We start from the raw sequence: 110627 nt of genomic DNA on the forward strand, positions 1-110627 counted from the left end.
TCATTATACAGCACTTTATCTGCATTGCTGCAATATGAAGACGGCCATTAAAACAATTTACAAGCAGATCCGTGCAGCAGGTGACAGTCACACCCGGAGTGACGTGTGCCACAACAAGACGTAGCTCCGTAAGAGGCAGAAAATGCCCGGTATTCATTAGGACGCATGGCTGGGAGATGAATCCATTGAAATACCAGCACCACAAGGCATATCATATGCATGAGTTGAGCAAAGCACCTACTAGCTAGGCCTGGAAGCAGCCGGTAGCTGAATTCAATTGAACAAAGCCGAAAACATCCATACAAAAAAAAAAAATAAAAAAAAATAACAAATCTGAACTCTTGAAATGCTTCAAATTTTTAACATTATCCTATTACCGGTATTATTCACTTGCATCAAGAGAAAGGGATTCAGCCTACATACACCCACATTCATTCACTACACAATTTAATGTCCCCATGTAACTAAGTCAAACAGTGTATATTTAAATAAATATTTTTAAATATAAAAATTGACATATATATATATATATATATATATATATATATATAATTCATTCAAGTGAATAGCGTTACTTCTGTCTAGACCAGGGGTGGGCAATTAATTTTCCCATGGGGCCACATGAGAAATTGGAATGGTTTTAGAGGGCCAGACCTCTACAAACTACAAACTCCGAAGCCTTGTCCATTTTGTTAACTTATGTGCTGTTTAATAAAGTTATTCAAGCCTACGTCATTGGTAGAGGTGCTTGAATAAGTAAGGCCTGAATAACTATTAGCACAGCACAGAAGTGAACAAAATGAACAAGGCTTCGGAGTGCATACCGTATTTTTCGCTCTATAAGACGCACCTGCTGATAAGACGCACCTAGATTTTAGAGGAGAAAAAAAAGGAAAAAATATTTTGAGCTAAAAAATGGGCTAAAATATTTATTACAATAACTGAATAAGCTATGAACACAGTAAGACACACGCAGTAAGACACACACAGACACAGTAAGACACACACAGACACAGTGAGACACACACAGACACAGTGAGACACACACAGACACAGTGAGACACACACAGACACAGTGAGACACACACAGACACAGTGAGACACACACAGACACAGTGAGACACACACAGACACAGTGAGACACACACAGACACAGTGAGACACACACAGACACAGTGAGACACACACAGACACAGTAAGATACACACAGACACAGTGAGACACACACAGACACAGTAAGACACACACAGACACAGTGAGACACACACAGACACAGTAAGACACACACACAGTAAGACACACACAGACACAGTAAGACACACACAGACACAGTGAGACACACACAGACACAGTGAGACACACACAGACACAGTGAGACACACACAGACACAGTAAGACACACACAGACACAGTGAGACACACACAGACACAGTAAGACACACACAGACACAGTAAGACACACACAGACACAGTAAGACACACACACAGTAAGATACACACACACACAGTAAGACACACACACACAAACACAGTAAGACACACACACACAAACACAGTAAGACACACACACACAGTAAGACCTCCCTCCCTAACCCCCCTTCTCAGTATCTCCCCTCTAACTCCCTAACCCCCCCTTCTCAGGATCTCCCCCCCCGCCCCGGTCACTTACCTTAAACTCCTGTGTTGGAAGCGTGAGGCGTTTGTCTCGGGTGCCGGCGCTTCACTGCTGATCGCCGGCGTCTGACGTCATATGCCGGCGCCCAGCGTAAAGCGCCGGCACCCGAGACAAACGCTTCCAACACAGGAGTTTAAGGTAAGTGACCGGGGCGGGGGGGGGACACCGGACTCATTGGTGAGTCACCAGGACACTCTTTGCGGGCCGGTCCGAGCTATTCAGCGGGCCGGATGTGGCCCGCGGGCCATGCTTTGCCCAGGTCTGCTCTAGACAAACAGCACCTATAAACAACTTGCCTCATGTCTGTCTGCTGCTCAGAGATAAGCCGCTGTCCCTTTAAAGTTGTCCTATCTTAGCACACAGGCTATATAACTAGTGCCAAGTACAAGCCCCGTATGATAAGCTAAAAGCCAAATACCATTTGTATATCTCTCCCAAACTCTTACAAGGGATTACGTCATTTTAAAGACTGTATAGCTGGGGTTGGGCTCTCCAGAGACTTTCATCTCGCAAACTTCCTGAAACTTAATCGTCCCTCAAACATTTGTGTCGATGACTACACTACTACTATGCGTTATGGAGGGCTCGTCTTGCCTTCAGTCTCCCAGCGGTCAGTCAGATGGCTACAGAAAATGATACGCCTCAGTAAAACAAAAATCTGTAAAGATATATTATTTATTGTTTTATATAGCGCCATCATATTCTGCAGCACTATACAATATATTTTTTTTTTTAAATGCTGGCTCTATTTTTACATACATAGTGTACATGTATATTATTTGACAGGCCAAAACTGCTAAGGACCTTAGTTCGTTTATAGACCATAAGCTATGTCTGGCTGCCCCTAAAGTATATTTTACCCCAGGACAGCTCTTTAATGCGGCATCCTAATGACATGTGTGCCACCGATGGCTAGTTATTTTTATGCTCACATAGCATGTAGCCGGTCATATCCAGCCGGTGGGCACATCTGGTGAGTGTGGAGTGTTGTAGGCCAGTATCCTTCCAGGCGTTAGTCCAGCGTGCCAGATGGCTAGTCCGAGCCGGGTTTTCAGGCACCCTCCTCTGATGCCTCCTGAATGGCCTAGGAAGCTGTAGAATCCATGTGGATCTGTGCTGACGCAGTACAGGCCTCCAGAACAGCTCACCTGCAGAGAATGGCAAGGTGCCTCTTCTTGTAAGGAGGGACGGCAGCACCCCAACCTACACACACAGGCTTAAGTGTGGACACCTGAAGTGTCGGGGTATATATTTTACATCCACACCAATTACATAGTGAAAATCTACACAACAACCTTCTTTAATTATGTCATTATGCACACATACCGTATTTGCTCGATTATAAGACGACCCTGATTATAAGACGACCCCCCAAATCTTAATATTAATTTAGGAAAAAAAGAAAAAGCCTGAATATAAGACGACCCTATAGGAAAAAAGTTTTACCAGTAAATGTTAATTCATTTAAACACTTTTTTTAATAAAAGCTATGCTTGAGAAAAATATTTTGGTTTTATTTCCTTCTATTTTCCAACCTGTCCCCCAGTTATTCACATCTGCCCCAGAAGTGCCTTATACCCCCTATATGCCACTGTGCCCCATGATATGCCTTTTAACCCTCTAAATGCCACAGTGCCCCATAATATGCCTTTTAACCCTATATGCCACTGTGCCCCATGATATGCCTTTTAACCCTATATGCCACTCTGGCACTTAGAGGGTTAAAAGGCATATTATGGGGAAGAGTGGCATATAGGGAGGTTTAAGGCATTTCAGGAGGCAGAGTGGCATTAAAGGGGTTAAAAGGCATTTCACAGAGCACTCTGCCTCCAGAAATGCCTCAAACCCACATTTAACACTCCCCCTCCCTCCTCCAAACTTACCGGTGCTTCTGAGTTGGGGGGGCGCATAACACAGGAGGGTCCAGGTCCCCTGCATCTGAGCCCCAGGTGCTTAGTCCGGGCAGCATGTAGAGCTCCACGCGAATCGCGTAGAGCTCTAAGCACCGGGGACTCAGAAGCACCGGTACGTTGGAGGGGGCATAACACAGGAGGATGCAGGTCCCCTGCATCCTCCTGTGTTATGCCCCCCCCCTCCAACTTACCGGTGCTTCTGAGTCCCCGGTGCTTAGTCCGGGCAGCGTTTAGAGCTCTACGCGATTGTATCGTGTAGAGCGTAGAGCTCTACACGATACAATCGCGTAGAGCTCTACACGCAGCCCGGACTAAGCACCGGGGACTCAGAAGCACCGGTAAATTGGGGGGGGGGGGGGGGGATTAACACAGGAGGATCCAGGTCCTCTGCATCGCTGCGGGGGATCTGGATCTTTTCATTTGAGGTCTGATTATAAGACGACCCTGATTATAAGACGAGGGGTATTTTTCAGAGCATTTGCTCTGGAAAAAACCTCGTCTTATAATCGAGCAAATACGGTATATCAGAATATTATGAGGTACTCACAGTAAACTTGTGTCCAGGGTGATTTGTGGCAAAACATGTATATTTCTACTAGATAAGGCTACCAAGCAAAAAGAAATTTCCCAAGAGCAAAAAATAGCCCATGAGACACTTTCATCAATAATAACGGAAATGCGAAAAGATCCAAAAAGGTGGATCAGGTTAACCAACAACAAAAAAAATGAATACAACTAATAATGCAGTCACCCAACAACCTACACAGCTGTATCAAAACGTAATGTCACAAATGGGCCGCAGCCGTAAAAGAGAAGAATAACACCCCAACAGTCTGTAGGTCAATACAGGTGGACAGGACATTCCCCGCAGTTGTTTTTACATACAGCTAGTGAATTTATATTTTTGATCATATATATATGAACTGTTTGGTAGATGGATTTTTCTTTTCATTTTCCAGGTCAAGCTTCTGGAATTCTATCTTCTGTCATGTTTCCAGAAACCTGATATGGAGGACATTTATACCGGATGGCTCAAGATGATGTCACAAGATTTTAAAAGTTGAATGCACTTTAATGACAGGTGACTGGCAGGCCCATAAAACAGTAATGCAATGTTACCGGTGCACATCGATGATAAATGTTCATTTAAAACTTAAAACCCAGCTCAGGTGATGAACTCTGTCGCCGTCTTGGAAAGCAACCGACAGGAATAGCCGTGCCTGGGAGACACAAATGACTAAAGCAAAAATATCCGATTGGTCAATATTTGAACAATACAAATATATAACAGACCCCCAACAAGAACAAACAGGCCTTCTACGTAAAGCGTTCCTGCAATTTTAGACCTAAATTAAGAGTGCGCATTACCAGTATATCTGTGATTTAGCTGTAATCGCGTTTATCACAAGGGGACTGTGAGTCTATCACACAAAAAAACTAAAACATATACACGTTTCCTTTAACTGGAGGGTGATTTAAATAAAAATAAAATTCCCTGGAGTGTAAAAAAAAAAAAAAAAAGCATAAAAAAAAAATAAAAGCATCAATTGCAATTTTCTGTCCTGGGGAAAAACCACAAAAATCATGACAGACGCGGTAAATAACACGGGAGTAAACATGTGGTAAGTCAGTGAGTGGAGATCTGATGTTTGCTCTTCCATTGGCTTCAATAATCCTGCTCAGGGTATTGCCAAAAGCAGAAATGCTACAAACTACTCGTAACCTTCTTTCTTTCCTTCAAGGCACTTGAACTCTAATCCCCATGTTAGATTTCATCCCCAACATCCCGCCATATATCTGCACTCTCTCTGCAGGGGTGGACCAAGGCCAGGTGGGGCAACAATGTAACAAAGGGCCTCCTCCAGAATAAATGATAACCCACAATGTGCGTTGGCAGGCTATTGGCTGATCAATAGGATTACTACATTTCCTTTCTACAAATGTGCAACTTTTTATTCCCCCCCGTAGACAGCTCACCATTGGGTTGAAATGCTCCAGACAGCAGCGTAAAGCAGGTTTTGTTCCCACAAGACTTCATGAAAGTTACTCAGCTTACAGATCCGGCCCACATGTAACCAAGTACTCATCATATGAGACGGTATAAAAATAAATCTTTACAAACGTCTTTGTTTGTGCTGCTACACTGACACTAAGTCATAATGCACACACATAAGCGTAATACACACACACACACACACACACACACACACACCTCGGACCTTGCTAAATGAGCCAATCCTGAGACTCTTGAAATATGAATCACTTCATGGCCCATGGTGAAGACTCTACGCAGTAACCCAAATGTGTTACCCAAATGGCTCCAATACTGCTCTTCATGGAAACCTTGACTTGTCATTAATGATACACTTCACTTGAGTAACCTGTGTTTAAGCAGGGATATCAACCATAACATACTGGAAGCAAAAGCACCAATTGGTAGCGTTACCTGAGAAACTGCCCCTTCACCATGAGATTATGGCAAAGACCCTAAGAATTCCCAGGTATGTAAGTATACGCACACCCGCATACCCACCGACTATCTCACAGCCAAACGCCTGCCTGCCTTCCCGTAGCTGTAGCTCCCTAGCTGGGGGATCCTCACACAGTAAATCTGTTACAGTGAATAAGCAGAAGCTGCATAGATGGCCGCTTGGGAGGAAAAAAGTAACACGCAACCACAAAAAAGAGCTTATTAGCTGGTCCTACTTCATGACCCGCCATCACTGGTGCCCATAATGGGGTGTGACTGTGTCTCTGCAAATACACCTGCTACAGGAGTATCTGGGGACCCACATCATCCAAGCACGGCAAGTACTGTATATATGTTGTGCAGTGCAGACACGTACCTGAATTACACTACAGCAATTGGCCCATTGTTAGTCTGCCAGTCACTTTGCACCCCATTCATAGCAAGCACTTCTTGGCTCCACCTCTATTAAAGCCTTCAGCCCTGCTACTCTCTCTGGAACAATCGCCAAGGCCGAACTCACCACAACTTCAGAAGTTAACCATAGGGATAGCGTTTAATTGTAGCGACACTGTAACTACACACCTTGATTTAATATGCACAGGACTCTTCAGATTGTATTTGTAGGTTTGGTCACTACTTGGACAGCGTAAACTGCACCGCGCAGGGACCTCCTTTCCTGATGCTTTCATACCTTTTGTATCCGATCACAACGTCAACGTTAAAGTGAATAATAAAGTACATAGGTAAAAGTTTACCATTGTAATTGTATGGCATTTACAATCAAATTAGTATTGTATACTATGTTATTTACCAGTAGCTCCTACCATGCTACGGTGACATAACATCTTACAGCCAGGGCAAGAGTCAGTTACACAAAAATCAACAGACTGCGACAATTCATATGGGAAGCTACAAAAAAAGCAGGCATGTTATCTGTTCATGGCGAAGAGGAACACTGGACGCTTCTTCTGAAGTGCTGATGTGCAGGATTCACACAGACACTGTGTACAAACTAGATACGATGGACATGAGCGAGAACAATTTGCAGATTAATCCCACCAACAAACACGATGGCTGATATCAGCAAAACAGGCTGGAGAGTGCCCCAGACCTGGAATGAAGACACAAACACACACACACACACACATATATATATATATACCGTATTTGCTCGATTATAAGACTAGGTTTTTTTCAGAGCAAATGCTCTGAAAAATACCCCTCGTCTTATAATCGGGGTCGTCTTATAATCAGACCTCAAATAGATCTGACTATGAGACTAAGATCCAGATGCCCCGCAGCGATGCAGGGGACCTGGATCCTCCTGTGTATGCCCCCCCCCCCAACTTACCGGTGCGTCTGAGTCCCCGGTGCTTAGTCCGGGCAGCGTGTAGAGCGGAAGTTGTCTAGGCGAATCGCGTAGAGCTCTACACACTGCCCGGACTAAGCACCGGGGACTCAGAAGCACCGGTAAGTTGGGGGGGGGCATAAGGCATTTCTGGAGGCAGAATGCTCTGTGAAATGCCTTTTAACCCCCTTAATGCCACTCTGCCGCCAGAAATGCCTTTTAACCCTCTATACGCCACTCTGCCTCCTGAAATGCCCTATACCTCCCTATATGCCACTCTGCCCCATAATATGCCTTTTAACCCCCTAAATGCCAGAGTGGCATTTCTGGAGGCAGAATGGCACATAGGGGGTCAAAAGGCATATCATGGGGCACAGTGGCATTTAGAGGGTTAAAAGGCATATCATGGGGCATAAGGCATTTCTGGGGCAGAGTGGCAAGCCTGGGGGCAGATGTGCATAACTGGGGGGCAGGCAGGTTGAAAAAAAAAAAAATCAATCGTAGCTTTTATTAACAAACAATAGTTTACATGAATTAACATTTACTGGTAAAACTTTTTTCCTATATTCAGGCTTTTTTTCATATATTATTATTCAGATTTTGGGGGGTTGTCTTATAATCAGGGTCATCTTATAATCGAGCAAATACGGTATATATATATAGATCTCATTATCTTATTTCACGTCTATTATATGTACTAATTAGGAACTTTCACAGAGTAGGTATTTTGCTTTTTGGAAACTACTTCTAAATGGGGTATACGCTTCTAGTTAGTGAACGCTATGCATCAATAAGTATGGCTTGTTGAAATAAGCCACACTGCATCTTTACTTAACAGGGTCATTATTTAGTTATTGCAATAACAAAAAAAAACACAAAAAAACCCCCCAATGTGACAAAGCTTTTAGTTTGGTCTTAAACGAGCCATGGGGGTCCAAGAATGGAACATGGAATGCGAAGCTTGCTTGTGTTACAAATAAACCGTGTATTATAGCTCCCTTCTCGGCACGTCAGGAAACTAGTGGTTAAACGAGAAGATCTGGAGATGTTCTACCTGCTGACACACTAGTCACAAAAGGTTAAGCTGCTTGTGTACAAAAAAAGGCATGTCTTCTTCAATAAATATGTACATTTAGCCCATACAGTAAGCTTCTGTTAAATATTTTCTAGACTCTTTAAAAAGTTGACCTGTTGCCCCGTGTGCATGACAGGGTTCACCCGAGGTGAATCATGAGCAGATGCATAAATAAAACAAATGTAAACGTGAAAAGCCTGGAGCAAATCCAGTCTCTCGCTCCACCAGAGTGTTGCCTTTACAGCAGGAGTTTCAGTCTTCATTGGGTGGTGCGATCCTGCGCCAACATCACACATGTCTCCCTCTCAAGCCACATGGTGGGGCATCGGACACGGTTAGCAGCATCCAAATTCACACAATTATGTTGCGTGCGATGTTAGGTGCAGTATTCTGATCTCCAGAAGACCTCAGGGGTGCATGGGGACCATCACAATTACCCAAGTATCTAAGTGATAAGAGTTAGCCATCCTTGCCAACCCGAGTGCTTTTTCATAAACCACTGTATAGGCGGCATAGACTAGTAGAAAGTAAAAAATTGACACGGCAATTAAAGGATCCATAATTATCACAGCATATCCAATGGCCCCTTTTGGACTGCCAAATGATTTTCTGCATAGCTGGTCCCAAGTTATGCTAACTTTGGACATACCCATGTGTGCGATAATCACACAGGGGACGGGAAACATTAATAACTGCGTCGCTGTGAACACTGAACATGTATTATTTGTAGTGGTCCCTTCAGTATACCACTTCTTGCTATTCCATGAGTAAGAGAATCAGTGCCCTCAGACATTAAATAACTAAAAATGGGTCAAAAGAAGAACCAGGATACAAACCCTAGTCCTCAAGAATTCTACATCAACAGCCAATCAGTACCTGCTTTGTGGTCATATGACATTTAAACACTTCCAGCAAAATTTACGAGTAGGGCAAAATTTGACATGGAGTGGTTATTAATGCTCCGTTTAGCTAGAACCGTGTTAGACATAGTACACGGGATAGCACCTTTAAAGCACTAGAGAAAAATCGGATTTTTATTTTAGCAGGATTTTCCTATATAAACATTGCTCAGCAGAGACATACCGCAGCCTTCATGTGATTACAGCTATTACACTGTGTGTGCAATGAGCAGCAAACACGCGATCCCTTAGTAAATACACTGGGTTATCCAAGCACATTTCCAAACAAACTAAGATAAAAAGAAACTCATTGACAACCATCGCATGCACTTTAAGGCATGATAGCGGAGTGCCGCTTTTAAAATAACACCTTTTTGCACGTAAATGTATAGAGGGATTGATCAGAATCCACCCTATGCATCTGCTCTCCTTCACAGCCCCCAACTAACCTGCATTGCAGGAGATGTACATGTACTGCTGCGTGAGAAGAAAACCCACCGCCGGTCAGCTCTATAGCCGGCTCGGCGAACATTGTGGGCGTCTCATGAGAACGTGTGGAACGCACTTTATTGCAGCTTCTATCTAAGGTAGGTCTTCGTTTTTTACCTTTTTAAAGAACGGGCATTATAAGGACTCAAAGTACTTTAACTTGCACCCTTCTTTAATGTGGCCGTCAGGAACAGCAGACTGTCCTTTGAATTAAACCTTAGTTCTGAACTTACCGTACCCCTAATAGGCAAAACATCTCCCATTATCCGTCCATAAAGAAAGCCGCCGGCTGGGACACTGTAAATATTGATCACAACATCACCGGCCAGCTCTGGATTGGCACATAAACCAGACAGGCTCAAGGACAGGAGCGTGAGTAACGAAGCGCAGAATTCCCCCCAGTGTGGGATGGCTCACCACACGCTCAGGAGGTCAAGCAAAGACCTTAATAATAAATATTGGGCAAAGTCCCAATCATGGTGCCGTTTGATGGCTATTCATGCTAAGCCCCGGCCAGTATGACACAATGCGACAATACGTTTTCTATGACTTGACTATGTGCTACAATGCATTGGAGGAGTTGTATGATATAGGATCTGGAAAAGCTGCTGGGGGGGGTGCCACCTATGCATGTAACAAAGTCAGATTGTCATGCATAAGACTGGAGGGGACAAGATGTTAGTGGGGGGGATAGGTCCGGTTTGGTAGAATGTGGAGGGCTGGCCCAGAAAGAAAGAGAGGGACTGTCATTTTTTATGATTCCACACTAATATAAATATATATATATATATATATATATATAATATATATATATATATGCGTTTATATTTACTTAGCGTGATACAACTGTATATTTGTAGAACTGGATACATCCATGCACTGCATAGCATGATGAGACATAGAACACAAATCCAGAAGAGTCTTCTGAGGTCCTGAAAGATTACGTAATTTTACATATTTTTCTATGTTAGCCTAAGAAAAGGTACCAACTTCATCTTTTATCACACAGGTATAGGATTATTAGTTTATCTTATTAAAATGGGAATAAGCCAATCATTTCCATTCATGACGTGACCACAATAAGACCTAGTCGAGGAAGCCAGTTCTGTTACCTGCTTTAGAATTGTAAAGTCAAAAACTAAACAAGTTCATAATGTACGAGGTCACCAAAGTGGCAATAAAGAGCAAGGCAAACAAAAAGCCAGATTAAAGATACCACCCGTTCACACTCAATGAACGGCAAACAATTATCGTCTGAATCAACATCAGCGTTTCATTTTATCACCAAAAATACATCCGCTGCATCTGCCCCAGCGAATTAATCAGTCTTAGCGGCCAAAAGTAAACACTAAGCACATAAAAATAGTTAATTTGAAACTTTAATATCGGAGATCGAAATTCGTTCTAGTAAAAGTGTTTGGTCAATACTTTTTTTTTTTGTCTCTTAATCACCAGGAGGGGACATACCCATACAGCGTAAGTATAGTGTTAGTATGTGTATATCACCAAGAGCGTGTTAGTTTGTGTGTGTGTGAGGGTGTGTGTGTGAGGGTGTGTGTGTGTGAGGGTGTGTGTGTGTGTGAGGGTGTGTGTGTGTGTGTGGGTGTGTGTGTGTGTGTGGGTGTGTGTGTGTGAGGGTGTGAGGGTCAGTCCATATGTTAGTTACCTGAGAGAGACTGATGGGGCCACATGGCTTTACGTGCCACCTGGGCTAAAAGGTGCCAGCACTTCCTTGCATGTATATAAATAGGAAAGGTCGCAAGATTTTAAATAAAATCATAAAACAAAAAAAAATTATAAAAAATACGAACTATACATTTTGAAATAGATTCCATATTGCAATTTAAAGGATTGCGTAAGAATGGCATTTGCTGAACGTTCTACTTTATAATGAATACATAGCAGTAAGATATTTACAGCCTTTTTTTAACAAAACAAAATTAACAACCTTTAAAACATCTTAAAAATTCAAGTGAGCAAATACTTTTTCATGAGCAACGTCTCACTGTGTTATGCAATATATAGAGGCATCCGATTCCAGAAATGCATGTGTCACAATAACCATAGAATAGACCAAAGCAGGGAACAGAAACGTGCGCCGGTTATATACTTAATCTGCCTTTACTATACAAAGGTTTACGGAAGGCTGTGCAGATGCAGAGATAATACTTTCAGCACACGCTAGCCTTACGATCCAAGTCAAAGGGTCCTCAGCAAGCGAGCGTCGCAGGTCTGATAAAAACGAGCTTAGCATGTATATAATAACACAAACATTGCAGAGATCCATAATCCACTCTTGTTCTGCTCACAACAGAAACACGACAAAGGAAGAAAAGAACTGGTAGGTTAAAGAGAATAATAAAAGTAAATGACAAGCCCTTAAATAAAAACAATGTGCTGAGCATCTACCAAACACCCTTGTGGTTCCTCCACACAAGATTTAAACAGTAATAGGGAAAAAGAATGGTGAGAGCGCTCTACATCGGAACTTACGGTTCTGGTGTATTAAAGACATTTCCCCAGGACAGTCCTTAATAGGTTCTAAATACCGGCAGAAAGATCAATACAATTTCAATTCAAAATCCAATATAGAGTTTCATTAACAAACATGTTTTTATACTTTATATTGGTCTATTTCGTGATCGAGGGAATAACGGTATGAGTGACAAATTATAAACTATTACAACCAAAGACATGACATGTTAACAAAGAGAGGAAATATTAAACCTCTACATTAAGCCTTCTCGCTGGGCAGACTTCTCAAGCACATCTATCGGTCTCTTACTCGTATTCACATACAAGGGAGATGACAGGAGAGTTGTGTTTCAGCTCTTTGACTTCACTATATACTGTGAAGGTTAAACCCTAGCGAGCTACGGCTGCAGAAAAAGCTTTGCTGGCTCTGTATACTGTATAGCTAAAAGATTTTCTGGTGCCCTAGGAAGCCTCCTAAACAAGCATATAGGAAAAGAAAAAAAAAAAGATAACAGGAACTTATTATAGGCTGAAGCTGCAGCTTCCCGCCGCCACTATGTCTCAACATTTTGCTTCGCTGATTATATCCATAAGCAGGTTGGAACATCTCGTTAAACCCCTAGATAGATAAATCACTCCAAAATTATTGCATACCCCTACAGGCACTTAACTAATATATATTATGTCGTGCAGGTTCTAAAACTTAGATGTCAAAAATTACTTTTTTGCCACCCACCAAATGGAATAGCTACACAGATTCCTGTTTGGCGTCCGCAATGCACAGAAACAAACGTAAATCTCAGAGACAGACAAAAATCTCTGAAACAGACCAAAAAATAAATAAATACTGGATTCTTAAAGACTGGAGCGGAAGCAGCATTTCACAGCAACGCGAACCATTCACTGAACGGACAAAGTTACAGCGCAGTCAGCCTGATCTCCGCATCTTCCGTATACATGTAATGCTACGATAGCACATCGAAAAGTTTATTTTATCCCCCCCCCACCTGCAGTATTAGGAATATTGCTTAAATGAATTAGTAAAGCCCGGCAATGAGTTTCTTGGTTTTTAGTACTGATCTTTAAAATAACAGAGCTAAAGTTAGAAATGGCAATCCGCCGTCTGAATAACACACTCTGATATAAAAAAACAAAATGTGTTCATTCAAACTCGAAGGGCGGCTGCTCACATCAAGCGCGCGTCCCAACGGGCAATGTGTGCCAAGCGTATCCGCTGACGGAGTAAGAACTACACACGAAGAAGGTATCTGCTACTTCGCTCCTCTCTATTTGATTTGGAACGGTACGGAGATGTGCCAAAGGGTATACGGCTCACGCGCTTGGAATTCGGATTTTGCATCTCACCTCCGTCACATGGCTGCCTGAGGAATGACTGCATTAACATAGCTGGGAATTAAAGGGATCTACGTATTTATGAACAAGTACGCAAATGTAATGTCGGAAGCTTACTACAGCGTGATCAGGGCACAAGAAATTCACGGGATCACCATATAACACTTGCTTTCCAATCTGAAAAGGAAAAAAAACTTATGGCCATAACAATATCACCCATTGGAGAATAGATTTGGTTACAACATTCCATGTAAAGAAATGCTGATTTTTAATACCTGCTATAACCTGCGTTAATTACAAGGTTTATATTCAGAACTATAACTCCTTTCATGCGACAGAAACAAACTGTAAAGATTGTGACTTTTTAGTGATCCAAAATATCACCTTGTCCAACTATCTCCACGAGGAACTTACGATCAATTCTTCTAGTTCTGAACTACACCTTTCATGGAAAGGCTTGCCAAACATATTAGATCACATAAACAGAGAGAGAGAGAGAATGAATGACTATTGTTCATCGCCAACATTGATTACCCCTTTTCTACTACTATATGGCATGCGGTATCAGCTTTACGAACCAGAAAAGCCACTACACGCTTATTAACACACGCGCATCTTGTGGTGGTCCTTGCACATTTTGTTGAATATTGACATTTTATCCAAATAAAGCACAATTCAAAAAAAAGCTGCATATCTATTTCTGACTGGAAAGCGGTATGACGGTAAATAAGGAATATCTGAATAAATGACACTTTAATCCAGCTCTAGATGTACACATACTAAATGCATGTAACACGTCAGCCACAGTACAGTGCCTCACAGGCCCAAACAGATGTGTATATGCCCTGCTGGAAGCACCGGAGGCGTGTATTCATGTTAAATACGTATATTGCAACAATGTCGACATTCCATGTATAGCGTTGGTTCTATAAATTACCTTTACTTCATTGAACTATATAAGAGAATGTGTCTATGTGTCAGTTTACTCACACCATAGAGAAATAGCGCCTGCGTAAACGCTTTGTGTAGATATACCGTAACCGCTTTGTGGGTAGCTGTGTTTATATACGCGCGTACGAGATTTTGTGTAACATATTCTTTGTCCGACAGAAGAAACTGGCAAAAACGCTATAGGAATATTAGTTCGGTTACCTTTTTCGGCCCTAAGGGATAGGGTCCCCGGTACCGGTGGTCTCTCCACCTCCTCCCCGTTGTCGGTTGCTGTCAAAACGAGATTCTGAGTCCTTCCTTCTTTTTCACAACCAAAACAACATGGCGGAGGCGCGGGCACGGTGAAAGGCCAAGAGGGGAAACGTCATCCACGCGCACCACAATAATGTGGAAGGAACAAGCAACACCACGCCCCCTAAGTGTGATACGGGAACGCGCTGACACACCCCCTATGCTGAACACTGTGGGGCGTGTTCTCGCTGCCTTACAAAAAGAATAGTTGGAGATGAAATGAGGTGTGCTGCTAGTGGGTGGGGCTACACCATGTTATGTATTTTTTTTAACAGCTGATAGAAGGCGCGCGTTGTAGGTGGAGCGTATCCCAATTATAGGCGTGGTCTATCGACACCCAAACAAACCACTTAAAGGGGTAAATACCCTAATTTAAAAAAATGAATTGTTTTCTGTGTCATCAGAGGGACGATGATACATGGTGACTGAAGCAGAAATGTGTTTTGTATCCTCACAGACACAATGATGCCCGCTGAGTGTGCCATTACACACAGCTCGTGCACTCATTGACAGTATGAAACCTTGCATTTGTCCTTTCACACACTTGCTCACTAAATAGACCAATTAATAATCTCAAATTATTTTGTGCCGTTTGCCAATGCCCATATGGCCATTAACCAGGCAGTAATCGGTGTGCGAGTTGCACAGCAGGGCGATGACCGTGCTGTTACGGGCTGTGTGGAAAGAGGCACCATGTTTCTCCGGTTGGGGGCACGGCGACGACTTGAAAACAGTGGAGATTGGTTAGAAATTCCTAGCCCACACATCACGCCAATCCGCGCATTCCATAGCTACCTTTAATTCTACGGCAGTTGCTCATAGGCTAGGAAGAAAAACAGCAGTGAAAAGGTTAATTCACGCAGCCGTTGTCATGTGAGCGGAAGTTGTCGCTTCCCTTCTTACCTAGGCGGATGTGACGTGTTAGCCTAGGTCGGTCACTGACAGCGCACGCACAGAAATGGCGTTGGGAAGCTCACTGTATCGGGCGCTTTTCCGCCGGACTTCTACCTTTACGCTCGCCGTTGTGGTCGGGGCTGTGCTGTTTGAGAGGGCGTTTGACCAAGGGGCCGACGCGTTATATGAGCATTTGAACCAAGGGGTAAGCGAACATTTTGGGGTTGGAGAGAGGGCCAAGGACACGAAAGGGTCAGCGCGGACATTGTAGGACGGGCTGGAATCCCTGTTGGAAGCGGCAGGGGAATTAATATATGTGCTGCTACGATATGTAAGGGCATTAATTACTTAACTCCCTTGACTGCAGCGTGACGGGGGAGGCTTGGAGCCGGGCCAAGGGTAACCGCGCTTTGCCACAATGAGGACTATTCATGTGCTGTTGATATTATACACACGTATTCTTTATTGGTGTTCTGTGCCGCTGATATCTGTGCGAACCGTGGTTTGAAATTCGTCGTTCATGCGTGTGGAGGCTGCATGATAAGCGACGGCTCTGGGAAAAGTATACAATCTCTCATTCCTATCATAAAACCGCTCTTCATTTGGCTGTCATCGCGTTTGGAAATGAATGTGTTCGTAATAATTCGTTTCGCTTTCTGTCTCATGCAGAAACTGTGGAAACACATCAAGCATAGGTACGAAGACGAACAGTAACAGCTTCCAGGCGCATTTCTTCCCGCAGTCGTGTTTCACCAGACAGTGCCCAATACTTGGTTCAAGATGGCCGAAGTGGCGGAAAACCTCGCAGATCAATGTGGAAATCTGGGGGCTGCCCTGTCATATGTATTTATCATGCTCTAAAGAATACTTATGTTTAAATAAAATTGGTAAAATGCCGTTTTATGGAAAGTTTTTCTTTACAGTTTGGTAAAGAAACAGTAGAAATTGCATCACAGTATAAAGTATTGTGTATTCTTAAATGTATAGATATCCGTGAAAAGCTGCAGCACCCATTGAAATCCATGTGCAGTGGAGCTGTCAGGAAGTACATCACATGGCAGGAGATATGTTCAAATAGCAGGGGGTTGGGGAAAAGGTCAATTAGGTATGAGGTCATCCTGCGTGGGAATTAAAGGGGCTGCAGCTGTTATATGGATTCAAGTGCATGGGATGGCTGGAGTGTCCGTTTTAATATATGGGTTTGACTTCTGTTGTATGTATCGTAGAACAGTAACATTTTCTTGTTAGCCTTATTTGCATGTGCCTACCCAGAATCCCTTGTGGCAGCACCATGAGATTTCCGAGGGGAAAAACCAGCCTTCTGGCTTGTCTGTGGTCTGTAGATGAGTGTTTAATAATGCTTCTACCCCTTACATTTAAGTGGAAGGGTTTCCATCACCTTTACCCGCCATAACTTATGTAATGGTAACATTTTGTTGGATTTCTAAACGGCCAGTCTCTTCCTATTAATGTTTTACAATGTGCTGACCTCGGTAAGGGTTAATCCGTGTTTGTCCATAGCCGACTAAGTGTGTCAGGAAATCTTATTAAAGCCTAACTTTTAAAAAGATCATTAAAATATTCAAAAAACCCTCAAAAAAAGTGATCAGTGAAGGGCTGTCTGGTATAAAAGCCTACTCTGCTTTGCCATAATGCAGAAGCATCTAGCAGGATCCCCTTCCTGAATGGTTAGACAGCGATATCTGCTTATGAAGTCCTGGTATAGCAGTGAAAAACACAGCCATCGGTATATGTGCTTACCTGAGCTAGAAGCTGCTGCAGAGATTCTTACACCGATTGGCTGCTTGATGCAATTGGTGATGTGCTAACCTGAAAAAAAAGTGAACACCTGCCCTGGCTCAGGGGGCTCTGACATACCTTGGAGCTCCAAACAACCCAGCATTAAGGCCAGAGGACCAAGCTTGCCCGATTTACCTGGATAGCAACTAGCTCACCCCCATGCATTTCCAAAATAAACATTTAAAGGTGACCATGTAGCTACGCACTGTGCCCACCCTGCAGGGATTTTAACATTAACATTTTAGTACAGTATAGGGCAGTGCTGAAATATTTCTAATGAAATTATAGCTTGGGCATTTATGTAAATATCTAGATCCTGTTTTTTGAGAAGCTCTAAGAAGTTTAAAGATTCAAAACACTATTAAATGAATAGCCGGTTGGGGAAGGGGGGGTCAAATGCATCTTCTCATTCCAAGAGACAAGATGTGCAAATCTCATTGCCTTTTTTAATGAGGATTTCTGGTTTTAACAAAGCTAGCACAGTAAAACCCACAACTAGATTAGTTGATACTGAATTTCTGGCACAATATTGCACTTGGGAATTGGTGGAATTGCCAATCTCAAAATAGCCCTAAAAAGATGGGTGCTAAACACATCATGCTTTATGACAAATCCCAAGACAAAAGCCATACAATGTATCAGAATGAAATGAAGAGTTAACCACATGATCTTGAGCATACCAGTGAGATCTTTTATTTTCCACAATCTTGTCTCGGCCAACAGAAACCGAAAATCTGATTACAGCGTAAATCCATGAGTAAGGCACTATCTATTTAAATGTGCATATTCCGGAATTATTCCAAGCAGACTTTGGAGCTCCGACTCCCAGGCCAAGTGGCCACGATTTATCATCTACTTTTGCATACCACTCCTTGGGCTGGTGTGTGTGTGTGTGTGTACATGTGTACACACACACACTTATGTCTATTTTTGGCTGTTGTAATGTTGTTCTCTTAAATGCTAGCCATGTTACAACCATTGATTGTGCTTTGGAAACCTCAAAGACAATAGTGACCGGAGTTGGGAAGTGAGGAGCAAACCTATTGTGTGCACGCACACAATAAACAATGAATGTCAAGGTAATGCAGCTTAAGAAAAAAAAACAAATAATGCAGTTTATCAAAAGACATTTCACTCCAAGAAAGCTGTATTGAAACAAAATGCAAGATAATTCTTGTGTTCACTTTGAAATTGTGATAGCCTTGGTAAACATGTGGGACCCGGAGACAGAATGGTCCTGGAGGATGGCACAAATAAAGCTTGTATTCAGCCTATTATTGCTCACAAAGCCAAACTCCACTTTTTTCAAGGGCTGAGGATACGATTGTCCCTCAGAGGTGAGCGATGCATTAGGTTTTAGGAAGGTATCATGCCTTTGTTCCGTTTCCTGTCTGCCATGGTCCTGCGATTGTGGTTGGCTCTGACACCCTTGTTGGCTTCTTTCTTCCTTCGTTCCTGCAAAGTGTCTCTACTTTGCCCTTGGCCTCTGTTTGCTCCAAGTAAAGCCGATGAATTGTCGTGTCGAATTCTGTAGGACAGAGTTTAATAAGCAACCACAGATACCAGACTTCATGAATTACGTTAGAAGATCAGTTAGAACATTTTGAGATTGACATTCTATTCATTGGGGAATGGGCTTGGCTAATTTCTTCAAGTTCTTATCACATTTCCGAATACCCCAATGGCACCCTAGTATGGATTTTGTATGTGGCAGAGAAATAAAAAATTGCAAATTTGAAATAATGAAGATTCAACTGTAAACCAACCAACTTAACTGGTACTCTTACTGTGGTAAGTACAGGGCAAAATACAGAATCAAGAAATTGGATAAACCATGGAACCTAGAGACCAAAAATTCTCAATACTGTCCCATTTAGGCTTGGGCAAGCCCATTAAATGGATATAGTGTGTAAACACTTGACATGGAAACCTGGTAACCTATTATTTTGCCCTCAAGTAGAGTAGGGAGTAAAGGTCATTCTCAACGGTTACCCTTTTCTGGCATAGTAACTGGCTCTCCGTGCTTCTGCTCGTTCCCTCAGTACTGCAGGGTCTTGCACAAAGTGATCAGGCTACAAGAAAACAGCGTCCAGTTAAAAAGCATTACATATTGCTGATGTACCAATGAAACCCTGTATACCTCCACACCATGATAAATGACATATATATATATCACTATAATTTCTATATACACATGTTGGGAGCATTGGTGGTCTCTTTGTTGCCAATCTCTATTTGTCCTGTCCGTCTCAAAAAATAACAACCAAGTCGTGGCAGAATAGATAACCAGCCACCAAAACAATACTTGAAACAGATAAAACGTGTGGAACTGAAATCCAATGAGATAACTATCTTTAAATGTATTGGGTCATTCACTGATGTGATATGCCCATGTAACCATATTTTCAGAACATGCCCATTAATTATTGTCTGTTGTGACATCATATGCTGCTTTGAAGTTAAAAATAATAAATAAAATATAATCCTATATAAATACTTAGCATTCCTGCTAGCCATCCAAGGGCTGTTTACATGTGTACGCAACAGGTTTCCATTTAGACATTACCCAAACAAGGTCAGTTTTACTTCCTAAAATGTTTCTTTCCCCTTCATTCAGTAGCTCTGATGGCAAAACATAAATTTTGTACCTTCACAGTTTCTTCTTCTGCTTCCTCTTCTTCATCCTCCTCTACTGCAGCCTCTTCACGCAATCTCAGTACCTGTGGTGTTGTGAAGGGTCTAAGAAATGTAAAAAAACAGAAACGGAAGATAATACAATTAATGCTTAAAATACCATAAGTGAAAATGTACAAATTAAAATTCCTCAAATCCCATATATGCACACACCTACTTAACACTAGAGTAATAAAGCATGAATAAGACAAAACAGAAGGGAGGACATAGTTGGCCAAATAATGTTAACAAGTGGGCATGGGCGTAGGAACAGATCCCCCCCAGTAACTCATGCGGGGGGGACCGATAATGAAGAAATCCTCCCCAGGGACGTAGGAAACCCCCCCCCAATAGAAACGCCGCAAATGCGGCCCGCGAGACCTTGAGGTGCGGCCCGCGTAAGATCAGCAGCCAGGGCAACCGATCTTACACGGTCCGCACCTCGAGCCTTGCTACAACAAGAGCCCTGCTACTTACCTGTGGGAGGGTCTTCTGTACTGCACAGAGGAAGCGGAATCCAGCAGAGTTCACGTGACATCACATCCTGCTTCCTCTGTGCAGTACCAGAGAACGCAGAGGGAGGCCGCGCCCCCTGCTGAAATCTGTGAGCGGCATCGAGGAGCTGCAGTGCAGGTAAGGGGGGTGGGTGTTTGAATGAGTATGCGTGATTGAGGGAATGAATCTGTGAATGAATGAGTGTGTATGTGTGTGATAGCATGGATGTGTAAGTGCTGGAACCTAGGCATGATGGGACTGTGATGGTGGCTGTACCAGCATGTACTGGCTGACTTGGCATGATAGGAGTGTGATTGCTAACAGCAATCACAGTCCCATCATGCCTAGGTTCCAGCATTTACTGGTTGGATGTGTAAGTGCTGGAACCTAGGCATGATGGGACTGTGATTGCTGTTAGCAATCACACTCCTATCATGCCAAGTCAGCCAGTACATGCTGAAACCTAGCTAGCTGCCCCCCTTGTGTATTGATGCTGCCAGCAATATGGGGTCTGCACATCACTTACACCCACCCTGTACCAGCATGTACTGGCTGCCTGGGTATGATAGGAGTGTGATTGCTAGTGATTGATAGTGTGAGAAGGGAGGGTAGGGAGGGGGTAGATTGTAAGAAAGTGTGAGGGGGGGAGAGGGGGTAGATAGTGTGAGAGATGGGGAGAAAACGGGGATCTGATGGGGAAAAATGCTGTCCCCCCCAGATCTTTAGGGGTTCCTACGCCCATGCAAGTGGGCATTAATTTGTTAACTTTAGAATAAATATACAAATCTTATTTGCTGCTCATCTACATGCCAATTCCAACTCAGTTTTTTGTAAAATTATGTTGTTATTGTTTTCTGGAGCAAAACTAAATGTTTTGCATGGAGGGTAAAATAGTGGTATAAGCAGCCATAAATATAATAATTTGGGTTTCACAACAAAAATGCTGAAGATATTTTTCTGAACATCCTGAAGTGTTATTAGTTAAATATTCTCTGCATTATCTTCATTTCAAAGAAAACGAACAGGAGAGAGATCAATTATGGTGAAAGTGGAGAAAGAGCATAAAGGCTGAGAAGAGACTAACAATAGACAACAAAGTATGAAGGATATGAGTGAATACCTGCGGCTGATCAGCTCATCATCAGAGTCTGCATCATTTGCGCCAACCTGGTTCCCATCATAAGTGTCATCATATTCATCATCGTAATCACCATCGACAATGTGCTCTTCAGTGACCATGGCATATCGGGAATACCGCTCTTTCTGTGCGGCGATCACACTCTTATCTGCCAGGAGTTGTGCTGATGTCTCCCGTTTCCTGTGGCACACCATAATTTATGTACCATATTATTATTTATTGTGAAATACAAAAAAGTGGTGGCTAACCAATTGCAGCCTTTATCAAGGCTAATTATTTGTATCTATAGATATATATGTACACACAGGTTTATCAGCTGCTGTACACCATTGCAGTGTGAACACGCACTGAATATGGATTAAAGATGAAGAAAATTTGCTTCATGAACATTTCTCACCTCCTTCCTTTCCAAATCCGTGAAGCGTCCACAACATCTCTGCTGAAAACATCAAATTCATCATCTGCATAAATGTTTGACCTTGAGGAAACAAGCGGGCATGGTTCTGGTTTCTGCTGTCTAAATAAAATGGCATTGCACACAGAGATTAGTTTTCCTAGAACAGTGACACAGAAGGCCATCTTGCACCAGCGAGCGTACAGACCCTGCTTTGCCACCTCCATCGCTACCAGTTTGTGGTGAGCCTCCGTATCTACTCAGTTACCCCAGAGAGAGAGCAAAAACAATAGTAGTGACTTAGCACTACTTATAAAAGAAAGTTTACAAACAGTCTCGGTTTTTAAATATGTTATCCCATGTTAATTTAGGGCCAGTTCTGGGGTATTCAAACCAAATTCGCGGAATGTGATAGTTAGGATAAGAACCATTCAGCCCATCTAGTCTACCCATTTTATTATTTCAGTAAGCATTAGGTACAAATAAGACAGGGCTTGATAATGTCTGAGAGCACATGAGCTTTTCCAGATGTCACTGCACTAGTACCTGGGCATGGTGCGATCCAATTCTTGCAGACGTGGTGTCAAATTCTCCTCTAGCAAATTATTTATGACTTTCTCAGGATCATTTCCATATTCTTCGAGGCAGCTAAGGATGAATCCCTCCCCGAAATCTGGAAGTAAATCCTTCACCTGAGACACCAGTGAATCCAGCTCAACATCAGTGAGATGTGTGTAGGCAGCGGCTCCTTCACACTGTGGGGAGATAGAGCAAAGTTAAACAGAAACCTAAAAAAAATGGGGACAAAGAAAATGCCGCAGGGCAGAGTAAGAAATAGTGCTGAAAAAATGGATAACATTAAACAAAATCAAAGTTACTACAGAAACCTAAGTGGAATAACAGAAAGATATAAAGGAAACAACAGAGGCATAAGAAATGTAATAAAACAAATATTGGCCAAAGTAAATTAACTACAAAGCAAGAGCTGACATCCTCAGACTCTCTTGTTAGTGGTGGACTGTAACCACCATCATGGCTGAGATAGTGGAAACTGTAGGGTTGGTCATCCTCATGCAGTGGACAAGACAGGTTAATAGACAGATTTTAATTTTGTAATGGCTCATTACCTCTGGCTCTTTTATACTTTGAGAATTTTGATGAGCACCAGCGTACGCTCCCTCTGTGACTTTGCCAGTGTGTGGGAGTGCAAGACTGGGCCTGGGTCTTCGGCTATCTGCCCATGACCCCTGTACCCCATGCAAGATGTAAGTAGTGCGAGTCTCATCACTGAGAGAAGGCTAAGGATATAACAGAGCATCACTAACCTCTTACACCCTGTCCACACTTACATCAAGCAATGTAGCTTCATAAAAGGATACAGTGAAGGGGAAACCTGCCGGAGCAAACTCACATCCTCAGCCACAGGAAACAGCTCATCGTAATCGCACAGAAATCTGTGGATCCAGACAGAGTTATTAGGAACACACGATCAGTCAGAACCGGAAAGTATACTGAACAGTGCAGAGACTACCACTTACACAATGCTTAGTCATCCCTAGGAACATTACATTCTTTTTCGAATGCTGGTTGAACCGCATTGGAGTTCCATGTGCTACATATTGCATTGACTAGTAGCCAAGAGCCAAGATACAGACTGTGTGCCACTAGGAGCCAGTTCGCAAAGGCATCACTTAGTAAACCACTGGGCAAAAAATCTATATAATGGTGATTTTGCTAAATTGTTAGGTAAATCTCTGATTTGACTACACATTGTTAGCAGGAGAAGCGAACTCAGGCTGGGTCCTCACAATGCAAAGTAATATCTGGGTGAAATGTCCAAATGTCCTGGAAACTAGGATTCTTGTAATATCAACTAAAAAGAGATATTCCAGCTTCCTGTTATGTTCAAATGCCATAAAATAACACTAGATAACAATGTTTTGACTAGAATTATGGAGAGAAGTGGTCAGTCAGCAAGATAGGAAAAACAAGCCAAACAACAAAATCACAATAAACATCCGGTTAAGGAAAAAATGCAGAAAAGTACTTATTCCATATTGTTACAAAAAAACTGTAATCACATTTTTCCTAGAGAGAAATTAAGAGTATAACACTGTAAAAAAAATAATTCAATTAGTGTAACAAACCAACTAAGATAAGGTGCATTTTGGGAACGCAACTAACGCTCTTATGTTACAGAACTCCGCAGCTGTCTACTTATTGTAAAAAGATTAGCGGCTATTAAAAAGATTAGCTCCCCCACCATTTCTCTCTGTCCGCACACCTGTCTCTCCTTATCCTCTTCCTTCCTTTTTCCCCCATTTCAATTTCCACCATTTTTTTTTTCTATCCCCCGTGGCCCGGTCGGGCGGTGGACTCCGCCTGAGACGATGCGAGTCGGTGGTCTGGACACCGAAAACCCCCCTTGTGTTCCCATAGTGTTGTATTGTCTGTTTAGACATATATATTGCTCTACATAATTGGAAACAATTGCTTTCACCCGTCACCTGCAATTTTATGTTCTGTATCTATACGAATTCCGAACTACATCGCGATTGTCAAACTGCTCGATTTCTTATGTCAGCCTCCAAATGATATCAATGCGATTCTGTTGTACACTGTCCGACTTCTGATGCAATAGATAATTTACAGAAATCACACATTATTGACCATCATTGTATCAATGCTCTTTTTGTCTTACCCTTTGTTGTTGTACTCCTTTTGTGTCAATAAAAACGTTATTCACCTAAAAAGAGTAGCTCAGGACCATCCTGGTCATTTTTTGCTCTCTCACAAATGATGTAAGTTCAGTTTTGATCTTGTTTTCACTTACACTTTTTGCCTGATCTTGATATTGTTTTGGTTCTGTTATAGTCATGTATATTGTTGGTATTTGAACCAGAATTATAAATTGGCATCCATCTGATTTTATTTGACCCTGTGTAGTCTTCTACCCAAAAGCATCATAAAACAATGTGCACCAGATACTAGAAGTTTAACTGAATTTCACACAAAACCTACTAAAAAAAATAAGAAAAATAATTACTTACCTCAGGGAGAGGTGATGACCCTCCATGGTCTGAGGTTTTACACCCAAAAGATAACATACACATGGAATATCTCAGAAACTATCGGAAATAACATCTCACCTTCTCTCTGGAAGCAGAGATGTCAGGATCTCCAAGAACTCCTCCACATACGGCTGTATATTGTCAGCTCTTGAACAAAAGTGGCAAATGTTTAGGGGATTTAATAGGAAAACATCTTTTAAGCCAACTTTTCATTGATTTTCCATGTGCCAACATAGAGAAGAGTCACATGTATACCACCTTTTTGAATATGTAAATCTTAGCGTAAAACCTTTTTTTTTTTTTTTTTAGATTATTACCACGACAGAAACATTAAAGTTGAACTGGAGGTGTTATACGTGTATTCATTTCCCCAACAACTTTTAATTGCTAGGTGATTGATATGTTTTATAGTTGAGGCATTAACTCGGGTTCTGAGTCTCCCTCCCTGAGTGGCATATTGTTGTTTTTTTTAATCTTTGTTACTTAAGGAATTGTAATCTATTTATGACCATCTGTGGAGGTTTGTGGGAATTGTTCTGCAAAAAAAAATACCTGTGTTCAAGGATGGGCTGTAAGCATGAATTGCTCAGGATTGTGTGACATATCTCTAGCATCTTCTTCCTGGAATGAGAAAGCCTGCTCCAGAGACCAGCCTGTAGTCTGGGAAAACAAGAGTATTGTGAAAGATATTTATGTTGACAATGCCCTCATTATTAGAGCAGAAAGATGTTGGATGGAGATCAGGTCCATCAGATTTGCATTCTCCTTAAAGTAGGAATAGGACAGCCCTCCAGCTTTCCAGACATAAGATAAATGTGTTGATGTTCACATCCAGTTTTATCTTTCTAAACTGGGTTTCATCTTAAAGCGCCGTACTAATCCAAGTCACAAGCTGAGCTATCCCATATGTTTTATACATTGACAATTTCATGTCATTTCTGCCCTTTCAAAGTTTTTTCTTTCAAATAAGAACTGTTAATAAAAGCAAGAGGCTCGTTAAAACTTGAGCTGTCCATGGGCTTTTGTTCTGCTTGCTGCAAGAGACCATTAGGTCTACCACTAATTAACCCCCTTTGTGACTATTTACATAATTTAAAAAAAAAAAAAAAGCGGTAAATTGAAGGAAAAAAAAAACACTTAGAAAAGCTAATGAAAAAAAATTGTTAAATGGATTATATTTGTCCCGAATTTAGGAAATACCCAATGTTTTTTGGGGGGGCTTTCTCCCCGCAAGTTATAAGGCAATAAGTAGTGTATTGCTATTTTATAAGGGAGCAAAATGCTACACTATTTTTTTCCTACATTTGTACTTTGGATGCAAGAAAAGTTTTTTTTATGTATATTTCTAGCTGGAGGGGCACCAATTTTTAAATTTTATTGCAACTAGATGGTTCTCCTTATGATGTCCTGGTGACATCACTGGGATCTTTATTATTTTTACATGTTATTATACTTTTATTTATTCTATTTTTACTTTTTTTTTTATTATATTTTAAAATATGTCTGCAGGCACTGCCAAATTTGAAAGGCCTCCTGCCTTTCAATAAAGACAATGTGATTAGTCCTGTCCATATTTCTGTTCCTATTGATGACAAATGCTACAATATTCCCCTTTTCTTTGCACTGGGAATCAAAACTGTTTTGCTAATGTCTTACCCTTTATCTTCAAATTTCCTCTTCGTTATTGCATCTTCTAGCTCCGGACAGCACAGTTCATAAAAACTGCTCAGCCTAAGTGTAACAAAAGATTTGTACTTGGGTGAACATTCACTGTCCAGTAACCCCCTGGCACTACTAGCCTTTAAAGAGTCCCATAGACAAAATATTTATCCCCTTGACCATAAATACAATAATGTAGGTTATTAACAAAAACAACTGGTTTTATCTGTGTTTAACTTGATACTACTAATAAAATATGTATTTTCCTTTATATGCATATGCAGCTAGGGGATTTCAGCAATGAATCATAGAAAAAGGTTTAGTATTGAATCTAGCTTTAACCCTCTATGCCCGGGGCGTCCAACATGCGGCCCGCGGGCCGAATGCCCTGCTACTTGTGGGAGGGTCTTCTGTACTGCATAGAGGAAGCGGAACCTAGCAGAGTTCACGTGGCATCACATGACTCTGCTCCAGTCCTGCTTCCTCTGTGCAGTACCAGAGAACGCAGAGGGAGGCCACGCCCTCTGCTGAAGTCTGTGAGCGGCATCGAGGAGCTGCAGTGCAGGTAAGGGGGTGGGGAGGGTGTTTGAATGAGTATGCGTGATTGAGGGAATCAATCTGTGAATGAATGAGTATATGACTAAATGAGTGTGTGTGTGTGATAGCATGGATGCGTAAGTGCTGGAACCTAGCCATGATGGGACTGTGATTGCTGTTAGCAATCACACTCCTATCATGCCAACTCAGCCAGTACATGCTGAAACCTAGTTAGCTGCCCCCCTTGTGTATTGATGCTGCCAACAGTATGGGGTCTACACATCACTTACAGCCACCCTGTACCAGCATGTACTGGCTGACTTGGCATGATAGGAGTGTGATTGCTAACAGCAAGCACAGTCCCATCATGCCTAGGTACCAGCATTTACTGGTTGCCAAGTCATATTGCTAATTTTTTTGTCCAATTGTGGTGTATTTCCTACTTTTATTAAAAATGTGAGTTTTTATTATTATTTATAAAGGTGGGGGGTCATTTTTGGTTTTGGCTAAGTGAACTGTGAATGTTTTGGTCCAGAATTTTCATTTTGGTGCATCCCTAGTATAAATAGAAGTATTTCATTTTTAATTATCCTGAATTTGTAGTCACAAACCTTTCTAGGCCCAGAAATCAGTGAGAGGAAAAGTAAAGGTTTTGTGTCATTTACTTTATTTTAATCTGCATATTTTATTAAAGGCCATATTTTCTCACAGTGAAAAATGAGTGCGGCCCTCGCACGTATACAATTCTGATGAAGTGGCCCACTGCAGAAAAAACTTGGACACCCCTGCTCTATGCCATCTGTACAATAGCCATGAGATGAACCAGGGTGACTTTATAAGGAAGTGGAGGGATTTAACCACAGCATACCTTTTTCTCATACAATTGAGATACAATTTATCCATCCATTTGTCTTGTTATATACAGACTAGTCTATACAGATCATTTGCCGTTTCAAATACTAAAATATCATTATCCATATCCTTTGGAAGCCTGCTTGCAAGCAAGCTGCTCACCATCTAATGGTGTATCTACTCTGCATCAGTGTCACTGTTTCGCTGGACTATTAAGGAAGGTCGTCCCCGCAGAAGTTCTTCCGCCCAAACTACCGCTACTGAGAGGGGAATTCCCGGCAGCAGCAGTCCAGGACTTAGACGATCCCAACAGTGGACAACCTCCCACCAGCTGGAGATAGATTCCGAGCGGCAGCAGCCGCGGCAAGGCACAGCACGAGACAGGAACACAAAGCAGGATAGTCGGACGAGCCAGGGGTCTGATACACGGAGCGGATAGTCGGACGAGCCAGGGGTCTGATACACGGAGCGGATAGTCGGACGAGCCAGGGGTCTGATACACGGAGCGGATAGTCGGACGAGCCAGGGGTCTGATACACGGAGCGGATAGTCGGACGAGCCAGGGGTCAAAACCAGAGATCTCAAGCAAAGGTACCGAATCGTGGAGCAAGGGAGAGTCAGGCAAGCCGAAGGTCAAAAACAGGAAACAAGATGCACGAGCTAGATACACGAACTGAAGACCACAACAGGGTGCTTGTGAAAGGCACAGCCGGCTTTTAAAACTGGCGCCATTCCCTTTACTCAATAAGGATCACCCTGACCCCCAATTTCCCAGGTGCACTCAGCGGCTCATTCACAGGTTATGCGCGGCTGCGCGACTCTCTATCGCTAAACATTGGAACACATGCATCCCTCCCCGATCACTAATTTTATCTAAAATTTGGCATATTATGCACATGGAAAAACTCACTGCATACATACACAATACTACTGAACGCTTTCTGAAGGTGTGGACCCCCTGGATGTCTTCCGCCTACGCTGACGGCTCCACAGGCCGGATCGCTGCTCTGTGAGGTACCATTCTGGCGCACTGTGTGGTCTCTTTCTTCCCCTTTTTTTTTTTTTGCTCCCTCGCTTTTCCGCCCTGGTTTCCCTCTTCTTCCCTCCCTTTGTGAGTCCCCCTTTTTTTTTCCCCTGGTTCCTGTGCTGGGACCTCTGCCCAACAGGGCTGCTCCGCCTTTCTTTTTTGCTGCCCAGTGGTTTGCGAGGTGTCCGCCTGGGGTTTCTGCCTACGGGTTGGCCCGTTCCTTGTTGAGGTTTCCCTTCCCCTGTTTGTTCACAATACGAGTTATCGTGCTCTTGTTTTCCAGGCATGGTCCTGGGGGTCGCTGTCTATGGGCCTTTTTTCTCCTATTTGTCTCACTACCACCTTATCTTGCTGAGGCCTGTGACTTTCCGCGACATTAGTGATGTCGATATTACTTTTTGTATGCACTGGTTCAATGATACCTATGTTGATGACTGCTGATGTTTCTGCTGCCTGCACATCGTTATCACGCGAACAAAAAAAAAAAAAAAGAAATGTCTAGGCGCCGCTTTACTCTGACCTGTATGATTTTTCTTTTTGCATATTCTGTTGTATGCTGTGCCTGGATGTCAATAAAAAACTTTTCAATCGAAAGGAAAAAAAACACAAAAAAAAAACTGGCGCCATTCCACAAGCCCCTCCCGGACCCGAACCAAAACCACGCCCCCCAGCCGTCCATCAATCCTCCTGCAACGTGCAGCGTGCCCGGGAGGCGGACCGACGACCGGAGGACGGGTAAGTACACTGGCTCCGGGAACTACTGTTCCCGGGGCCGAATCCTCCCCGTGTCCTACTACCTCGGGCGAAGGGTCGTCCGCTGTCCGGGGAGATGTTTTCCCGGGACCCGCGGACAACCCTTCGCCCGCTACCAGTGCCGCGAGCGGAGGACCGCCCGCCGTCCCGAACGGCCGGTGTACGGGAACCGCGGCCAGACCTCCTCCTGGCTGCATCCGGAGCCGGGACGGAGACACTCCCGGCTGCGTCCGGAGCCGGGATAGTGACAATCAGAATGTTTCCCACTGACCCAGAGGATTACTACTGCTTACTCACTCAATATGTTACTACACTTACCTGTTTAGGAAGCCATGTTTCTGTAATGTCTGAGAGGCAGCTGGAAAAATGTCCAGGAAAGCCCACAGGGTGCTGGAAGTATCACAGAGGTAAAGCAACACATCTTGTAGTTCCTTAAGCATAGCACAAAAAAAGATCTTAGAACAAGGAAACAGGAGAAGCGATAATAATTAAAAAAAAAAAAAAAAAAATTGATTTACTGACCTCCTCCGCCATGTCCAGAGGTGTTGTTTTTCTCTGGTCTCCCAGTTTCTGAGGTTCTGCATTGTCACCATCCATTTGCAGCCCACAGATCTCTAGAATGTTGTTAAACACCTAATGAGGCAGAAAAGTGGATTCTAAGTAAAAGTTTTCATATCCCTTTGAGCTCTTTACTTCCTACTAACCTGCAGTAGTGTTGGCACTGAGTTACCAAGGTCCTCATAGTAACTAGGCTGATGCTGGAAGATGTTACCTGCAAGTAAATTACAATCCTATAACAGGCTATTAAAATAGGACAGACAAAGAACAAAGGGGGATAACAAGGGAATATCAAAAACAAGGGAATGTAGGAAAGAAACACATAAGTTGTTTTAAATTACAGAGAGAAGATTTAAATTGATGAATAGAAAACAGGAGTGGTGACAGCAGACTTTGGGTATGTTGCTCACCAATCATTTTCTGAAGCAAAGCAGAATTTCCCTTTCCAAAGAGGACACATATATCCATCAGCTTGGGAATGTCAAACAAATAGTTATTGTACAGGATTTCACCAAACACAGAGGGGGTGATGTGATGTTCCTGTGAATGATAGACGTTTTGACACAGGTTAAGTAACACAACAAATCTGATTTTTATTTCTCCTGAAGCTGCCTTTTCCGTACCTTGGACTCTTTGTGTGTGGACATCCGTAAAAATGTGAGGAAGACACATCGATGAAGTTCATTCTGAACTTGTTGCACAGTTGGTGGGAGCGGGGGATTACTGTCATATTTTCTAGGTGCATTACTCAGGTAAGAATCCAGACATTTCTGTAAAGACTCATCAAATATCACCTGACAAAAGGGAGACACAACATAGTATAGAAAAGGGAAGCTGAAAGACATGGGTCATAGTAATATATAAATTTGATTGTAGTATTTTTTTTGGTATGTGGAGGAAGACATGTTTTGATCATTAAAACTCTATAGTTTTGCACTATTGGTTGGTATAACATACTAACCTGGCACCAAAAGAGATCGTGAGGTAGTGCAAGTAACCCATGCAGGTCCTGTTTAATAAATTCAGCCCTCTCCAAGAACTCTTCCAGTAAACCAGAAGATGATGGAGGAGGTACATATGTTACAAAGTGCCTAGATGATGCTCGTTCAGGGTGCTGAAGATGGTAAAAGAAACAGAATAAAATGCCCATGATCATTATGATAATTTTTTTAAATTAAATAGCATCAACAACTTATGCAATGCTTGTTACAGTACACAAATCCAAAGGGTATGACTAAAGGAAATCTGACATTAAGTAAAGAGGGGTCTGCTTGCAAGCTAACAATCTATTAATTTTCATTTGATAGAATGGCTTTTGTGTCAATAAATACAGTACGGATCTCTTAAAATGACTAGAATGTATCTAAATGTGCTTGTATTACCAAGAATCGGCTAAAAGCATCATAAAGACTGGGGACTTGTCATAAAAGTATTAACGGCTAAAACATTTGTGCCAGACAGTTTGTATTACTCCTAAAAACAAGTAAAGTAAACAATTCAGCAAACAAACGATTGACCTAGGAAGTTAGAATGAATACATTTCTGTCATTTAAAAAACTCATGTTGCAGTAATAAGCCTCACCAGGGCCGGTAGTGTCCGTGACTTTCCCGATACTGGATCTTTCTCGGTGACCTGCAGCTCATCCAGTGGCAGAACTGGCATGCTGAGCACAAAACATACAATAGCATTAACAGAACTGTAATCTACGGGAAAAGGCAGCAGTCGTCATAATAACGCATCTAATGAGCACAAGGTAAGTTTTTGTGGTTGCATTAAAGGTGCTTAAGTAGATCTCTGAGGAAATAATAGGCAATTGCAAAGAACCATCAGTCGGCTCACCTAGTGCCACTTATATGCCATATTTTAATTCTATCCATAAAGTCTATTCTCTTATAAGCATCATAAATGAGTCCCTAGGTTAAACAGTTTACATTTGGTACTCTAGGATTAAATGACAACATTAAACTGAATAAAACTATAATAAAAAGATGAATTTAGCTAGGCAACTGGGTTTGTTTAGAATAGGTAAACACAAATAAGCAAAGCGACGGACGGCAGCAAAATAACTTCTCAATATAAACATATAAGACTGTCTATTAATTGAGTTATATATTGATACATGTATACAAATGAGTGCAATAATTAGTTAAGAAGCTTCAATGGTGTCAGAAGACATTTCCATACTGGAAAGGTGCATATAGCTGTAATAGGGGAGAGATAGGAGAAGGGTGAAGGCCAATCTGACCTGAAAATAAGAAAGTGAGCACTTTTCATCTACTAATAAAATAAAATACGTATAGAGCTCTCCAGCGGAACGCATTGCTGGACACAGAGCGATTGTCATTAATAATACGCAGTTATACAAACTGTAAGCAGATTGCTAGAGGAATAATCAGACAGACCTGTCTCCAGTACCTCAGAGAAACCCTTCCTGATTAAACGCGCCTCCGTCACTAACCGGAAGTGACTCACAGGTTTCGTTCTGCGGTGTTGTACCTTTCCCTGTAATAAGATATGCGGTAAATGTGCTGCTTACCCTCATAACCCAGTTTGACATAGCTTCACCTATTCAAATTACGGTGCCAACTTGAACTGGTTTATATACATATCTACAGTATAGTTTACGGTTTCATACAAACGCCTACAGTTTAATTATTTAGGTGACAACGTATTGCAGCTAGGCGCTGCTGTGCGCATGCGCGGGAACTGCAAGCTGTAACGTAGTGGCTACAGGAAGTAGTGTACTAGAAGTTGGGTTCGTGGGGTCTGTTGTGCTGTAGGCAGCCTTCGTGTTGGTTTCTGTAGCGGCCTGGAAGGTTGTTATAGTCGCTGCCCGGCAGTGAGCATACTGGAGGCCGGGTGCACGGGCGCCTTACACCATGGGCAGGAGGTATTTTTGCGACTACTGTGACCGCTCCTTCCAGGACAACCTGCACAATCGCAAGAAGCATCTAAACGGCGTGCAGCATCAGAGGAGCAAGAAGGCCTGGTATGACTTCTTCAGAGGTGAGCGCTGACAGCAGCAGTGGTGCAGCTGCTTGTGTGTTACTAAAATTGACTTTTGCTTTCGGGTGAATGTATGGCATTTTTTTATGGAGTAAAGCTAGTCCTCATTGCAATTGTCAGGAGAGGGATTTTTGGTATTGATCTTTGATTATATAGCACCCTCACGTTCCACAGCGGTGTACAGTGGCGGTCACATGTTTCATCACAAAACAGTTGGGACTTCAGGTAATGAGGGTAATGAGCTCAATGCTCAAACTGTCTGGCGGAGATGGGTATATTACACAAGAAGTGGAAGTTCAAGCTTGTGTGGTGGACCAACCTCCCACGTTTTTAGTAATAGACGCATAGAATTTGAGGGCAGATCAGAACAATCTGACCTGTATTTAAACTGTTCTTAATCCAAAGATCTAAAGCCTTGTTTGATGCTCGCTCGTGTTTTATTAAGGATATCCATTTGCATACCCCCATTAAATCCCTTCGCTATATCATCCTCTACCTGTGGTCATGTTACATCTAAGACTCTTCATTCTTTAATTATCATGCTGTACCACTGAGCAGTTTTTCTTCTCTCAGATGCATCAGAAGTCCTAGCAGAAGAGCAAACTAAAAAACCATGCAGACGCTATCTTCAGTCTGGTAAGTATAAGACGTCCTGTTTCTACAACACTGACGCTATTGTTATTCAAAGAAAATGCTGCTTACGTTACTGGCTAGACTAACTTGAAACCCCTGTCTTCCAGGTCAGTGTGACTTTGGTCCTGGCTGCCGCTTTTCACATATGACGGTGGAGGACCTTGATGACCTTAAAGCTCAGGTGGAAGGTGAGTAGAAACTCTTAGCCATTTATTGATTTTTCACCATTAATGGGAGGTATATACATTGTGCAGTCTCTTCATCATTGAATGAGGCCTTCATATTACCCATATTAACTGTGCATTATGAAGGCTCAGCCCCAGGAAAATGTTGTTTTTGTGTTTAATAATGTATCTAACCACAACTCACCTACACCTTGGTGTTCAGAGAAAAAACCCCAGCTTTCTAATGTATGCAGCAGAATTGTACAACAAGTTGTCAAATACTAAAGGACTATAATAATTACTCTGGTTGTTTGATTTTTGTTAAAATGGCTCCATCTCCTAAAACTAGGCATTAATCAACATATTTTGATATCTTTTTAACAAGCCATTTCATAGTTTTATTTATATAAATATATGGATCCATAGCTATCTTTTTTGCTGAGATGCTCGTTGGCTGTTAAACACTCTGTAAGGGGGTCAATATGTTGGTGTTTAGATGAGCCCCAAAGAAACACAGAAAGTAGATTCTAGTTGTTTTTATCACAGCTGTTGTAAACACTGTTCTTGTTTTCATTTTTTGTGTTGTTTTTTGCATGAAAGAGCATTTATAACATTTATCATTTAGGTCTGTTTTCTCCCAATAAAAGATTTTGAAATATCTCATGTCCTTCTTTTTTTTATGCAGAAGAAAGGAGACGGAAAGTTGATCGGAACAGTCATGTTCCCCCGTGCAATGTAGGACGCTGGCTTGAAGAATTAGTCAAGAGAAAAGACAGTAGCAATAAGAGGTGAGTCCAGCAGAGGGAGCCTCTGATGCAGAGCAACATAAAATGGAACACTATGTGCATGACCCTTTGATTTTGAGTACCACCTTTATGTTGTGCTAGATAATTTGGCCTTAATTATTTTAGACTTGTTTGGTGCTTTAAATAACAAAGCTCAGTATTGGCTCCCCATGACACAAGGATAGTTTCTCTCTATAGTTAAATATTTTAAATAAAAATGCAAACCTTCTTAAAATACACAGCTGTATTTAATAGAATGGAGGGAAAGTTATCTTTGTATCCATGATCTGCATTGCTTTTAATGATCGGTGTCCCAGATGCTATATTGTCATAAAATGCAGTTATGAAAAACTGTTCTGATGAATTCCAATTTAATGCCAGCCGTCGAATGCACTTTAATAGCTGTGTTGTGCATTTTGCTCGTGATATATTCACCCTCAGTTAGCTCCAGTGCAGGTTTAATGAACTCTGCAGGCGGGTGTCTGTTCAGACCCTATGGCGCATGTGTGGAAAGTGCTGCCATTCGTTTTGGAAGAATGGATATTGCTTACATAGACTTTAATATGGATTCTTTTGAGGGGGTGTCGGGGACACTAGACTGTCCCTTTAAAAATTATTAGAAAAAGGAAGCCATTTGCAATTCTAAATGCTGATTACACGTTACCTTCTTTTGACAGAATTTTTCTTTTTTGTTGCCTAGGGGTCTGTAGCACTTAGGTCAGCCAAATGTAGTGGACGGGGGGAAATGATGGTTCAAAGGTGTAGATATTGCTGCATACAAATTTTTTTTTCCCCATCTGGGCTCTTTCTCTGAATCTCTGCCACCTTTTCTAAAGCAGCAGGCCTGTCCTGCTTCTACGTATGCTATGTCGAGTAAGCAATGCAACCTACAGCTTCCTTGATCACACAAGCAACTTATCTACCAATATATTATTTACCAACCGGATTAAGCCAGATTCTCACAGAAGAGCTCAGTATGGAATCTGTGTAGCAAATCTTGAATTCACTGATATCTTCCCAATTTGTACCAAGTTCTAGCTCTCTGGTGTTGATTATTTTGTTTATTAAATCTTATTTATTGAGCTGCTCAAGATTAAAAACTTTTAGCATACTGTTTTTCACAATGATCTGGGCCCTAGAGGAAAATAAACAATTTACACTTCATTTATTATTTAAGTAGTGTGTCATTAATAGCGCTGTGGATCTTGAACATGTAAGAACACAACCCCACGCTCTTTTGATTAGTGTAGTGAGGCATAAGGGAATTTTATTATGTAAAGTTAAATACGCTTCTATTAAAGTCTAGGTATCATGTGCATTTTTTCCAGACACCCTGTGCACCGCTTTATAGACATCTGTCTACAGCTGTGAAAATAGATATTTAAAATATCCTGTATGGCTCAATACATGGATTTTCTCTTAGTATTGACACTTAACATGTTAAATGTAGCTTCCTGTGGAGAGGGTTTGTTCCAAGACGGCAGTCTGTTTTCTGTGGTTTCTTATTGTTTTAAGTTATATGCGTATAAAGTGTTTTATATAAAAATGTTAGAATTTGATAGCAGATAAGAGCCATTCGATCCGTCTAGTCTGTCGTCTTTTCCTGATTGTAAGGGACTCAACCCCCGGTCAGTCCTTGGTCCAGTCCCGTAGTCAGGATAGCTTTATACCTTGCATCCCATGCATGTTTAAATTCCCTCACTGCGTTAGCCTCTGCCACTTCTGCTGGGAGACTGTTCAATTTATCTACCGCCCGCTCAGTAAAGTAGAACTTCCTTATGCTACATCTAAGCATCTGACCCTCTAATTTCAGACTATGCCCTCTTGTTCTAAAATTTCTCCATTCAAATAAGCAGCCCACACCTGTACTTGGTTCAATGCCTTTAAGTATTTAAATGTTTCTATTTCATCTCCCTTCTTTTCTCCAAGGCAAACATATTAAACAACCTTGGTATTTCCTGCTCATTTGTATCCTGCAAACCATTTACTCTTTTTGTAGCCCTCTTAAACTCTCTCCAATGTGACATGGGGTCTCCAGAACCACCTCCCTCTTCCTACTACTTATGCCTCTTGCTGTCCACCATGGGCACCCTGCTCGGGTTTTTCTGATGCATCATTGTATGCTTATCTTTAGGTCCCTCTCTTCCTTTGTTCTACCTGGAAAGAAACTTATAACAAACTTTTAAAACGGTGTGCTTTGCAATATTAGAGAAAGCAATGTTTTTGATAATGTCTGGCTACAAAAACGTAACCCTGAAGGCCATCGGGTACAGGGAGCTGCTGTGATCATTCAGTGCGCACGGCATGTCTCTTGTTTACCTGAATGCTTTACTAATTTCACGGCTCTCAACGGAGACCTGCTGAGCGATAATAAAACTCTCCTGGTCACGGAGCCGAGCAAGTTGCTGCTTTGCCATATAGCACTCCCAGCTTGAGAGAGAGGATGTGCTTTTAAATGTGAGAAGAGGGTCTCTCATTACTGGTCTTTATCAGCACTTCTTGAATGTCCCGGGAAGGTTCATTGTGCCAGCAGGATTTATAACTGAAACGATGGTCCCAGTGGCGTACAGTTTAAATTAAGCTTTAGGCGACTCATTAAACAAGGAGGGAGCCCAGGAGAACATTGCTGGTGGCTTTGTTATATTAAATTTAATTGGAAGAGAGAGGTTGACTATTGAGATGTGATGGTCAGAAAAGGTTTTATGTGTATTGTCAGATGCATAAAGACAGTGGGGATTCAAACATAAAGCAGAATGTGGTGCAAATGTCCATCGGGACTGTGCCCTCGGATTTAGCAAGACATTTCTTTAGATCAAAGAACGGTTCATACTTTTCCACTTAAACAATACATTAATTGCACTTGGTATTACCATAATAAAATACAACTTCTAAATGTTTAATCAATTAAAAAGAACACAACATTATAAGAAGCCTTTTCAGTTATTATAGCAACAACTCATCAGTGTCTGGTTTTGAGTCAAATGTTCCCTGGAAAATTGCCATCATTAAAGAATTACTTATGTGAAGGTTTTTAGACATTCAGCTGTAAAAATTTGTTTCAAAAGTTGCTGAATTCAACAGTTTCAAATAGATTATGAATCGGTTAGCAACCAAAAAAACACATTAACTAAACGTCCCATATGCACCTGTGAGTGATAAACTCAAGTGCATGGACTGAGTTTACCTGACTGCTTAATTTATTTCTGTCAATCTCATTTGCTGGTATGACTGAGCACTTCCGGTTTCATGTGTTTCCGATACCACTGTTGTAAGTTGTAACATTTTAAAGTTGGCTAACATAGGGAACATAGTTGCATGCATGCATGCATTCATGCGTGTGTGTGTGTATATATATATATATAATTTTATACACACGCATTATTGGGGATCCATGTATTAATCAGAGTAAATGAATCCTGACAAGCTGCTGCTTTTCCACAGCGCGGTTATATCTGAACCCGCCAGCTACAGCCTACCTCCTGGATGGCCTCCACTTTCTGAACTTCCACCATCGCTACATCCACCTTCGGTCTCAAAACCGGACGACTCCACAGACCTAGAATGGGGCTGATATAGGAGGCACACGAGTTACTGATGGCAGAAGAGGAGAAATTGTGCACCGCTTAAACATTTTTTATAATAAAATTTTATTTTTGTATATGTAACCTTTTTGCGAATACTTTTTATTTGTATGGAGTGTGTTTGATTATATCAGGAGGAATGGTGAGGTTCTGATGCTGCAGGTAATTTTGGGGATTTCTGTACCTTAAATGTAAAATGTAGATGTGTTGAGTGCACTGAAGAGAGAGATTAAAATATAATTATTTATTCTGATTTTAAATGCATTACCAAGGTAATGAGAAGGACTTTCTGCAATTCTAAATCTGTCTGTGGCACTTTCATTATTAACACAATGACTCACACGCTGTAAATCTTCCCTTAGATCCGTAAGTGAAGGTGAACTTCAGCTGAAGCGCATCCCAAATGAATAACTGAAACCTTAGTAAACACATATATAATATATTTCCCTTGCTATCCCCAGTAGCACGTAGGGAGATCTAGCTCCTCCTCTTCCTAGGCAGGACAGGAATACTTAAATACTCCACACCTCCCATCACCTTTTCATTGTGGTTTCTTTCTGCCCTTCTTTAGCCAGGAGCGTACCTCGGTTTGACCTAACCCCCGGAGGGGGTTTCACTCATCTTCCAGCTGTTCCATACCCGGTCTGGCAGCTGGGGAGTTACAAGGGAGCCTTCCTTAAGTCCATGGTTGGCTCCGGCTGGCCCCCACTAGGTCCTTGGGTGGGCTCGCTGCACAGGGCGGCCTGTGCTGTATATGCTTGCTGGCATTTCGGTTGACATTCCTTGTTAGAAGCAGGATCCAGAAATTACTTAAGTTCTTCTGTACCCGGTAACATAAGTTTTCTTCATACTGCAGCCTGATTCTTGGAATAGGTGTTCAAATAGAATTGTCTTGTTTTCAGGATTATGCCCTTGATTAAGCAATTGTGACCACCTCTATTAACTGTTAGGGATATTAATGAGACAAAATAGGCAAAACCAATATTTTATCACATACGCAAAATAACGACGCTATCAAATATTGTAGTACCACATCCACAATATGAATTTAAGGAGATACCCTATATTTTATCTCCGATCCTAAATTCTTTCAGATCGCCGAAAATTATAATTCAAATCAGATATATATCACCAAAATAATCATCAAAAAATATTTATTGTAAATACAATTTATAAAATCTATATATGGGTCACACAGTGCATAATATAAAACACAAAGTTCTTAAAACATGTCAAAAATGAATCAATTCAAATACAGTATATTATAATTAATTTCCAGTCCACTCAGCAACCAAAAATTGATAATAATCAGGGCAGTAATAAAGATATCACTATCTCTCTTATATTAGTTTAACTAATATGACAAATTAAAAAGTAATTTAATTGTGTCTAAGAGTATATGAAATGCCTAATAGATGCAAATAATGTCAAACTTCATCTACAGGTAAAAATACCTTTTCATTATTGTTATTATCACGGGTTATAAGCTGCAGTCTCACAAGCCGCCATATACAATAATGCAATATAGTACTTCCCAGAAACAGGGAATTCTATATGAAGAAGACAAAATTCATCTCTATTCAGAATAATAAAACAATTATAATTACCACCACTTGTTGCTGTTGTCCCACCGGTCCTTGTAGAAGTTAATCCAGGTTCATTGGCAAGAAATTAAGTGGAAAACAATATAACTTTCTACCAGTTATATAGGTTAGAACTCAAAGTAACTCCAAGAGTGAAATATGGTGCCAGAATCTTAAGATTCCAATTCTCTGGGGTAAATTTGATGAATAAGTCCGTCCGGGTCTGTCTGTTTCAGGGTGCGATTTTTTTTTTTTTTTTTATCCAAGACATAAGCTTAAAAACAGAGCTTATTATCATAGCCTCCACCTCTTGATTGGAATTCTCCAATCATAACGGTGGGTTTTACCCATTATAATTAGGATTTCTACTCATATTTACACCGTTGTAATTTCTTAATTTACCTGTGAGAGACGCTCTGGTCTAAGAATTAACTTAAAACCATAACATATGTGTTTGGAATTTATCCTTGGTCACCCTAATCGCCAGGTGTTACCTCCTAGATAGTAACTCAGGCCTTGGTAGTCTTCCCATGTATCCCCCATTCCAAGTTACATTTCTAAAGATATGCAGCGTCTACTCCTTAACTTTTCTCACGGAAGATAACATTAATTGTATCATATATACTGAAACATCTATATACATGAATACTCCTTTGTTCTCAATTATAGAGGGAACAAGGACAAAAAGAAATAATCACTACATGATTAAGTAAAATAAAATGGTTCTGACTCCATTTTGTGTTCATGTAAAGTACAGAATATATGGAATACATATTTTCTATCATAAAATATCTGACATAACAGCCAACGTTTTAGCAGCTTGCTGGTCTGGAGCATTCAGGTGTGTGCTAACACAATGCCATTCTACACTGAGAAAGATTATTAAAAGTGGAAAACATTCAAGACAGTTGCCAATCATCCCACGTGTGGGCGTTCCAGCAAATTCACCCCAAGATCAGACGGTACAAAGCTCAGAGACATTGCAAAAAACCCTAGCGTTGCACCTCAGACTTTACAGGCCTCAACATGTTAAAAGTTAAAGTTCATGACACTACAAGTTTGGTTTGTTTGGAAGGGTTGCCAGGCAAATTCCTCTTCTCTCGAGAACATGGCAGCACAGGTTGGGTTAGCAATGTTGCATCTGAGCAAACCCCAAGACTTCTGGAATGATGTCCTTTGGACAGATAAGACCAAAGTCCAGATGTTTGGCCATAATGCACAGCACCACCTTTTGCAAAACCATCGTATCAGTACAAACACCTCATACCACCTCAAGCGCTGTGGTGGAGGGGTGAGGGTTTGGACTAGTTTTGCAGCCACAGGACCTGGGAACCTTACAGTCATTGATTCGACCATGGACTCCTCTGTATACCAAAGTATTCTAGAGTCAAATGTGAGGCCATCTGACAGCTAAAGCCTGGCTGAAATTGTCATGCAGCCAGATGATGATCCCAAGCACACCAGCAAATCTACAACAGAATGGCTAAAAAAAAAAGAAATTAATCAAGGTGTTGTAGAGGCCCAGTCAAAGTCTAGATCTCAACTTGTTTGAAATGCTGGGGCGGGACCTTAAGAGAGCTGTGCCTAAACAAATGCCTGCAAACCTCGAGGAACTGAAGCAAGGTTGTAAAGAAAAGTGGGCTGAAATTCCTCCACAACAATGTGAGGGACTGATAGTCATACAGAAAATGATTACTTCAAGCTATTGAATGATAAGGCATACTTAGTTTTTCACACATGGCTCCACCACTAGCAGAGGGCTAAACATCATCCTGCTTTACAACAGGTAGTTTAATGCAGGGATTAACCCCACGTGAGATCACATTCACATTATTGATATTGAACCTAAGCATTAACCACATCAATTTTCATTGTTCATTGATTTATATACATAAATACAATACATATAATCTAGTCCATCAGATGGACGCACCCCAATAGTATCTAGATCATCACCACAAAGCTATTAGGAGCTTATTAACTAATTCATTTTAATAATAATAAACTCGAGGGGAGGTGGGAAGAAAAAAAACTATAATAGTAATCAAATATGATAAACTGTCATATTATCCTTTTCAATAATTAATTAATGAAGTAAAAGAAAAACCCTCCCTTGGGGGAGAGGGTCGGTAAGTTAAAAATCCAAAAGCAATCTCTCTGTAACTTATAAATCCAAAAGCACTCTCTTCCAATATCTTCGCAGATTTTTACTACTGCTGCTTTTTAAAATTATCGTCTAAACAGCTCCCAGACACCCTTACCAATATTGGTTAACCACACTGAGGATCATGGATATATTCACTTATTAGATGACTTCTGAAGACAGAATAATACACTACCTTGTACTGAATCCCATAGTCTACATTATTTGGGCCAGCAGTGTGCAAAATAATTTCATCTATTTACCTCTGAAAAAGCAACATTTAGTGAAAGGTCTTTACATCTACCATGCTGATATTATAACATTATAAAATGTTAATCTGATGCAAGTTAAACATTATTATATCTGATTGTGTATTGTATATAAAAAAAATATTTGTATATACTGTCCTGTTCGCCACATCAGCGCTCACTCCATGATATACTGTAGATTTTCGTGATCTTAAGGGAAAGGTTCTACTACCAAGAATGCCGGTTCAGGTCTCTTCCTTGAGCTTGTTTAAGTTGCATTGTCTAGCTGGTCATCATTTGGTCCAGCATTTTCTTCAAGTCACTTGCAGTTTGCTGATATTTTCTGCCTGGGATCTGGATTTCATTTTGTCCCAGATGACATTGGCTCAATTTGAACCTTTCCTAGACGTCTCCCTCCATTGCCTCACCTTGAAGGTGATATTCTTGTATCTATGTATACTAGGTACTCTGGCAAATGCAGTTACAACCCTATGTAATAAGGTAGTAGGCATAAGCAAAGTCAAAAAGTGTCATTGCTAAATTCATGCTCATATCGACTTAAATTTGATGTTATTTTTTTCTCAAACATATGATATGCATGGGCATATTTCCATATAGTAACAGTTACTGAAACTAGCTGCAATTTCTTTGTGTGTGTGAAGAAAGCAGTGTTTCTCTTCTCTATCTCTCGAGCAAAGCCTAAACTACTGAAAATGCATCAAGGAAAATTGCTTACTCAATTTGATGTAGCCACATCTCTGCTGGAAGCATCTAGCTGGCTCTCTGGGAGAATTAAATTATTCACTGAAACATATAAAAAATATACCTGCTTCAATTGTCCCCATGGCAACTCAGCACCGTGCAAGAATGTAGACTTGGTAAAAGTACTTGGCTGACAGGTTCACCCAGGAACCTGCCACTAAAGTAGAAGGCATCGGAAAAGTGCCTGTTTGTGCCTATGTAGTGTTGTGCACAAATGGGCAGTACAGCAAACAGTTAAAAAACACTCTTGATGGGCAGAGGGGTCAATTCACAAAAGAGGGAGTTTTCAGCAATTTTGAGCTTACAAACCCCCTGATGGAACTATGTATTAAGAAGGGCATAGCTAAATCAGTGAGGAGAGTTTTAAGAAATATTCCATGGTACCTGTGCATTGTGCAGGGCCAACACTGCACTTCTTGCAGTAAAAGCTAGCTGGAATTTGCCCTTTATAATGTATAGTGATTAACATACCTGGGAACTTCTGGGCTCCGGCTACCCGAAGCCTTTCCTTTGCGGGATGCGGCCAGGGAAGTCGGTGGGAGGCCCCGCCGACGTTAATGGGAGTTCCCGCTGACGGCAGCAGGAAACGCCCCCATTTAAAGGGAAAATGGGCGGGGATCGGGGCGTTCCAGACCCGCTCCCGCGACCCGGAGGATTCGGGTCAAACCCGGAGAGTTCCCAGGTATGGTGATTAAGCTATGCTGACCTGCCATACTTTCCAAAGTTTGGGTGGAAGCTCGCAATATGCATGTTGGGTATGACGGCATGTACAACTTTTTCATATTGAATTACGGTAATATGTAAAGTTACAGATTTTGCACCATGACTAGATGTTAACAGAAGGTGTTTTGTTTATAATTGATGGCAAAAGGAGAAAGAAAAAAAAAAATGGATGGTAATATCATAGAGTAGAAATCTCTTAAAAGAATAGACCACCAGACAAGCCAGAAGGTTTGTTTTGCACATGCAAATAAGGTCAACAATGATCACCTGTTTAAAAATGCTTCTACTACCCCCTTAATTTTAAGTGGAAGGGTTTTCCATCACCTTTACCCACCATAACTTGTGTGATTAGTATTTCAGAATAGACCACAAAGAGAGATTAATGTAGAAAGAAGGGAACAAAACTGCCTGGTTGATCCCTGTAGAGAAACTGCTATTAGCATCAGATGAAGAAAGTTATGAATGAGGTTTGTAGAAATAAACCAGGCACGGAGTAGAGCTGCGAGCCGCCAGATATCAAGATAAAAAAAGGCCATAGCTAAGAAATGTAACATAGTCGTGCACTCTTTGCCTGTCTAATGACCTTGTTTATTTGTACACATGCATCGGGAGTTGTTTGTGTTCAGTGACATGCGACATCCCAGTCATGTAAATGTGTGCAAATGCCTCTGAAAACAAGAAATAACCGCTTATTTAAAAAATAATGCTTAGGGATATTACCTGTAAAACATTGCCCATGAGCCGATAGCGCTTAGGATTTAAAGGGAAAAATATGTTCCTGTCAAGCAAAATATTGTTTTTCTTTCATATCTGCTGGCAGTCAGTTCTGCAGAAAGCGAGGGTTAGTACTCCAAGAAGATTAACTTTGTGACCAAAGGCAGATTCTTCTTGTGATTGAGCATCAATCTTAGATGGCTGGGTTTGAATCCAAGATGTTTTTGGTCAAAGTAATCATCCAGCTTTTTTTTTTGTCTGCTTTGTTTTTTCCCTGATTCTTCTTTTTTTAATTAATTTAGTAGCAATAATGTATGTATTTGTATTTAGAATGTCTCATTGAAACCCAAATGGCATTATTTATAAACAGTAATTCGGATGCAAGGCTTTACAAGTAGAACAAGCAAGGAATTGGTAACCAGCAACATTTCAGTGGTGGTAAGAGCAGCTTATGGTCACTGCTTTTACACTATATGACCAAAAGTATTTGGACACCTGACCATCTCACTTAATATGAGCTCTTTGGACATCCCGCCATTATGGAGTTGCAGCTATAACATCTTCAACTCTTCTGTGAAGGCTCTCCACAATATTTTGGAGTGTGTCTGTGTACGACCCATTCTTCTGTCAATGGATGGCGATGGCTGCCTATGTGGTTCATTTTATACACCTGTGAAAAATGGTTGGGGCTGAGACACCTAAACTCAATGATTGGTGGTGTCCAGGGCTGGCCTTAGGGGTATGCGACCTGTGCGACCGCACAGGGCGCCATGGTAGCAGGGGCGCCTGCCCGGGACTTTCTTACTCTCCGTGACTCCGTCGCGGTGCCGGCATCTCATGTTGAGCGCCGGACTATTCCGGCGCTCAACATGAAATGCCGGCACCGCGGCAGAGCGAGAAGACGGATGCCTCCCGCTCTCACCGCAGGACTCCGGCAACAAGGTAAGTTTGGGGGGGTGTAGTTTGAAGGGGCAGAGGGGGGGTGTAGTTTGAAGGGGCAGGGGGGGGTGTAGTTTGAAGGGGCAGGTGGGGTAGTTTGAAGGGGCGGGGGGGGGTAGTTTGAAGGGGCAGGGGGGGTGTAGTTTGAAGGGGCAGGGGGGGTGTAGTTTGAAGGGGCAGGGGGGGTGTAGTTTGAAGGGGCGGGGGGGTGTAGTTTGAAGGGGCGGGGGGGTGTAGTTTGAAGGGGCAGGGGGATGTAGTTTGAAAGGGCAGAGGGGGGGTGTAGTTTGAAGGGACAGAGGGGGGGTGTAGTTTGAAGGAGCAGAGGGGGGGTGTAGTTTGAAGGGGCAGAGGGGGGTGTAGTTTGAAGGGGCAGAGGGGAGGGGTAGTTTGAGGGGGGGTAGTTTGAAGGGGCAGAGGGGGGGGTAGTGAGGGGGGGCACCAGAGGAGTAGTCTGCACAGGGCGCCACAACGCCTAAGGCCGGCTCTGGTAGTGTCCACATACTTTTGGTCATATAATGTACACAAGCTTAGGCTCCTTACACATGCCCTGTTTCCAGGTCACATAATACCCAGCAGTGAACTAGGCAGTTGCCAGGTGAGCCGTTGCCAAGGAAGCTAAATTCCTATGGGTAGCCCCCTGGCTGAATATCTTATTGCAGAAGACGGTAAGCTGGAAAAAAAGATAAATTCAAAGAGCACAAATTCAGGTGGCTTGGATTGCCATTTTCCAGATTAGCAGTGGATTCTATCAGTTATCCTCATTTTGTTAGTTTATATAGACCTGCAGTGTAAAAAGCATATTTGAGATAAAAACGACATGGCATTTGTTTTGAGTCTACAATATTATCGGTGGCACATAATACATAGAGCAGATGGGAGCTGATACCTAGAGAGTTATGGGTTATACATGCTTGCAGCCCATCCAGCTGTTCATTTAAAAAAAAAAAAAACTGTGCTGAAAATGGCTGAAAAGAACCAGAGAAAAGGAATATTTGCTCCAGATTTCCACTCCTTTTGTTTTTTTCCTAAGAAGTCCCTGATGCTGATATCTCATTTTGTACAGGAGACATCTGTGTGCCAGAGTTGAGTGACAATATAAATACATGTATATTTTATGCACGGTTAACTTTGAACAAGTCAGTGACATTGAAGAGATATAATAAAGATGAATGATGTATCTGATGTAGTAGAAATGGGCTGCATGATGCTCTAGAGACATCAGATGACTACAGTTACATTTTGCATGATAGGATTTTTGTCTTGCTCTGTGTGCGCTAAAATATATTTCTAACATAGAATATAGTGGGTTTTTTTCATTTCTACTTCTTTCCTTATGCACTTTTATCACGTAGGCTTGCCATATTCTCCATGATCTGTATGTTGAGTGACTGGTTCTCTTTTGTGAGTTTATACATATCACCTAACTAGGGTGACCATATCAGCAATGTCTTCCAGGATACATATAATATTTACATATTGCTGACCATAGTATAGACTCATGGAAGGGAACCAATTAGTCAAATATACTAATGGCTTATGGTGGCAACAAACACATCTATCCATTGTGGTAAATGTATGGGGGGGGGGAATGAATTTGTACCTGTAGGATGCTGGAGAACACAGGCCAGGTTGGTTGAGTCAGGAGCAGGAAGACAGAGACACACTACAGATATGTAGATGGAGAGTCTGAAGTGGACTAGCTGATTTCTAGTTATGGAAGTCATAGTGCAATCAAACATAGATGAGTTGAAGTAGGGTGGTGCAAGTACATAATCAAAAAGCCAAGACAAAAAAAATCAGGATACATGGTAAAGTTATCATACAACTCTAAAGGCATCAGCACCCACAAAGTGTATCCAATGGCAAGATCCTTCAAGAGGAATGAAAGAGATCTTAGTAAATGAGAGAACTTAGTATAAACCAATTGCTAATCATGACCTTATCTCTCATCAAGGGGGGCTGTTTAACTGGAAAAGGCTGAAAATGGGACCCGCAGTGAAGAAACACTGGTTTAGAATTCTAGCAATTTTTTATAGTGATTGTTGTACAATTTATGAAATGTTAATATGAACAGTACTAATAAACTTTTCAGATGGGCAGTGTTCTGAATTTTGCATGTATTGTTGGTTCGTGCTTTGCTGGTTATATTAAATCAAGCTCAGTATGGAAGTTCAGGAGAATTATTCAGCTATCTTAGCAATTTTGTTGCTTGGTATCTAACAGCCCGTGTAATGTAAGCAGTACAAATGCAGTGATATATTGCAAACTATTAGTGGTGTGTTCATCTTCCATTTAGTGTAAAATGCTATTCAGAAATCTTATTTAAATGGAAATAAAAACGATGTATCTATTGTTATTAAATTGTATTTTATACATGCTTAGCATGATTTAGATTCCAATCAAACGTCTCAAAAGACATCTGAACAGTCATTCTGAGAAATCACCCCCAGCTTGGAGAGGTGTTTTTGGGGAGAAAGAAGAAATATGCTTAACTGGTCAAAGAATGAGAAATGTTATTGTCGGGGGGAGACAGGACCTTTTTTTTTTTTAACAGGATCTGCTCCTACAGGTGACCAGAATGCCGGAATTAAATATGATTGTTCTATCCCAGGCTGGGGCGCACTGTCACAGGCTGTGGGTGGATGTGTTTGTACCTTGGCAGGCATAATATGTATGCCAAAGGGAAAGTGTGTGTACCTGGCTTGGTCAGAAGACCAGGATTTTGGCCACAAAGGCTTCATAACCAAGCCTCTGAAAAACACTTGGCTAGATCTTACGCACCTTTTAACGGGTAGACAATATGTGCTCCAGGTGTGCCATCAAACTGGCTAGTAGTTGTAATCCTCCATTTATTTTAATACAAATTTTCAGCACCCTTGGTATTTTTGCCCATTTCCTAGACAATTTATAGGTGACCCATAGTCGCTGCTAATGGGGGTTATTCAATTTGCTCCACTCCCATAGTGTTGGAAAAGTACTGCATCAGAGAAAATTTCTGGATGTAGACATTAGAAGAGAAAGACTACATATAGAAAAAAATAGTCCCAAGACGCCATCGGTGTAAAGATAATATGCATTTTAAATCTCTTTGCAGTAACACACAGTGAAACACAACAAAGTACAGACTCTCAATATATTCCAAGCATTTTAAATATCAGGCTAATTATCCTGCTCAAACTTAAAAGAATGATGTGCATAGTCTGGCCAAAGTATAATGAAAGGAATAGTAATGGCAGCCTTCTATTTTCATGTGGCTAAAAAGAAATCCTCAAAATGTACGGGGTTGTTGATTTTCAGGATGCTGAAGAATTCTTGCATAGAATTTGTAGTATAATAATCTTTAAATTGTAAGCGTAACTAGTGAAGTTTCTATAATAATTAGTCTGTGGTAACTACTTAGGACATTGCTTGAAAATAGAGGGCCGACTCTACTATCCATTTGTGTATGCCCACCTGTTTAAGACACCACAATTAAGGCAAGTCCTCCTTTTGCAGTATTTAGTAGATATGGCTTTGTACAGTTTTCTTCACAAATTCTTATATAGTAATACTTTTGATTTGCCGGATCTAAAATTCTCATGACTCACAGAACAATTTTAAAATGCTAATTAACTATGACGGATGGGCAAGAAATGCAGTTAACAGTTATTTAGATAATTACCTAGTGTCTAACAGGAGTGTAACTATGTCAAACCGTTCAATCAGTAAAATTTACTGATCGCCATTCTTGCTGTTTCTGCTTTTCAAATTGCACCTGTCCTTGAAAATGGCAAGGGGGTAAATTTTCATGTATGCATTGTGCTAGCCAATTGGCTAGGAAATATATAGGATAAAAGATATTCATATTCTTAAACACCTGCTTAGCTACCAGGTTGGCTGCATGAATGTGTTAATTCTATAGGATAGCTTTATGCACATTCCAAGCTTACGCAAAGTCCTTTCCTCTGTTTGCCTGTACTGCTCCCACTGGCAGTCTATTCCAGGCATCTACAACCCCCTCTGTAAAGTAGAAGTACTTTCTTCAGAATTGGGTATTTATTGTATGTGTATCAGCACTCATTATTGCCCTTCTCCACTGGATCCCAGTAGTAAACCACCATAGCATCAAAAAAAGGCAAGTGTTCATAATATCATCCATAAAATGTCACGGTAGTAAATTCTAAAGAGAACTTTTCTGTTAAAGGGACGGTTAAAGGTTAATAAGCATGACCATATAACTTTACGTAAGTGTGAGGATTACTTATTTTACATATTAACTGTTTTATACTTCCTTAATTACTTCACTTTTATGATCACGCAAAATCCCCACAAGCCTATAACTTAGAAATTAAATGGGAAAGGTTTAGTATATTTTTTCCCAATGTAAGTACAAATTTATGCAACTAGCGTTTGAAGTGAGCTATGCCACGGTGCACATGCATGCACCAATGCTATCTGTATTACCATTCCATTATGTCTGCAAACTGCACGTGAACGTGCACAAGCAGGGTTAAACAAGTCATTCAAATAGACTGTAGCCTATTGGCTCTTATTTTTTGGTTGGCTTTAAAGACATGCACATTGTTTGAACACATTCTATCACGTACACTCTATTTTGTACATAGAGACAATGAATTCCAATGGTGATCCCACCAACAAAGGAAGGGGATTATTGGTTGCCTGGAAAAACCTATTAAGTTGTTTGGCAAAGCTGGTACTCTCTTCTACCCTCTAACTGCGTTGGCCGAGCAATCATTACCCCAAGGACCTGAAATTCTACCATTTAGAATCTTGGTTACAATCATTTTTAAGCTTTAGTAACTAAAGCGCTGGGACAGAAAATGCTAGCTTCAGTGTTATTTTTGTGGCTGTATTACAACAACAATTATAAGGAAATAAAAATGAGATAATTAAAACAATAAATCATTCAGCTACCAACTCAAAATGTAGTAGAGAAAAATTGATTTGATCCTTTTTGGTATTCAAGACTAAATACGAAGCATTTTACGCATTGTAACACTGGTCTCTAATAATGACTTAACTAATGTTCACACAAATTCACACAATGTGGGAATTCAACACAGTAACATGATGTGTACATATATACAGTATATCTGTTTAATATGCACACTTTATCTCTTTGATCCATCTCTTCAAAACCCCAATTAGATCCTCTGTAACCATGAGACTCAAATGGCAGGAAAAAGATTGATGATATTTGGTATGGATGTAATCAACATTGTTGAGAGACGTGTACTATGGCCCCTGATACGGAGAGGGAAAATACTTCTTATTTTTAGATATATATATACACTCAGAGTTTCTAGTCTTGTTACGGCTTTCGATCGACCCAATGTAAAGCAATAGATAACAGGTGCAGGAAAAATGTTTTGCTGGACCATATGATTTGGAGAAGGGGAGATGATGAAACACATTTCCTTGTTGTAGAGATACAAAATTCTGCATCTGTCAAGGTGGAGAGCAAGGAGGTGCAGATCAAACATGTGGGGAGTATATATGAGATCTGTGGAATGAAAGGCAGGGGTAAGAAGGGGAGTTAAAAAGGAGATGTTTAAATAAGAGAAAAGAAGTGGCGAAGACATTGTGTTGGAATTTAAGTGAGTAAAATCCATAGGGTGGTGACAGACCACAGGGTTTAAGAGACAAGGTGAACTAAACAAACGGGAGAAGTATGACTGTTTATTATCTCCTCTGCTCATAATACTGCGCTGGACAGGCTTGAAAATGAGATTTGCATCAGTCTGCAACAGTGCTATCAAAATATTACAGATGGAAGAGAAGAATGAGGACAAAGTAAGGGGGAGGCAGAGGAGATGACAGTAGGTGTGGGAATGAAGGAGACAGGTGGTGAGAGGAGAGGTGAGGGAAGACTGCAGGGCAAGTGCAACACAAGCTGATTATTGCAGCACGTCACTAGGAGAGCTCATTATCCGGTCTCTCATTGTCATGATAAAATAACTTCCAACAAGAAGACAACAGATTCATCTTTACAGGATAAATCAGAATCTTGAGTTTCTGCAAGAAAAGGGCTATGAAACCCATACAATGTCACTAAAACCCCTATGACTTTACCATCAGCGTCTCATGAAAGACAATGGAATAACACCCTTAAATACCAAATCCCCAAATGCTACCAACAAAAACAATATGTATTGTAATTGTGAGTACTGCAAAATGTGATCTTTATGCCAATTGATTCTGTAAAATATTGTCCTCTGCACCACAGATATTCAATTTGTTGTGGTCTTCCATAGCATTGCTAGGGCTGCCTTTGGAATGAATAATTCATCGTGCATGGTTTAACAGTGTTCCCTACTATCTGCTCTGCAGTCAAGAAAACCACACCTTTGCATGACCTGTGCAATTAAACATGCTGTCAATTTACAAGTTCTGTTCCAAATATTAGAGAAACTTAGACAGGTAGTTTTATTGCAAGAAATAAAAATTAACAACACAAATTGTGTATAAAGAAGAAGGGGAAAACGTAATATGGGAAAAAAAGAAAAATGGCCAAGAAAAACCGTACAGAAAAAGACTAAAGGCCTGGGAGAAGTTTTCGAGTAAAAAAATGTAAAAAAAGAAAAATGTGGTACTCATTCATAAAAGGAAGCAACCATAGGAAGGGATTGAGGGAACAGAATAATGCAATATCCCCCAACCGGGTGTTATGCATAAAAAGATCTTCTGTTGTAAAGAGGACTTTGTTGGTCATCAAAGCAACCAATAGAACAGCCTTGCTGATTGGACCATTAGTTTGGCAGCTAAGATGATAAGACCACTTTCAAACACAAGTATTATTTTACACGTAACCCCTTAAAGAGATGAATGAAAGAAAAAGGGTGGTAAAGGAGACACACAGAATGAAGATGGAGTGATGTTAGAAGGGTGGCAAAAAGCTGTCTGGTGGAGGAAGCAAATACAAGGGAAAAAAAGACCAAGTAAGAAGCAAAGGAGCACTAAGTAGTAAGTTATAAAGTAATAGAATAGAATCAGGGGCGCTTTACCAAATGGGGAACATTGACCTCAGGTCATGCTTTCCCACGTATCCATACCCTCAACTGGGCCTCATCCTAGATGAGATTACCAGGGTGAATAATTTGTTTTTTGTGTTTTTCATTTTTCAATAAAGGACCAATTTTGCTTTTTATAGCTTCTAAATCATGATTGAATTAGAGGCAACAGATGTCCTTCAGAAGTCCTGGGAAGAAATGGGAATCTATAAATGAGAATGTTCTTGGACGGGTAGTATAAAGGTTGACAAGACAGGTGTGGAGTCACGGAGAAAAAAAGATAAAGGAGAAAAGATCAATCAGGCAAAGCGAATATTTGGGGTTAAAATGTGGGCAAAAGAATGAGACTAAGAAAAAGGGGAGGATCTATAGACAAAGAAATGAACATAACTGAGAAAAAGAGGGTGGGAAAGGATCACTGACAGAAAATAGATAGGGAGAAGAGGATGAGATGCGGTAAGGTGACATGGAAAAGACATACAATGTGATTGGAGGCAAAGGAGGGAGGGTGACTATAGCAGGAAGAGCTTTGATGAGGGAAGGCAGGGAATATCGTGAACAATGACAAAGTGTAAAGAATCAATGCCTGGAAACACAGAATAACAATGTCGGGTCAAAAAGGAGCCTTAATGGCTTAAGAGCGGAGGAGCTGTTGGATGAAGAGTGGAGAGGAATGGTGATAGCTAATACACATTTCTGCAGTCTGCATCATAATTTTGTGCAAAATTATTCTAGCCCCCAAAGGGGTATAAGGAATCACTAAAATCCCGGATAACACTGGGGTGGCGGATAACACATTAAATGGAAGGTTCAATATATATTTATATAGACATACGGAAAGAGTAGAGGAAACAAAGCTACATTTAGCATGGACCCCTCCAGCAATTCAGGGGTTAAGGCAGGTAAAACCAGGGAGGGTGTGGGGTGGGGGGACGACCAGGACGATTTAAGCTGCCTTTCATTTGAAAGCATATAAAATCAGGAGTCCGTTATCCATTTTGACCCTGTATCTGGTGGTCAAAGTTTTAACCATTCTTCAACCAAAAATGTTATTGCTCATAAATATAGAGTTATATATCCGTGTACATATATACATCTAATTTATATATATATATATAGCTATAGAGTCCCTCTTGGTATAGGTTATAAAAGCACAGATGGTCACCTGACAATTTAAATGCCCATGCACGTTCCATGCAATTCTTCCCATGCACATTCAGACTGGTGAAGGAGATCCTTAAAGTCTATGGTTTGGGGAGCTGGCCCCCCCTCTGTGTCCCATAGTCCTTTTGTAGGCCAGAAGATAGGGAAGGGGCAGGAGATGCTCTAAAGTCCATGGTTTAGGGATCCTTGTCTTGATCACTTCATGCCACTACGTAGGACCTGATTAGCTGCTATTAGCATCACACTAATAATGAAAGCAATGGCAAAGGCGCATATCAGACTCTTCCGCACACAGGTCTGACGAATTTGTTGATTTGAGGAACCTGAAAAATGAAAATAGTAGAAGAGATGGAATTAGAGGCCGCATCTATATTAAATATTTCCCAGCAAGTATGCTATATAGGACCTTTAAATCAAATGGATCCCCTCATACCTTAGTGCCAGCTGCCAGCGCAAACCCTTTCACAAACGCTTCCTCATTTGCCTCCTGCTGAGAGGTAGCGCCAGCATACCCCGGTGCTCCACACCAGCAGGTAAAGCATGAGATTGTGTCGGCTTTTGTTTTCTATTAGAAAATATACTGTACTAGCAAAAATACATGTCCTTGAATGGTTTATTGGATAGTTACTGTTTTGAAGTTGTCTAGCAGTTCATAACCAATGGAACTGATGATGCACAAACGGCTAACCCGCCGTGCAAATATCACCACGGTAATATAAAAAAAAAAAACTTCAATTTAAAAAAAAAACACTCCTGCAATGGTTAGTAGTAAACTGCAATGGACTCCAGTGCATTTCTCTGCATAGCCACTTTTTGTGCAGAACCATTAAATGTGTCACTTTGTCTAAAAGAATGTGGATAATCTGTAGTGAAACTGCCATATCAAGTATGCAACACTCACTCTCCATATCCACGGGACAATCTCCTTTTGTCCCCAGGTTTCCTGTCTCTTCGGTCAGGATAATGTTTTCAATGTCACGCATGGACAGGTGCTCGCAGAATGTGTCATATAACAACCGTTTTAATTCTTCCACTGACAGCGACTGCATGTCACACTAAAGGGACAGACGAGGAATACGTGGTCATTCCCCAAAGAACAACACAAAGATCAATACCTGACAACAGTAAGTCATAAGCAGGGTGAGAGTTAGAACTTCAGAAGACAGTAGTATTGTTTTTTTGAATGGAGGTCTGCAATCTCTATTTTTCATCAAAATACATAATATATATAAAAGGGAAATATACTGTACTGTGCACAAGTTTTAGGCAGGTGTGAAATTTTTTTATAGAAAGTAGACATGTTAATAGTTTATTTTTATCTTTAAACAAAATTCAAACTGAGTGAACAGAAGAAAAGTATAAATCAAGTCATTATTTGGTGTGACCGTCCTGGACTCTGGAGTCAAATATGTTTTCTGGAGTGACGAATCACGCTGAAGGGAAATCTTAATGCTTCAGCATACCAAGACATTTTGTACAATGCTATGCTTCCAACATGGTTGGATGTGTTTGGTGTAGAAGAAATTGACTGGCCCGCACAGAGCCTTGACCTCAACCTCATCAAACACCTTTGGGATGAACTGGTACAGAGATTACGAGCCAGGCCTTCTCATCCAACATCAGTGCCTGACCTCACAAACGCTCTCTCCTGGATGAATGAGCAAAATATTCCCACAGAAACACTCCAAAATCTTGTGGAAAGCCTTCCCAGAAGAGTGGAACAATATAAAAATTGACCACTGTGTAGAAAATATTCAATTAAGTCCTTAAAGTATAAAACTACAATTTTTATTTTTACTCAATCTTCGTAAAGATCCATAAAGTGTTGCATAAAGACCAAAAATATAGGTAAACGTCTCACACTTTTCCTGATTCTGAATATATATCTGAAATACGTTAAGCAAATGTTTCTCTTAGGAGGTTTGCTCCAGAGATTCAGTTAAATATAACTGTAATTAAAATCAGGGCCGGCCTTAGGGGTGTGCGACCTGGCAACAGGGGCGCTTGCCCGGGACTTACATTAAAACATCGTTTTTTTTTGTTTTGTTTTTTAACTTTATTTAAATCCTCCATGTTAAATAAAGTTTTTTTTAACTTTATTTAACATGGAGGATGTTAAATAAAGTTAAAACAACCAAAAAAACGATGCTTTAATTTAAGTCCCGGGCAGGGGCGCCGAGCGGTTGCTCGTGAAGTTTTCAGCAACCGCACGGCGCCCCTCACTCTCCGTGACTCCGTCTCGGTGCCGGCGCTTCATGCTGAGCACCGAAATATGATGTCATATTCCGGCGCTCAGCTGTAAACGTCGGGGCCGCGACGGAGTCACGGAGAGTGAGGGGCGCAGAGCGGTTGCTGAAAACTTCACGAGCAACTGCTCGGCGCCCCTGCCCGGGACTTAAATTAAACCATCGGGTTTTTTTTGTTTTGTTTTTAACTTTATTTAACATCCAGAGCGTCAGAGCGAGAAGACGGACGCCTCCCGCTCCCACCGCAGGAGTCAACAAGGTAAGTAAGGATAATGAGAAGTAGGGAGAGGGGCTGAGGGGAAGGCAGTGAGAAGTGGCAGAGAAGGGGAAGGCAGTTAGAAGGGGCAGGGGGGAGGAAGTGAGATGGGGCAGAGGGGGGGCAGTGAGAAGGGGCAGAGGTGGTAGATAGTGAGAAAGGGGAGTTTTGTGACAAGATTTATTTCCTTTCCTTTTTTGGGATGGGGGGGCACCACAGGAGTAGTCCGCACAGGGCGCCGGAACACTTAAGGCCGGCTATGAGTAAAATTATGTACTGTATAACATTAAACCTGTGCATTCAGGCCTTTAAGTGTAGTAAGTATATCTAGAAGCACACAAGTTACACAAATGTTGCAATGACATGCAGTGAATCATAATTACAGGTACAGCACAACCTGAGATTTCTGTGGGTATACTATGTCTAGAAGAACATGGACACAAATACCTTCCAAAATACAGTGTCAAAGTCAGCACCACGGAATTTGTCTGGCATCCCAGAAGTTGTGATCTTTGGTCCTAATAACGTCACAAACTCTTCAAAATCGACTTGGCCATCTCCTGCAACGCAGAGAACAGTAAGATGGGGAGAGGAAGAGAAAATGGGAAAAAGATGAACAGGAAAGATTAGAAACAAACACGATAAAATCTGAGTTGGAGAAGTGACAGAGAAATCAAATGACAAAATTGAAAATTATATTACCATAGATAGAAGAGTGATAATAAAATGATGAGCATGGAAGGTGAAAGAGAGAAAGATGTACAAGAAATAGAGAGACTGAATATGAATGACAGAACTACTAGAGCTCTCATGCAGAGAAATAGATATTTTAAAAACCACAATAGATCCAGAACACTGACCGATAGAAAGCTATTTTTCAAAAAAGGGAACTGCACAATAAAAACTATTTTCTCATAGCGTCCATTATATGAATAGATCCTAATTATATAATCCAGAGCATCTGCTAAAACTACACAAAGTTTGGGACACCTGCGGCTGCTACGTGCAGGGTCCAGAGAAGGTACCGAGCCTACATACATGATACATATAAACTCTTGACATATACCTTATTTTTTAACAAGAACGGCCCAGAAAGGTCCCTCTGCTTCTCCTATATTCTTCTTCTTGACATCACACACAGTTCACAGCAATATTATTTCTTCTACATTTTAGCAGGACATATACAAAACATATACTGTAATCCAGGAGTTCATAAACCAATACAGTACACTGTGATAATGATGGAGAATGTAATATGAAACAAGGCAGGAACATACAAGAAGCAGAATGACCTTTCTGGGGCGTTCTTGTTAAAAAATGAGCTATATGTCAAGAGTTTCTGTTTTCTTGAGAAAGCAGAAAGCACAATCAATGGCTTTGTAGGCTGGGGCAGTTGATGAGGAATGAGGGGTGGAATATTTGGCACAGACCGTAGAAGTCATGAACGGACACATATTTTGTGTAAGAGATGTTGCAGATTACAGCAATATTTATTAGTATAAGGTGTCAGGAGATTGTGAGGCATTAAATGTCAGGGAGTAGAGATTATGCCCCTATTGTATTAGATTGTAAGCCTGCAAGCTGTGCCCTCTTTAGCTCTTGTATCTGTTTTTCTTAGTCTGTCAATTCTAGTTTGCTATACCCGGTGTGTGTGCACTAAATAAATACAAGATAATAAAATAATAATATTAAGGATGAGACTCCGGTTGGTCTGATGTCACTGACAATAAGATTTTCTGTCTCCCTCTCTGGTCAAATCCTAGATTCATGTGGTTGCTGGACAGATGGCACATCACCAGCTTTATGCATGGGCATAGGTACAGCGTGTCTGCAAAAGTATATATATATATAGGACTCTTTTTTCGAATAAATGCAATAATAAATAAACAGAATAAATTGTGATTTTTCACTATATGGGTGATACCAGCATCCAAATATGTAATATAAGAAAGAAAGGCAGAACGCCAGAATAGTAAAGGTCAAATAAATTAGTCTTCTGGGACTCCAAACGTGGCAATAATGATAATGGATGATGAGCCTCCTGAGAAAGCTGCAGAGAAGGAATGGATGGTATAAAAGGAGTCATGAAATGTATCAAAAATATTACCAGGATGTTAGCAGAGCCTACTTAACAGCATGGCCTAAATAAATACTGTACAATTCTAACTAGGCACCAGGGAACTGTGTGCAGAACGTTTGTAGTTCCCTGGCCCTCTAAATACACGTTCTGCTACTGCCCTTGGGTGGCGTGTGCTGGTATCATTCCAAAGCACCGGATGTTTACAATATGCAGAATAGGTAATAGTAAAGCTAAGGTCATCCCAGCCACGTAAACAATCTAAGTGTAATGTTCATAGAAAATTTAACAAAGCCTGCATAAATAGTCCAGAAAGTAACAAACAAAGTACATAATGGGGGGCAAACACAGAGAGCTTGAAAACACTATACAGAACATCAGAATATCTGTAGATATTGCACCATAGCAAAACCTATACATTGCGTTACAGAGTATGTTAAAAGTATCCAATATGCTTATAAATGGAGATAGAAGCCACTTATAACAAATACTGGCAGGAAGGACCTAGACCAATGGTTAGTAATCGATTTTATATAAAATCAAACAGCACAGTGCCTGGCAGGTTATAACTTAGGTATTACCATCGGTTATGGTTATAAGGATGATGAGGTGTGGAAAAATACGTAGTCCTCAGAACTACAGTATTCTTTTCCATTCATTACTTTAAAGGTACAAGAAGCATACTGCACCAACACAGGACTCCTTCTCTAGATTCCATGATACAGTTCACAAGTGCATGACAAGATATGTAGGACATTACACCATAATAATATGTATAAACTATAATTACCACACTTGAAACATAAATAGATTGACATCTTTTTATCACCACTTTTTATGGTGTGACTGCATAACATACTTTTGGTATTCCAGAATATTTTCTAAAATGGTAGAATTGTAGTTTTTCTCGTTTCTTCCTTAAAAGAATAGAGGTGGTTCTGAATCTAGAGCATTTATATGTCTGTAAATATTATGTCAGTAATATTTACGGACATATAAATGCTCTAGATGTCTGTAAATATTATGTCAGTAAGCTCCTTCTTCAAGAAGGGCCGAGCTGACCTTGCATGATGCATAGTAAAGAGTAGAGAGTCCACAATAATAAACTCTCCTGCAAAGCCCTGGTTTAGTGAATACACTTATGTGACTCTGTATGTATCTTATATGCAAAGTACTTTAAATGGACTGATCTGCACAGCTGGTACCTTGTTTTATGGCTCACACACCATTGCGAGCGGTATTTGCACAATACTTTTTTTTATATGCTAAAACATGTGTAAGCCCTTAGAGTTGTGCAGCCTTTTGGAAATTAGATAATTCATTTAGTAAAGTAAAACAGTAAAATAGTAGGACAAACTCAGGGTGAATGTAATACCAGTGATGATGTGGCCAGCCAACTGCCTGGTCGTGACTAATCTGTCCAGCACAGACCTTTATGATTTGGTGTTTTGATGGCATATTCAGTTGCTGTTACATCTATTTAAGGGTGAAGCGATAGAGATCTGTACTTTGCGCCTTTGACTAGAGCCCCACAAATCAGTCCTCCACTGCAAGAGTAAAGAGCACAGAAAGTGTAGCTGAATATCTTATTAGGTGTATGTCCTCATGGAGCGTGTGCATTTCTCATTGGGGATGATGCTAGGAAGCACCATAGACATCACAGGATACAAAAGGTGACAAACTAAGGCAAAAGCCAAGAGGGGTGGAAGGGTAGCACTTGTTGAAAATAATCAGGCAAGGTGAAAATGTCACAAATTATAGATGGGCCAAAGTCAAAAGTGCAAGTGAATTAAACAGTGGTGCAAACAGTGGTCTGTTTTATGAAGAATACTAGAGTCTTTCCTCCCTACTGGGACTTCCAAGTCATTGCTGCCCAGAAACCCTCTCCTACTGCCTATAGGAGGCAGGAAGGAGGTCGGACTAGGTGTACATAGGGGCAACACTACCACCATAAATTAATAATGTTCCACAAAGATTAAAATGTTGCTCACAGTCCTTAATTCACAAGATCCACATATACAATTACTGACCTTCTTTGAGACTGTAACCAGATAAGGCACAATAATTGTACATACAGATATTAGCAGTATCCACAGCAGATGCAGAAAATATGAACAATTCTGTAATCCAAACAAGAGGAGCATCTGGATGGGGTGCATATGCTGCATACATCATCCATTGGGTAGGTGGGATACACTTGGGCCTTACCATCCATATCCAGCCTCTGTATAATGACCTCTAGTTCCACTTCATTGGGCATGTACCCCAGGGATCTCATTGCTGTGCCCAGCTCCTGCTTGGAAATGAATCCATTTCCATCACGGTCAAACACCTTGAAGGCCTCTCGAATCTCTGTGCGGAGACATAAGGGAGGTTAACCAATTCCCCACCACAATATCCACCTCAATGCTACCCACCAGCATGCAAAGGCTAAATGTTTCATACCCATGCCAAAAGCCATACCTCACACAAACGTATAACATCATATACATCCCAATCCTTGGATTGCGTAGAAACAAGCACAACAAGTAACATACTGATGCCAGAATACACACACAAATATCCGCAATATAAAGGAAAGTAAATGATAGAGAACTACAGACAAATCACAACACAGATAAGCTGATGCCCTACAGGCAGCCACATGCAGTGATGTATTAACCCCTCCGCCGTCCGCTTCCTGAATACATTAAAAGGCACTGCATGCTTTTAGGACATGGAGCACCGGGATATGATGTCAAATCCTGACAGGTTGTGCCTTAAAGGTGCCCATTGCCTTTTAATGCAGTCTATGGAGACTGTGCTGAGTGGGCACAGCCTCCAAAATATAATTAGGCTGGTTGGGGAGATCAAAGACAATTGGGGAACATGATTGCCCAAGAGGGCGGTTTGCCCCTCAGTTTTGAAACAAACCGATACATTAGGTAAAGAGGCTCCTGCTCACAAGCTTACAATCTAGATAGGTTAGCGATTCTGACAATGTAGACAATACCATAAACACCTGTTAAAGCATACCGGACGAGACAGAGCCTAATGAGCTTTCCAAGTGGTGAAAACTAAAGAGCCACACAGTGAGATTGGATGGTGGTCTGGAAGAAGGACAGTACATCTACTTGTTAAGCTGCAGTAGTATTACTGCAATTAGAACAAAAAGATGTTAATAGTACTTTCCAGAGGTCATCAATGAAGCAACAATCTAGAGGACATGTCTCAAGGTGGACATAAAAATGATGATCCATACTTTTTTTTACTGTCCTCTGGGGAGAAGAGCATTTGAGATGCTGTCTGTGTTTATGTAATAAAATGTTTAAAATGAGGGAATATGAAGGATTCTGAAGGTGGGAGGGAGGGAGGGCGAGTGGGGGATGTGACAAACAAAAGGGGTCATGATTATAACCCTTCATTTTTCACACTGCGCTCTAGAATTTATAAACATATACAAAGGTACTGCAGTGTTAGGCTCACAAGCAAGAAAGAATGTATGGCACATGAAAAAAAAACCATGCTAGAATCTATACAGACATAATCTGATCGAGGCACGAACACTGCAGGCAGATGCACACACACTGCAGATACATGCATGACAGACACGGGGAATCTGCACGCACACGGAAACCAGATACAGTAACGGACAGTACGGAAACACACACTGAAACACACACTAACAACCGTATAATACACACAGCACACGTGCATTCACTGCAGTCACACAGCACAACTGCAGTCCCACAAGCCATTCATATTCAGTAGTAAACAAGCTCCTTGAGGCAGAGTTCCTCTTTATCAGCCATTAACACTTATTGGCTGCTAATATTCCTGTTGCTATCTCGCTACATCGCTGCAATCACTGCAGATATGGCTTGGTCCCTCGAAATAAATTAGACCGACTTACAAACACTTTCTATACATATGCACTGTACACACGCCACGATCCCCAGGTTCCCATCTCACTCCTTTATGCTTCATGTTTGAGCAAATTGAATTCTTCATTGAAACCTGAGAAGAATCTTAATGTGTGAAGAGACATATATACCTGCACAGCTACATATAAACATACACACTCAACAATACTACCAAAACAGGATCTGAATATCATATACAAATGGTGCATGCAATATATATATATATATATATATATATATATATATATATATATATATATATTATTTAAAACGGTAACATTGAATAAATAATAATAACTAAAATAATAATAAATATGGTGTTCTGTGCAAACATTACATAGATAATAATAAACTCTCCCACCAACAACAATATACCCACAAATACCATGTGACACAAAGCAGCTTGTAGTACATTTACACTATATACTGGGGACAACTGCATTACATTCAGTATACCCCAGCCAGGGACATCTGCACTACATTCAGCAAACCGCAGCAGGTGGCACCTTCATTACATTTGGTATATTACAGCAACACACATCTGCTTTACATACAGCATACTATAGCCAAAGTCACCTGCGTTACGTCAGGTATACTACAGCCAGGGGCACTTGCATTGCATTTAATATGCTACAGACAAGAATAATTGCATTACATTTGGTCTACTACAGGTTAGGAGCAATTGCATTATATTCCGTATACTACAGCAAAGGACACCTGCATTATAATCTATAAACTACAGCTGGGAACACCTGCATTATACCGTATTTGCTCGATTATAAGACGACCCTGATTATAAGACGACCCCCCAAAATCTGAATATTAACTTAGGAAAAAAGAAAAAGCCTGAATATAAGACGACCCTAAAGGAAAAAAGTTTTCCCAGTAAATGTTAATTCATGTAAACTATTTTTTTTAATAAAAGCTATGATTGAGAAAAATATTTTTTTTGTTTTTATTTCTTGTATTTTCCAGCCTGTCCCCCAGTTACGCACATCTGCCCCCAGGCTTGCCACACCAATATGGCACTGTGGCCCATGATATGCCTTTTAACCCTCTATATGCCACTGTGCCCCATGGTATGCCTTTTGACCCCCTATATGCCACTCTGCCTCCAGAAATGCCTTATACCCCTATATCCCATTCTGGCATTTAGGGGGTTAAAATGCATATTATGGGGCAGAGTGGCATATAGGGAGGTATAAGGCATTTCAGGAGGCAGAGTGGCATTAAGGGAGTTAAAAGGCATTGTATAGAGCACTCTGCCTCCAGAAATGCCTTATACCCCTATATGCCACTCTGGCATTTAGGGGGTTAAAAGGCATATTATGGGGCAGAGTGGCATATAGGGAGGTATAAGGCATTTCAGGAGGCAGAGTGCTCTATTAAATGCCCCCTTAACGCCACTCCAGAAATGCCCTATGCCCCCATTTAACTAACACACACACACACACTCTCTCCCCCCCCTCCCCTCTCCTCTCTCCCCTCTCAGCCCTCTCTTACCGGTGCTTCCAGCCGGGGCAGCGGGTTGACGTCGCCTTCTGCTGCAGCCGGAAGGAGGTGGAGTTGGCAGCGGGGGTTTGTATGCGTCCGTCGCGTATACTTTCCCCGGCTGTCAGAGATCAGAGATCTCTGACAGTCGGGGAAGGTCTACGCGACGGACGCAGACAACCCCCGCTGCTAGCCACACCTCCTTCCGGCTGCAGCGGACGTTGTCTACGCGGATCGCGTAGACGTCAACCCGCTGCCCCGGCAATACAGCAGGAAGCACCGGTAAGTGTGTATGATGGGGGGGGGGGGGGGTGTGAGACAGGAGGATCCAGGTCCCCTGCAGCGGTGCGGGGGATCTGGATCTTAGTCTCCTAATCAGACTCTATTTGAGGTCTGATTAGAAGACGACCCCGATTAGAAGACGAGGGGTATTTTTCAGAGCATTTGCTCTGAAAAAAACCTCGTCTTATAATCGAGCAAATATTATCGGCACATTACAACAAAAGGCACCGGCATTACATTCAGTATACTACAGTAAGGGACACCGGCATTATAGTCAGTATTCTACAACCTGCATTACATTCAGTATGCTACAGTCAGAGACACCTACATTACATTTGGTATACATTACATTCAGTACATTACTTTTGGTATATTATGGTGTACCCAACTTGCAGTGTTCAGCTATGCATATTAGACAGAGCGGGACCCAGTCATTTTAGCTAGAGATGGGCCTGCCATTTATATATTTGGGTTCTGCTCCAGTTGGTTTATGAGAGGTAGGTATAAATTGGGCTACATTGAGAGTCCCTCCCCATGTACTTCTCTTACTACACCTGCCGAATCAGGAAATGGAGGCCATCAAGCCCAAAGGCCAACTAATGTAAAGATGGTATGAGGGCCAGAGAAGGACCAGAAAGGCTAAATCTTTATCCTACATCAGATACTGCCACTATGCTGATGTGTGCAGCCACTGGCTGTATTTGTGCCTCTGCGGCTAAACATGGAAACATAATGTGCAGACGTGTATCCAAATGTCATATGTAAGGTCGCTAGTCTTAAAGTGCCAGGGACGCTTCGTTGTCCCCAGTCCTGTGGGGAGTGCATAAACGTTTTACAAACAGAGGGGGCCGACAAGGTGGGCAGGGGCCCAACTGTTCTCTTGGCAGCTCTGATTTAGATGGGCCTCTATCTAAAGCTGTTCGCAAGAAAAGTGGATATTGATGTATTAGCCCAATAGAAAAGAGTTATTAGTTGAAGTTGATACATTTTATCAGGCCAACACAGAAAAAGATATGAACCTACACAAGCTTTATGGGTGTTGGTCAGCAAAATGAAAAATTAGATGTGTCCAGGGGAAAAGGTCCGATATGGCAACCAAGTCTGGTGCCCGATGAGTGCGTTCTCCAAATGTTTTTTGGGCTGCTTTATAACTGGGCCAGTTATACTTCTCTGCTGGGCTGAACGTTGTCAGCCTTCTCTTGTTGACAAGTGCCTGATAGCTGCAGTGTACAGTATCATGTATGCTGCATAGTGATATGTATCTGGTGCAAAAACCTGACAAATACAATGGCAAGAAAAATAAATGAACCCTTTGGAATTACCTGGGTTTTTTACATTAATTGTTCATAAAATGTGATCTGATCTACATGTAAGTCACAAGTATAGAGAAACACAATGTACTTAAGCTAATGATATTTCATGTCTTTATTGAATACACCCATTAAACACTCACAGTGCTGGTGGGAAAAGTAAGTGAACCCTTGGATTTAATAACTGGTCGAATCTCCTTTTAGAGCAATAACTTCAAAAAAGTGCATCCTATAGCTGCAGATCAGACCTGCACAACGCTCAGGAGGAAATTTAGATCATTCTTCCTTACAGAACTGCTTAAGCTCAGCCATAATCTTAGAGTGTCTGGTCTGAACGGCTCTCTTGAGTTCATTCCATAGCATCTTAAGGTATGAACGCTGACTGGGCAACTCCAAAAGACGGATCTTTTTTTTTTAAACCATTCTGTAGTAGATTTACTTTGATGTTTAGGGTCATTGCCCTGATGCATTACACAATTTCTATTGAGCTTCAGCTGGCGGACAGCCACCCTGACATTACTCCGTATGATACATTGATGAGTGTCGATGTGCTCTTTGACAAACTTCAGGTGAAAAGCGATTATAATTGGAGAGCAATGGCTTCCTCCGTGGTGTCCTGCCATGTTCTCCATGCTTTGCATATGGTAGAACTATGAACTGAGATGTTAACTAGTTCCAATGATTCCTTCGAGCCTTTAACTGTTACTCTAGAGTTCTTTTTTTACCTCATTGGGCATTCTACGTTGTGCCCTTAGTTGGGCTTCCAGTTCTAGGGAGTAGCCACAGTACTAAACTCTTTCCAGCTTTATGCAAATCTAGGTTGTAGGTCTCCTGGGATTTCTTTTTTTTTTTGTGAGGCATGGTTCACACTAGCAGATGCTTTTTTAGAATAGCAAACTCAAAATGTGTGTTTTTTATGTCAATATAGCTCTAAAACACACCTCCAATCACGTTTTATTGATTGGACTCCAGGTTTGCTAACCCCTGACTCCAGTTAGCTTTTGTTGAAGTGATTAGCCTTGGAGTTTACATAATTGTTCCAACACACACTGTGGTTAATTTAAAAAGGTTCAACTACTTTTTCTTGCCAATGTATTTGTACATGAGATGCGTCAATTTATAAGGCTTGTTTGGCTTTGAATTACAGTTTTGTGCATTTTAGCCCTGTTTTCACACCTGCTGTTGCCATACTGCTACTGCTTTAATAGAATGAGAATACATGTTTGTATTGTTCAATGCAGTTTCAGCTCTTATTAAGCAAAATAGCCTAAAACCCAAGGGATCCTTACACACACTCTGATTCTGCACAGCCCAGAAGTCCATGAAGCAGGAGCAAAAGCTACCCCTGCCCGTTCACGGCATTGTGCAGGTAATGAAATAGAGAGGTTTATTGGTATGGAATGCTGACCTAGCAATAAATTATCTATTGTACAAATTGTCATTTTTACTTTTGTATTGAGTAGTTAATACAATTTGCACTTGAAGATGTTAAGCTTTGAAAGGCACACATTGTACAATATTACAATGTAATTGTAATTTATGTATAAAAAAAGTTTTACATTTATAAAGAGGAATAGTGTATTTTATTTTAAGCAACTTAATTTGTTAACATATTTCCTGCTGATTATTATGGCTCGTGTAGTTGTAATATACTGTGATACCCAATAAACATCCAGAGCTACCAGAAAAGAGGGACAAAAGAAGGACGGAAGGGTTTGGGGACTTAAAGAGGGGCATTTGAGAGGTATACGTATGAAAAGACCCATACTGGATGTACTGCGTCTGTAAACAAAATATACTGCAGAAATTTCAGGCTGAACATGATAAACTATAAACTCTATATTGCAGAACAAGACTCCACACTCTAAATATTTAGTTCACAGCAGTCACGTCTGCATTTTTAATCAGCCACAAACCAAAACCATTTAGGAGCCATTTGGCAGATGTAGTAACAAACAGTGCCTGAATCTATCTTATGAACATACATTCTCCATCCCTGGAAGAATAAAAAACGTATTGGAGAAAAACAGTATATTTTTGAACATCACTGTCAAGTGGCTACCAAAGAAGAATCACATATATGATACTGTTTACACTATGGACAAGCAGATTAACCACCGCACCGGCTAAGGAGAAATGAAGAATGATGCCCTATATATAGTAATGGACGTACCTGGCAGATTCTAAAGCAATGCAACCATGTAGCCCATAAATACGTTATTGTATATTACTCCATGGGATACTTTTAATATGAAAACTCACCTAATGTGGGCTTCAACAAATCCTTGACCAAGTACAGAGAACCCTCCTGTGTTCAAGCAGGGATGTACGTTATTGTGCTGTATCATGATAGCATTATGGCATGAAAATAATGGCATGTTAAATGATATGGCCTCTGTTTCTCCCTAATACCATGAGTTGTATGGTGCAGGATCACATTCTGTTACTTTATAATTATGTAATTATATAATGAAAATTGCTGAAAGAAATATGCAAGATTTTTTTAATTTACAGATCAAGGGAACGGGTCCAGCCCGTATTTCAAAGTCCACCAGACATCAAATGTATTTTGCTCTGGATTAAATTGATACCAGTGTTAAATATAATTGTATTAACCACATCAATACACATTTCCTAGAAAAATACGTTTTTTTTAAGGATTATCCAGAATAAGATTATCCTAGACATAAAAAGCAGAGGATCAAAACAGAGTGTTATGTGTTACATCTGATAGAGAAAGAAAGGTAAAAATGTAAAGACTGCTTTTATCTGCTATCGAAAATTGAATTTGTATTTTATCCAGCGAAATCATGACACCCACACCAAACTCAGTGAAGCTGCGTAATAAGCTTACTAACATCAACATCAAACAGAATTTAACCGGTGTCCCCTACATGGACAGAAGACACGGCGTCAGGAACAGACTGTCCTCAGGTCACAATGGGCAAAAGCTTTTTTGGGGTCACTGTATTTTTGGGTTAATATAAGCATGTAGTCATACAAAACTATATTTGTAAAGGTTGAATGGCTAAAGTCGCAGCTAAACCCTTGATTGCCTCAGAACTTTTCATTTTCATAGACCTTACAATATCAAAGATCTAACAGGTAAAAGATATCCACCCTAGACAGCACTGTGCATGATGCAGGACCCTGATGGACTTCTGGATACATTGTGATAATAACTCCAAGAAATCTCCCCAAAGGGCATCAATCAAAAAAAACAAACTTGGAAATGTTGCCTGTCATATTGGGGCAAGAGGCAAGTGGGGAGCCAAGCCAGATCACAAACGGCCCACTAGCGTGTCCTTTTAGACATGGATGACGATCCAGTGATGGTAGAAGGGTAGGGGCTGGACCAGCGCCCAATCTGACAGCGGCTCACAACACCTGTGGGGTGCTTAATATGTTTAGTGGCCCTTTTAGGGGCCAAATAAACATTTTGCTTATAATAAAACTAAGAGATGTAATACAGAAGTTGCTTTCTATTATTTCTTTAAAAAGTATAGTGATGCAGCATTATAATAAATCTGTCTTTTATGTATCGTCCATGGTCAGCCAGCCACAGGTTTTGTCAGGTATGTGTTACTAATTAATGCCCCACGGGCCTTATGGTGGCCACTGGTGCCCTTGTACCCATACATTAGTTAGCCCCGCCGCCTCCATCTTTTCTTAGATACAGGTCAGCCAAAGTAGAGACGGAAGTGCAACATTCAATGGCTCCAAGTAAAAAGGGGGGGGGGTCAGCATAAATAATAATAAAGGATGTACTTATTGTAAACATTGTGAATAAGAGTAAATGATACTACTAGATGTGTGTAAAGCTAATGCAAAAAGACTAAAGGGTTTGCTTTGGGACTAAGACACAATTGTTTTTAAATAAAATATATAAAATAATATTAAAATTCTAAAATAAATATATAAAATAATATTAAAAGTCATAAAATAAATATATCAATTGGTGTTCCATTTATGAGCACGAGATAAATAGCCAAATGTTATGCCAAACAGTCACTTTGTGTATGTGTATTACAGCCACTGGCGCAAGTGACATGCTCTATTCACACAGTGACACCAAATGGCATGAATATATTGCACTCGGTGACATTCCCAATAATCAAAATGTTAACAATCACGCTGTACAGAATGTCCACAGACTCATCCTCACAATACACAGGTGGGGAATACTAGTATTGCCCACATCAAGCCATCACCACACTTCCTAAACCTGGCAATTCACTAAAGCCTTTGGTTAATGTGACAAACACTGGAGACTATGGGGACACATACTAGACATCCATCTTCACAGCTTCGTTAATAGCCGCCTTTCCAGATCTCCAGACGAATCACGAAAATCAAATGCAGAGGAAATCCCCACCATATATCAACCATTTCCACATCATTAGTAACACTCACCCCATGCATTTCCATCAAGGGTACTTACTACAGACACTGATCTACTAGGATCATCCACACGTGAAGCCACCACCTTCCAGACACCTGTGGGTCACCCATCACCCCCACTCCAGCCCCCCCTCAGGTCACCCAACCTCACTCATTCTCAGCACCCCGCACCCCTGCCCACTCACCCTCTATCTCGTCTTCGGGGAGCTGTGTAGGTGAGTGATCTCTCAGTAGTTCGGGGATGGTATAGACTCCCCGGTACATCAACGCCGCCGTTACCGGGTGGAAAGGCATCTCTGCGGGTGAGAGGGCACCCAGAGGGAGAGACGGACCGGGGGAGCAGCATGCGGAGTGACTGTCACTGAGATCCTCTTAATGGGAGAGAGTCATCCTCCGACAGCCCAAAGACGATCACCGGGAGAGTGTCACAGGTGAGCTGCATGCGCTTAGACTGTCATAGAAAACAGTCATCCAGAGACATGTGTCAGATGGACTGTCCCCTGCAGAGACAGCATAGAACGAGACTGAGAGACGGAGCGTTACCTGCAGAGACGCCGTGCAAGGAAAGCCAGGTAGCCGGATGAGAGAGGCGCAAAGTGCCGGGGATTGATGGGTATTATTGATATTATTTAATGGCAAGGCGAATGGCTCTAAATAGAAAAAAGGAATGTAGACAGTGGGAGAGGGGAATGGGAGCACCGTGGCAGGGGCACGGGGGAGGAGAGACAGAGATTTGGGGAGGAAAGCTAAGAGAACAGCAGAGAGGAAAGAATGAGGAGGGGGGGGCAACAGGAGAGAGAGAGAGGAAGGAGGGCAGAATGAGAGAAGGAAAGAGGGAGCAAAACGATGGAGAAAAAGAGGCGCAGAAAAAAGTGCAGAGGCTTTGAGACGATCACATACACAATGAAGTGCAGCGTGTGTTTGCCGGGAGAGTTCGACCTGCTGTACAAGTGACCCTTCATCACCCCCCAATACAGCCCGTGTGCACGGAGAATAATGAATAGGAGATCGTGATATACCGCGCATCCGTATTCACACCTTAGGCTGCAGCTCGGTGATCTTGTATTGCAGACACTGTATTTGTGCTATTGGGATTATGATTATTCATCCAGCGATCGCCAACGCTTCCTTCATATATCCGTTTAAAAGGGGAATCCACCAGCGTGCCAAGGGCAGTGGGCACATTGGCAAAGCTACCGCTTATGTTTAACCACAATGACACGATTATTTACTCTAACCTCACACAGGCTGCACCACTGAAGCATCATCAGCCCCCTCTCTCTGACCGAGTAGCTGACATAAAGCACCACTCGGGCATATATCTATTCTAAATACCCCAGGTCATAATAGCCCTGACATTAGCCTGTATGGATATTAACCTCACACAATCATATGCCTTTATCTATAAGAAACATAAGCGTGTGTGTTTAAAACTAAGGTATCCAAACATATGGATATCCTCAATCAAAAACAACTATGGGCTATTCATTTTTTTGGTCTGTAACTAGAAGCAATTATATTATGGTTCTAGAGTAATAATGGCAGACACTGACTATTGAAGGTCTACACAAAACATAAAACATATGTGTGTATTTTCAATTCAAGTGCACAAACACGCACGAGACATACAGATATTCAGAGAGGTAGAGAGGGTTTTATTACACGTGGATGTCTTATAATTAGACGAGTGGAGACAAGCAAAAATGTCAGGGGTCACCTATGGGACATTAAACAGAATAGCCCACTCAATAGGTCACGTACGTATACAATAAGGCATATGTCTATAAATACTAGCCCTGAAGGATACGAGGGGAGTAGCAGCATTATAAAACGTCACGGGTGTCAATTTAAATCCCTCACAATGTCTTGTCAATCTTGAATTCCGAAAAATACAGAGTGACATCAATGACAACACAGGACTTCAATAGGCATCAGGCCATACTCAGCTAAAGGTCATTCCTCTATGCCATCAGTGGACCAAATTAAACCAATATTGGCACTTATTACTAGGCTGGTCCGAGATCTGGGGCTTGAACTCAAATCCCCATCAATAGTATAAATGTTATCAAACACAACATACACACAGTTGTCCTGCGCATGTGCGTAACATAAACGTTGTTTGCTTTGCTGCCTGATAGAAATCTGAGTTTTGAATTCCTTTTCCTAATAAACTGAAGACTTCAGGCCCATGACTCTTTTTAAAAAGTATTGACTGATGTGTATATATATTTAGCAAGAGGCTGATTAATAGGTAGAAGAATATTTATTTGGGACACATCTGTGTTAAAGCAGGCAAGGGGCGCTTTAGGCGAATGGGTGCATAGGCAGCTGCTTAATATACTTATATAGTAGGATCACCTCTGCCAACGAAGGAGTTCCAGGGGATGCCTACTGATGGGGTTTTTTTACGTTCATCTCTTGTACTGTAGATAGGCTCCCCAAAACCGTGTCACTTAGGACCCCTATAATCTTAGAGCGGCCCTATTCTCGGGGTGAAATCTGGCTAGACAGCATAAAAGGAGATAGAGTCCTCAACTGGAGTTCCAGACAATGGTTAAGACCCCTGGGGGGGGTCTAATGAGAAATCAGAAGAGGAGGTGAAGGGAGGGAGAACATGAAGAATCAGGGATTTGAGGTGAAGAAAAATTAGAAATTGAGTAATATGTTAAAGAATCAGAGGCCCTTGGCAGCACAGTCAGGGAAAGCATAGTAAATAGAAACATATGGAGGAGATGAAACCGGGAAGCAGTGAAACGGAGATAAATGTAAGGAGATAAATTTAAAAGCATTATTGAGAGGGAGGAGCTGCAGATACGATCAAGATGGTTACCCCAAGCTGGAAATATCCATCTGGATCTAATACTCCGAACCAAGATACTCCCCCTCCATATGGACATAGATGCACTCATTATATAAGCAATTGCCATCTGCAGAGCATTGCACTGTGTGCTTAATCTCGTTATGTTTACACGGGATGGTTGATGAGATTGAAATAACACTCAGACAAATAACACATTCTCACCTGTTGCAAACCCGTAAGATGTTTATTCTGCTGCATAATAACTGTGCTGAAAGGGCTCTCTAGAAAGCCGGTACGCCCGTAGTCCTAAAGGGGTGTATTAAAGAATTCAGGATTTAGCAGGTAAGGTAAGCGTTCTGATCCGCAATGCATTTACCATGCATTATCTACGTACAAATGTTAGCATCTCCTGAAACAAGGGCAGCTGTGACAGATGACATGCAAGCAAAATCAACAACACTACATTGCACAAGACAGGATGCCAATATTAGGCGATATTATTCTCTTTCTGCGCCACAACCTGTAAACACACCGGTGTGGCTGTATTCAGCAATAAAAAAAACGGTATTTATTCACTGGAGCAGATGGATTTAATGTTTACACTCAACAACTCTTTGCCGTTTGGTAAACATACCACCTTCAGGTAGGCTGATTACGTATGTACTGCCCTGCAGCAGCTGGGATGTATAAACACATGGAAAGAAAATAGTTAGTTATGCATCCCATACATTGTAGGGCAGCACTTTACATGCACCTGTCAGCAACCGGTAAAACCTATGTGGACTGGGAAACATGGCCAATGTGGTTGCCTTACTAAGAGGATAAAGTTCTTCTTAGTGGCTTAAGTGTTGGGTCAAGGTGGCACAGCTGTGACGGCAGTAAATGGTTGAGGCGGCCCTGCTCTCATATCTTTTTGGACTGTCCCCAAACAGTATGAAGGGACTACTTTCGGGATGTGGTCCCGCTGACATGGGTAGGCGGCCACTAGTCCCGCACACAGGAAAACAATGGTTGGAGGGTAAGTGGGCGGGGAGTGGGGCGTGCTACATTGCTACATTATGTCCTTATAAGGACATAGAAAATATGACACAGCTCAAAAACTAGCACTGTCTTGTGTTATTTAGCAACTTTTGTATGAGCATAATAATCTACCGACATGTGTGTGTATGTAAAATATATGAAGTCCACTTCGAGTGTATGATATAGGAGAAGCCATCATGACCTCCTGTTCTTAGGATCCCCCATTAAAGCGTAATTGTCTCCTTCATTAATCAAAATCACCCATAGTTTGTGATTTTTTTTTTACAATATGTGTACTTCTTTGGGGTTATCATATTTAAAAGTTAACCCAACAGCAAACCTACAATGTAATTAATTTCATCCTGTTCTCACCCCCCCCCTATAAAGGCTTTCAACTGGAATATTCCCCATTGTATAAACATGAGGTGGGGTTTTAATATCAATATATTGCTTATTTTAATCTATATAGTGAGATACTGAAAGTTTAGAATTTGGAAAAATGACTTACTCTCTTAAGGTAGAAGTTTTTAGTCAAAGTCGATACATTTTATTGGGCCAAGAATTTTATTGGGCTTTTTGAGACCCCAGGGGTCTCTTCTTCAGATGCAATTCCAAGTTAGCTAAAGACATTTAGGCTAATTACGGCAAAATCAATATTTCTAGTGATCTTCTTGCAGATTTTGTACCAGTGGTAGAAGGAGAAGCTAATAGGACACCAGGACGAAATGTAATAGATAATGCTACACAGTTCTCAGCTTCCATTAGGTAAAATAGTCCTTTAATTAAAACATAGCTTCAAAACAATTACACTGATTTAAAAAAACCCAAATAGCTTGTTAAAAATGAATCTCATTGAAAAGTTGTGATGTGACAGTTCCCATTTTTAGTAAATTAATTTGCTCATTATTTTATTCTGATTTTAGTGACCCACATACTTTGGTTTTAATATACAGTTTACTTTCCCTGAAGCTACCTGCATCATTAATCATTCTGTTTATCATCCCCCCCCCCCGAAATATTTGTGATTCTCCAACATAGTCATTCCTAGACAAACTATTTGGCGGTGTACTTCTCCCGGGCTACTTCCCGGCCTAGATCTGTCCTTCACCCTTACTTTCCTCACCTCTAATCATTTTAATGTGCCATGTCTTTCGACGGCTCTTGTTGAGTGTCTTCCACCCAATTAACCCTGCTCATCAGGTTAGAAAGGTGTGGTGACAAATTCAGTACCACCAATAAATAAAATAAAAAATGTCCCAGCCGCACCACTGTCTTTGTTTTCTTAACGACTTAGCAATGAATTCCCAGCGCATCTGTCAAAGTGTCAGACGCGGCTGAGAAAACTGCCACTATTCACCTTATTGAATCCCTGTGAAGGAAAAAAAGGATGGACACATTTGCCCTGATCCATCGTTCCCATCGCTCTGCTCGGATCATGGCTAATGAGGAACGATGGCGCTGAAGAAAATCCCTCTGTCATCCTAAAATACCCAATCTCAGTGACTTTTGCCGCAGAGTCCCTTTGTTGTAAACATCCGTTTGACAACTGCATAGATATCTGGCAACTTCTAATATGGTAAACCTATACAAGGAGTAAAGGTAGGCCTCCCTCTGGTACCAGATCCCAAAGGGCCACACGAGGAACCCTATCACACATTATCATACCCACCATTTCCTTCATGGATTTCTGGGCAAAGGGAGTGGGGCCACACAATCTACGCAACCCTGCAGCATTGAGCTCTAGGCTACCCAGTACAGATACTGGGTAGTTTGAAGCTCATTAACCAGCGTTTAGGCTAAAGTGGCCCAGATCATGCTCAGAATAAAAGGGCTCGTAATAAGGTTTAACAATATATATTATTATCTTTTATTTATATAGTGGCAACAATTTACGCAACGTTTCCTACAATATATTCACATATTCATACATATATTCAAGGGGTGGCTGACTAAGACAAACCCATACATAAGGTAAAGAGGCTCCCTGCTGTGGGGCAGAATGGCTACCCCACCCCCGGATATGCCGGCCTAGGTCACAATACATGGCTGCATGTGCTGTAGCTCATGTCAGCCCAACAGTTGAGGTTCCATTGAGAAAAATGGAAACGGTGAAATGAAAATTGATGAACATAAGTGTGACGGCCCCGGCCGTCACAATAAGACTAGTAGATAAGTGGTTGTGGTAAGTGGCTTGTAGCTGTGGTCTTTGTGGCTACATGCGTAGAGGAACGTTGCAGATGGTATATTGCATCGCCGAATGGTGGCCCCATTGTGTCAGTGGTGCTCGCTTTGTCTCACAATCCCCCAGAACAGCTATCTACTTAACATTCTTACCAGGAAAGTGATGGAGTGGCAGATTTTTTTTTGTGTGGTAATTACAGAATGTTCGATCAACCAGGCTTCCTCTGGGCCTATGTGATCCCAGAACTCCATTTCTGTTTGAATATTTATCAGCCTAAATTGATTTTGAGCCACGCTTTCGCTACTTTGTGCAGGTGAAAAATCAGATTTACAATGTGCTAACTTCAGTCGCTCACCCCAATCCTTTTCAAACAAAACCCCTAGTTTGAAAATACAGTATGCCTATTTGATCATATTTAAAAACCCAAGTGGTTACCAATTTGGCAATTAACTGGTTAGTCAAAAAGAAAAAAAGAAAACAATAAGGATTCTGGTATATATAACACTAGAGGTTTGAAAGCCGTGCTGACAGAAGCATTTCCAATCTGCAGCTTTTGGTGTCAATACATCAATCAGAAATGCCATCAGGTGTACGGGAGGGAGGATTATACAGCAGGAGCTTATATAAAAAGAATATGGATAAATACATTTTCTCTGTACTCTCATTGCAAACAGATCATCTGTTAGATCTAACATATATGCTTTATTGGCAGTTACAGAGAGCTGCATGTGAATGCTGGCAGAACAACCATTGTATGATATATTGGACTGAAAAGTGGAATTAAAATAGATCTTCAGGGAGAACAAGAGGCATGTGAGAATTAGCCATAGAACAACAATGCAGCTTTTGCCCACCTTTCCTTTCTCACCTGAAAAATCCATCATTGCATTGCGGGTGCAGCTTTAAACATACCACATCTTCTTCGGAAATGTACCTTGACTATTCAAGGAAAATAGGCATACCTGGGAACTCTCCAGGTTTGACCTGGAGTCTCTGGGTGACTTTCCTCTTTCTCTGGGCAAGGGAGCAGTGTTTGGACATGACTACTCCCCTCTACTCTCAGCTCCACATATGGCTAGCCCTGCTTCTCGTGAAGCCAACAGAGGGAGAACTCCGGGTAGCCCACACTGGCAATTTCCCATGTATAAAAATGGGTATAGACATATTGGTCCAAGAGCAGAAGCAGTCTTTATTTGAAGTCGACACCTTTTATTGAACCATCCTAGAAAAATATTTAGAGTCTCATAATATGTCAGGACCCCAGGGGTCTCTTCCTCTGTTTCCGAAAAAGATACCTCTGATTTCCCAAAAAGCTTTACTATTCAATATAACTGTTCAAGAAACATTATTTTTTTTTTTTAAACCCAAGTGGTTACCAATATTAAAAAAATGGGTTAAGATAAAAGACTTTTTATTCATTTCCCCTTTGAAGTATCATGCATTTGATCACTGCATCTAAATGCTACAACTTTAAGTCTATGCTTTATTGGGTTATATTACCGCATACAGAAATGCAACATAGTATCACTGATTTTCTGAACATGTTTGAAGATCATTAAGAATTCAGCCGTGGAAGCACACTCCGACAACACAGTGGATCTGGAAAATATATTTGTGAAAAACAAAGAGGTGAGGAGATTTTAAATTCTACCCAAGACACACAAGAGAATTGTTCCAGAACGTAAATTAGATTAAATAAGGGCTATTTATATGGTGATGAGAAGACCCAGTACCTACAAATTAAGGATTACGGGAGAATGGGCAATACCGCGTCTCTCCTTCAAAGCTCCCTCATGCACTCTGTTCTGCTGTAACTACATGTTCAGCCTGCAGATTAAATAAGGGACAAATGTCCCCATGAGGGCATTGCTAATGTTAACTCCTTAAATACTTAACAAATACAGAACATTTTATTTAAAGGGTTACGATTCCTCCCTAAAAATTTAAATAAATGTTATTAGTTAGGAGCCAAGCAGCATCACCTTTTTGATTTCTGCTAATTATGATGGTGCTGTAGAAATTAATTTATAAGAGTAATAAATAAACACAGCCTGGGATCAATGAAATAAACCTTAAATATCTTGTTATTCTGCCATTTTCTTCTGTAAATACGACGTATGATGTAGAAACTCCACGTCATTTCAAACTTGGACTCTTCCTGGATTATTGAGGCCCTATGTAATTCATTGAGAACTCTTTGGGGAATTCTCTTCACAAGAGCCAAATTATACTCCCATGGTGACTTTAGTGAATAACATGATTATCATATACCAGGTCCTTTCAAAATTTTGTAAATAAATGTCTTTTATACAGAATTACAAAACTAGACCTCAAAGGTCTGACAGAAATAACAGTTCTTAATCGGACCTCAATTTGTTCAAGCAAAGATTTCAATTATGATCTGTACTGTAAGAAAAATGTTCAAGATGAGGTTTGAGTATTATCACCTATATAAAACATTAAATGATACAGCTTAGGCCTGAGTGGCCCCTGGCTTTGGTATCCTCTCAGGAAAGATATCTTTCATTTAATTTTATTACATCTACAGATTTCTACCTACAGTTGTGTGAAAAAGAAAGTACACCCTCTTTGAGACAGACGCCTCGCGCTTCCACCGCAGGACTTTTCCAAGGTAAGTGAACTACAAAGGGAGGAGAGGGTCAATAGTGAGAAGGAGGAGAGGGGGTAGAGAGTGAGAAAAGGAGGGAGGGAGAGGGGGTAGAAAGGAGGGTAGTAAGAATATTGAAATAGATAAAGAGTGAGAATGAGTCACAGAATGAATGAATGAAGGTGTGGATGCATTGTCTGAATGAGTGAGAAAATGAATATATAAATGCTTGTATGAATTGTGTGAATCAGTGAGAGTATGAATTACCGTGTGGATGAATTGTCTGAATGATTGGGAGTATTAATTAATTAATATGTGGATGAATTGTGTGAATGAATGAGAGAATTGATGAATTTGCAAGAATGCATTAATTAATGTGTGTAAATGATTTGAGTGAGAGAATAAATGATTGTGTGAATGAAAGTGTGAATTGGTGAGTGACTGTAAAAGTATTTGTCTGTATCATAGATGTATAATTGATTTGAGGAAAGGCAAAGATGGCACAAGCAGGGTGTTTAAGCCTTGGGGACCAAGAAGGCACAGGCAGGGTGTTTATTTGACAAAGATGGCACAGGGCGGGCTGTTTGGGGACAAAGTTGACTCATGCTGGGCTGTTTGGGGACAAAGATGGCATGTCATATGTGTGTAATTTGGGTGCTGGTCAGGTTCTATGTTGGCAATGTGGACGCCAAGGCTGGGGTGTGCAACCTGTGATCTATGCCTGTAATTTAGAGGTTTTTTTTTTTTATCTATACCTTTAATGCTGAGCTTTTATGTGAATTCCAATTGATCTATACATACAAAGCTGAGTTTTTGTGTTATTCTGTTGATGTTATGTTTCCATACATTATTCATGTATACCTGCAAATACAGGGTTTGTATGCCTTATTCAATTGATCTATACATGCATGTGCTGTTTATTTGATCAATACCCTCAGTACATGTGACTTCGAGTTGATCTATACCTGCAATGCTGGGTTTCCATACATTATTATTGTATACCTGCAAATACAGGAGTTGTATGTCTGATTCTGTTTATTTGATCTATATATTCAGTGCTGAGTTCACATGTGAATTTCAATTGATCTATACATGCAAAGCTGGGTTTGTGTGTTAATCTGTACCTGCTATGTTATGTTTCCATACACTATTCATGTATACCTGCAAATACAGGGTTTTTATGTATTATTCAGTTGATCTATACATGCAGTGCTGTTTACATATGTTGTTTATTTGATCTATACCTGAACTACACTGAGTAAGTAAAAGAGAGGTGGGGCATCCTCAAAAGGAAGGTGGGGGAGCGCAAGGTCTCCATGCCCAAGAGGGTTAAGTCAGTGCTGGAAAATAATGGCGGCCACACAAAATATTGACACTTTGGGCCCAATGTCGACATTTTCACTTAGGGTGTACTCACTTTTGTTGCCAAGGTTTAGACATAGTTTTTTTGAGGGGACAGCAAATTTACACTCTTATACAGGCTGTACACTCACTACTTTACATTGTAGCAGAGTGTCATTTCTTCAAAGTGTCATGAAAAGAGATAAAATATTTACAAAAATGTGAAATACTGTATGTATATGTAGCGTTTTATAATTGCCCCCTACTTTGGTCCCTGCCCCCCCCCCCCATAAATATGAAACCTGGAGACACCACTGCCCGCCAGAGCATTCAATTGTGTTGAGGTCTGGACTTTGACTGGGCCATTGCAACACCTTGATTATTTTCTCTTTCAGCCATTCTGTTGTAGATTTGCTGGTGTGTTTGGGATCATTGTCCTGCTGCATGACCCAATTTCGGCCAAGCTTTAGCTGTCAGACAGATGGCCTCACATATGACTCTGGAATAATTTGGTATACAGAGGTGTTTATGGTTGATTAAATGACTGCAAGGCTCTCAGGTCCTGTGGCTGCAAAATAAGCCCAAATCATCACCCCTCCACCACTGTGACAGTTGGTATGGGGTGTTTGTGCTGATATGATGTGTTTAGTTTTCGCCAAATGTGGCGCTGTGCATTATGGACAAACATCTCCACTTTGGTCTAGTCTGTCCAAGGACATCGTTCCAGAAGTTACAAGTTAATTTTTCTAGGTTCAGCACTATCTGCTTTCGCACAGCTGTAACCTAGATCAATAGGGAGGATCTTAACCAGATGCCTTCTACAGATTTTAAGTAAGAGTGTATGTCATCTTCGCATATTCACGGCCAGTACAGGTAAAGTATTGCCCTGCAGTGTGTGACTGGTTCCCTCTATGAGCTTATACATTCCCAACACTGCAGGGCAGCCCTTTGCCTGTGCTGGCCAGCAATAAGTGAAAATGATGTGTTCTGGAAAACATGGATAATGTGTCAGTGTGCGTCTACAGCTGATTACATAAGAAATTGATGTGCATCTATCACAAGTAAAAAAATAGAGAATCAGTTACTTAAAAAGTTAAATAGTTCTTTAAAGTGCTCATTGCAGTAAAACAAACGACAGTGCCCTTTTGTATAGGTGAAGCAAAATCTTGTATTGTGCTAGAAATAATGCTTGTAAATATATAGCAGAAAAAATTATGAAACGATTCTAAATGGTCAGTTATTGGTAACAACGTTCTTCGTAGTGTCACTAGGACCGGATTGCCCCCAATGCATTATTTAATAAAACCGAGAGAGCCCAGCCACACAAAAGGAAATAAAAGCGTATGGATGGTAGCCTGGCCAATACTTCCAAATATATGACCCCAATTCTCATTACAAAGCTAGAACATTCCATTTATAGATCATGCTCTAGTCAAAACTCTGCAAAACTGTGTTATTTGTAATGAGGGACAACACCACACCCATGGACTGTGAGCTTTTTACAGTCCACTAAAGTATCTTACACACACACACATGTATTAATAATAATAAAAAGCATTTGCAGGCGAGTCCCCATACCAGCTTATTAGCTTCAGGAATGGCTGACCCTATTGTGTTTCCACTGCAAGAATTTGGACACCCTTGCACAATATATTATTTTACCCATTGTGAGGTCTTGAAGTATGCATTATACTACTCAGCCATTCCTGTAGGAGAAATTCACCAGGGTTGGCTCTTCACAACACATTGAGACGCTTGTGAGGTTGAAACTACAACTTTCCTGCAAAGTTGCACTGAATAATTCCTAGGTTTCCACTCGCAAATTTCATGTTCCTGAAACATTAATCTTTAAAACGTGCAGAATTCAGTCCAGTAAAATATAGCAAGGTATTGATATTGTAGCTCTCTGGTTCATGAAATGTTATTTAAAAAGGGAGATTTTGGTATTGTGTTCAAAAATAATCAATTATTCAGATCCTGCAGGTCTCTACTTCACAAAGAGGGCATTTTTGGCATTCAAATCCAGTCTTTTGAGCCAGGTCTTTGCTTAGAAATACACGGTACATCTAGATCTCGGATTCAGATATACTGGCAAATTACTAAGGTGCAAATCCTTATGCATGTCTAGGTATTTACAAACTTCACATCAATTTCCTTCATCTGCGGAGCTTTCCCTACATTTCGGTGTCTTGCAGGATTTTTCTCTCTCCTCCACAAACAGCAGGAGTTTCTTCATCTTCAAAAAATTCACATTAAAGCCAGTCGACACTCCCCCCCCCCCCCATATGCAGAGCATTTCACAAAATTTTATATTTCTATTTAAAATATTTCTGATAACCCTGGAATCTAAATAACAAAACAACGCAATTAAGATGAATTTTTTTTTATTAAAGCAAATATTGAAACCACTCTTCCACACATACAAAACACACGTTCTGCAACCTTAAGCCTAATGAGGACAGAGGGTGTATATAAAATATACATATAAAAATACTGCAATTTTATTTTTAAAATCCATCAGCACAAACTGAATTAGGTCATGGCAGCATCGCCTCTTCAAACAACTGCCTCCTCCCTCCTCATGAAGCGCCCTCCTATCGTGTAATATCACAGATGTAGAAGTTAGTGTTTGAGGTTGGTAGATAAGCAGCAGGACCAGGAGGAGACGAGCTAGACCACACACACAAGCGAGAACAGGTTTATGTGTCCTGCGGCCCTCAACAGTTAACCAGAATACCACAAATGGCTTTCCTTGGGTCACAGCGAATGCTTTGTTGCAAAGTGGGGAAGGTCCTATTGTGTATAACCCACTTCAAAGAGTAAAAAGTAGAAATGACAAACAATGACACTTTTAAGATGTTTGAATGACCTTGCAAATGCAGTGCTTTAAAATTGAATGGTTTAAAATAAAGCAAGGAGACAACACAGGTGCAAATTATCATATGGAAATGCAGTTGGGATAAATTGAAGGATGTCCCTCGTCACAGTTATGATGATGTATCGCGGTGTTGCATTAAGTCAATGAGGCTAGTCCAGGGTAAGTATGTCCTTGGGCAAACTGCGGTTGTCTGGATCACGCTGGTGATGTCTTACAATTCTTCAAAGAAAGCCACCCTGCACTGTGTGCTCTGCAGTGTAAGCTGTAAAAGAAAAAAGAAGAAAGGATAAAGCAAATATATTGATTGTAGATGTAAAATAGCACTGCAAATGACATCTGCTCTTAAAAAGGGACACACACCATAGTTAAATGAAAGACGGATTCTAGCAGAATCACACTGTCATCCTCTGTGCTGTCACTTAGCAACTTGTATAGGCACTGGCATAATGCCAACCCATTTTCCACTGCTTTGTACTTAAAATAAGAGCTTCTGAAGGCTCTAATCACAGAATGGTCAGTAAGGGAGGTGGGTCAATCATAAGCATCGGACTGGTTTGAGCTCTAGAGGAATTCTCTTTCGGAAACAACATTTTTGCCTGTAATTTACAGCCCTATAAATAAATTATAAAATCACACATTTCCCCATAAAAGCAGAGGCACTTAAAATGTCTTAATGCATGTTGTGCTTACATGACTGTATGCGATTCACATAGGACACTCTGGCTGCTGCCCGAAAACCACGAAGCGTAAGCTCCCCAGCAGTCAGAAATCTGCTGGAAGCCCGGCTTATGGAGGTTGTAGAAGCAGTTCTTTTTAAGGGCTGAAAAGCTGAGTTGCCTTTCATTTCACAAAGATTTATTAGGCTAATTCTAGCACTTTTTTTATACTGTTTGCCGACATAATTCCTAAAATATCATGAGATCATATTAAAACAGTCTATTTTTCAACATGTTGCAATATCAACAAAACAGGCAATGCTAAAATTTCAACAAAACAGGGTAGGGGTGAGAAGACACAGGTGAGCAGTCTAATTTTAGATGTTTTAGAAACTGGAAAAAGAGAAAAAACAAACATATAAAAAAGACTAACAATGCATATTGTTAGTTCCCTTTGAGATCTTTTCACCAATTGCCTGATACCACATTATCAAGGAAAAAGTCCAGGAAGGTCTGAGATATTGTGGAGAGATAGAGAGCTGAAAGCCCGACTTCCTGAAAACTCACCTAATGAATAGACGACTTTGTCAAAAAAAGAACAATTACAAAACAAAGTAGAGCATGTATACAGTACTGTGCAAAAGTGGTACGCAGGTGCGAAAGAAGTAGGAATACTTCCAAAATAGTTACGTTTATTCGTTTTTCTTTTACAAAATGCAACGTGAACAGTAAAAAATTATTTGATTTAGAACACCCTTTGCCTTCAAAACAGCATCAATTCTTCGAGGTACCCCTGCACAGTCAGGGATTTTGTAGGCTTATAGTTAGGCATATGAATAAACAATTATCCCAAACAGGTGCTAATTTATCTGACGTAGAAACAACTATTCATGAAAACATAGGAACTGGAGTGCAGAAAATGGCAGAAGCTGCTCTGGACTGATGAGTAAAAAATTTTAATATTTGGCTGTAGCAGATGGCTGTTTGTTAGCCGAAAGGCGGGAGAGCGGTACAAGAATGAGTGTTTGCCGGCAACGGTGAAGAGAGTCCTCCCATTTACAGAAATGCAGTTCCAACCTTGCGAGGAACCTCCACCACCAAGGACAAGGAAGTGATCTCAACATCAAGTCTGTCTGGGATTACATAAACGAGAGGAACAACTGAGGCTGCCTGAATCCACAGAAGAACCGAGGTTAGTTCTCCAAGATGTTTGGATCAACCTTGTTTTGAAGGCAAGGGGCGGTCACAACAAATGTTGGTTTGATTTAGATTTCTCTTCTGAGTAACATGTCTAATTTTTATAGCCTTCTTACTTTACGGCATTTTTTTCACACATGCCTAAAACGTTTTCACAGTGCTGTAAGTGTGACGATTATTTTACGCTAATGGGACTGCAATTTTGACAACTGACAACAATAGTTAGAGGTAGTTGAGCGCATCATAGACGTACTTTGTAGGAGTCGATGTTGAAAAAGCCCGTAGAACTACAAAGGTTTCTTTAAAAACTGTTTTTTTTTTGCCTAAGAGCATAGGTCCAAGTGCATCTACCAGAGGCAAAGATTTTGGAAGAAAAGGAGCAAAAATGCATTTCCTATTTGAAGTAGTTACTTTCATCTAAACATCCCATTGTGTTAACAATGCTAGGAATGCCCTAGCCCAGGGTGCATAAAGAAGTTAAGAGGTGCCAGTTGAACAGTGACTCTGAATTGGGTCAGCTCTCTGTTGTATGCTCACGGGACCTTACATTTTTCTATAGTGGACAAATTACTAATAAATGCACCTGCCATGATTCATAAACATTAACTTGCCAAGCGGGTCACGTCAGGCAGCTATGCACCACCAACTGCGGCTGAACAAGGTGCATGGGAGACTTTATAATGTTTAGGTAAAATCAAGCAAATCAAGTTAGCCAGACATCCAATCCCAATGAATTCTAAATGCATATAAAAATGTTAGCACAGTTTGATTCAAGCGACAGGTAAAATGTGTGTTTATAATATATATATATATATATATACACACACACATATACATATATACACACACACACACACTTCTTATAACACTAAGTGAAAAATAAAGTTTATTTACTCCTTACTACAACGTATGACCAACAGCTCTTTCATTTTGTCAAATCATTAAGAATACAGGACTCCCCAAAAAAGCTATCTTGCCCACAAACGTAAAGAATATAGATTACCTGATAAGACTTCAAGAATAGAAATTAACCACACTCCCTTAAGAGAAACAGATATGACATCCTTGCATTGAGTTACCATTAAGTCTTTGAGACACACAAGTCAGATATAGGTAGCAATTAACCTCTTCTACTATTTGATCATTTCCACACAAGACTGGCTAATGTATGCTCCAAATGTCCTACTGCTAAACTCATACTGTGAACACTTCATGAAGTAAGAATAAAACACAAATGTGACATATGAATTGCTCATACACAGAAATTCCAAAAATACCTTTATTAAATATGTTAAGAACCGCCTTAACGGAGCATCACAATAGGGCTAAAACAACAGTTTTCATTAACGATTAATCGGTCTGGGTACAGCACGCACTATTGTTTTAAAGTTAAACTGCATGTCCCTCTCTCCCAGCCTTCGGTCTGATCTGGTCCCCAGTCTCTCTCTCTCATCCTATCATTAACTCTCCTATTCCTCTCATTAACTCCCTTCCACCATTCGGTCTGATATGCAGTCTCTCTTGTCTCTTATTCCATCTCGCGCCCCCCCCCCCCATCCTCCGGTCTGCAAACACCCTTCTGGTTTGATCTGGTAGAACATTGGCTTAGAGATAGAAAAAAGAGAGTTGTTATAAATGGTAAATTTTCAAGCTGGTCGAAAGTGGTAAGTGGTGTCCCTCAGGGTTCTGTTCTGGGACCAATTTTATTCAACATATTTATAAATGACCTGGCAGTAGGCGTTGAAAGTCATGTTTCTGTGTTTGCAGATGACACTAAACTAGGTAAAGTAATACAGGGCGTGCGGGATATTACAGTGCTGCAGAGGGACCTAGATAGACTGGGGGACTGGGCACACAAATGGCAGACGAAATTCAATGTAGATAAATGTAAAGTTATGCACTTCGGGGTAGCAAATGCACAAGCAACCTACACCCTACACGGTAGTGAATTAGGGGTAACGACAAATGAGAAGGATTTGGGAATTGTTATAGACAACAAACTAGGCAACAATGTGCAATGTCAGTCTGCGGTTGCTAAGGCCAGTAAGGTATTGTCGTGTATAAAAAGGGGCAGCAAGTCACGGGATAAAGATACAATTTTGCCTCTGTATAAATCAATGGTAAGACCGCACCTTGAATATGCTGTGCAATTTTGGGCACCTATTCTAAAGAAGGATATCATAGGACCAGAAAGGGTGCAGAGGAGGGCTACAAAATTAATAAAAGGAATGGAGCACTATAGTTATGAAGAAAGGTTAACTAATTTAAATCTGTTTAGTTTAGAAAAACGGCACCTCAGAGGGGATATGATAGCATTATATAAATATATTCGGGACCAATACAAACCATTTTTTTACAGTAAGGACAATAAGGATGTGGCATTCTCTGCCTGCAGAGGTAGTTTTATCGGAGGCTGTACAGACGTTTAAACTGCAACTGGATGGATACCTGGAAAAACATAATATTCAGGGATATAATCTTTAATTATGGGGAAACAGCTTATTGATCCAAGGAGAAATCTGACTGCCATTTTGGGGTCAAGGAGGAATTTGTTCCCTGGTTAGTGCAAAATTGGAAAGAGCGAAACTGGGGTTTTTATGCCTTCTTTTGGATCAACAGCAACAAATTAACAGTTATAGGAAAGGCTGAACTTGATGGACGCATGTCTTTTTTCAGCCTATATAACTATGTAAATTATTTTAAATAGATGAAAAAAAAATGGCAGATTTTTTTTTATCTAATTAATGGGAAAAAAAATTAAATTGGCCAACTAATCGATTATGAAAATAATCGTTGAGATGTAGCGCTACATCACAATACAACATATCTGTACATGTAAAGCTTGGGATCAAAAAAAAACAAACCACTATTACTTCAAGTGAAATGCAGCTTTGGTAAGAATAAATGAAGGGGTAACACAGAACTTCTCGATTGAGATTTATAAATTAATATATGCAGCAGCTCCCTGATGATTTGAGGTGATGTTGCAATGCAGCAAACAATATAGCGCACTCAGAGATCTCCCAAACTGACAACTGACTTACGCTGTGGGATTGCGGTCACGCCACAGATCATTAATCATAGAGAAAACGTAAACAGACAGAAGGGGCAATTCATCAATGTAGTGAGGGTGGACAGTGGCAAAGTTGAGGCCAGATTACAATGACAAGTGTACACAATGCTCGCAGGCCTGCTCAACATAAAGCGACAAGGGCCATATTACTCCAGGGAGACCAGTGGTGGGCCACAAAGGGATTTTATTTTGTATTTTTACTGGGAAAGGTATGAGGTATTTGGGAACCTTCTACATTTTTGCTTTCAATCGTTTGGTTTTTTCCACTCCTCATAACTACTGAACCTCCCTTAGGGTCTTTGTGGAGCTCAGCGACCTCTCTTGCAACGAGAAGGCACTCCTAATGTCACAGTGACATTTCCAGAGACTCTATATCTTCTCATTTTACATTTATCTTTTTTTTTTTTTATTGTACTAGAGAGGGAGGAACTCATTTCACTCTGATCTATTTGCATGCCGATTACACAGTGATTAGGAAGCATGGCTCTAAAGATCACAGTAGGTATGATCTGCAGTGGTGGTGGGGGGGTCCCTGCTTGCATACCTGGGAACCCTGGTGCAGTGCTGCCTCCCCAGGTCAGTTTCCACTTTCTCGACACAGGCAAGGGATGCTTAGCCTTGTCCACTCCATTCCCTACTCTCTTGGGCTAGCCCTATCTACACATATAGCTAGCACTTCCCCTAAAGAAGCCACTCCCCAGAATAGGGCCACCTTCCGGGAGCCTACAGTGGCCAGTTTCAAGGAAAGTGTTGTGCTTCACCAACCACAATCCCATAATTATGCTTTCCTTCACATCCCTACTGCTTTGCCTACCTGGCTGAAAAAGTTAAGCATATTCTCAGTGAGTGAAATATAGTCATTTTTTATATGTCATTACTGAACTAGTACCAGCCAAGGTAGCATTTGCAATCAGCATTCCAATACCTCCCAAGGTGTTCCATGGCATTAAGGTCAGGGTTCCGTGCAGGCCAAACTTTACCAGAATACATAGTGCTTTCTGCAAAGTTTGGTGGAGGAGGGATAATGGTTCTAGGCGGTTTGTCAAGTGAAGGGTAAAGTTAATGCTACAACATACAAAGACACTCGAAACAATGATATGCTTCCAACTTTGTGGCACCAGTTTATGGGAAGGCCCTTTCCTGTCCCACCATGACTGTGCCCCAGTATGCATTGTGCCTACTGTAGAGTATTCCGGGCTTCCGCCAAACCCAGATTCGCCCATCAGACTTCCAGATAGCGAAGCGTGATTCAGCACTGCACAGAACACAAACAGAGAACTTAGTGCATTGCAACACGATTGTGCCGTCAATTACGCTTTTACTCCTCAAAATAAAATATCATGCAATATATATAAAAAAAAAGCGGTCTGACAAAAGATTCAATGAGCCGACATGAAAACCCCTTTGATTTAATTATCCTAATTAGTTCCATCTCATTCAACTCTTTACACGGTATTATGTTGCCATAGGCGCAATATAGACTCCCTACAGCGCAACAATATATTTTACACTTTAATATTTGTGTTATAAAAGGAGCAAATAAACATTGAGTTAAATAAGGTGAATTTTTTTTTTTCTGAGGGAAAAACCTGTTGTAACTGAGACAGCGCCGGGGACCCTGATGGTTATTACAGGCAGGCTGAAAACTCTGTTAAGTTTCCACTCTGCTGCACACTGAAATACCAGCAGGGAAAGGAGGGAGGGGGGATTCCCTAGGGGCGCCTCCGGCTGCCCCCATTCTCTCCGCCGACCAGCTTGGCTCTCGCATCCAATTAAAAGTGATGTGGGATGGATGGCTTCCCCTGGAAAATGGAACACCTCGTGTGTGAAGGGTGGGGTACGAGGCGAGATAGAGCTGAGATAAAGAGGGATACCCTGCGATTACATGTCGGCGTTAACCTTGGAAATGCACAATATCGGTGAATAAGGGATCCACTGGGCCCTCTAATTGCTCTAGAAGAAGTATATACGGAGTTAAGAGAGAAAGAGTAGGGGATCCATGGGGATTAAATATCCATATCTCATGAAGCATGAAATCACAATTACAAAACTTAATTTAATATGAGTCTGATTATATTTTATTTGCACCGTTAGTTACTGCGGCAGGGGTGCACAGAGTAATGGCAGCGATTGGAGAGGTGGGGGGACAGCAGTATCAGTTACTGGAAAGCAAAGCATTTATTGAAGAGGGAGCGGGGAGACGGCACACGGCAGTATCAGGGAATACAGGAGCACAAAGTATCAGCGGCTAGGAAAGCAATATGTCAGTAACTGGTATGGGGCAGCATCGGTGGCTGAAGACAGACACAAGCTGTACCTAGATGTGGTTTTAATGTGGGGGGCACAGTATGAGGAGAAATGAGACAATGATTGAGATGGTTACAAAGGTGAGAGTGATGTGAAACAATATGAGCAACTGAAAAAATGGGTGAGGTGCACGTTGCAGTAATGATACTGGAAGAGTATGAAGCAGCAATCAATCAATCATCGGGGGGTGAATCAGAACAATGTCGGCATGACAAGGGGAGGACCCAAATCAGACTGCGTCAGGATGACAGAAGAAAGAGCCAAACAGAACCGCGTCACTAAGTGAGATAATACCTTATAAAACAGTAACAGAATGATAGAAGGCAAAAGTATGGGAGGAGGGGACATACATATGCAGTATGTAGTTAATCTAAACCATTTCTTAAGTGTTAACTCCAATTTAAGAAACCATGAGAAACCATTATTGACACTCTAGTATCTTAAGCAAATAAAACCTAAACAGATGTGGCATTTTATTATCAGCCTCTGAAGATTTACTCACCTAAAAAAAGAAACTTAAGACATTTTTATTAGTTACTACGGCAACTGCCCATCAGTGCCTACTTGAGTGCCACAAAACAATTAAACCTTTTTAATGGTGCTTTTACCTACAAAAAGGTGCTACGTTCAACATAGTAGGGAGAATAGCACTTTCTAAAAATTTCTCAAATCCAGGGATTAGCAATGGGCCAATTGGCCCACAACCCTGTGCTGCAGTGTAATTTACGGGTATTTCAGCACTGCACAGCCTGGATACGGTACTTGCTGTACTGAGTGTTGTGGGGTCCCAGACAGGAACCCCCGTATGTGGTGCTTGGGGACCCTCCACTACAGCAGGGGTATCTGCAGACACAAGCAGACTTCATCATGGGCATCAGCGAGTCAGCTTCATGCTTCCCGTCACGCGGCAGGATCAGCCAGCAAGAAGCTCATTTTGTGGTCACATACAGTCAGAGTGCAAGCTGTGTGGCTCTCTGCTTGGAAGGAAAAGGCAAGAATCTGGCTTACTGTCAAAATCCCATAGCTCAGAGCTTGGATATGAGTGTATTTGTGTGGAGATATCTATCAATGCAAGTAGTTGTGCCTATTCTACATATGTATGTATGCATGCATGTATGTATGTGCATTATGCTTTTGTGTGTCCATGTATATCAGTGTAACACTACAAGCAGTGTTCACGTGAAACATTAAGGCATGTCCATATTGCCTTATCTAATAGGTACATGGTTAGGTGTGCACACAGTTAGCTGGATAACTTTTATGCAGTTTTGTTTGAACAAAGACTAGCTTTGGAGGATTTTATATAAGTGTGTGCAAATTCTTTTTCCACGATGGAATTTTTGGTTTGTCTAGAACCGGCAAGGATCCCTGATGGCACACATTGTGATAAGCAATGCAAGTCTATGGAGCCTCACTTGCTGATCATAGTGTGATCAGTGCAAGGGAGATCAGAAGAGCGAGAGAAACGAAAAGTAAAAAAAAATAATATATATATATTTTTTTAATGAAATATAACTAAAAATGAGAAATAAAAAACAAAACAATAAAGTGAGCTCTGTGATGTAATTGTGACATCACTGACATACATAAGATATACGAGAGATCTCTAAAGGAATCTCTATCCATATGGCACGGCAACAAATATGTATATGGGGTCTGTAATCCAGGGATGTTTTTATACATACTAGCACTCACAAATATTTTTTGCATGTTTCTATGGTTACAAATTACAGCCTTGTTTATGTCTTTATTTTAAAAGGGATGTTTTATTTGTGCGGGTACAAACACATAATTATGGCACTAAAAAGCCTTGGTAAGGAGAGGTTAATTTCAGGACAGAACGGTGTAAGTCATACCATGTTGAAGTTCCAAAGAAACGTTACATATAGGGAATGGTGGTTTTTGACATCGGCAATGAGAATCACTTTTACAACGCAGCAAATGGACAAATTAGTGTAATGCTGCAGGGAGGGCTTAGGATTTAGGAAGCAGTGTCAGTGCTATAAAGAGAGCTTACATAGAAGAAGATATAGAGAGGTACGTCAGCTGAAGGAAGAGATAAAGAACATTTACAGCGCCACGGGGAAGGTTTAGAAAGTCAGACGCAGGAACAGTTTAAAACCGACATGGTATTCATACCGCAGAGACGGTTTAAAACTGAAGAGAGATGCAGGCTGAAAGAAAAGTGAAAAGAAACTCATTTAAAAAAAGGGGATAGTGGTGAGGGATAAATCAAAAAATTCAAATGGCAGCATAACAAGATGTATCTTAATCATCTTTCTGGCTGGAGATATGAAGAGGTTTTGAAGAAACCTGCGCATGGATCACTCTTTGTGCTTTTAAGACAAAGATAGACAGCAAGCAAAAACAAAGAACATGTGTATGTTCTCTCATAAATCAATCTTAAATGGAAAAATGTCAATGGAATATAATTTACTGCCAAAAAGATAAATAAAAGCTTTTCAGTTCCTGAGGGTGAGAAATAAAACCTCTAATTTGCAAACCTCTTTTGGGTCTAGAAATGGCTGCAAAGTTGCACTAAAACTGAAAAAACATCATTTTTCTGATAATTAGCATTCTTCCTAACTAGCGAAAAAAAATAGCGTAGTGGGTTTTTACAGACTGATTCAGAAGGTTTTTATTCCAGAGGAATGGCCAGCATATCAAACATAAAACACATAAGTCAAAGAAGCACAGATGTCACTGTCATGTACAAGCACAGTTTTATTTCTACATGCATACACTATGGCCTTTACATTAAAGTATTCTAAATCAGTCTGTTTTTAAACATGCTGACGACTTTCTCTCTACTGCAAATAAAAATCGAATAAGGGACTCTGGCTTTCTGATTTGCAATATGCAATATGTTCCTAGCCCGTCTTTGTTATTTTGTATCTTAGAAGAACGAAAGGACTTATTGGATTTAGCGGAATAATGCCTTAGGCATGCATGACTTTACTGTAATCAATGCAGTTTCATGAATGCAAATATATATTTCCCGACGAGAGACCTGCTATGTAAGTTGTAGACCCCAAGGATGACAGGACCATTATGAACTAGCAGCTAAAATACAACATCTAAAAACAAGACACTTGCTGTTGGACTCACACGGCAAGCACCTTAGTGAGGGTTCTAAAGATTTACTCAATAGGTGTAAGGATAAAATAAAAATAGATATCGTTATGTGATTAATGGGGAGAACCTTTACTAGAAAGTAGAGGTTCATAAGGAGTAACATCCAAGTGCAGTCCCAGGGGGACATTCAAGAAGCGGAGGCGATGACAGCTTTGCCGTCAGAGGCACTACTGCTCCGTTTGCAAAAGGTGACTGATCTGTTTTGTCTATTGATATTACAATACATGCTTATCCGCAGCTTGTCTATAGGTCCTGAATACACAGAGCATGAGTTATGATCTGTCAGCCTAGAGGGCATGCTCCTGAAAATCTGTTTGACGAACATAAATGACTGGGTTGTGCAGCGGCAGCCCCTCTAATTCAATCCTGCAAGGAAAGCCAGTGTTCTTCTGGTCTCTAATGAATCCCATAAAATACTGCCTCGGCACCAATCTAAATAAATGATTTGTCCATATGAAGGTTAATGATAAAAAAATAAGAAAAGCTACTACTTCTCAAAGAAAATAAATCAATGAATGGGATGTTTGAGGTGAAAGCTTTAGCTAGGTGTGGAGGATTCCAGGATGCCATATGCTTTAGGGACAGTTTGGAAAGAGATGATGGTGCTAGAGGCCATCTGAATGGTGACAAAAGGATATACAGATAAAGATGTCAGATTGGTTTCTATAGATGTTAAAAGGCAGACAAGAGAGAGCGGAGTTAATGTAATACATCATTAGGAATACGTGTAGCAGCGTAAACATTAGCATCACAGATCAATGTAACAGCTGGACATACAGTTGAAAATAGACGTTAGCTGCTACATTCCTCATCTAATTTTACACATGCCATCTAAATGCTCAGTAAGATGCTGCTACACTCACGTATGGTTAGTGTCACACAGAGGATGTCAGTATTACACTCACACACGCATACACAATACCTGGCACACACTATGCTTCACGCTCAGATGCAGACTGCTCTCCTCCCCTGACAGGAAAAAAGAAAAACGCCAGAGCGTGTGAACAGGTTCGCTACATTAAGGTTAGCATGCGGTCACGAAATGTGCGCCTCCTAACAGGGACATATCACGGATCCTATACCATTACTGCCACACAGCAGCCCATAACGAAGCACAATTACAGTAACCGTGACGCAAGAAGGCTGGCGTATAATGAACCCAGTCTCAAAATCTGAAATACCATGTGTGAGCAAGAGAGTAAAAACGATTTAAGCATCCCCCTTCCCTAGTTATCTCACAGCACATGCTGACCCTTGCCCTCGTCTGCCCTTCTATTCTCCATGCTGGTTACATTCTCCCATATTTCTTACCTTTTTGATTGTGTTTTGCTTGCTGCCTGCATTTTCATGCATTATGTCCATGGCCGTCTCTCTCTCCTTGAGTTTCAGAGACTCGATTTCTGTCTTGAGCTCGTTAAGCTGTTCCTGCAGGTGGCGGCTCTTCTCCATATATTCCACCCTAAGGTACGGTAATGTGATGCATCAGAGACATTGCACCCTTCATATAGCACGCTCAGAGCTGCAACATTTTCAATTTACTATACAACCCAGGTCACACGGGACACAGATTGAATAAGTACATAACACTAAATTAAGCCTGTTCATATGAACATAAAATCTTATCAAGGATGAAATTTGGGATGGATGCAAGGGTAAGAGCTTTGAGTACAGCCTGTACACCAGTTCCCATAAAATACATTATGAAATTGGAAAGGGTACAAAGGATCACAACAACACTAATAAAGGGAATTGAGGAATTAAGTTATGAAGAGCGGCAAGGCAAATTGGTTTGTTTAATCAGAAAAATTGGCTTCAAGAGTGGTGATCTGATTACCGTATGCAGGTACTTTCAAGGACGCTGTAAGAACTTCCCAAGAGAATTGTAAATCTCACAGCACTAACAAAGAGAAAGAGGCCCACAAACGGTTTGGGGAAAGGAGGTTTCACTTCAGCATATACCAAGTGGACAACCATCAAAAACTTGCCAAGAAACGTAGGTCTATAGGGCTACTAAATGGAAACTGATAGGTGTTCCTATGTAAAACTGCCACCACACATAGCTCTATCCACAATGCCCTGGGGTAAACATTCTGGGTTTCTGAGACTCAAGATTGTAGAAGCACTACTAAGAGAAAAATACGGTACTTTTTAACAGGGTGTAGTGGTAAATGAGCCAATAGTTACTGTCAAACTATAAAAAAAACTTCTCAAATAAGTAAGAAAGTGGAAGGAAGATGTGTTAGCATGAAGTTGTTCCTTACTTTTCCTTTTCAATTTCCATTGACAGTCGTTTCATGTCTGTGTCCTTGAAATCATAGGGCATGCTATCGCTGAGCATGTTGAAGCTTGGCACATCGACAGTGGCCACCGAAGTACTACTTGATCCTGCCGCTTGCTGTAGAGATTTTTGTCTTTAGTAAATACATATTACAAAAAAGAAAAAACCAAAACAAAAACATATTTTCCACTAAGCCCTTAGACTGAAAACTTTGCCTTGTAGAAAGCTGGAGAGAAGATTAGGAACTTGGGGGCAGCTGGATCCGTGTCACTGCATGCATCCAGAACGGATGGGCAAGCTGTACTGAACCTTCAAAACCCGAAGAGATCACTTTTGCCGATAATATCAATCACGGTATGTGTTCTAACATCTCACCGTGTAAGACGATGTTTTACTTGTAATCTCCAGAAGTTTTTGCTTGGCACGACGTTCAGAGTCTCGAGCTTCTTGTAACTCCTGTTTTAATTGCTCTGCTTCTTTTGCTCTGAAGGGGGGAGCATATGAAATCATTTTATGACACTCACAGTAATGTTTTGGCCACTACTTTTAAACTTGTGCTCAAATTCTTCCTATTAGTCCAAACACAGTACCCCTAGCTGCAAAATAACAATAAAAAATGTACATAATATGTTCGAACCGCCACTACACAGACAACAGTATTCTACTCCAGAAGTACATGTATTGAAATCCTCCACCTTTGTGCCACATTATAAAGCCAGTGGCAAAGTTTTAAATATATTCTCATCTTTGAAAACATTTGATGGAGAACAATGCTTCACATTTGTATCATGTTAATTCGGCTCTCTGTTAATATATTATGCATTAAGGTCGTGATGGGGGGGGGGGGGTACCTTTTTTTTGTATAAACCTGACACTTTGACAGCATGAACACATCTCTTCATCTCTTCTTTATACTTCTCTAAGTGCAGGGAACTGTTTTAGCTAGTGATTTCCATTAATTATTGATTTATATAGCGCCATCATATTCTGCAGAGCCTTAAGATGGTTAAACAGGACATAGGTAATGGACTCTCAGAAACAAATGGTGAGGAGGGCAATGTTCAAAATGAGCTAACACAGGGCACTGATCTTCAAATCAGCCACCTTTTAGTAAAACCTGTTACAATACACCCCGTCATACTGTGTCTTTCTCTGGGGGAGGGGGGTCCCTTTCCTCCATAATATTAAAGGGATGATAATATCTCAGACACAAACCAACTCTTATATCATTAAGATCCAGTTAACTTCTCTTTACACTAGTTCTAAAATGATTGATTTGACTGTGGACCATATTTATAAGGTTTAATACATACACAAATCAGAGAAAGTTTAAAAAAAAAAAAACGTTGTTACAAAAATTCCCTGCTGGAGTCTACCACATATTCACAATCATTGTGGGCATTCTTTATTTCCATGTAAATCCCAAATACAAGACTGCACTGCAGCCCTTTAAAAGAAGAACAATCCATTTTAAGCATAAATTAATATTTGTATTATTTTCTCCAGCCGTTTAATTTGCCTATACTCACCTTCGTTCTGACTCCTCTGCCATCTTAAGGGCAAGCATCTCGGTCTCAAGCACCTTCTGCTCCATGAGCCTCTTCTCCTCCTCGCTGCGGATGGCAGTGGCTTTAATCCTTTGCATCTCCTGCTCAGCCTCGGCTGCTTTTTGGGCTAGAAGCTTGGCCTCCTCTTCTGTGATCTGAGCCTTCTCCGCTAACAAATCGGCAGTCTCCTCCGACCTCATCTGTGTCAAGGAGGAGAAAGCTGAAACCAAACATGCTTTGGCCCAATACACACACATTTAGCCCTACCATACCAGTGTCTTAGGTGACTGCCTAGATTGCTGAACTGGTAGAGGGCACCACCACCAGGTTCTCCCCTACAAAAACGTGAATTTCATATATTCCAGGCACCACACTTCCAACAACTTATGGGCATGCAACACCATTTATTGCATCTCAAAAGTACAGTGATCAGTTATCAGTGTGATGATAAAGTTGTTGGGGATTTTTTTTTGCCACATAGCATCCTCCTTGGGATGTGAGCAAGCACTCACCAAAGCATCATTAGCCATCTGTGCCTCCTCTTTAATCTGTAGCAACCTCCTCTCCAACTCATCACGAGTTCTCTCAGCTTCCTCTCTCAATTGCTTCTCCCGCGCTAGCCGCTGGCGCTCCATCTGGGAGAATTTACAAAAAAAGACCATAATGGCTGTTACATACATATATTTTTATAATATACACCGAACAAGAGAGAAAGAAGTTAGAGGGAAAAACACTAGGGGAAGGGAGACAGACGACACAGGGGGAAGACCAGTGTGCCTAAAAGGACACTCGGGGCAGATGGGGAAATTAAAAACATGAAGTTGCAGAAAAGGTAATTAAACTAATTTAGGGATTAGATGGAAAGAGCTAGAAAATCACACTAGTATTAAGAAGCGCTAAAAAAAAAACAAAAAAAGGTCTCCCTCATATTAGCTAGACACCCTCCTATAAACTTCCAAGTTTATATTCAACATGTATATTCATTTTCTCCCAGACCCGCTTCAGTCCCCTCTGCAGGAAAGCCAGGAGGCATTTCTTTAAATAACAGGCTTTCCTTCAGTCGTTTTTCTCTCTCCGACCTGGTATCCTGTTTGCTTTGACCTTTGCTTTCTTGCCTGCGCATACTCATCGTATCTACCTAAACATACACAGGCAACATGTCAGATAGGGGCATATCAAGGACACATGCTCAAACGTTAACATCTTTCCATCCTTTCTTCTTATCACTGGTGCTTCCTATCTCTTTCTCTGCATCCCAGGGTTTGCCGCTCTATTACTCTTATCGTTACACATAGACATAGATAGACGTTTTTATCAGCCACTTTTACAAAGACCTGTAGAGTAATATAGAATGAGGACAGGACACTTTAGTTAATAGCGACGCCATGTGGTCGTGCCCAGAACTGCATCGTGATGCATGCTCGTCAGGCTTAGTCATACAGATGAGTGAGCGCGAGGGGATGAGTCAATGGCTAAGGCCGTGAGTTTGAATGCCAAGTGCTGCGGAGGCGTCACACTGCGACGGGCCTGTTCATTCTGATGGCATTAACATTCCTGTCTGGTTGTAACAGTACTTCGTGCCTCTGTCAAAGGGATTGGGTAATTGTAGATCACACTCAAGCGCAGACTGCGGACAAGGGACTCGGCCAGCCTCCTGAAGATGCCTTGTACAAAACTACTGCCCTTCAGCAGGAGATAGGTGTAGTAGCAGCGAGCAAAGGAGTTCATAAATCGGTCTATGAGGCATGAGCCAGTACAGTGTCTCTTCAATGCAGAAGAGACAAATGACAGGTGCAATTCAGTAAAAATAATGATCCTGGAGGGCATAATTTCTGTAACCTGCAGCTAAAGCAATAGTCTCAGAGGCTTGTCACCAGGCAATGCGAGCCATGCAGATAATACTATTCAGTGTTTCCTTTGCCTTCAACTTCAAAGGAGCAAGGCACAGATTTAATGAGACATGATCTTTTTACTACATAGCTGTACCAAAAAGAAAGCCTACATCATTGAATGTAATGCAAGCTTTGTGCCATCTTGAGTCAAAATCTAGCAGTTCTTTTCACCTTTGCTTTATGAAGCGATATGAAAGCGAGCAATGAATCTGATCTGTTCCATCAATGTGATCCATTATGTAAACTCACCTGTTTCCTGGCCTTTTCTTCACGAGCCTGAGCTTTCATCTGCTGCACTTCCAGGGAGTCAGATTTCCTTCTGCGCATGAACAAGTCATGGTTGCCAATGCAAAGTTGTAGAATCTTGGTCCAAATAATAATAAAAAAAAAACAAATGTAAACATAAATGAGTGTCCCATTAAGCCTCATAAGGGTCATCTCATCTTGCAACTGACATACATGTGTGTTATGCCTGATCACAAAATGCTTTTCCAATCACTGCATCCAAGACTGCCATTTACAAATGCCTATTTCACCCCACAATCCATTCACACCCACCCACCCCCCCAATATTTCACGCAAGATACATATGTAGGATTTACAGTTACATTCTATGGATGTGCCCCAACTGTTTGTTCTGTTGTATACACTATTATAGAATGCAGCAATAGATTATATATTATATCTCAAGCAAATACACAGATGAAAATACACGTTGCTAAGGTGGATTGCATATAGATATAGATTGAACTATCACTATGCTCAGGGATGTTACTAGGGAGGCTACTGGGGTTGAAGCCAGAGTCTCAACTTCATAGCCCCGAATGGAGACTCTGGGGCCGAAGCATACTTGTCAAATGTAATAATTAATAAGATTAGCAATAGGGAGAAATGAAAGATAATGCAAGGGAGGAGATATGGTGACAAAGGGGGAGAGATAAAGAGAAAGAAGAGATAGAGATGAAGAGTAGAAGAGAGAATGAGAGATGAGAAGAGATAAGAAGTAGGAGGGATAACGAGAACAGGAGAGAAGGAGAAAAGAGATAGAGAAAAAGAGAAATGATAAAGAGAAATGGAAGAAAAGAAATAGGGAGAAAAGAGATAGGATGAGACAAAGAGAAAGGTGAGACAATAAAAGGGAGACAAAACAGAAAGGGAAGATACAGAAAGGAGAGATAAATGGAAGAGATAATGAGAAAGCAGAGAATGAAGAGGAGACCAACGTGGGTGCAATGTGAGTGCAGAGCAATTCCTGTGGGTGCTGGGGCAAGTCCTTATGTATATATTATAGAGTTGAAATGGAATGTCTACTTCACGGAGGTTGCCGGAAAGTTAATTTATAAATGTGTGTGCGTGTGTGCGTGTGTGCGTGTGTATACACACTAACTTTCAAATGTTTGGGGTCACTTTTTAGCCTTGAACTTGGATTAGCAAACACAATGTGCCATAGGAACACAGGGGTGATGGAAGTGATAAAGGGGCCTCTGTACACCTATGAAGATATAAAATAAGCCGTTTCCAGCTACGATAGTAATTTAAAACATTAACGGCTGTGCTGTATTTCTGATTGCCTTGATCGTCTAGCCATTAATACTATGATATATTTTCTCAGCTGCCATCCGAACGCCTTCTAGATATGACATTATATCCTATGCCCCACCTATGAAGATATGTGGCGCCCAGGTAACAGCATACTATAGAGGCTCTGGCAGCTCAGCACAGTCCTCTGTAATGTAAACGGGACAGATGGTGAGACGAGCGATCTCCCTTACATTCAGCTCATTGAGAAGATCATTTGTGTGTAAAATGAAACATTCATTGTGTTTGTAATCTTAATGAAGTGGTTTTATATTAGTGTTTTACTTGCTGTACCACTAAAATTGAATAAAACACCTGATCTTTTTGTCAAGTGCTTTTCACACTTAATTATTAAATGAATGTCTTAGTTACATTAAGCGTATTATTACAATCAATAATTAACCCCGTTATAATTGCTTGTGAGCTTGTCCAGAACCAGCAACTGAGAGTGAAAGATCGTTCCCCAAATTCCCCCTCTGAAGCTGCTGTTGCATAGATTTCTCCCCCCCCCCCCAATGTTTCTTGTCATGTATATCTCAAGTTCCTGGCACACCTGCTGCTTATTCACTAACCATGTCCTTTACACAGAGTTCTATGAAGCTACATATAGTGGAATGGCAATTAGGTTATCCAGACCGTCAGCAGACAAGTCTATACCTCAGAGCTGACATTCTCTCTCTATAATATATATATATATATATATATATATATATATATATATATATATATATATATATATATATATATATACACACACACACACACACATATACATAGCACGTTTTGGTTAAATGATATTGTATATTATTTGGATAAAATTCATTTTATTGATTGACTAGAGTTATAGGAATTGAAGTCATTGGTTTCCATGATGCCTGCTGCTCACAGAATGCCAATGATGTCATGCTTAAAAAGGTAATAATGGCCTGGAGTCTTTACAGGGTTCTCTTGAACTCAAAGAGCAGCTTACAAGTACATATCAAGCACAGTTCACAGCGTTTACCGGGTGATAGGTTCCTAGATCCCAAAATCTGAAAGTTTTACACGTTCAGTGATTGTGTGGACTGCGGCATCAAGGGCCATAAACCGGTGTAAGACCAGGCTGTTTGAAGAGGACTTTTTTCACGATGGAGATGTGTTCCTAATGGCTGCCCGGCGCGACAATACCTGCTCTTTATTATTATCTGACATGCCCATGAAGCAGAGTGCTGGTTCCACCTTGAAGCAGCAGCTGCAGGAGGATGAACAAGGCCTCAGCTGCCGACTAGCTGCGCCCGATCCCAGCAGTGTGCCATCAAACTGGGAGTTGGAGCAGAATGCCACAGACAAGCTTCTTCAATGGATTGGCAGGTTCATCTACCAGAGGTGCTTCCGCATAATGTTTTTGACACCCGAGGAGCCCGTCTCCTGGATTAGAAGTGTGGACGCCTTTGTCCTTGCAACATGGAAGACAGAGCCTTTCCTGATTCCATCAAACATCATCTTCCTCTTCATGATCTGCAGAAGGGTTATCTCCTCCAAACTTAACAAGAAGGACTTGCAGGATATGCTGATGATGTGTTTGTATGTCGCATATTCATACTTAGGTCCTGAGACCGGGTATCCCGTGAATTTCTTCTGTGCGGAGGGCCGGAAGAAGGGTTTCCATAGCAAATGCGTTGCAATGAGCGGAAGAATGATGCGCATCAACAACGACCGCACATATTATGCCCAGATCTTTGGACTCCTGAAGGCCAAAGGTGACTGTTAAAGCAGAGCATCACCAACGGAGAACATCATGCTGCATATCTCAGCGGTTTTGATTACTGTAGATTAGCATTCCCTTACCCTTTAGTGAGAAGTTCATTAAAAGAAATTACAAAACTTTTTTTTGGTAAATTTGCAGGTTTTGACAAGACTTAAGCACCCCACCTAACACATACATATCTCATAGTAGTAGCTCCATACATCACTTGATTGTCAGTCCATCATCAGATGATGGTGACCAAAACTTTCTAAACTGAGTCTATAGTAGGGGTTAGACAGGGCATTTAAAGTTCTCTGCTGTTGCTATGGTAAATCATAAATGAACAGGGGTGAGTTTCAGTGAGCATTTTAAATGTATCCGTTATTTTCTAATACAAGTAGTATCAGGATGGGCAAGTTTACAAAAGACGTTTTATACTCGCGGTTATTATGGAATATTTTGCCTTTTAAATCAGAGCTGAGCCATCACCTCAGGCCTTCAGACAGATCGTTTTCTGAAACAGTGACTCAGGACAGAGTAACTTACAAGTAGAGTCAATTCAAATGACATCAAATCATGAAGCCACTGACAATGCAGTAGGGCCACATTAAATGCCCCCCTGGGAGATAGCCCTAGAAGAAAGGGTACCTGGCAAGGTAAAAGGTGTGACGTATTGATGTGTGAGGTAGTAAGATGTGATTGATTGAGTGGGGTATGATGGAGCGAGAATGTTTTAGCGTAAATTTGTGAGGAAGTGTGTGTGTGTGTGCTATAGTTATAGTGAGTGAAAGTGTAAGCTAGGGGACAAGCACACCATACCTGCACCTGAGGCCAGAAGGTGCCACACTCTCACATAGAGGGCATGAACTGGAATACACACACCTCAAGAAAGTCCATAAAAAACATATACATACACAAGCATATACATATATTCTACACACACTTACTGAGTCCACCTTTCTCACCCCTCACTTACCAACTTGTTGACACGCAACTTGGAGGAGTTAAACTTGAAGACATCAATCTTCTTATCCAATGGCTTAATGGTGAACTGAAAAATCGACACAAAGAACAAATTTCAATTTGTGATAAAGATAGCTGGGCAATCCAAGAAAACAATTATCTGGCCATTCTGGGAGCAGTAATTTTGGACACATGCATAGCATTAACATGACGGTGGTAATAGCATTTTACTGAGGAAATTACACTATAAACTAATTTTACTCAAAACAATTTGGCCGGTAGGTGATTAGTTATCGATAGTTTTTATTTTGCTTGCAAAAATGCACAAAGTTAGTAAATTATGTAAGTAATAGTTTATTAATTTTACTTAGTAAGTTCATTTGTTCGGTGAATAATTAGGTGGATGGGAAATTGTGTGGATGGTTGCATGGTTTAGCCAGGAACTGCTATATTTACGTGTTAGTAAGGGAGGTAGTTGTTGGTAGATTAGGTTTTTTAACGTTTTAACATTTTATTCAGGACATGTAAGGCCTTTTAAAATCATAGAAATACAAAAAACATAATAAATTAGTGATTACAAAACAAAAAAAACCCAAACATCTAGTTTTTGCCACTTTGCCTAGAATCGAGTAACCGCTAAAACTTCACAAGTGTAATTATAAGTTATTAGTAAAAGTAAATCAATGAAATCCTCAACATGCCTATGCTTGTAACTATTTGGTAAGTGTATCTAGATTCGGTAAAACCTGAGACAGCTTCATCTCTAGAACATCAGAGAGGTTGGGAAGTAAGGTATTTCGGCAACGCCTGAATCACTCGAAGTATCTGCACTGCGGAGCTAGATACTTTGTATCTAAGATTCGGCCTGCAAATACCCAACTACCTAACCCTCTAACAGATATAAGACTAGCCTGCTCAATGCTCCCTGTTCCAAGTGTTACCGAATCCAGATATATTTATCAAATAGTTACTGGAATGAGAGGTCTTTTTATTAAGCAGCCTTCCATCTGATAAGCTGGTTATTTAGGATTGTATTTATTTACTTTGAATAACTAATAAACTTGTGAAGTTAACGATTTCTTCCTGCCAAGCCATATTACTATTATTTGTTCCCAGAGTTACCCCTTAAAAGGAACTTCTACTCCATAGGTGCCACAGCTAATGACAATTTATGTTTAGCAGCATCCCTTGATTACAATAGTACCCCACATATTTTTTTTATATGTTCAGGAGGGTCAAATCCACACTTTACATATTACTCTTTATTATACATTTATTAATAATACTAGCATAAGGAGTTTGGAGATAGTACATTTTAAGAAAGAAAAAATATATATTATTGTCCCTTTTTTATTATTTATTTTCACTCTTCCCGGTGCAGTATGGATCAAGATCCCTTTGGGGATCTCATACATTTTGGGTGCCAGTGATGTCACGGTGATATCACTGGGCCCCCAATAAACGTGATTTATTTAGATTTTTCCCTTAATTTTTTATTTTTATTTTTTTTACAAAAGGGGGAAACTGTGTTACTCCTGCTCTTCTCTTTGCCCTGTCTGTGCCGATCACACTGTGATAATCAAGCAGGGCTCCATTGCCCTGTATTGCTGATCTAAATATGTGGATCAGCCAGCAGGGGACGAATCAGATTACAGCAGGGTCTAGAAAGACCTCTCCTGTCCTTCAGCGACCTTCTGGTGGGTGCCAGCATTGACACCTACTGGAAGGGAATGTCTGGTCGTGTGATCGGGCATTCCTTACATAAACAGTATACAGCGATTGTGTTGTAACACACAGTCAGCAGCTTCTGCCGGCAGGGGACAATCCAGGCTGTCAGACAGTCGGATACCTTGTGTAGCGGCAGAGAGATGTTCCTGTCAGGACATACATGCACATCCTAAGGGTTGTTAAGGGGTTAATACTGAGCGGCAGGGGTTCATACAAACGTTTCCTTGGAAGCCTGATCCAATTGTTGATTTGCTAATTTATATTTATATTTAGGTGGCAAACTCATAAACAGTTTACACTTTGCCTAGTGAATTGTAAATATATTTTTCAGAACAAGTTAAGCTACTCATTACATTTACAGAAATGTGTTTTCATTGGCTGTATGCCAGGTCTAGGGGACATCTGGGAGATCACAGTATCTGAATCCAGCATATTAAAAAGGGATAATACAACTGCTCTTGCATGTAGGCAAGTTGACTTAGCAATAGATCAGCCCCCATTATGCAGGTTATCATGGTAACTGGCATTTTAAATGGTTTTCCCTCCCCCGTCACTATGTTGACATTAAGTTTAACATGTGCATTTAACCCCTTCGTGACAAAGGCTGATTTTACTTTTTGTACCCTTCGTGACAATGGCCTATTTAACATTTCTGCGCTGCTCGTGTTTAGCTGTAATTTTCTTCTTTCCCGTTTACTGAACCCACACACATTAGATATTGTTTTTTTCAGGACAAGAAGGGCTTTCTTTAGATGACATTGTTTTGATTGTATCATATTATTTACTACTAAAAAAAGTATAAAATATGGTGAAAAATTTAGAAAAAAATGACTGTTTCTAACTTTTAGTTGAAAAATCTTTTACTCATCTATAAAAGGTAGTGAAAAAACCTGCTAAATGGATTCTACTATTTGTCCTGAGTTTAGAAATACCCAATGTTTTTATGTTTTTTTTGCTTTTTTCTACCCATTATGGGGCAATAAGTACAGGTAGCGTTTTGCTATTTCAAAGCCATTTTTTCCAAATCTGGTAATTCTTCCCCCCATGTGCCATTTCGGGTATCTTTGAACCCGGCCAATGCAATTTACCCCATCAAATCATATATTTTTGAAAACTAGACAGCCCAGGGTATTCCAAATGCTAGTATTTTAACTATTTCCATGCACCATATCTACCACCAGTTTTTGTCAAACTTTGTGGTAGTCATTTTTTTGCATTTGTTTTTTCACACACATTTTACTTCAGGTATGAATTAAACGGTTCTCACAAAACACCCCAATATGTGTTCAGCACATCTCCTGAGTACAGCGATACCTCACATGAATGATTTTGCCTGGCTGTTTGGGGGCAAAAGGGCCACATTTGGGACATGCGCATTTTTCAATGTTGAACTTTGGCATTTGGGGATCCACTGCCTATGCCCTATTTGGTACATCTTTGAGTCGGGCCATTTCAGTGTGCCCAATAAACCCATATATTTTTGAAAACTAGACACCCCAGGGTATTTCAAATGCTAGTATTTTAACTCTTTCCATGCACCATATCTACCACCAGTCTTTGCCAAACTTTGTGGTAGTCATTTTTTTGCATTTGGTTTTCCACACACATTTTACTTCAGGTATGAATTAAAAAGTTCTCGTATATGTCACTATCACAAAACACCCCAATATGTGTTCAGCAACATCTCCTGAGTACAGTGATACCTCACATGAATGATTTTGCCTGGCCGTTTGGGGGCAAAAGGGCCACATTTGGGGCATGCGCATTTTTCAATGTTGAACTTTGGCATTTGGGGATCCACTGCCCATGCCCTATTTGGTACATCTTTGAGCCGGGCCATTTCAGTGTGCCCAACAAAACCATATATTTTTCAAAACTAGACACCACAGGGTATTTTAAATGCTGGTATTTTAACTCTTTGCATGCACACATTTTACCACCAGCATGTTTTCAAAGTTTGCAGTAGTATTTTTGTGTGTGTATTTTTCCCACACACACCTACTTTATGTATGAATTTACAGCTCCTGGTATATGCCGCTGTCACACGACACCCCATAATGTGTTCAGCAACATCTCCTGAGTGCAGTGATATCCCACATGCATGGGTGTGTCATTTTTGTGGGAACTAAAAGGCCACATTTGGTACGTGTGCATTTTTCTAATTGGAAATTAGATGTGTGGCCATCCTTCCCCCGGTGTTAATTGGGACGTTGTTGAACCTGGCCAATTCAATTTACCCCATCAAATCATACCTTTTTTAAAAGTAGACACCCCACGGGCATTTAATATGCCAGTATTTTAACTCTTTCCATGCGAGAATTGTTTTAAGCTAATATGCTAATTTTAGGACTTGCTCACAAAAATATATTTTTTATATATATATATTTTTTTTTTGTCTTTTTTTAAAAAAACTATTTTAACATTTTTTTTCAACTTGGAGGTTCCCCTGATAGTGACATCAGTGGGAAATGATTTTTACATTTTACTAGTTTTTTACTATTTTTTTTCTAATTATTATTAATTTTATTTTATTTTTTAATTTATTTTTACTAATCACACTGTGATTAGAAAGCTGGGTTCCATTGACTTGCATGGTGAATGCAGTACCTGTATTCAACCTGCAAGTGGAGCCAAAGTTCTCTAGATGGTCTGGACCATCTAGCGAACTTTTAAAATTTGTTGGTTCCTGTTACAGGGCAGCGGCCATCTTGCTTGATGGCGAAGATCATCGGCAGCTGCGGCTGTGACCGCTCTCCGGAGCGGTCACAGCCCATCGAAAGGTAAGTGTTTGGTGTCGCTGGATGCCTCCTGATCGAGGCATTCCAGCGACACCATTTAAGTTTAGGAGGCGATCGTCGATCGCCTCCTAAACGCTTTTAAAACGGGCGTCCGCCGCCATACAAAGTATGGCGGATGTTGACGCCCCGTGGAGGGGCCAGAGATTGCCCCTTCGTTCCGATCGCGGCGTTGCTGAATGCCTCGAGGTCGAGGCATTCAGCAACGTTTTTTGGGTGCAGAAAGCGAAAACAGATCGCTTTCTGCACCCGTTTAAAGACGTGCCGGTCCTGGCACGTCAATTGTCGTAAAGCATATGCTTTTCCGTGTCGTGCCAGGACCGGCAATTGTCGTTAAGGGGTTAAACAATGTAACAGTTTTTCCTGGAGGTAAGTGAAGGTTATACCAATAGGCTAAGCAACTAATTGGCTGCCCCACTACACACAAAGATTTTCCACAACATATCACGTGTTGATGGCTTCCTGTACCTTGACTAACCACATATTTTTATGTGGTTGGCACTGAAAGGGTCAAATAACTCATATTTACCTCTTTGTCACTGTAGGAGATGTTCCGGATCTCATTCCAGGGGAAAGAGGTTTTTGGTGTTAGTCTATTTTCTGGGTCATAGATATGGAGCCCAAGCGCATCCACTCCCAGAAGAAGCTCAGTACCCTTTTTGTTCTGAAATTGGGGAAAAAAAGTGAATATGCTAATATGGAGGCTCCAATGAAATACTAATGAAATTAGAAAGGGGACACTTGGGGGGGGCAAGAAGGGAGCCCTACAGACCAAGGTCACGACGAAGGGCTGTTTGTAGTGACATTAGTTTCATGTTCCAGTATAAAGATCTGCATGATAGATATTCTAGCCAAATCGGTGTGCAAATCCATTCCTTTCTCACCCGAATGAGGAAGTAATTCACTCCATACATCTCAGTGTCTTGTGCAATTTTTAGGTATTCCATTTCAGCTTCATCTCTGTAAGGAACAAGAAGGCATATTTGTGAAGAGAAAAATAAATAAATAAATAAAAAACAACCCACACCATTTTCACACTCGTTACAACCCGTTACTCACCTGGTACGGCCTCTATGCTCGGCATACCATGCAGTAATCCTCTCTTCCCACATCTCAGGAGTCATTTGATAAAGGTTTATAACCTAACGAGAATTGGCATAAAATGAGTGTGAGAATTTTTGCAATGAAAAGCACATACAAAAAAAAAAAATGAAGAAGAGAACAAAAAGATCGGTGATAATGCTAATAAAGCATAAACAAAAATAACTGCTAAAACTACAATTGTATTTATATGCTATTGGAATTGTTTTGAGCATATGACCCAAACTCACCCTCTTTGGGAGCAGCTCCTCCTCTGCTAAAAACCCTCGCTTGTGTACCGAGGCATCATAGTCTCCATACTAAAAAAAACCCACAATGAACAGTGTAAGTTATTTATCGCACTTTGAGGGCAATGTATTACATCTGGAAATGAACTAACCTATTATTAAAACCACAACAACATCAATAACAGTTAGTCAGCCAGGGGCAATACATTGGACATTAGAGGTATGTTTAATACCATTGTATCCTGAGAAGTGTAATGTGCAGATTGAGCACAAAAGACTATTACAGTTCCTTGATGCACTTTCATTGTCTAATTAACTTTGTGTTTTATCTTAAGACAGGCTTTAACCCCTTCAATCCCCTATAGACGTACCGGGACGTCCAAAAAACGGCCACTAAGAAACCCCTATGGACGTACGGGTACATCTAGCCCTTCGTGCAGCGTCAGGGACACATCCCTGCCGGTGCACGGGCGACCAGGCTGTCGTTTGACAGCCTGGACTCCCCCCCTGGCAGCAGAAGCCAGCGTTGCTGGCTTTCTGCTGCCCGATCTCCTGTAACGGCTTCCGGCGCGAAGCCGGAAAGCTGTTACAGATAGAAATGCTCGATCACGCGATCAGGCTTTCCCTTCCAGGTAACGTCACTACTGACGTGACCTGGAAGTTCACGGGAGGATCGGGTAGCCCAGCAGGGTCTGTTTAGACCCTGCTGGGCTACCCGATCACTCAGATGAGGAGCTGTAACAGTTTCCGGCACTAATGCCGGTAAACTGTTACAGCTGGAAATGCCCGATCAGGCTTTCCCTTCCAGGTGACGTCACTACTGACGTGACCTGGAAGTTCACAGGAGGACAGGGTATCCCTGCAGGGTCTGTCTAGACCCTGCTGGGCTACCCGATAGCTCCGATGAGGGAGCTGTAACAGTTACCGGCACGAATGCCGGTAAACTGTTACAGATCTATGCCCGATCGTGCGATCGGGCATTCCCTCCGGTATGTTATTAGCCCTGGGGGACTGCTCCACACCCGGGGCAGTCCCCCAGTGCCACAAATCTGGCAGCAATGTCACACGATCGCTGTGATGAGTAATCACAGCGATCGTGTGACCGTTTACTGCAGATGCTCTGCCTCTCTCCTCCATCAGAGAGAGAGAGAGAGAGAGAGAGAGAGACAGAGCATCGTGCAGAGCTGCAGAAAAAAAAATAAAAAATCAGTACATAACCCTAACCCTAGATTAACCCTTTACTCCCCACGATCTTCAAAAAAAAAAACCCCTTAAAAAAAAAAACCCTTAAAAAAAAACAAATTTAAAAAAATTTGGGTTTAGTTGGTGGGTGCCCTGTAACGTCCAGAAAACCACAAAAAACTAGGCATGTGGGGTATTT

General features: G+C 41.0%; 5 protein-coding genes across 5 annotated transcripts in view; 2 read left to right on the plus strand and 3 right to left on the minus strand.

The window, feature by feature from the left end:
- Nucleotides 1–15897: 15897 nt before the first annotated feature.
- Nucleotides 15898–16547, plus strand: LOC149290143 (cytochrome b-c1 complex subunit 9-like). The gene is made up of 2 exons (XM_089489672.1): nt 15898–16038; nt 16503–16547. The coding sequence occupies exons 1-2, from the start codon at nt 15898–15900 to the stop codon at nt 16545–16547; spliced, it is 186 nt and encodes a 61-aa protein (XP_089345798.1).
- A 2442-nt stretch (nt 16548–18989) lies between these two features.
- LOC149290144 (activating signal cointegrator 1 complex subunit 2-like) lies at nt 18990–32453 on the minus strand. Its single transcript, XM_089489546.1, has 18 exons — nt 32373–32453; nt 31752–31904; nt 31414–31584; nt 31201–31330; nt 30937–31004; nt 30755–30865; nt 30551–30663; nt 27061–27135; nt 25957–26064; nt 25483–25551; nt 23713–23787; nt 23461–23620; nt 22880–23088; nt 22337–22456; nt 21922–22119; nt 20282–20372; nt 19626–19705; nt 18990–19161 (listed from the first exon to the last, which is right to left on the minus strand). Exons 1-18 carry the CDS (start codon nt 32451–32453, stop codon nt 18990–18992), a joined length of 2184 nt encoding a protein of 727 aa, XP_089345672.1.
- A 1217-nt stretch (nt 32454–33670) lies between these two features.
- LOC149290145 (zinc finger matrin-type protein 5-like) lies at nt 33671–38950 on the plus strand. The gene is made up of 5 exons (XM_089489670.1): nt 33671–33797; nt 34371–34433; nt 34538–34618; nt 35280–35382; nt 38821–38950. Exons 1-5 carry the CDS (start codon nt 33671–33673, stop codon nt 38948–38950), a joined length of 504 nt encoding a protein of 167 aa, XP_089345796.1.
- Nucleotides 38951–54444: 15494 nt separating this feature from the next.
- LOC149290146 (calcium-binding protein 7-like) lies at nt 54445–70508 on the minus strand. Its single transcript, XM_089489634.1, has 5 exons — nt 70400–70508; nt 61037–61180; nt 57199–57311; nt 55151–55304; nt 54445–54572 (listed from the first exon to the last, which is right to left on the minus strand). Exons 1-5 carry the CDS (start codon nt 70506–70508, stop codon nt 54445–54447), a joined length of 648 nt encoding a protein of 215 aa, XP_089345760.1.
- A 21858-nt stretch (nt 70509–92366) lies between these two features.
- The window catches only part of LOC149290147 (merlin-like), a 22360-nt gene continuing 4099 nt past the window's right edge, over nt 92367–110627 (minus strand). Inside the window, exons 5-17 of the mRNA XM_089489630.1 lie at nt 109250–109318; nt 108978–109060; nt 108803–108878; nt 108448–108582; nt 103409–103483; nt 99378–99491; nt 97749–97871; nt 97219–97436; nt 96065–96173; nt 95673–95806; nt 94723–94870; nt 94334–94375; nt 92367–92450 (exon numbers count right to left, since the gene is read on the minus strand). Coding sequence (XP_089345756.1) covers nt 92367–92450; nt 94334–94375; nt 94723–94870; nt 95673–95806; nt 96065–96173; nt 97219–97436; nt 97749–97871; nt 99378–99491; nt 103409–103483; nt 108448–108582; nt 108803–108878; nt 108978–109060; nt 109250–109318 — 1410 coding nt within the window. The remainder of the gene's footprint in view (nt 92451–94333; nt 94376–94722; nt 94871–95672; nt 95807–96064; nt 96174–97218; nt 97437–97748; nt 97872–99377; nt 99492–103408; nt 103484–108447; nt 108583–108802; nt 108879–108977; nt 109061–109249; nt 109319–110627) is intronic.

Source organism: Sceloporus occidentalis, unplaced genomic scaffold (assembly GCF_023333645.1).
Source record: "Sceloporus occidentalis isolate IW3139 unplaced genomic scaffold, rSceOcc1.0.p SCAF_40, whole genome shotgun sequence".
NCBI classification, from domain to species: domain Eukaryota; kingdom Metazoa; phylum Chordata; class Lepidosauria; order Squamata; family Phrynosomatidae; genus Sceloporus; species Sceloporus occidentalis.

Bases quoted from the DNA above. Each gene is read 5' to 3' on its own strand.
- LOC149290143 (XM_089489672.1), top strand. From the start codon at position 15,898: ATGGCGTTGGGAAGCTCACTGTATCGGGCGCTTTTCCGCCGGACTTCT. The intron at 16,039-16,502 runs GTAAGCGAACAT...TGTCTCATGCAG, and splicing joins ATGAGCATTTGAACCAAGGG to AAACTGTGGAAACACATCAA.
- LOC149290144 (XM_089489546.1), bottom strand. From the start codon at position 32,453: ATGCCAGTTCTGCCACTGGATGAGCTGCAGGTCACCGAGAAAGATCCA. The intron at 27,136-30,550 runs GTAAGTGTAGTA...TGTTACACTTAG, and splicing joins AAACATGGCTTCCTAAACAG to GCTGAGCAGTTTTTATGAAC. The intron at 25,552-25,956 runs GTATTTTTTTTT...CTTTTGTTCAAG, and splicing joins CAGCCCATCCTTGAACACAG to AGCTGACAATATACAGCCGT.
- LOC149290145 (XM_089489670.1), top strand. From the start codon at position 33,671: ATGGGCAGGAGGTATTTTTGCGACTACTGTGACCGCTCCTTCCAGGAC. The intron at 33,798-34,370 runs GTGAGCGCTGAC...TTCTTCTCTCAG, and splicing joins CTGGTATGACTTCTTCAGAG to ATGCATCAGAAGTCCTAGCA. The intron at 35,383-38,820 runs GTGAGTCCAGCA...GCTTTTCCACAG, and splicing joins AAAGACAGTAGCAATAAGAG to CGCGGTTATATCTGAACCCG.
- LOC149290146 (XM_089489634.1), bottom strand. From the start codon at position 70,508: ATGCCTTTCCACCCGGTAACGGCGGCGTTGATGTACCGGGGAGTCTAT. The intron at 61,181-70,399 runs GTGAGTGGGCAG...GTCTCCGCACAG, and splicing joins CCCCGAAGACGAGATAGAGG to AGATTCGAGAGGCCTTCAAG. The intron at 57,312-61,036 runs GTAAGGCCCAAG...TCTGCGTTGCAG, and splicing joins ACAGAGGCTGGATATGGATG to GAGATGGCCAAGTCGATTTT.